General features: G+C 40.5%; 3 protein-coding genes and 1 long non-coding RNA gene across 27 annotated transcripts; 1 reads left to right on the forward strand and 3 right to left on the reverse strand.

Annotated features, from left to right (window-relative positions):
- Positions 1–64,129: 64,129 nt before the first annotated feature.
- Positions 64,130–82,146, forward strand: LOC18438916 (ubiquitin-ribosomal protein eL40 fusion protein). 2 transcript variants are annotated; one of them, XR_016040411.1, is made up of 5 exons: positions 64,130–64,250; positions 64,448–64,534; positions 64,656–64,758; positions 81,475–81,541; positions 81,645–82,146. XR_016040411.1 is itself a non-coding variant. In XM_088846285.1 (5 exons), exons 1-5 carry the CDS (start codon positions 64,203–64,205, stop codon positions 81,669–81,671), a joined length of 387 nt encoding a protein of 128 aa, XP_088702411.1. In that variant the 5' UTR covers positions 64,130–64,202; the 3' UTR covers positions 81,672–82,146. The 2 variants fall into 2 exon arrangements, 1 of the variants encoding a protein (XP_088702411.1); XM_088846285.1 differs by having other exon boundaries at positions 64,130–64,304; positions 64,447–64,534.
- LOC148780523 (uncharacterized) lies at positions 69,447–98,294 on the reverse strand. The gene is made up of 2 exons (XR_016040412.1): positions 98,021–98,294; positions 69,447–75,480 (listed from the first exon to the last, which is right to left on the reverse strand). It is a non-coding gene; the product is annotated as an uncharacterized LOC148780523 (long non-coding RNA).
- A 2,497-nt stretch (positions 98,295–100,791) lies between these two features.
- On the reverse strand, positions 100,792–101,485 carry LOC18438918 (uncharacterized). The gene has a single exon (XM_006849094.4). The coding sequence runs from the start codon at positions 101,317–101,319 to the stop codon at positions 100,942–100,944; it is 378 nt and encodes a 125-aa protein (XP_006849157.3). The 5' UTR covers positions 101,320–101,485; the 3' UTR covers positions 100,792–100,941.
- Positions 101,486–104,859: 3,374 nt separating this feature from the next.
- On the reverse strand, positions 104,860–114,749 carry PLR1 (NAD(P)-linked oxidoreductase superfamily protein). Of its 23 annotated transcripts, XR_016040415.1 has the most exons (10): positions 114,519–114,749; positions 114,076–114,304; positions 109,550–109,643; positions 109,176–109,299; positions 107,124–107,240; positions 106,975–106,996; positions 106,823–106,871; positions 106,593–106,686; positions 106,104–106,185; positions 104,860–105,235 (listed from the first exon to the last, which is right to left on the reverse strand). XR_016040415.1 is itself a non-coding variant. In XM_088846286.1 (9 exons), the coding sequence occupies exons 1-9, from the start codon at positions 114,633–114,635 to the stop codon at positions 105,050–105,052; spliced, it is 1,029 nt and encodes a 342-aa protein (XP_088702412.1). In that variant the 5' UTR covers positions 114,636–114,749; the 3' UTR covers positions 104,860–105,049. The 23 variants fall into 23 exon arrangements, 7 of the variants coding, with proteins under 7 accessions (XP_088702412.1, XP_088702413.1, XP_020525857.1 ...); XR_016040425.1 differs by lacking the exon at positions 106,975–106,996 and having other exon boundaries at positions 106,823–106,974; positions 107,124–107,225; positions 109,186–109,299; XR_016040426.1 differs by lacking the exon at positions 106,104–106,185 and having other exon boundaries at positions 107,124–107,225; positions 109,186–109,299.
- Between the last annotated feature and the right edge of the window lie 7,929 nt (positions 114,750–122,678).

The following is a 122,678-nucleotide window of genomic DNA, read 5'->3' on the forward strand; positions in this document are numbered from 1 at the left end:
GACCTCCGTGTGGGACTCAGAAGAAGAAGAGAGAAGAGAGGGAATAAGGGAGGGAGAAGAAGAAAAGAAAAAAAAGAGAAAGAAGATTTACCTCAACCCTAAGGGTACAATTCAAAAGTTCCTCTCACCTCACCCTCTCTCTCAAGCATAACATCACAAAGAAAAAGAAACTTGTAATAAGTGAATACTCTCTCTTGTATATGCATGTATCTGCCTTTTCTCCCTTTTTTGTATGTACAATGATGGTACGTATATATAGAAGTGTGCCCCAAATGTAGGTGGATGATCAAAAGTAACCCTAATTGCTAAAAATTAGGATTAAATTGAATTAAAATTAATAAGAAAATAGGGTACAAAATGACAGATTTGCACCTTCTTAACATGTTGTGAAATTTCAAAAACAGTCCCTATGTTGCCCTAGGACTTGTGTGTTCTTGCATGGCTGATCCGCGGTCGTTTTGATGCCCGGTTGATCGTTAGATGATTGTTTTCTTATAGAGCTCAGCATGACGATCGAATTGATACCAACTTCGAGTTATGGATCGAGTTTTTGGTGCACGATTATGTGACTTGAATTTTGAGTAGATCTTGAAACTTCGAATCAATAGTGTGCTCGTTCCTTGATGTTTTTCTGTGTTTTCTTCGCTGAATCACACTGATCTTGCCACTACGATCACGGGGCACCAAACGCAACTCGATTCCGTGGTTGAATGAAGATTTTATGAGTTTGGAATTTTGGCCAGAATTAAGGACTCCGACGATAGAATTTGCAGTATGTTCGTCAGCTTCGTCTGTAGAATCTGATTGTTAATCATGTACGGGGTTCGGATCAGAGATGGCCCAAGACCTTATGCCCGAATGGAATTGGTCACTTGAGCGATTTGACCACTCGAGCGAGGTACGATGCAGCTGAATTTTCTGCAATTTTCTTCATGGACTAGCAAATTCTCTCTAGCTTTTCTTCGCACTCGGGTATCATCATGGGGAGTGCTACATATCGAATTGCTCGTCTTGACTAGACAAACATGCTCACCAAATTTGAGCATGATCCGACTTAGGACGCATGAGATATGAGCATCGAACGTTACTAGTCATAATTATTCCTTCAATGGTGTAGTGTTGCAGGGTGACCGCATGGGAATAACATGTAGCTTCTCCTGTTTTACTCTTTTACCTATAACTTCTTCCTAGAGTGTCTATTTGGGCTGAAACTTCACCCCTGGGGGTTTTCAACGGTTTCGAATCCAATGGTGGTGGTTGCACAATAGTTTGGGACACTGAAAATGTAGCTCTAGTTATAGGGGTCCGTTTCAGGGTGCTAGAGGCCGATTCCGCCAGAATTGTTTCTCAGTCTGCACTGCCTTAGACATGTCAAAATGAGACGAAAATTGTCAAGAGACTTTTGACAGACCTCATGAAGATCTTGGCCAATTCTGGGGCTATTCTGAGGCTATCAGAATTTCCACTACTTGCTAAGCCTTTATTGAGCAGGGGCCTCATGTTGATGAAAAATACCTTCCAACAGCATGTCCCGCCAAATGTTGTGCTTTGAGAGACTCAAGAAGTGCAATAATTTGGTAATTTTGAGGGATCTTATCGAAGTCCTCTCCCTCAAGGAACTATTTATCATTCTGGAGCATGAGGCCTTTTTCAAGACCTCCTCATACAAAACCAGGCCTTTTTTATGGCCAAATTCTACGAACCTCTGGTCAGCACTATCTGCTAGTGCACCAGGTTTGCTTTGATGCTTAGGGTATCCTTGTAGGTCCCGTCTAGCAGAGTCCAGTCAGGGGCTTCTGGCCCGTCCCAAAAGTCTGGTCCCCTGCTGGCTAGAGGGCTTTGGCGAGACGACCCTAAATCCTGTGGAAAGCTTGGCCTTATGAGTTTCTTACCTTTGTAATGCTCCTTAGAATTTCTAGAGGAAAATTTTTGTCATCGTCCTCACCCTCAAGAACTCTTGTTGTTGTTGAACTTGAGAGATCTTATGAGGCTCTCACTCCCTGACGAGTGGTGGAAACTGAAGAGATCTTATGAGGCTCTCACTTCCTGACGAGCCGTGGAAACTGGGGAGATTTTATGAGGATCTCACTAGCTAACGAGCCGTAGAAACTGGGGAGATCTTATAAGGCTCTCACTCCCTGACGAGCTGTGGAAACTAGGGAGATCTAATGAGGCTCTCGCTCCCTAACTAGTCGTGAAAACTAAGGAGATCTTATGAGGCTCTTACTCCCTGACGAGCCATGATTGCTAGGGAGATCTTATGGGGCTCTCACTCCCTAACGAGCCATGATTGTTGGGGAGATCTTATGAGGCTCTCACTCGCTGACGAGTCATGATTTGCTGGGGAGATCTTATAAGGCTCTCACTCTCTAACGAGCCATGATTGATGGGGAAATCTTATGAGGCTCTCACTCCCTGATGAGCAGTGGAAACTGGGGAGATCTTGTGAGGCTCTCACTCCCTGATGATCCATGAAAACTGGGCTGTCGGTTGAGACTGTGGAACTGTGTCAACCTACTTTGTCGGTCCAAGCACCCTTTCACAGATTTTCACTTGAACAGGGGAAGTGGCACCATGAAGATGGCTTTCACCAACTTCCGTTATTTTCGGGCTCTTTTACCTTTGACTTTGTGGGCATGTCCACCCTTTTCATCCATTTTTGCTCACGGTGCCCTTTTGGGGTTTTCACCGTGCTTGGGTTTATTTTTCCACAGAACTCTCTTACTCATGGTTTCGTGACCATGACCGTCCGTCATTTTTACTCATGGTGTTCCCTTGTCCAGGTGTACATCATGACCGTTTTTTGATAGGTGTGTTTTAGGGTCTTTCCTTGGAGACCTATGCGAAGCCTTTTAACGTCATGCGGTCAGGACGTGCACTATAGTTTTAGGGTCATACAGTTGGACCATAGTGGTAAGGAATGAAAGTCTGTAGAGGCCATAGAGTGAGTCTGGGGTGACTTTGATTCACTTGGGAAGGTGGCATGAAGTTTCCTATAGAGAGTTTATTGGATAGTAGGTGAAAAGTGGTGACCCACTAACTGGAGGCGAGATGTCTTGCCGTTTGATGAGCATGGGTAAGACTTACTGGGTAATGAGATGAAAGATGGTGAAGGTGGCCCGCACACGAATGGGCCAGCTAGGGAAGACGTGTATGGCGATGCACATAAAGGGTGTGTGCGCATACATAGACTCACTGAGGAGGCAATAGAAGTGGTGTAGGTGGCCCATGCACATGAATGGGTCAGCTGGGGAAGACGTGTATGGTGATGCACATACGCGCACACCAATGGGCCAGTTAGGGAAGATGTGCGTGAAGATGCACACAAAAAGGGAGGTGTGCACGCACATGGAACATCTTTAAGGTCGTGCATTCTGGGCCTGGGCGAAGTAGTTTAACGTCATGCGGTCAGGACGTGCCCTATGGTCTAAGGTCATATAGCTTGGACCGTGGTTACGCAATTTAAAGTCATGCAACTGGGATCGTGTAGTTTAAGGTCATGCAACTAGACCTCTACTACTGTTTATGGTCATATAGTTTGGACCGTGGCTATGCAGTTTAAGGTCATACAGCATGGACTGTGTACGAGTCACCATGTCAGTAGGGTTTCATAGGGGGTAGGTATGTGGATATCAATCTGACCCCCTGGGGATAAAGATAGTTAAGGCTTTCCACATGTGAAGAGATGTAGATGAAGGTAGAGACCCTATGAGGGGTAGTTAACGAGAAAGGCTTCACTAGGGATTAAGAGGGCGTGTGTGACTCCACGGGAATAATGAATATTGTTGTGCATGGAACTCCTAGAGGCCAGGGCATGAATGAACCCACCATGGGTTGAAGGAAGGATGTCTCTAACTCTCTAGAGATGAGGGGATGAGTACGACCCTTACATGCATCTAACTCTGTTGGGGGTGCAGTTGGAGTTATACATATGGACCATTCGACAAGCTGCACGTTTACAGTTTTTGGGTCTTGTAGCTCAGATCATGGCTATGCAGTTTAAAATCATACAGCTAGGACCATGTAGTTTGTGGTCGTGCAACTAAACCTCCGCTACAGTTTAGGGTCATATAGTTTGAACCGTGGTGCTTAGCCTTTTAACGTCATGCGGCCAGGACGTGCACTATGGTTTAAGGTCACACAGGTGGATCATGGTCGTAAGTTTAAAGTCATGTGACAAGGACGGGGCAGTTTGAGGTCATGCAACTAGACCTTCGCTATTGTTTAAGGTTATACAGTTTAGACTGTGGTCATATAGGTTTTAGTCGTGAGACAAGGACTGTGGCTATGCAGTTTAGGGTCATGCAGTGCGGACCGTGGCGGTGCAGTTTAAGGTCATGCAGTGCGGACTATGGCAGTGCAGTTTAAGGTCATGCAGCGTGGACCATGGCGATGCAGTTTAACGTCATGCAATGTGGACCATGGTGGTGTAGTTTAAGGTCAAGCAGTGCGGACCATGGTGGTGCAGTTTAAGGTCATGTAGCGTGGACCATGCGAGAAGCGACTCCATGGGGAATAGAGTCATTACCAGAAATTGGTCTCGCTGAGGGGCGAGATTGTGGTGTAGGGAATGAACTTCCTAAGGGTATGGCTCGATGGTCAGAAGTGGAGTGCCAAGGCCTGCGTATGATGCTAAGTGCAACATTAGACTCAAATGATGGCGTCAAGTCCCTTGGTTGCGCGGTAGTAGCCCTTGGCCAGACGCAAGGCGATAACTCCTTGACGGGGTGTGAGGCAATAGCCTCCTGATGAAGCGCTTGGTGGTTGTCCCTGGATGAGATGCGCGATCACAACCTTCTGAAAGAAGCTCGCGGCCCTAGTCCCCTAGACAAAGTCTTGATGAGGCGCGTGGCGATGCTGCTTCGAGTCTCGATCTTGGCTGCCCCGACCTGGCCTTTTCGCCATCAAGAGCTGGGGATTGGAGTGTCATTTTGAGAATGTCGGGGGCAGTCTTTGTATTGTGGGGTATAAAAGGGGGAGAAACCCCACATTACTGTTTTACAGAGCAGTAAAACAGTAGAAGGGCTTTTTATAGAGAGAGAGTCAAAGCTCTTGGTGAGGGTTTTCTGACGAGCACTTCCCAACCATAACTTGCAGAGAAAGGTCCTTAGTGATTTTTCTGGTGACCTTCAAGAGGTGTGAAGCTTCGCAAAGAGCTTGCAAACAGCTTTCGGCAAGCATCGACGCTTTCTGTAAGGAAGAGCATCTCTCGAGGCCTTGGCAAAATTTGTAGAGGTGCCCTGCCAGAGTACGAGTGCTTCTCCAGTCATTCTACTATTGAAGGGGAGGTCGCAGAAAGCTCAGAGGGCTTTGTCAACTCTCTGGTTGTCGAAGGAGAAGGAGAAGGAGAAGGGGCTGCATTGAGCTCACCAAAATTTTAGTGGAATTTCTGTGACCTTTGGTGGACTGCTGAATTGGGAAAAAATCGAGGCGGAGGGCAATCTGCCGGGTCTCAGGGAATTCTTCTGGGTTCTTCCGATGGTCTTTGTTAACTCTTATAACAAGCAAGAGGCGGGAAGGAGTTTTCTCGATGGACGGGAGTGGATTCTCGACGAGCAGAAGAAAGCGTCGGTGGGAAACCAAAGGGTTGGGAGACCATAACGGTCGAGGAGGAGAGGAGTCGTGGGATGACAATAGGTCACCCTTCGCATGCGCTGTGACGGCCATGCCGCAAGTGTCAGGTGGTGTGTTTGGATTTCAAGGGACGCACATGCGGCGGGTGTTGACGGTTGGAGCGAGGCATTAATACGCCTTGGTTTGCGGGATGTTGATGGTCCTTGACTGATCACGAGACGGTGATTCCCTCCTGGTGGCAGATGGTAATAGTCTTGCCTTTGACTCCGGGACAGCAATATTTGGTGCCCCCTCGACACATGTCTTCTCGATGATCAGTCGAGGCTTTTAAAGCTTTCGGGAGATATGCTTCTTCAAGCGAGGACCTCATAGTTATTGAGGATGAAGAGCCTCTTATTACTAAGAATGAATCGCATCCCTTTCCTCAACCTCTTGTCTCCGGAGGTTAGAGCGAGTATGATCTGATAATTATGGGAAACTGGGTTATTCCCCTTGCAACCTTGAGAGAGGGACTCATGTTACCTATTCGAAGGGAACCCATCATAGGCACGGCTCTTGTAGTCACCTCCTTTTCAGGACAAGTTATTCATCCTCTTATTTGGTGCATTCGGAGAGGCTTTGTTGTTTCACAGGTCGTCATGCCTTTCCCTGCACAAATCATTAGGCTCAACCGTCGTAATATCACTACAGACAATAGACGCGATCTTCTTAGAGTCGCTTATCAACTCTTCAGCCGGGCTTCTTTCTTTGAGATAATCATGTTCCCCTCTTTGGCAAAGAAGCTGATAGACAACCTCTTAGACTTCGATGTTCCTTACACGGACTTGTTCAAAATGAAAGTGGTTGAGATGGCTCGACAAGGTAGGGAAGTCCTGTGTTTAGAAGAGTCAGCTTCTATTAAGGAATATCCCTCCATCAGACCACTACTTAGGTTATTTCCCGGGCCTTTTAATGTTATAGATTCTGCAGTAGTACACTTGGAAAACCTTAGAACTAGCTTGCTCATGCATCAATTCGTTCACTCTAATTTTGAGATTTTGCCCTCAAAAGTTCCTTCGATATTTAAAGAGGTCGCATGTTTTGAAAATGAGGAGGACATGGCAATTCTTGAACGTAGTATTGGTGATTTGCAAAGCTTGATTATCGTGGCCCTGGAGGTGGAAAAGGACCCATGTTCACCTCAGTTGGAGCGTGGGGAATATCCTTCTTTGGTTGGAAAGTTTGCACTCCTCCAGGTGGCAGCTTTGAAAGACGGGATCAAATGGGCGTAGCAAGACCATTATAGGCTTAGCTTTGAGATCTAAGCAGATATTTCTATTTGTAATTCTTCATACCAAAATTTCTGGCAATAGTGACAAAATTCCCTCTGTTTGCCATTTCGCTAATATTTGTAACAATCTTTGATTGATGAATGAAGTGACTCTTTTCTCTTCCAAGTGAATGGCATGTCTTTTGTTCTTCCCTTTCTTTCGTTTCACTACTTTTGCCCTGTCATGGTTTGAGATGAAGCAGAATAGCCCACTCCTTGCTTCATCCTGTGGCAGCCTATTGTGGCTTCAATGACCTCGAACGGGGGAGCAGTTGCTTCCTCACCCATGAGTTTTTGACTGGAGAGGGGCTCATAATTCATGGTTCTCATGATTTGATGAGCTTGCTCACTGTAAATGCTCCAGTCTAGGGGAGATTTGGCTTTGATTTGAGGTACATTGCTTTTGAGCTCATCGTAAGTATTGGTCTCGGGGATAAACTCCATTAAGTGCTTTGAAGTGACGCGCATAACCTTCAATTGATTCTGGAAGCTACACACATCACTTCTCAACACTTCCATAGGGTCTTGTTCCTGAGAGCCAAAGGGCTGACTCATGTCCTGTACTTCTTCGACAACCCCGAAGAAATGTAAGACCTTCTTTTAGCTGCTGATTATCCCGTTGTTCAAGGAGGACGGAACTTGCAGAACCTTTTATGGCGGTTGGTGCACCAGTTCTGTCTCTAGAAGGGCGATGGGGACATGTAGAACCTTTTGTTGGTTTAATGTGTAGGTGACCCTAGGTGCTGGTAGGTCCACCTTTGGGGCTTCCTCAGGCTCAGGGGCTACTTTTGACTCATCATTTTGTTATGGCGAATTACAAGTAGAGGGAGAAGCTTCGGCTTCGAGAGAGAATACCATGACCTCGGAGTAGTGGCAAGGTATACTTGGGTGGATAGGGGTCAAAGGGAGGATCTTGCCTTGTCTTTCCTCTTCTTTGAACATGTCTGTAATCATTCGCCCCAAATCCTCAACGTCATCATGAGACGAAGGTCCCGTCTCTCTCACATACTTTCGATCATCACCTTTTGACTTTTCTAGTGTGGGAAGGTTTGTGAAATAGTGCTTGGTGTCGGCGTAGTGATTCTCAACTACGGGGAACGGCCTTTTGTCAGCATAGACTGTGTGTTGTCTTCCATATCAGCTGTACTTGCAACATTGGTGGAGTGTGGAAGGATCCACCCCCTAATTGTGAAGCCAAGGACGACCAACCAAGATGTTATAAGAGGTATCGGTGTCGATTACGTGAAAGTGAGCGTAATCATTGAGGTCACCGATCTTGAGGTACAAGCGCACTGTGTCGACTAGCTTTTCTCCTGACTGGTTGAACCCTTTCAAAATGATGTGGGTAGGAGTAGGTCATTGGACCCTAATCCCAATCGAGTGAGAATCCTTCTTGGGATCAGGTTAACTGTTGACCCTCCGTTTAGCATGATCCGATTGAGAGGGTAAGCATGAAGTTCACCATTCACAAAGAGGGGGTGATTGTGGAATTTGCCTCCCAACTGAAGCTTGTCCTCAGAAAAGGAGATCGCTAGGCACCCGCTTAGAATGGCTGGGTCAACCTCAATGGGTTCTACCTCAGTCTCATATACCTCTGGGTTAGAGAGTGCTTGGACCAAAGCCATGCGGTAGTCTCTTAACAACAAGGGGGCATCATAGATACTCAAAAGGGCTGGAAGCTTTCTCAAATGCCCAATTAAATCGTATTTTACTATATCGTCATTTTTCTTCTGTGTTCTTAATCCAGTCATTGGTATAGGTGGTAGGGTAGGTTTAGGAATAGATTTTGGGTTGATCTTGATTTGTGACACTGACAGACTTTGCTGTTCAGCCGTTGAGGTCTGGGTTACTGGGGTAGAAATAGGAATTTGTACTAGAGTGTAGAGGTTTTAGGTTTAGGCATAGGGAAAAGTGATGGATCAGAAAATTTGAGGAGCATGAATTTTAGAGGTGTGGGCTGTAGCTTCTTTCTTGATCTTAGGCCCATTTGCCCCATGCTGGCTGGTACTTCCAAGATTTACACCATGTTGGAGGCTTCATGAGAGCAGGAGCTAAGAGACGGCTCAGTTTTGGCTTGGGTTTCCAAGGCGTCAGCGGCTGTTGAGAATCCTGCCACTTAGGCCAGCATTTCTCTGAGGCGTTCTTACTGTGGCATGGTGAGGCTGGTGTCTCCGAACTCCTTATTTTGAGAGTCGAAGTCTAGGCAACTCCGAGCAGTATCTGTAGAAGGAATAGAGGGGAGGGAAGGAGTCAAAGGGTTAGAACGTTTTGGGCATCTTTTTACGTCGTTGCCGAAGTTGGATGTTTGCAGGGGGTATTTGAGGTCTTGCCTCGGCTTTGACTGTTGTGGGGTGCTTTTAACATCGTCACCCGTTTAGGTCAGCTCCTGAGACATTGATGACTCAGGGCCGCCTACCTGATTGAACGATAAGATGAGGCGAGCTGTGCCTGGGATGAAGTCTCGCAAGGTCGAGAGTGGAGGAAGGGTCTGCAGAATTCTTCCTCGACTGGTGGCTGAGGAAGATGATTGCTTCGGCGGGCCGACCTAAGTGTTCGTCGTCTCCTTTGGGATCCCAGAGGGGGTGTTTGGATCGCCCTATAAGGCTGGTGAGAGGAGACTGCCTCGAGTCTTAAGGACTTGAGCCTGCTTCACCCATGGTAGACTTCCCAGGGCTGAGAGGACAAAGGCCCTAAGGAGTCCAGTGCATACTTATGAGGGCCTGCAGCGTGGCTTCTCCTTGAACGGGAGCAAGGACTTGGACGTGTTCTGGAAGAATCGCACAGTCGATGCGACCTTGGTGGACATTCTCCGCGACTATGGCCTCAAACCCAATGCAGTCATTGAGTTCGTGGCACGACACTTGAAGATAGGATCACCAGAGTTTTTTGTGCCTCAGGCAAGGCATCTCGGCTGCCTGGTGAGTTTGGGAGTGACGACACCTCGTTGGAGCATTGCCTCGGAGAGAGCTTGCAGAGGGTCTGGCTCGGCGTTTCCTTGGTCTTGGGTCGCGAGGTCTTCTTGTGCAGGTGGGAGAGAGACTCGAGGGTGTCTTGTTAGGTCGCCTTGAACTTCGTGGCACTACTACATCCTTTCGACCAAGGGCTTCTGGAAGCCAGTGCACTCGCTGACGTCATGGCCACATATCGGGTGATATGCGCACTAGAGGATCTCTGTCCTGAAGGCTGGAACTCAGACTGCCTTGTCGGCTTTCGGATGGTGATTCCTTTTTCGAGCATTATGAAGAAGAATGCACGAAGGATAGCAGGTACCCCGTCATCTTCATGGATTGTGATTATGTGAGAAGCCTCAGCTGCCCTGAATGCCTTTTCAATTCTAAGAGCTTTATTTGACCCTTGTTGATAAGGGCTTCGATAGTGTCGTTGACCTTATAACAGTCGTGAGTGGGGTGGCAGACCGTTTTGTGATAGGCGCAGTACTTTTGGTTTTCCTCCTGCCCAGCCAACTCCGCAGTATTGGAGTTTGGAAACTGTATCATGTTCTGTTCTAGCAGCAGTCAAAGTAATGCAGGTGTCCACTCCATGTTGAAGGGGTAAACCTTATTTTGGTGCTGGGCCAAGTAGTTCCTTCGCTTAGAGTTTTTAGGAGGCATGACGCTGTTGTAAAACTGTTGCTTGCCCCTGACCGGAGATGTCTGTGCTTTGGAGAGGTCCATGGTCTGAGATACTAAGCCTTTATTGTCAGCCACGGTGATGGTCGTGCTGATTACTGCCTTTTGATTGCCTCGACTGCTGGGGCATGAGTTTGAGCTGATAGGTTGATGACGAGTGTTGTCGTGCTTGAACAATCCCTCAATACGGGCTGCCTTAGAGATTAGGTCTACCATGGAGGGTGGATTGGATGCTTCAACATGTAGGGCGATCTTAGGAAGCATGTTCCGTATGCAGGTCTGGACTGCTTCCTTCTAAGTCATGGGAGTGGTGTGAAAGATCGCCAGCTCTCTCCATTGGGTGATGAATTTATCCACCGACTCACCAGGATCTTGCATCACGGTAAGGAGCTTGATGGTTTCCATGTTCATTTTGACTTTGTAGAAACATTGGTAGAACAACTGCTCCATTTCTTGCCAAGTGTTCACTGAGTTTGGCGGCAACCAAGCATACCACTGAAAGGCTGGTCATTCGAGAGTTTCAACGAACTGGCAAAGGAGAAGACATCCGTCAGTTGCCATCTCCCGACAGGCTGCTAGGAAGTCAGTCGTATGCATGGCATCCGCGGGGTGGTTGATGATGGCTCCTATGGGGTGTTGATGGTGGCACTCGCGAGGTCTTGGGGATGGTGGAAACATGCCCCGAGGGGGCGATGTGAAGGTATGCCCCAAGGGGCGAAAATGATGATATGCCCCGAGGGAGTGGGGTTGTAGAGGCGACGCTCGTCTGACATGGAGATTGCATGCTGAGCGAGGTCAGGTGGAGGTTGCCACATGGTGGCAATGCCCTGACCTAAGATCCGCTTGAGTGATGTGTTGTGGAGGTGCAGTGTGGCGGCGTGAGATTTGACCGTAACGCTTCAACGTCTGGTAGGTGGGGCGTGAGAAGGTTTAAGTGTCGCAGTCAAAAAGGAACCATTGTAGCGACACGTGGCTGAGCAGCTAGGCTGCAGGGTGGTCGGGAAGCAGCAAGGTTTGATGAGCTTAGGCCTTTAAAAGGGGCTAGGTAGGAAGCATGATTGCAGCTTTCTCCTTTTTGTGACGAAGTTCCTTTTTGGATGCTCCTTTGTGGGGAGGCAGCGTGGAGACTTCGTTTTCTTTGGAGAACCTGGTCGGTGAGCGATGCCCGCCACGGGGGCTGACTGCTTGATACCAACCTTTGGGGTGTGCGTGGGGGTTGGGCGTCCTTGTGAAGACGTTTGAGAAGACACTTCCCCCGCGGCCTCAACACCACACCCCCCGCGGGTATCAACACCACATCCCCCACAGGCCCCAACACTCTACTTTACACGGGCACATCCCACCTCGAGCCACCCCTGCGGGCACCAACACTCTACCTTGCACGGGCACATCCCGACTGGATATCGAGTCCCCCCCGCAGGCATCAACACCATTCCCCCCGCAGGCACCAACACTCTACCACGCATGTACACATCCTGCCAGGGTCACAAAATCTCACCATTTAGGGAAACGCCCACACCTTTCCTCAGTCACATCAATCGGCAGCCCAGCTGCACCTCCACAACACATCCACAAGGTTCACTGTTCAAGTGAGCCCCTCAAAAAAAGCCGGGCGCGGTGACAACCACCGTGAGTAAAAGGAAAAGAGCTTTAGGCGATGATAGCCACTAAGGCTGTGGGTAAAATCGCCTAGAAATAAAAAAAATAAGCACGGCAAAAACCCGTAACGGCGCCGTGAGTAAAAATGACAGGCGGGCATGGCCATGAAGCCGGGAGTAAAAGAGTCCTAAAATAAAGAAAACTGGGCGGCATGGAAAAATCCCGCAAGGGCACCATGAGCAAAAATCAAAATCAAAAGGGCGGACGTGACCTCGATGTCACGAGTAAAAACCCCTCAACAAAAGGACTTGGTGAAAACCACTTGCATGGCACCACTCTCACCTGATTCGGTGAAAACCGTAAAGGGCGCTTGAACCAACCATAAAAAAAATTCCGTCCCCGATGCCAACATAAAATTTTGGCACCTGTGCCGTCAAAAATTTTGGTCCTTGTGCCAACAAAAATTTCGTGCCCTATGCCATCAAAAATTCTGGCCCTTGTGCCATAAAAAATTCTAGCCTATGTGCCATCAAAAATTGCAACCCTTGTGCCATCCAAAAAAATCCAGCCCTTGTACCATAAAAACTTCCAGCCCCTGTGCCATCAAAAAATTTCCAGTTCCAGTGCCCTCCTCCAACATCAATCATCAACATGCAAGGTGAAGTCTCCTAAACAAAGAGACCACCTCGGGAACCGTCCCTATCAAGTCTAGACTCTTCGGTGCAGGCCACACAAAAATCCCCCGGCTTGACACATATAGGATGGGAAAAAAAACAGTACCCTGCTTGTCAAAACAAACCCATCACCAAGGGTTTCTATTTCCAGCCCCTGTACAAAAAACAATTTTGATGCCTGTGCCACCTCAAAAAAAAATTTCATCCAGCCCCTGTGCCATCAAAAAATTTCCGACCCCGGTGCCCTCCTCCAACATGCAGGGTGAAGTCTCATCAACAAGGAGACTACCTCAGAAACCCTCCCTATCAAGTCTAGACTCTTCGGAGCAGGCCATAGGAAAAGCCCTCGAGTAGACCCATATAGTATGGGAACCAAAAAGGTACTCTGCTTATCAAAACAATCCCACCACCATGGGTTTCCAGTTCCGACCCCTATGCAAAAAAAAATTCCGGCACCTGTGCCACCTCAAAAAAAAATTTCCTCTAGCCCCTGTGCCATCAAAAAATTTTCGGTGTCAGTTTCCTCCAACATCAATCATCGACATGCAGGGTGAAGTCTCCTCAACAAAGAGATCGTGGCAGGAACCCTCCCTATCAAGACCAGACTCATCGGTGCAGGCCACACAAAAAGCCCCCGATTGGACCCATATAGGATGGGAACAAAAGAGGTACCGTACTTGTCAAAACAAACTAGCCACCAGGAGCTTTCGTTGGTTAGGGATAAAGCCCACAAAAAAAGCCACCCTCCAACTGAAGCACCAAATCTCTTTAGCCAGGTCGGGATTACGCCCCTCAAAAGGCACCCGTCAGCTCCCCTTTTGACCATCTAAGCTGGGATAAAGCCCACAAAAAAGGCACTCACCAGTTAGACCATCAGGAGTTCTCGTTGATACAAAGTCGTAAGCCCACATAAGGCAGTCCATCAACGTGTTCTCCCAAAATACAGATTCTAGCAGAACCCGAAGAAAGCCCCTCAACATGGCACTGGTCCACTAAAAGCAACTTTTGTCACCCCGTGATCAAAGGAAAAGCTTAGCAAGGTCTACCCCTCAAGGACTATGCTGATACCAATAGTCAAGAAAAAAATTATTTGTTGATAGGAAATAAATGCATCTTAGTGAGGATTCACCAAATGAACTTCGACGATAAAGATTTCACTATGAATGTTGCACTTCTCACTTCTCTCAAAGCGCAACATCTGTCGGGACAAGTTGTTTTATGTCAATTTTGACGTACTTACCTATCCCAAGCGAACAAGGAGAGAGCAGGCAATAGCCTGGACCTACGGGTACACAAGACACCTGCAGGCCAAAGTTGTGCCTAAAATAAAGCCTCGAACCTTATGACCTAAGAACAGTGATATCGCACCAATGAAGGACATTACAACTGTAGCCAAATGGTAGCAGCTTCAAAACTATGCCAAACCACCGCCATCGCATTCTATATGTCGAAAAACCCCAGGGTACCAAATTTGGCCTCAATCGAACCACCCGAAAGGAGTCTGCGCCCATGCGGCCTCACAGCAAGCGGGTTTCACACTAGCACGGTGCGGCTTCACCAAACCAGTCCTCAAACATGGAGACTACGACATCGTGTTTCGGAAGCAGCTTCAAGAACCCATGGCACCTTCCATTGAAACTAGGAAGGACCACATTCAGTCTCGTCCTTTTGACCTAAGGCACCCACTGTGGTGCAACTTAGAGTCAAACTTCTTCTCAAAAGAAGATGCTCGCAAAACCAGAAAAACCAAGATTTAAGAAGATGAAGAAGCCTCGAATCCAGTGAAGCACAACTCAAGATCCAAGCATTGGATCACCGCGAGGACGAGTTCAATGCAACCACCTCGTAAAGAGCAGCAAACTGGTATAACTCTTGCATTTAATCCAAGGTTCGATGTATACAAGTGCCTAGGTCACAGAAGAAGCAAATTTGCCTGGTTGTCAGAATCCCTCTTTCTGGTGACCTCCCAAATTAGGCAAACATGGAAACCATAACCAAATCAACCAAAACTTGGTGCAAAATGAATGTGACTATCTCCTCTCTCGTTTGCAAGCAGAGCCATGCTCCAGGACATCACAGGTCGAAGTGCATTGGCGAACAAAGTTCACAAATCTAGCCAGATTTCCACCGCGTGGGAAAAGGCCGCCACAGCATGACTAAGGGGCATCAACATGCTCAAGGTCGTAAGGACATTGAAGATATGTTGACGAATCATCTGAACCATCACCACAAGTTACATAAAAAGCTTCAAAGATCTGACGATGGTGGGACAGCCTGCTTGCAGAGACGACTTCATCATTAGCAGAAAATATCTCAAGGACATTTTGGTCATTGCGCCTAATTTTAAGATTTATTCCCAATTTCTTAAAAAGTAATTAATTTTTGTTTTTGAACATTCACCCCTATTTGGTGAATCCTCTATATAAATAGGCTTAAGTCACTTGTAAACGAGGCTGGAAAAAAAAATCCTTTAGGAAGGGTATTTACACATTATAAAATAGAGACATTACGTTTAGTGTTTGCTTTTCAATCCTCAGCTCTGTCTAATGGAGAGAGATAAAAATGCCCCTGCGCATGCAGGTTCCTCCTTTCTCTCTCCTAACAAGGGTCATGCCCTAATCTTTCTTTCTTTCTCTCCCCCTTTACAAACACATTATCTGCCCTGCACAGCTACTCATGTCACTGACAGACACGCGGACGCAAGTGAACCCCCGGGCACCAACCCTCGGGTTCTATCATGCCCCTCCATCTGCCAGCCAGCCCCCTCCAGGCCATAATCACAAGGAGGGACAGCCGGATCCCATATCATTCCCAAGCAACAGAGAGAGAGAGAGAGAGAGAGAGAGAGAGAGAGAGAGAGAGAGAGAGAGTGGGGAGGTTGCAAGCCTGAAGAGAGTTTTTGTCTAAAATCGCACTGGCGCATAGCCGAAGAGCTTTGTAACTATTGTAAGAGGGCTGACCACCCGACATGTCCCCTAAACCCCAAGCTGCGAGGTTAGCGCCCCAAAGCACTCCCGCAATCGAAAATATCTCCCATTGTTAGTGTCTATCTGCCCACAGGAGCCTCTCGCAACCGCTCGTGCAAGCAACCCTGCAGTTGTCCAAGAGAGGGTTCTTGTCCCGACCTACCAAGAACCAGGGCCGACCACTCGTTCCTAAAGAGATCACTCCCAATGAGTCTTAAGAAGAAGCAGAAGTTGCCCAGTCTTCTCAAGAACTTGAGAGTTCAGGAATTAAAGGAACCAAAGAAGAATCGTTAGCCACGGAGAAAGCAATCAAGGTTCTTGAAATACATGAAGGGACTTCTCACTTTATACCTATTTATGAGGAAGAAGTAGAAGAAGCACCAGAGGTCCTAAAGGATGGTGGGCAAGCCACCGCTGATGACTTAGGAGAGCTGAACTTGGTGATGAAGCATACCTAAGACCCACTTTTATCTTGTCCATTATCCCCCCGAAGAGGAGTATACCGAATTCTTGAGAGCCAATCGATATGTCTTCGCCTAGCCTTATCCATAATGCCTGGTCTTGGCCCTCAGATCGTAGTTCACAAGTTGGGGATTGACCCATCCTTTAAGCCTGTTAAGTAGAAATCGAGGAGATTCTGGGCTTACTTGGAAATCCAGATAGAAGTAAACGTGAACACGCTTCAAACAATAAATTTTATAAGAGAAGTCAAATACCCGAAGTGGCTGGCTAATGTTGTACCAGTCAAACAAAAAATGAATAGACCAGGGTCTTTATTGACTTCCCGGGCTTGAACACGGCTTGTCCTAAGGATGACTTCCCTCTTCCCTTTACAGAACTGGTAATTGACTTGACAACCAATTACCAGGCCTTCTCCTTTATGGATGGTTATTTGGGGTATAGCTAGATAAGGATGGCACCAGAAGATGAAGTGTCTACTACTTTCTTGATTCCTAAAGGGGTCTTCTGTTATACAATGATGCCTTTCGGCCTTAAAAATGCGGAAGCAACCTACCAAAGGACTATGACCACTGTTTTCGAAGACATTTTACATGAAGAAGTGGAATGCTATGTAGATAATCTCGTAGTAAAGTCCAATGAAAGGAGTAGTCATATAAAAAATCTTGAGAAATTCTTTGAAAGACTTCATCTTCATCAAATCAAGATGAATCCCTTGAAGTGCACCTTTGGTGTGCGATTGGAAAAATTCTTGGGATTTGTTGTCAAGTATCGATGATTGGAAATCGAACCAAAATCAAAGCTATTCAAGAGATGCGCACTCCGAGGAATCTGCGAGAGCTCAGATCTCTTCAAGGAAAACTTGCCTAAATCCAGAGATTCATCTCTAACCTTTCAGGATGGTGTAAACCCTTTTCCCGTCTATTAAAAAACGACGTGCCTTTTGAATGAGATGAAACATGTCAAATAGCTTTTTGAAGACATCAAGGCCTATCTTCTGAAACCCCCTGTTCTCTCTGCACCAATTGTAGGGAAACCCCTCACCTTATATGTGGCTGCATTAGATGATCCCATAGAGAAGATGTGTTTGGCTCTGATATTCGAAGTACAAAAGCTTAGACACTACTTGCTCGCACATCCGGTTCAGTTCATCTCTCGAGTAGACCCCATTAAATTTCTCTTGTTGTGCCCATGTCTAACAGGTCGATTTGTGAAGTGGTCATTATTCCTTGCAGATTTCTTTGCCACACACCCTCTCCTAGCTTACTCTCCCTTATCTGTTGATTTACCAGACGAAGAAGCATTTCACGCTGAAATTTCATATGATTGGAAGATGCATTTTGACGGGAAATTTTAATCTGAAAAAGTAGATGCCAGAGTGGTGTTCTCCACCCATCGTGATGGCCTTGCCCCATTATCATTTTCTCTCATAGAGATAGGGTCACATAACGAGGCATAATATCAAGTGCTCATTATAGGCTTGGATATTGCTTCCCACATGAACTAGAAATGCTTGACTATTTATGGAGATTCAGAGCTAGTCATAAGGCAAATCAAAGGGGTGTACGATGTAAGAAAAGATAATCTCAAACTTTACTATAACACCATTAAATCGTTGATGACAGAATTTGAAGAAGTTGATCTTCAGCACGTACCGCGAAGGCTTATGCACAAGCCGATGCACTCGCTAAGTTAGGGGCAACAATTCAAATTCCACTGAAGGAGCCTACTCCAGTATGGGTAGCTGAGTGGAGATGTGTTCAATTTATTGAAAAAGTTATCAATGAAGATAAGGCGCAGTCATTCAAATAATGCTCTCCTCACCCATTCGAGGCAGTAATTGCAGCAAGGAAGGCCATGTCAGCCTCGAGCAGTTCTCAAAACCTCCCACGAATGTGGAGGAAGAAAATGAAGATGAGGACGAGTCAGAATCTCAAGACCCTGTGCGTGCAGAAGTGGAGCCAGTATCAGATTATCATACCCCTATAACGGAGTATCTGCAACACAACTGGCTTCCTGAAAGCCCTAAAGATCGCAACAAGATTCGAAGGTCAACCACACGATATGTGTGACATGACGGTGTCTTGTTTTGAATATCTTATAATGATATGCTGCTTAGGTGCATTGATCAAGAAAATGCAAATCATATGCTCAAAGAAGTTTATGCTGGAATCCATGGAATGCACCAATCTAACCCTAGGCTATATGACAAAATTACCAGGATAGGCTATTATTAGCCTACCATGAATGTCAGTTATGTTTGTAAAGAACTACCCGGTGTGTCGGATTCATTCGAGCTTCATTTATCAAGCTCTTGAAGCTCCCCACTCAACAATGGCTTCTTAGCCTTTTTCTCAGTGGGGTATGGTCATTATAGGCCCTATTGATCCATCATCTTCTTCGGGGCATGTCTTCATACTTGCAGCACAGACTACTCCAAGTTAATGGAAGTCATTCCTCTCAAATAGTGGCGCAACAATTACACATAGATTTGTTGTGCCTAACCGAATCACTTCAGTTAGTGGCCCACAATTTCGAAGTCATTATATTGACCGCCTGGTCAACCAATTCAAGTTTTAATGGAAATACTCGACCATGTACCATCCAAAAGCTAATGGTCTGGCCGAAGCTTTTAAAAAAACCCTTTGTGATGCTCTAAGAAGGTTTGTTATTGACATAAAGAGAGATTGGCATGAGAGGATTTCTGAAGTTTTATGGGCCTATCATACTACGAATCGAGGGCCAACTCAGTCGACACCTTACTCTCTGGTATATGGGGGTGAGGCCATGTTGCCTTTAGATGTTCAGTTACATTCTCTCAAGATAGCCCTTTACTATGGGATGACAAATGAATAACGAGTTGCTCTTCGCTGTCAGGAACTTGATGCGCTCGATGAAAAGAGACTACAAGTACAATAAAACCTTAAGATTCATAGAAACCGCATGTAGTGGGCCTTTGATAAATCAATCTAGATACGGTAATTTGTGAAAGGAGAATTGGTCCTGACAGTAAGAACGCCCAATCATTACTCATGGTCGAACCAAGGGGAGGATCGAACAAAAATGGGAAAACCAATTCATGGTGAAAAAGGGCTTTCCCAATGGAGCCTATTTGTTGGTCAATGCTGAAGGCAAAGAAGCTGTGCCCCCAATCAATGTGAGATACTTGAAAAAGTATTACTCATAGACATGCTTCAAGCCACACAACCTTAAACTGCATGACAATGGTGCAAGTTATACGACCTTAAACTATAGCAAACGTACTGACCGCATGACGTTAAACTGCTTCGCATAATGGTCCAAGTTATATGACTTTAAACTATAGCACACGTCATGACCACATGACGTTAAACTGCTTCGCACAATGATCCAAGCCGCACGACCTTAAACTGCATGGCAATGATCCAAGTTATATGACTTTAAACTATAGCACACCTCCTGGCCTCATGACGTTAAACTGCTTCGTACAATGGTCCAAGTTATACAACCATAAACTATAGTACACATCCTAGCAGCATGACGTTAAACTGCTTCGCACAATGGTCCAAGTTATAAAACCTTAAACTATAACACACGTCTTGGCCTCATGACGTTAAACTGCTTCACACATCGGTCCAAGCTATACGACCCTAAACTGTAAGCACACATCCTAGTGATATGATGTTAAACTGCATGACGTACGGTCTCGAAGGTATGACCCTAAAACAACCTTCACCCGGTCTTGGTGGATGACCTTAAAACACACAAACTCTATGGTCTCGAAGGAATGACCCTAAACTTTCCTTCAGTTGGTCTTCGTGGATGACCTTAAAATACACCAACTGTACTGTCTCGAAGGCATGACCCTAAAACTTACTTCACTTGGTCTTGGTGGATGATCTTAAAACACACCAACTCTATGGTCACTATGGCATGACCTTAAACTGCTTCCTCTAAAAAGACAAACATGACCATAGAAGCGAGGATCCTGGCCTAAACCTCGCCAAAGCGGTACAGATATCTTTCTTACGTGCAAGAACAGCTGACCCCGCGAAACGTTTGTATGTCCTAAGACATTACATGACGTAGCATTATTATGGGCTTTTGGTTGTCGACCCTAGTTGGGGGAAGTCACGATTACCCTCATCGATCTACTGCTTGAGACCAAGTCCACTGGAGGCCGGGATTTCCACGACGTCTTAGCCTTTGAAGTTTGTGGCTTGGACTCTTGTCCGGCAATCACTGTCTTCACAACACACGGCCTAGCTGTCACTTTAGTGAAGGCAGATTGGCCCCTTATTGGGGAGAAGTACAGCGGGACCTCCATGGTCCCTACCTAGAAAGATGTCACCACTACAGCCATTGTTACCTCTGATGACCTGTGATTAACATAGGGGTTCACTCGTCAAGGTGAATAAAGAAGACACTAGAGTAATGCGGAAAAGATCGTGAGTCAAGACATATCTTAGACAGTGATTCGACTTCGTAGATTCAACCAGAGATGAAAGGTGAATTGTACCCCAGTGGAGTCACCAGAGATGAAAGGTGAATTGTACCCCAGTGGAGTCACCAGAGATGAAAGGTGAATTCTACCCCAGTGGAGTCACCAGAGATGAAAGGTGAATTGTACACCAGTGGAGTCACCAGAGATTTGGACGCTCCAAAATGTGGATGCTTAAATGGGATTGTTTAAATAAACATTAGACTCCAAATTGAAAACCAGAGGACATCACATTCAAAGCCAAATTTACTTGTGCATTCAATGTTAAAAACATAGGGATGAGACTGCCAATTGATAAGGTGATGGGTTAAGCCATCCCCAGACAGCTCGAGACTGCCGATTAATGTGGTGATGGGTTAAGCCATCCTTGGGCAGCTTGAGATTGTTGATTGATGTGGGATGTGGTGATGGGTTAAGGCATCCTGGGGAACCTTGAGACTACCTAATGATGGGGTGATGAGTTAAGCCATCCCCGGGCAACATGAGACTACCAATCGATGTGGTGGTGGGTTAAGCCATCCCGGGGCAGCTTGAGATTGCCAAATGATGTGGTGATGGGTTAAGTCATCCCCGAGGAGCTTGAGACTACCGATCGATGTGGTGATAGGTTAAGCCATATCGGGACTGCTTGAGACTATCGATTGATGTGGTGATGGATTAAGTAATCCCAATGCAGCTTGAGACTGTCAATCAATGTGGTGATGGGTTAATCCATCCTTGTGCAGCTTGAGACTATTAGTTGATGTGAGACTTCAAGGGGGAGGGTTATAATGCGTTAAACACAAATCTTTGAGAGTCTCTGCCGGATCTCAGAATACAAAGCTATGTGGTGGCAATTCAGGGCTTATTTTAACTAACAGTGGATACAAACATGGGTTAAACCAATGTTCAAATATCATCAAGGGTATGTTTGAGTGGTGGCATTAAGAACCATTCTTATTCTAATCATCTGTTGAGGATAGTCATCCAACGTGCGTATACCGATTCCGCTATATGTCTTCAATCAAGCATTCATTTAAAATACGATTAGTCATGTATGGGGACTAAACAATATACTTTTAATACAAAGTATATTAATAATTTATCTAGTGGTCATTCGTACCCCAATCTTTATCAGGGGTTCATTGGAATGTATCTAATCTTGTATAAGACTAAAAGTACGCCCAATACCAAGCGTTCCTCAAATGGTTGTCTTCCCATGCTTCGTGCCTCCTTTTAGACTTAACTTTTCCCTTACAAGCCAGTGACTTCCCATATCACTTTTCAAAAAGCATAGGATATGAGCAACCTTGGTCAAGCCCATGCTAAAGGTGAATCAGTGTGGATAATAAGCTTCCAACTTCTTATCATGGCCCTAGCAAATAGGTAGTAGGCACCCTCGAATGTTCAAAAGGTACATCAGCTCATGGGTATTAGTGGGAGCTCCATCGACCATATGGCCAACGTTGTCAACAAATATGTGATCGATTGGCCCACCAATGGGAAAAGGCCTCTCCTGCAAGAAGGAGTCTCCTAAAAATGTCTTCTTTGTAGATCTTGGACCACGAAAGCGCACTTTCATCCCACTTATACGCATAAGATGAAGGCACATGAAGCTTTCTAGCTTAACATGATTCCATATGTTCCGAGAAAGTAGGTTGATAGCCACCTGAATACATAATGCCTGGGAATGCAGTTTTACAATGCTCAGGGTTGGCCACTTCCCTTGTTGCTCTCTCCCCACTGTAATAGATGCAACATAAAACAAGTTGCACTAGCGCCTTTGTGCCATCTTGCAAGCGATGTAAAAGCAGTCAAAACTGATGTTGTCCCCTTGATAACCACGGAGGCAAACTTACAAAAGAACATGCGATATCAGCTACCAAGTATACTTGGTCTTTCTCAAGCTTGTGTAGGAGAGTTACTAATTCAATCGCTTGCTTGTCCTTCCTATCGGCGATTGTACCTGAGGTGGCTTTACCACCCATGATGCTTAGTCCGGATCAGCATCATCCTTCTAGTCTCCATGAGAGAAAGCCAACCACTCCATCCCCTCGGAACTTAATAGTTGGTAAATCTCAAACAAGTCCCAAAGCCCTGAAGGAGGTTCTTCTCGATTCATGAGATCACCATCAAAGATAATTCCATTACTAGGGACAAACTTGTCATACATCTCCCCTAGTAGCGACAAGCCATCAATGAAATGCATGCCAAGAAGGGAGATCCTTGCTTCCCCATGATCGAGGAGCCATGAGTTGCTTACATTATTCCAAGTCTCCAAAAGGGCCTTCATACTATTGGAGCATCGAACTTAATAGCTAAAAGAACACTGGCAGGCAGGTAGCAACAAGACCAAGCGAAGTCGGTTCTCAAAATGGTGCAGCACATCAAAGGTCCAAGAGCTGTACCCTAGAAAATAATGGTGCTCACCCTGAAAGCGGCATCTCTGATTAGACCTGGTTGCTACAACATCCTCTTCCCGAGGGTTGGGAGGTCCAGACTCAAGCCATAATCTTAATGGAGATAGTGAAACATAGGTGCCCTAACATCCTCCACAAGTGATTCTCCATCATCGGTCTTGAGAAGATGGAGACGGGTGACATCGTTCACAAAGCTCACACTCAAGGGCCATTGCAGCTCAAGGTCGAGCGTGAAAATTCAAAGAGGTGGATGCCCAAAGAGGCTAAATCCAGTGCAAGTACTGCATCCTTGGGAAGACATTTGCTATTTGACGTCTTGCCTACATACGATATAAGGAAAACATGAGGGTGAGTTCATTCCATGCTATGGAGTTCCTGAAAAATACTGTCCCAACAGGGGGCCATAAAAAACTCAACAGCATCTCCCCTATAAAATAGAGATATGATGACAGAAAAGGTGCTCAGATAGCCAAAGGCACCCTGGAGGATTCGAGTTCGCGAGACTGATGGGTTGAAACCGCCAAGACTATCCTTTAAAGAGGCCCCTCCTAACAAAGAAAAGCTTGGAAATATAAGAAAATGTTGAATGAAAGGAAGGAAAAAGAAAGGGGCTAGGCTTACCATTACCATGGGCTCGAGATGGGCTGCCCATGAGTCCGGATAGAAAAAATCACCTACTAATCCCAAGCTATGTCCTTTCTCTCTGTAAAGAAGCTCTATCACCTTTATCTCTCTCAAAAAAGTGAAAAATGAGGAAGAGATGGTAAAAATGAGGGCCCCCTACTTTTATACATTGGTAAAAGGTGAAAACGGAGTATTTCTTCCATAACGTTTTACAAAACTCATATTCCCACTAGGACCTTTTTGAAGGGTGGGGCATTTTGAAGAAGAAGAAGAGCCTCAAGGTGAAAAGAAGCCAACAAAGGACCACTCTTGCCCATAGACAAAGCTTCTAAGGCCCTTGAACACCCAAATGGTGTCCAAATGACGTGAAACTAGGCCCATTTCAGAGCTAAGGCCTGACCAAATCAGAAACAGGTGCCCCGAGCCTGAAAATGACCCTCGAGGAAGGGGTACCATGCCTACAAAGAGGGGCCATACCCATTTATCTCTCTCTCCCTCTCTCTCTCTCTTCTCTCTCCTCCTCACCAGTGACCTAGCTACCGATTTCTCTCTATCTATCACACACACACATACACCGGCGGCTAAGCCATCAGTCTCTATCTTTCTCTTCTCTCCCTCTTTTCTGCCTCGTCTCCCATCTCTTCTCTCTCCCCCTCTCCTCTCTTATCACTCTCTCTCCACCCCTCACAACAGTGGCTAGGCCATCAGTCTCCTATCCCCCCCCTCTCATTTCTCAGTTGTCTCTTCTCCCAACTCTGATCCCTCCTCTTCCATCTCTCCATCACACCAGCAGCCAAGGTGTCGATGCCTCACCCTCTCATTCTCTCTTATACCTCATGCCGGCAACCTAAGAGTCGGTGAATCCACCACATGCCTCATCCATCTCATACACCTCCAAGCTCCATGAGCACTCACTCTACATCAACCTCCTCATCTCTTACGGCTTTATCAAGTCTCTACTTCCTCAAATTACACCTCTCATGAGTCTCTCGTGTCTTTACCTCTTAAACAAAGAAAATTATTCACCATCTCAACTCTAGTCTTCCATCCCTCTCACCAATAAGGGAAGCTCTCAATTACTAAATCACCCATTTCTTCACGCATTATCAAAAAACTAAAAAAAAAAAATGACGGACGTGGCCATGAAGCCACGAGTAAAAGTGCTTAAATGAAACCGGGAGTGATGACAAATTCGATAAGGGACATCACAAGTAAAAGCGGTTAACGGCTAACATGACCATGAAATCATGGGTAAAAGAGCCAAACAAAAAAAGAGTTACTGAAAACTGCTCTATGGCACCACTTCCACCAAGTTCGGGTGAAAACCCGAAATGTCACCTAAACCAATAAATAGGTTTTTGCAGCGTTCGTCATGATAGACGGCTTCAACCATCTCAAGATGCAAAAGCTCAATAGCACAGAAAATGATGCCCCTCAAAAGGCGCTGGACTGTTAAACCAAAAATAGCTCAAGAAAAGCTCCAATAGTTTGGGTCAGCCCCCAAAGGGCTATTGAACATAAAAAAAATCAGCAAGATGGCATAACTGATCGACAACCTTGTGGAAGGATTCACCCCAAAACTTCAATCGAGCAAACCACTTTGGTAGAGCGGGTCACATGCCCCTAAAAAGGCTACCGACAGTCCAACCAGTTCAATATCCCAACAGAATGGGAAATACGCCTTAATAAGGCCCCCATTGTTGTACAGGCCCCAACCACAGGAAACACACCTCAAATGAGGCCCCGATTGTCAACATGGGCTCCGGAAGATTGGATCACATGCCCCAAGGAGGCCCCCAACTGTTCATTCGATTTGAATTCTAGCAAAGCTGCTCATATGCCCAATAAGGGCCCCCGACTGCCAAACCAAATCATTTGCCACTAGATTGAGTCACTTGCCTCAAAGGACTCCCCCGACCAGCGACCAAATTGAAGTTTGATGGATTGGATTACAAGCCCCTAAGATGTTGCCCAACTTAATCAACTGTGACGTATTGGGTTACAAGCCCCTAAGATGGTCCCCAAGCGCTAGGAATATCTGGATTCTGACGAGATGGGAAACACATCCCTTAAAAGGGCCCCCACCTGTTGGAACAAAAAATACCCACCTGTTGGAACAACTCGAGCTTTTTGTTCCGTATGTTTCACTTCTCGCTCCTCTCTAAGATCAACATTCGATGGGGCAAACTGTTTGTTGTGTATTTTTTATGCACTTCTATGCCTAGGGACTATGGAAGCCTGTGCAAAATAAGCCTAATTTTGAAGATCCATCGTAATAATATTATCTTGGCCCCTAAAGGTGCATTTGAGCGGCTTTTGACATCTCAAAGTCCTTCCCTAAGTTTCATCCCAACCAGTTAAAGGCACAAAGGGATAAGAAAAAGATCTGGTTTGGAGTAATACACTCAATGTGTGTACAAGCTACACCATAGTCAAAACTCCCTGAAAGAGATCTCAGATTCGTTTCAGACTCCCACAAATGGCTTCAAAAGGCCAAAAAACCCTTAATTTCCAAGTTTCAGGCCAAACATACATTTGTAGGGCCTACTTTCCTAAAATGGGTAGGCCATTTAGTATTATGGTGCCGACAAGCAAAATCAGTTACCAGAAATAATAAAAAAATTGTTGCATTTTCCAAAAAATCGGACAGTCTTGCAACACTCATATCTCATTGACCACAAGGCAGGTTGAGCCCAAATTTTGATATGTTTTTCTCCTCAGCAAGAGCGAACTTTTGACATTTGCCATGCATGAAGCCAATAATCTAGCTGAGAGAAATCTTAGAGAGGTCGCAAAAAAAGGATTTATGAAGAAAATCTATGTGCATGACGTTCGCTCACTCTGATGATCATAACTTGAAGCCTCGAGGTTGGATAGACCAAAAAAGAAAGGCATTTTGATTGTGACTCAAATGGCTTTGATTTGAGGTAAAATACACCATGAAGGAGGTTTGAGAAGGCACCCAACCAATGCTAGTAAGAAAGCATAATTATGGACTCACTGGAAAAGTAGTCTTTCGGCGACTTCTAAAAACACCATAAAATGGTCAATCTGAGGCCAAATCGCATGATTCTTAATGCAAAATGATCATGACAACTTTTCCTTCGATTTACTACAAAACGAATTCCGTAAGAGTCACATTTGGAGCAATATCGAGCAACCAAGAAAACTTAAGTTTGGATATGGGCTAAAAAAGTGAAAGTTTCCAAGAAGATGATCAAAACTCCACAACATCATGCATTATATCAAAACGATCCTCTCTGCACGATCTACATTTTCATGACAATAAATCATTTGAAACATCGATGAAAATCACGAAAAGAAGGCCCCAAGCCCTACGGATGGGAAGATGCCCCTTCTTTTAGACTTAGATGTTATATTAATGTATCACTACATTTTCACCCTCTTGTTTATTCTCAGTAATATTGATGTATCTCTATAGTAATTTCGTGACATGGCCATTCCCATATTATTTTTTGAATTTTAATTAATGAGATTTAAACACATTATGTTTGTGTGGAAATTGTCAACATTGTAACAATTACTCCATTGCAGCCTTCTAATTTAGTAGGACATAATATCTTATAAGTCTTAATTTAAGGCTTGGTAACAATTACCTCTTATAATTTACTATTATAATTTATAGCGTCAATTGTTATCACGATAAAAAGCTTTCCCCCTCATAACTTTAAGGAAAAATGAGCTATATATCCATTATAGTTTTCGTTATTACCAAAATACCAAATAGTTTGAGTTATTACTGAAATGTCCGTTTTTTTTACTTCATAACGAAATATTTTAAAAAAGCCGTTTTCACTTTTTTTTTATTTTTGAACAACCGAAATGGCTAGAATTTCAGTTGTTCAAAAACCAAAAATTTTAAATTTTCGGCTTTTCAAAAACCAAAAAATAAAACATTTCAATTTTTTAATAACCGATAATTTTCCCTCGAAGAAACAAAACATACGAGCATAAAAGAGCCTTTTTTTGATATTTTAAGGTTACAAAAAATTTGTGTCCCCATTACAGTATCCTACGAACTTTTCTATCCCCCAATACAGTATTCCACAAAGTTAAAGAGATTGACTCTCTGTCTGGTCGTGATTGGTACCTTTCTTACTCTTGCCTTATACTGTTGATTAATTTTATTACAATTAATACAATATTATATTTTTGTATTACTATTTGTTGTGTATTGTTGATTGGCAAATATTTTTCGATAAATATTGTTGAATTTGTTTATTTGTATAATTATTTGTTGTTCATATTAATATTTGTTGTTTTGGGTAGTTCAATGAACTGTGAAATTCGTCACATAAACCCTAAATCAACCTCTTTTACTCAAATGTGAAATCCTAAATCATAATCCAATACAATGTAAACTTCTAAAATCGAACAACAAATCATTATATACATACCTTCACTACAGATTTGTAATCCGTCAAATGCAGTTATAATCCATCAAAAATCTTGTAACCAAATCTAAAGAATAGGTTTTCTTGTGAGAGAGGTAAGAGAGAGAGAAAAAAAAATCAAAGAGAAGAGAAGGTGGAGCACCAAAGTGTCGAACTAGAAATTTAAACAAGCTCCGCTATTTTTGGTTGTTCAATAACCGAAATTAGCTTATTTTCGGTTTTTGAACAACCGAAATTCCAGCTATTTCGGTTGTTCAAAAACTGAAAAAAGATAAAAAGGTTTTTTTTAAAAAAAAACTTTCATTATGAAGTGAAATAACAAATATTCCAATAATGATATAAACTATTTGGTATTTTGGTAATAATGGAAACTATAATAGATATATACGTAATTTTCCCTAACTTTAATATATTATGGAAGCAATAATAGCAATTTGAATTTGAAAAGAGATATTTCATTTACCAAAATATAGCTCCAAGGAGCAGTTTGCAAGTTATAGATCATTAAGATCGTTAAGTTGAATAATGAGTTACGATATCTTAATTCTTATTTACATTATTATTTTCAACTTTGTAACAAACTTTTCAATGTACTTATATTTTTTTTTATACAATTTGATTCAAATTCACCCCTCATATGTTTATTATGAATAATCGATATATGAGATTGTATACAATGAAACTATTTATCGCTTATACAAGGTAGTCATAATTATGTACAACCATCCAATGAGAAATCTGAAAGCTTGGATGTGTCATAAAGTTTGAAAAAATTTCCTTTGAAGTTTGAGCTTGGTCAACGAAATAAATGTAGCCTGACTAATTTTACATCCAATGATCAAGATTAATTGTGACCAGCTTGTACCAAAGATCAATGGTCTCATTATATACTTTTCTACAATATATAATTATTTAATTTATTACAGTCCCTATAATATTACGATAATGATAATTGTCACAAAAGTTTTAGTAACGTAGTTAGTTTGACTTTTCTAAAACGTCAGGTAATAAATTAATATTGGAACCTTCTTGTGTCCCACTTCCTCACTTGAACATAAATGGTATACCCACACATTACATGCATTGGAATACCCCTCATTGGCACAAAGATTACATAATTAATCACGTGCAAATTGAAAGATAATAATTTACACATTTCTTTTTGTATATGCATGCACAACATGCGCTGAGGGTCTGTTTGAATGACTTTTAACTTTATCAAAGATACAGCCTTATCTAAAATTAATATTATCTACATGATATTATTTTGTGAACAATTTAGAACATACCTTGCCATGATCATCATTATTATCATCATCAGAGTTTTTTTCCAAACTATTTTGAACATACCTTGTATTAGATATTATAATTCAATCATTTAACATTTTCGGTAATTTTAACTATTTTTTTGATATCTTTTTGTTAAAGATATGTGATTTGTGGCAAATTACTTTTACTAAAGTACAAAGAGCTTTCCAAAAAGAGAGACTTATTTATAAAACTACCTATAATTCGTCTGAAATAAATTTACGATAGACATTGCCAAACAACAAGTAGAATAATAAATTTTATTGAAACAATTAATTGCCAATGATAACAAATACATTCAAAGAAACCCTGATTCTATGTTATCACATACATCAACTTTTATTGACACCAAAAGTTCAATTATTTCGAGAACTAAGGGCACAACATAGAAGCCAAACCCTACCAGAGGATCCTTGTGCAATACAAATTTTATTGTCAGACATACAGTAAATATTCCTAAGTTATTTGAAAGGTTTGAAGGCTTGGCTCCAATTGAGGATTCAGCTTTTGCCCGAGGAGAGTAATTTAAGCAAGTTAGAATGGACGCCCAAGTTTTGCCTGAGCCCAATAAAAAGCCAAAAAAGAAAAGAACACAAAAGATCGGGGAAAAAAAAAATTCATAAAAATGTAAAAAAATAATGAAATAAAAACAACCATCAAGTTAATGGCTTATAATATAATACAAAATATGCAAAAAATGAATTGGAGGAAAAAAGAGGAGAAATAAAAATCTGAAAATAAGATCTATAGATTATTCTTTATAAAAAACATTTGACCTATGGATGGATAAGGAACACAAGACGATCTTGGGCTTGAATTTTCATCAGAGATCGGCGACTAGAGGAAATCAAAGCTTTGCAAAAATTGGGCAAAGAATCCCCAATGTTTTTTATCTTCAAAACGCGAGACATATAATGATTTTCTCCCCCTATATGTATAAAGATTTTGTACAAATAGGGGGCAAGCTTCTGTCCCCTTGTTGTCTACAATGGTAGTGTGCAGTACTTGGTCGTGTGCAGCACAGACTCACCCTAGTACTATAGAACCGAATTCTACAGTATTAGAGCCAGACTGTACAGTATTGAATATCATATGCTCTGCCACGTAACCAAGTCAATGGGACCTCGCCTTGGCCACCAGTCCTAGTCCCAAGTTTATCAAATATCAGTTATTTGTAATAAATAACAAGGCCATAATGTATATTGTAGCAAGTGACTTGTTTAAATGAAAAGTCCATACAAGGTGTGGCCTATATATACGTATGTACCTACGTGTCAAGGATTCACTAGTTGTTGCGGTGCATTTGGCACGTGACATTGAGACGGCAGGAAAGGAACCTGTTGTGGCCTGGAAGAGGATCGTGCCGGAATCTTAGCACCTCGGAAAAGGACATTCTACCTGCTCTCATCCAAAACTAGGGCAAAAACAAACCATCATATAACCTAGGACATGCCAGGATTTCATTTATATTCATGTTTAGAATCCAGGATGTTAGGGCAGCCCTACATTACCAAAAGCCACATAACCGCCTTTCTCATTAGGCTAAGGTACAAATTACAAGAGAAAGATGTTGTTTCCACTCATTTTCTATTCCCTTTCTTTAGAGTGATCTCTATGAGAAGTTCACTCTTTTTCATTTTATATTAATGGGTCTTGGCTTTAGCAAAAAATCTCGTTCTTCATCCAATCCATTCATAAAGAGACCAGGACTTACTTACTCGTTGACGCCACTCACAACTTTCTATTATTGAGCGGAAGGAGACACGAAATTAGCTTTTCTAGGTCTAAAAGTACCACTTGGATAGTGAGATCTTTAATATTGGTCAAAAAAGGGTCACACTTCATAAAAAAAACTTAGAAAGTAAAAAAAAAAAAATTGGGATGTCACAACAAAAACCAAAGGTATTGGATTTAGTTTCTCTTCTAAAAGTTGTCATCTTTCACCAAGTTATATGTCATGGGTCTTCGGTTGGTCCCTAGTATGTGACTTGTTTGGAGACTAGAGAAGATAAGAATTGCCAACATGAATTTTCCTATGTTCTTGTAATTTAATAATTCGATATTTTCTCTTATGTATTTGGCAGAGCATGCCTTCCTTTGGAGGATATGGGTAGCGGAGGAATTGATGGGTGGCGAACCAAGTTCACGAGAACAAGACTTGCATCTGAAGTTTCATTTATTTATAATAACTTTGATTTTAAAACCATACAAAAATGTATACGAACTTGAAAAAACAATACGTTAGGTTTACCTTCTATATCGACGAATATGAGCCAAATTAGTGGTTTTTAGCCGCTGATTTGCGATTACGGCTGGTGTTCAATGTCTGGTTTTGGAATTTGGCTGTAACAATGAAATATGATTTGGATGTAATGGCTGGACTTTGTGAAACCTCATCAAATCATTCAAAATAAGGTGAAACTTTGTTTATATTCATAATAGCGCCTTTAATCCAATAATCATACACCTTAGACATAATTGGGTACATCTCCTAGATCCACTGGTTGCCAGGATATGCCAAGACTGTCTATCCCTTCATGATGTTTAGGGATTTAACATGAAACCTATCGAAAAGTAATATTTGAGATATAATAATCCTCTTCCCAAATTTTGTCTCCTTTAGAGATTATTCGACCCTCATTTATAAACATCAGTAGTTAAGGCTCATACTGTCATCTGCCAGGCACAAACTCAGCGGCCTTGATGACCTGTGGTCAGTAAAATCAAGATATCTCCTAATTTATAAAGAGCTTTTTTATGAGATCTAGACTATTGGATTAATGACTCAATTGACCATCAAATAAGAGGGTGCAATTCTAAAAATCTCCATGTAAAGTTGTTGAAGCTGAAATAATAGCCATAAAACTGTACATAAAATCTTCACATCTCTCAAAATATGAAGAATTTTTTGCACCAAATTCTGGGGATGTGCATCAAGAGCCCCATTACAAGATTCTTATATTCTTAGGATCTATAATTCCATGAGATGAAAGCTGTTAAGCCTTTAATGGTCAGATCTGTTGTCAAAATCTGCGATAAAAAGGGTTTTAACTTGTAGACACCCGCATCGCAATTCTTGCTAAGGGAGTTCATAAAACCTTGGTTTTGAGTCCAAAAGACCACACAAACCTTAGTAGACCATAGGTGACCTAAACACAGTAGAATTATCCCAAAGTTATTCAAAACCTATTCCAATACCCTCACAGTCACATTAGACACACATGAGCCTTATGAAACTAGAAAACTAACCCGAACACTGATCGGCCATCCAGAAACCTAAAACCTGAGACCCTAAAATTCTATTAAGCTTGACCAAATTTAATTTTAAATTATAGACGAAGTTGCAAGCTTTCTAACGGTCCAAGAATTGCCTAAATGTGAGTTGCAGTTAGAAAGTTATGACCTAGGTGAATTTTTTCGAAAAATTAATAGTTTAGTCCCTAACGGGGCTGTACAGTTAGAAAGTTATGGTCTGTGGAATTTTTTTATGACATATGACAGTCTAGTCCCTAACAGGTTTGGACACATGTCAGCATATGGCGCGCCGAATGGCATGATGCGCTAACCCGCATTTTAAATGCATTTTGACTTATTTTGGGTCCGTTTTGACTAAAAACCCGAAAAAAGAAAGAAAGTCCCTAAACCTAATCCTATTTGAACTAGGAGATTAGAACTATTAAATTAACCCTAGTTTAAGCCTATGATACCCCCTCTAAAATCCTAGATATACATATGAAAATAACAAAAAAAAACCCTAAGGGCCTATTTGGATAGGAGGAAATTATGAATTTTAGATATTTGAAATCTATGGATTTTCAATATTAAGGATTTTTGTCATGGATTCCTCAAATCTCTTGTTTGGATAAACTATATAAAATTCATGGATTCCTTGCAATCACTTCTATGTCCATTGTTTGGTAACAAAACTTGATACAATTTCTCTTTCTAAAATTTTTATATATTTTTTCCCTCTAAGACTCAAAATTTGGGATAGTGTATCTATAAACATTTTGAGATAGTTTCTCTCTCTAAAATTTGATATGGTTTGTCTCTCTAAAATTTAATATACTTTCTATCCAAAATTTTAAAATTGAAATTGTCTATCTAAAAATTTTCAGATAACTTGTCTCTCTAAAATTTTTAGGTCTTTATTCTCTCTAAAATTTAATATAGTTTATCTTTCTAAAATTTTAAGATACTATCTCTCTAAAACTTAAAACTTGAGATATTTCTCTCTTCAATAATTTTGAGATAGTTTCTCTCTCTAAACATTTTTAAGTAGTTTCTCCCTCTAAAATATGATATAGTTTCTCTCTCAATTTTTAAGATACTTTCTCTTTCTAAAAGCTAAAATTTTAAATAATTTCTCTCTAAAATTTTGGCAATAGTTTAATTTTGTAAAAATTTTCATGTACTTTCTCTTTCTAAAATTGATATAGTTACTCACTTAAGTTTTAAGATACTTTCTCTCTCTAAAACTTCAAGTTTGAGATAATTTTCTCTCTAAAATTGTGAAATAGTTTCTCCCTTTAAAATTTGATATAGTGTATCTCTAAACTTTGATATACTCTCTCTCTAAACTTTCAAATTTGATAAACTTTCTCTCTGAAACTTAAATTTTGAGATAGTTTCTCTCACTAATTTTTTTTGAGATAGTTTCTCTCTCTAAAATTTTCATGTACTTTCTCTATTTAAAATTTGATATAGTTTATCTCTCGAAAATTTTAATACACATTTTCTCTCTAACACATAAATTTTACAATAGTTTCTCTCTCCGAAATTTTTGAAATAGTTTCTCTCTCAAAAAATTTTAGGTAGTTTCTCTCTCTAAAATTTACGGTACTTTCTGTCTCTAAATATGAGGTAGTTTCTCACTCTGACAATTTTCGGTAGTTTGTCTCTCTAAAATTTGCAGTAGTTTCTCTCTCTCTAAAATTTGCAATAGTTTCTCCCTCTAAAATTTACAGTAGTTTCTCTCTCTAAAAATTTTAAGTAGTTTCTCTCTCTAAAATTTTAGGTAGTTTCTCTCTCTAAATTTTTTATATATTTTTTCTTTTTAAAATTCAAAATTCAAGATAGTTTCTTTCTCTAAAAACAAGATATTTCTCTCTCTATATATTTTTTGGCCGTTTCTCTTTCCAAAATTTATAATAGTTTCTCTCTAAAAGTTTTAGAATACTTTCTCTCTCTACAATTTTAAGAATAATTTCTCTCTCTAAAACTTAATATTTGATATAGTTTCTCTCTCTTAAAATTTTTGAGATAGTTTCTATTTCCAAAACATTTTAGGTACTCTGTAAAATTTCATACAGTTTCTCTCTTTAAAAATTAAAATGTGAGATTGTTTCTTTCTCTAAAATTTTGAGATAGTTTCCTTCTCTAAAAAATTGAGATAGTTTCTCTCTCTAAAAATCTGCATGTACTTCTAAAATATAATAGTTTCTCTTTAAAACTTAAAATTTGAGATAGTTTCTCTCTCTAAAATTTTAACATAGTTTATCTCTCTAAATTTGTTTTGTACTTTCTCTCTCTAAAATTTTAACACACTGTCTCTATTTAAAATTTTAACATGCTTTCTTTCTCTAAAAGTTAAAATTTGAGATAGTTTCTCTCTCTAAAATTTTGAGATAGTAATCTCTCTAAAACAATTTGGTATTTTCTCTTTCTAAAATTTTAACATACTATCTCTCTCTAAAGTTAAAATTTCAAATAGTTGTTCTCTCTAAAAATTTTGAGAGAGTTTCTCGCTTTAAAAAATTTAGGTACTTTTTCTCTCTCAAATTTTCATACCTATCAAAAGCTCGCTATGCCTCTGGTCAAGGGAGCCAATGAGTGAAATCCATGGGCCTTGGAAATATAAAAAACAGGTTTCGGTGTAGAAATGAAATCATGGAAAAGTAAGTCTTATTTCCATGATTTTGATTTTCTTAGCTTTAAGTATCCTAGTCATTAAACAAATAAAATGGTAGATTTTGACAATATCCAAGATATTAGGAATCCATGCCTTAAAATCTATCTACCCAAACAGGGCCTAAGAAAATTCCTGAAAATTCTATATAAATGGGAAATTCATCTAGAAAAATTAAAAAAAAAAACCTATAAAATTAGGTTAAATCCTAAATATTCTAGAAAAGTGGGAAATCCTCTCCAAAACTCCTTAGAAAATAGATTAAAGTCTTATGAAATCCCAAAACTAGAAAGATACCCAAAAATAAGAAAAAAGCTTTAACAAATTCCTAGAAAACAAAGAACAATCCTGAAAAACCCCCCAAAATCACCAAGAATTTAAAAATTCGGATTTTACCTTCGGAGATCCTAAAAACTAAGAAAACTAAGAAAACGTCCTCCAAACTCAAGAAAACCCTAAGTAGACCCTATATAAAATTCTCGAGATTTTTCCCAGCTTTAGGTACCCTAGATCTAGGTAATGAACTTTAGATCTACCAATTCTAACAAGAAAAGACATCGAATAAGGAGTTGGTGGCGTAAATCAAAAGAGCGGCTTGATATAAGCATCTAACTCTGGGTTATAGGTCCTTAGAAGGAATATATTTATTTTTCTACGTAATTTAGTTATTTAACTTAGTTCGTTTTTCAATATTTTTTGTTATTCATTAATTAATAGAATTTACAAGTGTTTTTTATGTTATATGGATAGATCTAGAAGCTGAGTTGCTAGTGTATATAAAAGAATCAGATCTAGACAGATCTGTGCCATTCTTGAGTCCATAATTTGAGAGACCCCACTTTCTCTATTATTTCATAAAATAATTCAATTTGGCAACTATTTAAGTTCACCAAGAGATCCGTACAAATCAGAGTGTAAACAGTTTGGTGCCCACTATGGGGTCCTTGAGCTTTAGATCATCTTTATTATATTTTAGATTGTCTTTATTATATTTCGATCATCTTTATCATATTTAGGTCATCTTTAGATCATCTTTATGTTATTTAATCATCTTTATCATTTTAAAATCATTTTTATCTTCTTTAGGTGCACCTTTATCTTCTTCTTGAAGCCTCTTTATCTTCTTTTCTGAAATAGATAAAAGCAAAAAATAAATAAAACGAAAAGGATATAATACAAAATGATTCTCTTGTCTTATCTTGTTACATTAGAGCTTAACTCATTTGCTTGAAGCTTGCTTTTGACTTTATCTTCTAGTTTAGACAAATATTTTCACCATATCTTGTTAAACTCGATCTTCGTTTGCCTATCTTGCATTTGTGATTAATTTGTTTTTTCGCATGTGTTTTTTTACCACTTATTGCAGACAAATCGTTGAGTGTTATTTTCCACACCTCCGTGTTGTACGTCATTTTTGACCTACTTATGTCCCTTATAAGAATAAGGAGAGAGTCAGTGACAACTCGGTCCTACTAGTACTCGAAACACTGACAGACCAAATTGTAATGTGAAATAAGCCTCAACCTAAACAACTTGAGAAGAGTACTATCGTACCAAGGAAAGACCTTACAACTATAGCCTTGTGTTAGCTGCTTCAAACTAGTATCAGACCATCGCCGTTGCATTCAGAACGTCAAAAAACCCTCGAGGATCAATTTTGGGCTCAATCGGACCATTTAAAAGGGGTCTACACCACTATGTATACATACATTCATGTCATCACTAACAGTCTAACCATCACTATGACGAGATGGGGCAGGCAATAGCCCACCCCAATCTCTTTAACCACTTCAAGTTTCATCAGGCCCGAATGCAACCCAGGTGGTTCTAATGCCGCCAATACCATGTATGCTAATCCTGCAACTCGATTACAAATGAGCACGCGACTTTCGATAATCAAAAGTCTCACAAACAAAGGCACATGCATGAGGCTCTATGGCCTCTCCAACTAAACAGGTGAGTACTCCAAATGCTCAACCTCTCACCTCACAAGGGGTAGGACCTAGAGCCACCACAAACACTACTATGGATCGTGCACACACATGCAGGTCTAGGGACACTGCCGACAAAAAAGGGGAAAAGGTGTCTGTCGCACCCCCAACTGTCTCAAAGTCAATCGCTACATGGTACTCGAAGAAGTTCCCCTCGAGAACCATCCTCTCCACTCCTCCTTCCCTACATGCACGAGTTAACCCGAGCAGCAGAACTCGAGATGGGAGGACGCCCTTGGCGGCGACTAGTCAACACCCCATCAAGGTAAGATCCTACCCCCCTCTTCCTACCCTCCTTATCTTCGTCTAGAGGCAAATCCTCTTTGTTGAGGGAGGACAATGCGTCACGGCAAAGACTACCTGGGGCATACCTCATACGGGTGAGAAACCCTAAAACCATGTTGTGTCAAAAGGTCTGAAAAGTAAGACTATAAATGGGCCTCCCCATGGTCACGATGGTATGACCTACTGTTGAAGACATTTTTCAGCACCTTAGTCCCCGGTTAATAAAGCCTAACAAACATAATAAATTACTACAGTCTCAGAATAGCCCCAGAACTGGTCAACATCTTCATGAGGACTCCTAAGCGTCTTCTGCCAAGTTTCATCGCATTCCGACATGTCCAAGGCTATGCAGACTGAGAAATAGTTTCGGTAGAATCAATCTCTAGCATCCTGAAACGGACTCCTATAACTAGAACTAAATTTTCGATACGTCAAATTGCTATGGGGACCACCGCCATTGGATTTGACACGGTTGAAAACTCCCAGGGGTCAAATTTCAGCTTAAACGGACATTCCAAGAAGACGTTATAGGCAAACGAGCGAAATAGGAGGCGCCGCACGCTATTCCCTTGCTGCCACCCTTCAAATCAACTCCATTAAAAGGGCAGTCATGAACAGTGACTTTTGACGCTCATATATCACCTGTCTCGAGTCGGATCACTGTCAAATTTTGTGAGCATGTTCGTCTAGTGAAGATGAGCATTTCGATAGGTGACACGCCCTGCGATGACGCCCGAGCGCAAAGACAAGCTAGAGAGAAGTTGCTGATCTGTGAAGAAAGTGTAGGAAAACAGCAGCGTCAGACCTCATTTGAGCAATCAAATCACACCGTTCGCGATCGATCGACTTAAAACCAATTCCATTGTGTGCGTAAGATCTACGGTTATCTCTAGTCCAAACCCCGTACATGATGACTGGTCGGATTCCGCACTTGAAGCTGATGAAGTGACTGCAAATTCTTGCACCGAAATTTCAGATTCTAGTCAAAACTCTAAAGTTGCAAAATCTTCGTCCGGACACGGAATCGAGCTGCGTTTGTTGCCACGCGACCGTGACGACATGCTCAGTGTGATCCAATAAAGAATTACAAAAACATCAAGGAACGAGCACACTATTGATCCAAAGTTTCAAGATTCATCCAAATTTCAAGACACATGATTGTGCCCTAAAAATACTATCCATGGCTCAAAGTTAGTATCAAATCGATCACCATGCAGAGTTCTACAAGAAAACAATCATCTTTCGATCAAACGGGTATCAGAACAACCCCAGATCATCCATGAAAGATCACACAAGTTCTAGGGCAGCACAAAAACTATTTTGAAATTCCACAAATTGTTTGGAAGGGGCAAATATGTCATTTTGCACCCTATTTTTCTACTTCTTTTAATTAAATTAAATCTTAATTTCAGCAATTAGGTTTAATTTTGATCAATCCACCCATGTTTGGGAACAATTCTAAATATACCACGTACTACCATTATACGCAGACCCCTCATTCATTCACCAAGGAGAACTTTGATTAATAAAATTTCTTTTTCTTCTCATTGTTAGGTCACGTTTGGAGAGAGAGAGAGAGAGAAAGGAGAGAGAAACTTTTGGATCGATACCCTTAAGCTCAAGGTAAATTTTTTCTCCCTTCTTTTCTTTCTTCTTCTTCTTCTTCTTCGTCTGAACTCCTCCGAGAGGCCATGCACGGCAGTGGCAATGCCGTGCATGCCTCTTTCTTCTCTTTTCTCCCTACTGTGGATTCACAGATCGTGCATGGTGTTGGCAGCACCATGTGCGAACTGCTTGCCCTTTCTGTTTGCCCATCATTATCTCTCAGCAAGGCTCATAGACGGCACTGCACACCGCCTTGACGTCTCAGTGAAGAGCACAGACGGCAAAACTTATTGCCGCCCGCAGGGGTCTCCCCCTGTTGCGTGCCTATCATAGACAGCGATGCCAATCGCCACCCACAAGGGGTCGCGTCAACACCTATCGCCGTCCTCGAGCTTCCTTCGCACGCCCGGTGCCTATCGCCATCCACTAGCTTCCTTTGTTTGCTCGGTGCCTTTCGCCGTCCGTGAGCTTTCTTCGTGCGCTCGATGCCTATCGCCATGCACAGGCTCGTCTTTGCGTCTCGCGCTTATCTCCACGTTCTTCAGGAAGAACTATCGTCGCATGCTTCACAAACGGTTATCACCGCGCGCTTCATAAGAGGCTATCACCGCCCGCGCAGGGGTGTGTTGCCAAACGGTGATGCCTAGTGTCGCCTGTAGTTCACTGCTCACCCTCCAGCTGTGAGAGGTAGTGTTTAAAGGGCCATGACACTGCTACTTCATGGTTGAGGGTGACTATGCCTAGCACCGTTGGGATTCTATTTCTTCACCGTCTCATGCCTTCTCTTCATTCTCTTCCCTTCTTACTACTGAGGGTAGACTCAGTCTAGTACTGCTATAGCGGCCTGACTGTCGAGCAGTATTGTCGTCATGCTGATTCTGAGTGCCATGCTCATCTTGCTGCCACCATCTTCATCCAAATCTCTCTGCTTGGTTATAGCCTTAACTATCTTTATCCCTAGGGAGTTAGATTGCTAGCCACAGACCGATCCCCCATGCAGCTTCACCTACATGCCAACTCACACAATGGTCTGTGCTGCATGACCTTAAACTGCACAGCCATGGTCTAAATGCACGACTCTAAAACTGCATAGCCATGGTCCAAACTCTATAACCATAAACTATAGCAGAGGTCTAGTTGCACCACCTTAAACTGCATGTCCTAGCCACATGACTTTAAACTGCATAGCCATGGTCCAAACTATATGACCTTAAACTGTAGCGGAGGTCTAGTTACACAACCTTAAACTGCACGGTCATAGTTGCATGACTTTAAACTACATAACCACAGTCCAAGCTATATGACCTTAAACCATAGTACACATCCTGGGCGTATGACGTTAAACTGTTTTTCTCAGGTCCTAGAGGCACGACCTTAAACTTGCCCCCACATACACACACACCCCATTTACGTGCACTTTCATGCACACTTTCCCTAACCGGCCCATTCGTGTGCAAGCACAACCTTCATTGCTTCCCCAGTGAACCCATTCACTTCACTACTATTATTCATCATTTCCCAATGAGTCTCACCCATGTTCACAAACTGGCAAGCCATCTCACCACCCATACTCGCCGTCAACTAGTGGGTCACCATTTTTCACCCACCATTCATACATCATCAATCTTTTATAGGTAGTCTCATGCCATCTCCCCAAAGTGATCCAAAACCACCATCATACTCACTCCATGGCCTCTAAAGACTGCTATTCATCACCACTACGGTCCAGTTGTATGACCCTAAACTATAGTACACGTCCTAACTGCATGATGTTAAAAAGCTTCGCACAGGTCTCGAAGGCATGACCCTAAACACGCCTTCACAAAAAATCGAGCATGGTGTACACCTGAACAAGGGAACGCCATGAGTAAAAATGGTGGACAGGCATGGTCATGAAACCATGAGTAATAAAGTTCCGTGAAAAGAAAAACGGTGAAAACTCCAAAAGGGCACTGTGAGAAAAAATGGATGAAAATGATGTACATGGCCACAAGATCATAGGTAAAAGTGCCCAAAAATAAAGGAAGTTGGTGAAAACCATCTTTACGGTGCCACTTCTTCTGTTCAAGTGAAAACCCGCAAAGGGTGCTTGGACCAACAAAAGAAGGTTGGCATAGCACCACAGTGTCAGTCAGCACCCAATTGCCTAAACAAGCATAATTCTAGCTAAAGAGGTCTATGCAAAATCCTCAACTGCCAGCATCCAATCACAACGTAAAATGACTCACCTGGGAGTGAGAGCCTCATACGATCTCCCACACGTCACCTCCAAAAACAACAAGAGTCCTTGAGGGTGAGGAAGACGACCAAAAGATCCCTCCAAAATGCTAAAGATCCCCATTAAGGCAAGAAACTGATGCATTCAGGGCCCAACCTGCCAGAGACTTCAGGGTTATTCCTCGCCATGAGATCACCTAGCCAAAAACATTCCTTAGTTGACAGGCCCAGATCTTCGAGACAGGTCAGAAGCCCCTGATTGGACCTGACAGGATGGGGCCTACGAGGCCACCTCGCCAAAATTCCCCCTAGCCAATAGGCCCAGGTCTTCAAGACAGGTCAGAAGCCCTCGAATGGACCCCACTCGATGAGACCTACAAAGATACCCAGATCATCAAAAGAAACCTGGTGTAGCAGCAAATAATGCAGACCAAAGGTTCATAGCCCTTAGTTGCCACATAGGCCCGATTCTAACCAATGAGATCCCTACAAAATCCTCAAGCTGTAAGAATCACAAATAGTCCCTCGAGGGTCTATAGATCCCTCAAAAAGTCTCTTCTCCCCCTAAAGTCTCTACGGATGGAGTTGTACATTGCATACAAACATCTGAGCATCCTTTCTGAATGTTGTCCCTCTAGTTTCTCTCGAAGAACAACATTCAGTGGGGCAAGCTATTTGATGACATTTTTTAGCACCTTGGTCCCCGGTCAGTAAAGCCTAACAAACATCAAAAATTATGATAGTCTCAAAATAGCCTCAGAACTGATCAAGAACTTCATGAGGATTCTTAAGAGTCTCCTATCAAGTTTTGTTGCATTCCAACATGTCTAAGACAGTGCTGATTGAGAAACAATTTCGGTAAAATCAGCCTCTAGCACCCTGAAATGGACCCTTATAGCTAAAACTACATTGTCGGTGCATCAAATTGCTATGAGACCACTGACAATGGATCCGACACAATAGCAAACCCCTGGGGGTCAAATTTCAGCTTAAACAGACATTTCAAAAAGAAGTTATAGGCAAACGAGCGAAACAGGAGGAGCCGCACGGGATTCCTGTGTGGCCACCCTGCAACTCAACTCCATTAAAAGGGTAGTCACAAGCAGTGAATTTCGACGTTCATATCTCACCCGTCTCGAGTCGAATCGCTCTCAAATTTCGTGAACATGTTTTTCTCATCAAGACGAGCGTTTTGATATGTGGTACGCCTCGTGACGATGCCCGAGCGTGAAGAAAAGCTAGAGCGAAGTTGCTGATCAGTGAAGAAAGTGCAGGAAAATCAGTAGCATCGCACCTGGCTTGAGCTGCCAAATCACATTGTTCGGGAGATCGATCGATGTGAAAACAATTCCATCGCGTGCGTATGGTCCAGAGTTATCTCTAGTGCGAACCCCATACATGATGAACGATCGGATTCTGCACATGAAGCCGATGAAGTGATTGCAAATTTCGGCGCTAGAATTCTTGATTCCAGCCAAAACTCCAAAGTCGCAAAATCTTCATTCGGACATGCAATCGACCTGCGTTTGTTGTCACGCGATGGTGACGGCATGCTCAGTCTGATCCAGTAAAAAAATGATAGAAAAACATCAAGGAACGAGCACACCATCAATCCAAAGTTTCAAGATTCATTCAAATTTCAAGTTCCATGATCGTGCCCTAAAAACACGATCCATGGCTTGAAGTTGGTATCAAATCGATCGCCATGCCGAGTCCTATAAGAAAACAATCATCTTTCGATCAAACGGGCATTAGAAAGGATCATCCATGAAAGATCATACAAGTTTTAGGGCAGCACAGGGACTGTTTTGAAATTCCTCATATTGTTAGGAAGGTGCATATCTATCATTTTGCACCCTATTTTCCTATTTCTTTAATTCAATTAAATATTAATTTTCAGCAATTGGATTTAATTTTGTTCAATCCACCTATGTTTGGGCACAATTCTATATATACGACATACTACCATTATACACAGAACCCTCATTCATTCACGAAGGAGAACTTTCCTTAATAAAATTTCTCTTTCAGCTCATTGTTGGGTCACGTTTGGAGAGAGAGAGAAAGAAAGGAGAGAGAAAATTTTGAATCGGTACCCTTTGGCTCAAGGTAAATTTACTCTCTCTTCTTTTCTTTCTTCTCCTTCTTCTTCATCTGAACTCCTCCCAGAAGACATGCACAACAGTGGCAGTGTTGTGCACGCCTCTTTCTTCTCTTTTCTCCCTTTTGTGGTTTCACAAATCACGCATGGTGATGGCAGCGCCATGTATGAACTGCTTGCCCTTTTTGTTTGCTCGTCGTTATCTCTCAGCGATGCTCGCAGACGGCGCTGCTAACCGTATTGCACAGAGGTGTTTTCGACGTCTCAGTGAAGGGCACAGAAAGCGAAACTTATTGCCGCCCGCAAGGGTCTCCCCCTGTTGCACGCCTATCACAGACGGCAATGCCATTCGCGGCCCGTGAGGGGTCATGGTAACACCTATCGTTGTCGAAAAGCTTCCTTCGCACGCCCAGTGTCTATCATCGTCCGCGAGCTTCCATCGTGCGCTAGGTGCCTATCGCCGTCTTTGAGCTTTCTTCGTGCGCTTGATGCCTATCGCCGTGCGCAAGCTCCCCTATGTGTTTCATGCCTTTCGTTGCGTGCCTCTGGAAGAACTATCGCCATGCGCAGCCTCCCCTTTTTGTCCCATACCTTTCGCCGTGTTCCTTCAAAAGAACTATCGTCGCGTGCTTCACAAACGACTATCACCGCGTGCTTCATAAGAGGCTATCGTCGCCCATGCAAGGGTGTGCTGCCTTCATGTGTTGCCAAACGATGGTGCTTAGCACCCCCTGTAGTTCACTGTTCACTCTCCAGCCGTGAGCAGTAGTGTCTAGCGCTGTCCAAGGGCCATGACACTATTACTTCACGGATGAGGGTGGCGATGCCTAACATCGTCGGGATTCTATTTCTTCGTCATCTCGTGGCTTCTCTTCATTCTCTTCCATTCTTACTCGACTGAGGGTAGACTCAGTCTAGCACTGCTATAGTGGTCTGGTTGTCGAGCATTATTGTTGTCACTGGTTCTGAGTGTCATGCTCATCTTGCTGCCACACCAGATTAAGACAGTCATATCGACCTTGGTTTCGAGTGAAATTTCGTTGCACTAGTCTGAGTTACCATACCCGTCTTGCTACCACTCCGAGTTGATCAATGCACTGGTCCAACTATCATGCTAGTCTCATCCCCTTGTCGAGTCCCCTCTTCTTTTCTCCTCTCATTCAAACCTCCTTCTTTTCATCACCTTAACTTCTCACCTTCTCAGTCATATGAAGGTACATTGCCCTAAGACAAGGGTGGGTCATTCGGCCCATTTGTCTTGCAAATTAACCATTGTAGTGTTGTGTAGAAAACCAGGAGATTGTAGGTCAAGGGAGGTGATTCCAAACCAGTTGAAGTAGTTGGGGGGCTTTCCGTCGTGATCTAAGAGGATGCCCACGCAAGTCAACCTGAGTAAGTCATGGGCCCAGGTGAGGTTAGTCCCCATCTCACATCCAAAATTTATCTCTCACTAGTTGGACACCTGCCCTCGTTCTGTGAACGAGGTTCCCGAGAAAGCGATCTCAGGTCTCGGGTCTTTGAACCCGAGACACATATCACCCGATCACCTAAATATGGGGAGGCGATATCGATGCACCTAAATCACCTACCTCCCAAAAAAAAAAATTGCAAAGGCCTTGATCGAAAACCCCAATGGGCGTTTAAGGCAACAATGAATGAATTCAAATGCCTTCCCACTAGGCCTTTGAGGTCATCCTCTCATTTCCCTTATTAAAAAAGGGAAGAGACAAGGTTTGAGGAAGGAACGCGAGAAGTAAACCACCAACGGACTAAGCATGAGGGCAAGAATAGAGAAAGAGAACCATCTTATTCTTGCGTCAAAGGGGATACAAAAATTTTGACGAGTCTCGGAGTCCGCAAGTAAAAGAATAGGTAAAAAATGGGGAGCCCTCAAATCCTCAAAAAACCATTGAGTGCATCTTTGATCTTCACTCTTAATTATTTCGCAAGCCGCATCGCAGCCTGCTTCTACTCTTTCAGCCGAGAAATGTCTTTGGCAACTGCATCTGCCAAATCGTTGACTCCCGCTGTCCCAAAGCCAGCCGCTCTAACTCCCGAGACTGCCGGTGCACCATCTCCTACTGTAAACTTCATTGAGATTTCAATGTAGCCTCGCGGACCTGCAATGCCCCCCTATCTCATCCTCCACGGCCTAGATCTCACTAGAGAAACCCGCAATTTCTCCCGTGAGGCGACCTTGAAGAGAAACGAGTTGAGCCCTCGACTGTTCATGCTTCTGCATAACAGCTCGTTTACTAGCCAAACTCTTCTCCAAAACAAACAAGTGTTCCTCATGTGATGCCCACACTTCAGTTTAGCATAAAAGGGCTTGGGCTCCCCAATCTGTGAGATCCTGCAGCAGTCTTTCAAGATGGCCGAAGGTTTCCTTATCAGGGTACATAGTCTGTAGACCGACTGCGCAAGCCCCAAAATCCTACACCCTTCCCCTAAAATATGAAAGAGGACACCCCTTTATCCTCTGAAGGATGGAGCATAACATCCATCTCACCATGAGCACCTTAGCATCCGGGGGTCATGAGAGAGGAGCTAAAGAGTCGACTACATTGAGAGGAGGAACTTCAAGGACAGGGTCCCCAACAACGATAGCCAAAGACTCTCCCAAGGAAGCAACAGGCTCAGACGAAGGGTCTTCCACATTCACCTCTGGGACTAACGATTCTAGAGCCAGTGCGGCCGCCATCCTAGAAGGAGAAACTCCCGATGAGGGTGTATCTTTTTGCCGCACCTCCGAGACAGTCAAAGTAGGCACCGCAAGGCGGGCAGAGGACACAACACTGTTGCTGATGAGAGGTGTTGCTTCGTACTCATCCTTAGAGGGAGGACCCTCTGATTCACACCCCGAACTGGATGAGGAAAAAATTGACCCTCTAGATCGAGCCGCAATCGTTCCTAGCTCTGCTACCAAAGCCGAAATGGGCATTACGGCAGGTGGAGTAGAGGCTATATGAACTCCCACCCGTGCACGTTTCACAGGGGAGATGTTGGAGATGCATCCGCGGTGAGCAAACCTTTTTTGCTCACACGAGTCCTTCCTGCCAATCCCAAGGAAGCAAACTTTGATTTCTTCGTCCCTTTCCTATTTCTCCACCCTTTCTATCTTCCCTCTCCTTAAGGGGAGCACTCGTCGGCTCTACAGCCGCAAGAACCCTCCGGCCATGCTTTGGTTTATCAATTGGGTCAGAACGCAGCCCACTTCCTCCTGGAGCAATCAAACGTTGGGCGGGTCTTTCTTCACTACTCGAGATCGCACCTTCCCTTGTCCCCCAAAAAATGAGGTTGAGGTCATCAAAAAGAGACTTTGTCTCACCCCGCATTGACAAATATGTCATACCAGCCTCGTCGTTGTCTCAAGAGCAAGGTTTAGCAAGCTTTCTCGAATCAGCAGGGTAATAGTCTAAATCAAAAACCTGGGAGAAAGACGGAGTAAACTCCTTCCCAGTCCTACCTTCTTGTTTAAAGCTATTGATATCCTGCCGTGGGTGATCTAGGTGCCAATACGCACAGTTCGTAGAATGCCGGTAGTCCTCAGTCACACGACCCATTCGACCATAATGAGGGACCACAAACTTGCTTAGCCTCAGGAGGTCGAGAAAAGTCTCCCATGCCATCCTCATGTCAAGGTTGGTCCAGGCCTCACAACACTTCCCCAAGGGACTCAGAGTCATGCAGCCTGCCCGCCACTTTTCCCATACTTCTTCTCGAAGAATATGGGAGAGCAACATCCTTGGTCCAGGCTGTGCTGACGCACAAAGTGGTGAGGGAAATAACCCTTTATCGTTTTGTCCCCTACACCTCTGTACGGAAGAATGCAACATTATACACTCACAAGGTACATGGCCTCGTATTTGTGGTTGCCCCATTGAGCACCCTGTCAAAAGCGTCAATAAAGACGTTATCAGAAGGGCCACTTACTGGAAAAGGACTTCAGTTGGTGAAGAAGGAAGTATTAGTCAGGAGCTCGTGGACTCTCTCCAGCTCCCTAGGCACATCCTTCATCTCGAAATTCTTTAACATATGAGGATAGATAGCCTCTATTAGGTTACCATTAATCTCATATATCACCGGGAAATATGCAGAGAGCCACTCAAAAATGTAATGAACCGGGAAGCTTGTAGTAAAACGCCCAAGAAAGCCTTCATCCACACGACCTCACTCCCACTGTCCTTTGAAGGAGCTTTACCACAAGCAATAGCCCCCAACCCATGGAAGATGCTGCACAAAATAGGCTAAGCTAGTGCGAAGCCTGTCCCTTGGGCCATCATGCTAGCCATGTAAAAGCAGCCTGTCCGACAAGGAGAACTTGCATTGAAAAAAGACCATGAAAGTAGCCAAGTATACGCGGTCACGCCCCTCTCGCCTAAGTGGGGTAACTGTTCTATTGGAAGCCTTAATGGCCTCCGCCGTTAGCGTGTTGTCACTCCACGAGATGCTTGAACTAGCGTCCTCACCGTCTTGGTGGATACCATGGAAATAATCCCTCCACGCTTCAAAATGCACCCCGCCGAACTTGAGCTTGGTGTCCGAGAGCAAGAGCTGATAAATCTCAAACAACACGCTGAGACCAAAAGGAGCCGACCTACCCTTGATGACTCGGTCACCAAAAATAGCCGGGTTGCTAGGTATGAACTCCTCATACTCTTTCCCCAATAGGGGTAGGTCACCCACGAAGTAAGAATCTAGAAGGGTGATTCCTACTTCACCGACATCCAAGTGTCAAATGTTAGTCTTGTGGGACCATGCCTCCAACAAAGCTTTGATGGTATTGGAGCAGTAGTCAAAATAGCCAACCTAGCAGTGACACGTCACGGCAAGCCCACATTCTTTCACGATGCCAACAAAAGAATCAAGGATGTCAAACGTCGAAGTGTTGTACCTAACCACAAATTGATGCTCTCCCTCAAAGCGAAGAGCATCGGCTGCCCATTGAAGGCCCGGTTTGGCCAACATCCTCTTCTTCAGCGTATGCATAACCTCTCTAGAAGCAAAGTCCTTGTATAGGGCATGATACAGGGGTACGCCATCCCTTTGAATGAAAGACTCCCCGTCAGCATTCCCATACATCCGGAGTTCGGTGCTTTCTCCTGCATATGTGATGCTTGAAGGCCATTTAACATCCTCGATGGGTGCAAGGTCCCCGAGTGAGATGCCCCTAACCAGAGAGGCACCTGTATAATAATCGGTCCCCAGCTCTTCCTCATGAGGTAACTGATTCACTTGGAGGATCCTCACCACAAAGAAACAAAAGAAAAGGAGTGAGAAACCTAGATCATAGGGCTCAATGAGAACCAAGGAAAAGGAACAAAAGGTATTAAGACATCCAACTGCCCAAGGAAAAAATCAAAGAAGAAGAGCCTTAATGGAAGGAGGGCCAGAAGTCATATTAGCCATTACCAACAATAAGCGCTCGACGGTAGGGGACTCTGCTAGGAGAGAGACGATGAAAGGCAGTGCAGTTAGAAGATAGAAAGGAAATTAGGTTTTTTACTTCAGATGAAAAGCCCTCAAAAAAATGAGAACTGCCCCTGCGCGTCCCTTTTATAAAGCCAAAAGAAGAGATGTCGTATTACGTAAAACCGGCGGGGTGACACATGGCCCAATCATGATGGAGCATGAACGCCACGCGAAGCGATACGTCTCACAAAAATGGGGGCACGGGAGTGCAACCGGCATGCAAACTAAAGCACCGCACAAGTGAAACGTCGCAAGAATCAGAGCTACAAAAGTACGAATGGCATGTTGTTTTACATCATTTTTGACATGCTTATGTTCCTCACAAATATGGAGAGAGTCAGTGAAAACTCGGTACTGTTAGTACTCAAAACATTGACAGACCAAAGTTGTACTATGGAATAAGCCTCAATCTAGACAACCTGAGAAGAGTACTATCGTATCAAAGAAATACATTATAATGGGAGCCCTATGTTGGTGGCTTTAGAACGGTACCAGACCATCGTTTCCATATTCAGAACGTCAAAAAACCCTCGGAGACCAATTTTGGGCTTAATTGGACCATCCTAATGGGGTCTACGCCCAAACTACCTCAAAACGGGGAGGTTTTACACTATCGCGGTGCGGCTGCACTGAACCAGTCCCCAAACATGAAGACTGCGACATCACATCTCGAGAGGGACTTCAAGGACACACAAAACCTTCGTCTGGAATCAAAAAATTATCTAACTTGGATATGTCCTAGATCATGGCTACCCCGTCATTTTGACCTAGGGCATGCACCGTAGCACGACCCAGAGTCAAACTTCTTCTTGAAAAAAGGTGAGCACAAAACCATAAAAATCAGGGTTTTAAGAAAAAGACTCCTCGAATGTCGTGAAACACTGCTCCAGATTCGTGCATTGGATCATCGCGAAATCAAGTTCAATGCAACCACCTTGCGAAGAACTGCAAACTGGTGTAAGTGTTGTACTTAATTTAAGGTTGGATAAGAAAAGACCCCAGGTCACAGATAAAGCAGGTCCGCTCGGTCGACGAAATCCAGTTTTGTACGTCATTTTTTATGTACCTCCATGAGCTCATGCAAATAAGGAGAGGGCCGATGACAGTCTGGTCTCGTGGGTTCACGAAATACCTGCAAGCCAGGATTGTGTCGAAAAATAAAGCCTCCAGCCTATTGACCTTGGTGTCGTGCCCCAGCACTAAAGAAGGACCCTCCATTGTATCCATATGATAGAGGCTGCAACAGGGCACCAGACCATCGGCATTGTGCTCAAAACATCAAAAAACCCCTGAGGACAAAATTTGGGCTCAATCGGACCCCTCTAGAAGGGTTTATGCTCATGCGGCCTCGCAACTCATGGGCTTTACCATAGTGCGATGCTGCTTCACCAAACCAGTCCCGAAAATGGGGTTGTTACAATGTTTTTCGATAGAAACTTCTCCAACCTACGGTGCCTTTCTTTGAAATCATACCGAACTCAAATGTTGACATGTTCTAGATCACGCTAGCCCCATCATTTTGACCTAAGGCACTCACTGTGGCGTGACTGGGAACCCCTATTACTCTAAAGAGGAAAGCAGCAGGAGAAACTAGGACAAAAAAAAAAGGGGGTTCAACAGGCTCGATTCAGTGAAGCATAGCTCAAAATCCAGGCCATGGATTGATGCGAGGAAGAGTTCAAAAGAACCACCTCACATAGAGCTACATTCTGGTATGACTCTTGCATTCAATCCCTTATTCAATGAATGAAAGCCCTCAAGTCACCAAAAAAGCCAATCCAGTCGGTTGCCGGAATCCCTTTCTCAGGTAACCTTCCAAAATAGCTAAAGATGCAAATCTACACCAAATAGGCCCCAACTTGTTGCAAAACGACTGCAATGACCTACACTTTGACTTGCAAGAAGAGTTAGGAGCTAAAACGATGCAGCTCAAAGATGCATCAGCAAACAACGTTCACAAAACTGGTCAGACTTTCACCCTGGAGAAGAAGGCCACCACTGCTCAATTGAAGGGCATCAAAACGCTCGCAATTGAATGAAGAGTGAAGATATGTTGCTGAAAAGGCCAAACAGTTGCCCCAAGTTGCAGGACCAGCTTCCAAGGTCTTCCCATGGTGGAGCAGCCTGCATGCAGGGAAAATCTCGTCATTCCGGCAAAAGATCACGGGGATATTTTGGTCATTTGAGTCTAATTTTGGATTATTTTCAATTTCTTTAATTGTAATTAAACTTGGATTTTGAGCATTCACCCCTGTTTGGTGAATCCTCTATATAAGCAAGCTAAGCTCATTTGTAAAAGGGTCCAGAAAATCGCTCCAAAAGGTCGCCTTTTTGGAAGCTCCAATATCCTAAAGGCTGGGAAGAACTTAGGCTAGTTCATTCTTGTTTTGTATTATTTTGTGAGCCCTGAGCCCATTCAAGAGAGAAGAGAGGAAGAGAGAGAAAACTTTGAGAAGGAGGGTACGCCTGAGTGCGCGGTCCTGTAGACACCGCAGTTGCGCAGGTCATCCCATTTCTCCTGAGCCAAGTCATTCCTTCTCTCTCTCACACTTTCTCACTCACTCTCTCTCTCTCTCTCTCTTCCCCTCACTTCCGTGCGTGACCCTGTCCGTGCGGAAGGCCCCACCCATCCACGAGCCCACGTACTTGTGCTAACCTGTGAGCCTCTGCCCTCGACTTCTACCCATGCCCCCTTTAGTGGCCAGCAAACCCTTCTGAAAGGGCATTCAGGGAGGGACATCACTTCTTATCTATAAGTAAGAGGGCTCGCGTGTCCACCGCACGCCAGACCTTCGCAGTTGTTTGAGAGAGGGTTTCCTCACCCCCGCGCGGAGGGAAACCAGGACCCCACCGACATCAATTGGTCACTCCACTGGAGATGCGTCACCTTATCGTTGGCTCGAGCCATCTCCATGTACCAGTCTCTCTTTCTCCTCTTTCTGCTTCTGCTATGGGATTTTCTTATCCCTCTTTCCTCTCGGTTGGGGAATTCTACATCCTCATACCTGTGGCTACTCATGGAGAGGCTTAACTGCTTGGTCGTCCCACCCATGTGTGCCTCTATGCGGCCATGCTAGCTCAGCCATCTCGGCCTCCGCCAAGGAAGCATGGGGCACAGGCCCTCAGGCCTCCCATCCTCCTCTTTCGGCTCTATGCCCACTCCACGGTTGGTCCCTCACTTTGTGCTTCATGACCTTAAACTACACAGCTAAAGTCTAGTTGCACGACCTTAAACTACATGGTCCTAGCTGAATGACCTTAAAATGCATAGTCATGGTCCAAACTATACGACCCTAAATTGTAGCGGAGGTCAAGTTGCACGATCTTAAACTGCATGGTTCTAGCTGCATGACTCTAAACTGCATAGCCATGGTCCTAGCTATATGACCCTAAACTATAGTGCACATCTTAGCCGCATGAAGTTAAAAGGCTTAGCTTCATGGTCCAAACTATACGACCTTAAATTGTAGCTGAGGTCTAGTTGCACGACCTTAAACTGCATGACTCTAAACTGCACAGCCATGGTCCGAGCTATATGACCTTAAACTATAGTGCACGTCTTGGACACATTACGATAAACTGCTTTGCATAGGTCCAGGAGGCATGACCTTAAACACGTTGCACACACGCGCATGGGCCCTTTACGTGCATCTTCCACGCATGTCTTCCTTAACTGACCCGTCTGTGTGCGCACACCACCTTCACAACTCCCAAGTAAATCCACCTTCCTTCATTACCATCATCTATCACTTCCCAGTGAGTCTTACTCGTGCTATCAAAACAGCGAGCCATCCCACCATCCATACTCGCTGTCAGCTAGTGGGTCACCACTTTCCACCTTCCATCCATACATCATCCATCTTTGCAGGCAGCCTCGTGCCATTTCCCCCAAAGTGAGTCAAACCACCACCATACTCACTCTGTGGCCTCCACAGACTGCCATCCATCTCCACCGCAGTTCAGCTGCAGGACCTTCAACTATAGTACACATCCAGACCACATGGCGTTAAAAGGCTTTGCACAGGTCTCGGAGGCATGACCCTAAACATGCCTTCACAAAAAAAAAAAAAAAAAATGAAAAAATGAAAAAAGAAAAAAGAAGAACGGGTATGGTGTAGACCTGGACAAGGGAACGCCATGAGTAAAAATGACCGATGGGCATGATCACAAAACCATGAGTAAGAGAGTTCCGTGCAAATGAAGAAAATCGAGCACGGTGAAAGCTCGAAAGGGCACTGTGTAAAAGTGGAAGAAAAAGGGTGGACATGGCCGAAATGTCATGGGTAAAAGAGCTCCAAATAAAATGAAATTGGTGAAAACCGTTTTTGCGACACCACTTCCCCAAGTCCAAGTGAAAACCTACAAAGGGCACTTGGATCAATAAGCAGGTTGATGCAGCACGCCCGTCATGAGTGGCTTCAGCCAGCATTCAAAAGAAAAATCCCTGGTATCAGTATGCCTTGATATTCGGACAAAAAAATATGAGCTTCAAGAAGAATCTGACAGTCTAAGTCCATTCACGAAAGGACCCAGAAGTCAGCAGAATTGCCAAGATGGCAGGTCAGGGTCTCATGCTAAAGTACGGCATTCTCAAGAAGCCAACAAAAACAAAAACAATCACAATGGCAAACCAAAGACACCCCCAAGGCTAACTGTTAAGCTAGGAAAAGACTTCAGGGTGATGCCTTGCCATGAGGCAGCCTCGCCAACCCCCTACTAGCCGACAGGCTTAGACCTTCAGGACAGGCCAACAAAAAGCCCCCGATTGGACCCAACAGGATAAGGACCATAGAGGTACCTTGCTTGTCAAAGCAAACTTGAGTGTAGCAGCACATACGCCCACCAAGGGTTCTTTGACTATCTATCTAAAACAAAAGCCTCGAAACAGGGACCACAACCAGAGGACACAAAAACCTTAACTGATTGGGAAGAAAGCCCTTAATCAAGGCACCTAACTACTAGAAAATCCTGGATTCTGACCAATTGGGTCTATAAGCTTTTAAAAGTCCCCAGTTGTTGCAACCCAAAAAAGCTCCTGACGTGGATGATGGGCATTCCATGAGATGTCCCCCACTAGTAGCTCAAAAGTCTCTTCTCCCCAAAGTCTCCACGGATGGACCTACACATTGCATCCAAACGTTTAAGTATCCTAGTTACAACATTGTGTGGATATCTCCTCGGCATTCATGTGATCCTATGGCTAGGAAGAAAAAAGCAATAAAGCTGAGGAAATTTTTCGAATGTTGTCCTTCTTGCTTCCCTCAAAGCACAACAATCAGTGGCGTAAGCTATTTGAACACATTTTTCAGCACCTTGAGTCTCCGATGCGGAATAAAGAGGAAGCCGGTCAATCAAGCCTTGATCTACATTGGATTTTTCGACTGTCTCATAATTTCCCCAAAACAGGTGGAAATATTCTTAAGCACTTCAAAAGGCCACTTGCCAAGTTTCGTCATAATCCGACAAGTCTAAAGTAGTGCAGAAAAAGAAACAATTTCAAAAAAATCAGCCAATACACCTTGAAATGGGCCCTATAACTAGACCACTGTGATTGGATCCAGCATGGTCGAAAACCTTAAGAGGTCAAGTTTCGGCTTAAACAAGCGCTCCAGGACAAAGTTATGAGTAAAATACTGAAAAGGGGTAGGTCGCACACTATTCCCGTGTGCCCTCCCAGCACCAAATCACCATTAATGGTGACTATTTTTGGGCAGTAAATTTCGGGAGCCATATCTCCCTTGTTTCAAGTCAGATCATGCTCAAATTTTGTGAGCATCTTCGTCTCGCCAAGACGAGCGTTTCGATATGTGGCACATCCCGTAATGACACCCGAGCAGGGAAAACTACCAAAGAGAAGTTGGTGATTTATGGCAAAAGTTACAGAAAATTCAGCAGTGACACATCCCACTCGAGTGACCAAATCACAACGCTCGCATAACAGATTGTCACGAGACCAGTTCGATCACGTGTGTAACCAGGGCTATGTCTAGTTCGAACGCCATGGTGATGAACGGTTGGTTTTCACATGCGAAGGTAATAAAGTTGTGGTAAATTCCGGCGGTCAGAATTTAGATTCCGATCAAAACCCAAAGATTGCAAAACTGTCATTTTATACTTTATTTTGAGATTTTTGTTTAATTCAAATAAATTGTAATTATCATCAATTAGGCTAGATTTTGGGTATCCACCCCTAGTTTGGCCCAATTTTATAAATACATGCTAAATCTAATTATAAAGGGTTCCACGCTGATGAAGAAAATTTGAGAGTTTTACATTGAGATTATGGGCACATCCAAGAGAGAGAGAGTGGAGAGAGAAGAAAACTTTTGGTACCTCTTAGTGAAGGTAACTTTCTCTCTCGTCTCCTTCTCTTTCTCTATCCTCCTCTTTCTCTCTCCTCATCTATCTCTCTCTCCTCTCAACTCTCTCTCCTTATCTCCTCTCATCTCTATCTTTCTCTCTCCTATTTCTCTCTTCTCCTCTTTCTCTCTCCTCATATGTCCCTCTCTCCTCTCATGTCTATCTCATCTCTCTCCATCTCTCCTCTCATCTCTATCTCGTCTCTCTCTTTCTCTCTCCTCCTCTACCTCTCTCCCTCTTCTCTCTTCTTTTCCTTTCTTGCTCTTCCTTTACTTTCTCTCTCCTCTCTCAAAATGCACGATAGTGGGCCTTCATCATGCGTGTCTTTCATCTTCTTTTTCTTTCCATACTCACCCTTCATTCTTTCCTAATCTGTCCTCTCTCTTTCCTGATCTTCTTCATTTTCTTTCCTAATTTCTCTCTTCTTTCTTTCTCTTTGTTCTTTCTATTCTCTCTCTTCACCATTCATGCACAGCAGATCCTATCGCTGGGCATAATGTCCTCCTCTGGAACACACACAGTGAGCCAGGCCCTAACCCTAGTGGCAGGCCAGGTCTCTGTCTGAGTTTCTTCCTTTTTCATGGACGGTGAAAGCCCATTACCGTCCATGTTTTGTCTTTCCTCTTTCTTTTATTATGGACAGTGGAAGCCAATCTCCATCCATGTTTTCTCTCTTCCTCTCTCCTCTATCATGATTGGCGAAAGCTCGTCACCGTCCATGTTTCTTTCTCTTCTCTCTCCTACCATGGATGGCGAAAGCCCATCGCCATCCATGTTTCTTTCTCTTCTCCTCTTCTGTCATGGACGACAGAAGCCCATCACCGTCTATATTTCTTTCTCTTCTTTCTCTCCTGTCATGGACGGTAAAAGCCCATCACCATCCATGATTCTTTCTCTTCTCCTCTCCTGTCATGAACATGAAAGCCCATCGTCGTCCATGTTTCTTTCTCTTCTCTCTCTCTTGTCATAGACAACGGAATCCCATCGCCGTCCATGTTGCTTTCTCTTCTCCTCTCCTATCATGGAATCACCATCCATGTTTCTTTCTCTTCTTCTCTCTCTTATCATGGACAACAGAAGCCCATTGTTGTCCATGTTTCTTTCTTTCTCTCTCCCTTGGAAGCTCATCATTGTCCCAGTTTCTTTCTCTTCTCCTTTGCCGTCATGGACGGTGGAAGCCCATCACAATCTATGTTTCTTTCTCTTTCTCTCTCTCTCTCCTGTCATGAACGGTGGAAGCCCATCGTCGTGCATGTTTATTTCTTTCTCTCTCCCCTTTCATGGATGGCGGAAGCCCATCGCCGACCATATTTCTTTCTCTTCTCCTATCCTGTCAGGGATGGTGGAAGTCCATCGTCGTCCATGTTTCTTCCTCTTCTCTCTCTGCTGTCATGGGCGATGAAAGCCCATCGTCGTCCATGTTTCCCTTCCCCCTTCTCTCTCGTGTTTCTCTTTTTTCTCTCTATCTTTCTCTCTCTTCCCTCTTCCTTCTCTCTCTTCTTCTTTCTTCTTATCCCTTTCCCATCCTTATCTCTCTTCATTCTTTTTCTCTTTTTTTCCCTCTCTCTCTTCTTTCTTTTTCATCGTTTTCTTGTCTTCTTCTCCTTCTCTTTTCTTCGACCTTCTTCTTCTCTTCTTCTTCTTTTCTCTCTCTTTCTTTCTAGTCCTCTCACTCCTTACTCTTTCTTCCATTTCTTCTCCTTCTCTCTTATTCTAGTTTCCCTTTTGCCTCTCTTTCTTTTCTCTGTTCTTTCTTCTTCCTCTCTCATTTGACCAAGGGAGGTTAAGAATATCACTGTCACGGTAGTCTTGTTCTCTAGTAGTAATGTCGTCGTACTGGTCTGAGTTACCGTGCCCGTCTTACTGCCACGACAGGCTAGCTATCGTGGCAAGCTAGTCGGTGTTGGTTTTGTCATCTAGTACCAATTCTTCCATCTTGATTTGAGTTACCATGCTCGTCTTGCTACCACGCTGGGTCAATCACTTATTGGTCTAGCCACTATGTCAGTCTAGCCATTTAGTCAAATCCGTATTTCCGCTTTCTTCTATTCTATCTCTTTCTTTTCCTTTTCCTCACCCCACTTTTCCTCACCCCAATATCTATCCTCTTATTCTTCCCTTCTTCTTTTAGATGTGCACACCTGTGTACATTCGTCTAAAGATCTTCGTACTTTCTCCATCACCAAGGCTTGGAAGGCGAAGCACATATCCAGATCATGGCCACATATCTGATGGTATGGGCACCAGAGATGCTCGGTCCCTCGAGCAATGACCCTAGGCTATATCAAGGGCTGCGGTGTGATGACCCTGACTTGAATTATGATAAAGAACATTTCCTGAAGAAGGTCTAGTGGTAGTTCACCAAGATAATATTTTTGCTTGTCTTCTTCTCGAACCATCACCATGTGGGATGCCTCAACTACCCCGAATGCTTTCTTGAGACTGTCGAGCTGTATTTTCCCCTTTTGGATTAAGGCCTCAATGTGATCTTGGAGAGTGAAGTACTTATGATCAGGGTGCCCCAACATTTTGTGATAGGCATAGTAATTCTTGTGGGTGACAAGATCAGCTTCTTCTGACTTCTTCATCTTAGGCAAGGCAAGCATTTGTTGTTCTAGCAACATCCGAAGTAGGATCGAGACCCACTCCTTATCAAAGCTATAGACCTTGTTTATCTTCTCTGCCCAATAGTCCTTTCCATAAAGGTTCGGAGGCGGAGGCACCTTATTGTAGGACTGAAGTTGTTGTTGACTTGCTTGAGGTGTCCTTTGAGTATTCATGGGGTTCACCCCTTCGGAGAAATCTAGGGTTTGGGGAGCGGCCTTCTTGGGATTAGATATGGTGACAGTGGCACTGATCATCCCTCTCTGCTAATTGCCCCAAGAATTGGGGCGAGCATTGCCAGAGTTTCGGCTATTTCCCTCACTTGATCATCGCACTTAGGGCCCGTCATGATGCTTAAAGAGGATTTCTATACGGACTGCTTTAGAGATCATATCCGATATAGAAATAGGCTTTGAAGCCTTGACATGCAGGGAGATCTCCCGTCGCATGTTGCGTACACATGTCTAAACAGCATCAATCTCAGGCATAGGGGTCGTCTGGTGCACAACAAGATCTCTCCATCTTGCAATGAATTGATCAACTGGCTCATCCAGACCTTGGGTCATCGTGAGAAGCTCAATGGCTTGGACTTCTCTTTCGACATCATAGAAGTGCTTATAGAATAAGTGCTCCAATTTTTCCCAAGTTTGCACTAAGTTCGGGGGAAGCTGGGCATACCACTTGAACGCTGACCCGTCGAGAGTTTCAACAAACTGACGGAGGAGGTGTCTCCCATCAGTAGCTGTCTCTTGACATGCTGAAATAAAGTGAGCGATATGCTAGTGAGGGGAACTCATGCCATTAAAGATAGGGAGTCTCCGCCTCTAGTAATAGGGGGGAAACGGGATCTGATCAATGTAGGAGGAATAGAGCCTCCGGTATAGGGCTGTATCTTTCACACTCGGGATTTATCTGTTCCGTAAGCTATGGCTGACCATGGCCTCAATGTCAAGCTGTGAGACTTGATGAGGGGAAGAGTGGCCATGAGAGCTGGGGGGAGACGGCTGCCTAGGTGTTTTCCCAATTGGATGGGGGAGCTATGGAGAATTGGTCTCATAGTGAGATGCATTCTCAAGGGGCTGAGCACTTTCCATCAATTCAAGCTTATCCAGTGCTCGGGCTATCATACCCTCAAGCTGAGTCAGACGATCTTCCTGCTTGTCATTAGATTGCTGGATGTCCATCACACTGACTCTGTCCTCAGGTAGGTCAGTCTCTTGCACAGTCAGGCTCTTATGTGCCTGTCGGACTGGGTGCGGTAGGTCAGTTAGCAGGTGTTCAACATGCCTCGACAGAGCATGAGCTCTGTATGCAGACTGGGTGAGGACTGGTTTGTGACAGTCTTAAGACCGCGGAGGCTGCAGGGTTAGGTCCTCTCGTACAACACTGACAATCATGCAAGATTCTAACTTTCCCATCTCAAGCTTTGCTGCTACTTGTAGTGGGTAGAAGGCGTGTTAAGTTTTTCACTTTGGCGTGATTCGCATGCCTTTGTCATGCTTGGCCTTCAGGTTCTATTATACTTCCCTCCAAAATTGAGACCGGGACCGTGATTGTAAATAGTCAGCCTTCTTCAAGCATGTCACGGTAATCTCCATGAGGTGAGGCAAGGGATGCAGGCTAGGAACAGTAGTCAGTTCGGGCTTCTGTTTTGGCTTAGGGAGAGATGGGGGATGGAGGACCTCATCACCAAAGAGAGTCTTGCCTCGAGCTCTTTTGTGAGCTCCAAAGGCAAAATGGGTCTTAAGCGGGGACTGCAAGAGGGTACTCTTAGGGAAGACCTTCGGGTACCAGGTCTAGAGTGGTTTGACCGACGGAGAAGGGATGAACAGGGGAGGAGATGGCCATCAATGACCTTTCGGTCGTGAGCATGAGGCAGTCTGTGAGGGTGGAACATGTGCACCCCTCGATCCGGGCTCGAGTAGCAGGTCTGGCCTTAGGAGGCCAAGTATCGTGAGCATGTATGCATGAGGGAATGGCCTTATGACCACCTCTCATGGAATGCACATATGTGCACTGAGAGGGACGAAGAGGGGTTCATCTCTTGTGTGCTCGGGTAGGCGCAGCAACAGTTTGCCTCGAGCGGTGCGAAGCATATGAAAAAAGTGCACAGGGTTGGGTCTAAGAAGACCCGAACCCTGACAGTGGTTTGAGGTATCTATGAAATACAAAGAAAAGGGGAAGGAGTATATATTGAAGGGAATTATATCCAACAAATAAGAAGTTGTGGGACCCAACAAGGTGACAAAGCATATGAGAATTTAAGGTCGTGCCTATCTTCTCCAATTGTGCAACATGGACGTGGCTACAAGGTACCCAGACATTGATCCACGTTTCTAGCAACACATGGATAAGTTTGCATTTGTTTTTTAAGAACCAAAAGGACTCCCTCCAACTAGATCTCATGACCACCGAATACCCCTTGTGGATAGAGTTGCACCAATTTCAGTTTGACCTTGTAAGTACCCTTATTTTCAAAAGTCTGAAATTAAGAAACTAGTTAAAGAATTGCTTTTGAATGGTGTTATTAGGCCAAGTACCAGTCCTTTTTCCTCACCAATACTGTTAGTGAGGAAACAAGATGGGTCATGGTACATGTGTGTGGATTATTGTGCCCTTAATCATGTTACAGTTAAAGGCTGGTTTCCAATTCCAGTAATTGATCAATTATTATATGAGTTGTATGGTTCCCAATTTTTACAAAGTTGGATTTGTGTTTTGGTAACCACCAAATCCGAGTTAGAGATGAAGATGTGCACAAGACAATATTTAGGACTCATAAGGCAATTATGAGTTCCTAGTGATGCCTTTTGGGCTCACAGATGCCCCTTCCACTTTTCAAAGTTTGATGAATGAAGTGTTTAGGCCCTATTTAAGCAAATGCTTGCTGATATTTTTTTATGGCATCCTTGTGTACAACCACTCCTTTAATGATCATTTAAGCACTTAAAAGTGGTGTTAGAAGTCTTGTGTGAGAACAAGTTGTATGCTAAGGCTTCTAAATGCTCTTTTGGGTGTTTTGAAGTTAATTACTTGGGCCATGTGTTTTCTAAGGAGGGTGTGGCAATCGACTAAGACAAAGTGCGGTGTATGCTTAGCTAGCCTAGACAAAATTCCCTAAAATCCATAAGGATTCCTTGGGTTGATCAACAACTATAAGAAATTTGTACAACGATACAGCAAGATTGCAGCACCATTGACTTCCTTGCTCAAGAAGGGCTCTAGGGGGTGGAATGACATGACAGCGAAGGTTTTTGAAGAGATTAAGTTGGCAATGACACGTGCACCAGTCCTTGCATTACCCGATTTCTCTAAGCCATTTGAAATTGAGTGTGATGCAAGTGGTGCCGGCATAGGGGTTGTGTTGATGCAATCATCCAATAGCTTCTCTCAGTCATGCCTTAAGTGGAAGGAATTTGTCTCTATCTACTTATAAGAAAGAGTTGTTAGCAATTGTCATCAAAAGAGTCTAAGGTTTTGGCTCAATCAAGGTTACCACCCAATCACAACAACGTTGGTTGTCCAATCTCATGGGCTATGACTCTGATCCATTCTAAGAAGGGACAAGAAAATAGGGCTGCATATGCACTCTCACTGGTGCAAGGATGAGGAAATCTTGGTGAAGTTTTTGTAGTCTCTTCATTGGTAGCCATGTGGCTAGATAAGGTAAGGGAAGATTCCAAAAGTGATCCGTATGTGTTGCAGCTGAAAAACAAGATGGTGAAAGGACTCATGGATACGACTTAGTAAAGGAGATTGAGGGAATTTTATGGAGGAAGGGAAAAATTGTAGTGGAACCCACTTCAACACTTAAGAAGGAGATTTTTGAGGAGCTGCAATCGTTTCCAATAGCTGGAAATTCAGGTATCAAGAACTCTATTAGATGTGTGAAGCAATGTTTTTATTGGTCATGACTCTCAAAAGATATACATCAGTGGGTCCAAGAATGTGATGTATGTCAGCGTGTGAAGGTAGAAAACATGGCCGATTCCAGAGAAGGTATGGATGGATATATCTCTTGATTTTATTGATGGGTTGCCTATTTCAAGTGGGAAATATGTTGTTCTTATTGTAGTTGATAGGATGCTCAAGTATAGACACTTCCTCCCACTTTATCATCCCTATACGGTAATATCAGTTGCAAAGTTATTTTTTGAAAAAAATTTCAAGTTACCCGAGATGCCATCCAAGATTGTGTTTGACTGGGACTCAGTCTTCACTACCACTTTTATGTCAGAGTTATACAAGCTCTAAGGAATTAAACTCTAGATGTCAACCGCTTACCATCCCCAGTCAGATGGGCAGACTGAAGTTCTCAACAAATGTTTAAAAAATTATTTGAGTTGTTTTGTGGGATAAACCCAAGAGTTGGGTTTGGTGGGTTTTGTTGGCTGAATAGTGGTATAACATCACATATCATACAACCATTCAAGCTACTCCATTTGAGGCCTTATATGGTGTACCACCACCCACCTTATTATCTTACATACCACGGCAACGAAGGTTCATGCAATTGTAGATGAGCTCAAAGATAGAGATAAGCCATTGAAGTCATTGAAGGAGAATCTCAAGGTGGCCCAGGAGAGGATGAAGATCTATGTTGATGAACACAGATCTGAAAATGTCATTTGAAGTTGGTGATTGGATGTTCCTAAAATTACAGCCGTATGGACAGGCTTCTGTTTTTGCATGGAGATTGTTGAAGCTCTCGACTAGATACTTTGGATCATTCAAGATTTTGCAGAGGGTGAGTCTAGTTGCTTACAAGTTGGAATTGTCAGTTGGAAGCAAGATTCACCTAGTTTTCCACGTGTTTAAACTTAAGAAGAAAGTGGGAAAACGGGTTCAGCCGTGCTCTACTTTACATCCTTTAACTGAGAATGGTAATCTCCAACTTTATCCAGTAGCAGTGCTTGCAGGAAGAATGGTAAAGAGATGAAATGTAGAGACATCGAAGTCCTTATTCAGTGGCAAGGTGTGTCAGAGACTGATGCTACTTGGGAGAGCTGGAAAACCATAAAATGGAAGTATTTAGATGCTAATCTTGTGGATATGATTAATTCAAGGGGGGAAGAATGATATTGGTAAAAAAAATGATAATATATAATCGTGCGTTTTTGTGGAGTCTTTAATGGATGTTGTTAGCTACAAAATAGGAATGTGGGTAGGTGTTATAACCGTGAGTCTTTGTGAAGTCTTTACCAGGTGTTGTTAACTACAAAATAGGAAGGTGGGTAGGTATTGTAACCGTGAGTCTTTGTGGAGTCCTTGTAAGTATGGAAACTAAATCCATGTAAGGCATCTTGAAGTAGTTTCTCGAGTTTTCTAATGATGCAATCTCTCTTTTGAGATTATCTCTTCTTATCTTGAGTCCTATTTGAGCAGTGTTCTAACATCATAGTTCGAGGAAATAAGAGAAACAATTTTAAATTTCAATCTCCAAAATCTAGACACATCAAATAGACTCCGATTTGCAAGCAACCAGCTACCCAAAAAATCCCTCAACCTTTGCTATTCTCTGATTTCACCTTTGAAACTAGAGCACTGCTGTGGATAGGTGATAGAGAGAGAAAGGGGGGTTGGGGAGAGAGACGCAAGAATGTGAGGGAGGGTTGGCGACAAAGAGAGAAAGAGACTATGAGGTAGAGGGATTGGGGGGGGGAGATGAGATTGTCGTGGGTTTGGGGGAGAGAGGCGAGAGAGTGAGAGGGAGAGGGTTGGGGCATTGAGGCAAGAGGAGAGAAAGCGATACGGAGAAGTTCAGGGGGAAGAATGAGAGATAGTGATCGAGATAGAGAGGTTTTGGAGAAAGAGAGAGGTTCAAGAGAGAGATTTAGATAGAAGCATGAGAAGTTTAAATAGGAGGGAAATATGTGTTTATTTTGTTTGGACTAAGAATGTATGAGTAAAAAGGTTTATTTGGGTTTAGGTGGTTAAAATATACAAACGTTTGAAACATTATAAGCGTAGAAAGTTTTTGAAACCTTTGGTTGTTGAGAAATAGTTTCCTCCAATAGGGGGCAAGAAGAAATTTCCCCTTCTTTAAACTGCGTACGATATTACCGAACGAATTCCAAATGTTAGGGTGCCACAGGCATTTTTGTCAAACGAAAGGGCATTTAGTCATTTTCTCCATGGAGAAACCCTTTGTGAAGCGCGTTAGGGGTGAGAGACGAGTGCGAGAGTTCAACTTCAGCCCTTGGGAGCGGCTAAGAGAGGAGCGATGCAGATCTTCGTGAAAACCTTAACTGGGAAGACCATAATCCTAGAGGTTGAATCTAGTGATACGATAGACAATGTCAAGGCTAAAATTCAGGACAAAGAGGATCTCTGTCTCTTTTTCTCAATCCATTATTTGTGAAGCAAAAATTTCATTTCTTTCTCAGTCTATTATTTATGCAGCAAAAATTCCATTTCAAACCATTCATTTTTGTTCAAATCAGCCTGTAAATTATATTAAATTTGCAGGAATTCCTCCGGATCAGCAACGCCTGATCTTTGCTGGAAAGCAGCTTGAAGATGGTCGCACTCTCGCTGATTACAACATTCAGAAGGGTGAGAAATTCAGCTTTCTACTGCTTCTTTCCCCTATCTTTTTTGGTGATTCTTTCACATTTGTATCAATCTTTGTTTTCTTTTGTAATTGTTTGTGAAAATTTTGGCTTTTGATTTGCAGAGTCCACTCTGCACCTTGTTCTGAGGCTTCGTGGTGGAATTATTGAGCCATCTCTAATGGCATTGGCTAGGAAGTATAACCAAGACAAAATGATCTGTAGAAAGTGAGCACTCTTTGCATCGATATGTATTTTGTTATTTGTAATTTTTGAATTATCTGTTATATTTTCCTGCAAATATTATCAAATGATTCTATTTTCTCTATATGTGGACATATTATATCATATGTTCAAAACCTCCTTTCTGAGATGTATCTCTTCATTTGGAAAATTTCTTCGGATAGTGGTTTGCTGTTGAACGTTTATTCCTGTAAGGAAATGGGTACCTTTCTTTGTGTGTCCTTTCTTTATCTAGATAATTGATATTCTGACCTATATCTCCGCTTAAATATAAATAAGAATTATTCTCCAAAGCCAATAGAGGGAACTGTGAGATTGGAAAAGCCGTCATCAGTGAATCTTTTTCGGAAGTCTCGTTCTTTATCTGTGTTGTGCTCTGTTTCATGGTGTGTGTTATTGTTGTACAATGGATAATTATGTGTTGTGTGATGTTAATTTATTCAGTACAGTTATACTCATTTTTAATTGTTTAAGGCTTTGCTTGTTGATCATTGGTTGGGTTGATATCTTTATTGGTTCATGCGGCAAAAGTGACAGTTATTTGGTTAATCTGCACCTACTCATGCAATAGGCTTTGTCATTGATTAGTGTTGTGTTAGCTGGATAGCATAATGTATCTGGGCCAGTTTAGGATACTAAATGCTCAGCTGGTGAACCTTGAGACACATGCATTCTCACTGGAATTACTCCAATTTTTATGGTTGTACGATAGTACTGGTTTTTTTCTCTTATAAAAGTGTCTATCAAATATGAAACCACATAAGAACCCAATTTTTTTAAAGAATCAAAACATATGATTTGGTATTTTTTTGTGCACTAATTTGGTATTTTTTTGTGCACTTGTGAATGATTCATTTACGATATTAGTCCTTTTCATTCTTCTCTGAGCAAGTGATATCATGCTATATCCTATTTATTTTGAATCCTCTATGTATTGATATTATCATTTTGATTCTTTAGAAAGACATTTGTTGCAACCTTGTGGGTTATGAACGTTATAGATTGTTTGGTCATAAGAATGAATGTGATGCAGATAAAAATTTGCCTATCTAAAAAATTTAAATTTAAATTTTAATTTTTTTATGGGTTATAATTATTATTTTTTGGAAGTGGGAGGTGGGAATTGAAGGGGGATTTGGAATCTTCTTTTTTTTCTTGGTGTAAGTTTCTTAAGGAAGTAGGTGGTACGCTTTTGTTTTTGGTAAAGCTTATCTTAGGTTTATCCTTTAAAATCCATTTTATTAAGTTTGTGAAAGAGATAGAAGTTTATCTCTTGGATAGGATATGGACTTGAGGTAACATGAGCATAAGGAAAGAAGTCCTATTCTTATGGACTTAGGATTTAGAAAGAGATTTTGGGGGCTCATGTTGGATAAAGAGAGATTCACGCGAGGAGAGAGAAAATAGGGAGAGAAAGAAAGAGTTTGATCTTGTGGAAAGATCTTGGAGTAGACTCCTTTGTAGACCCAGAGAGGGTATAATCTCTCAAACCTTTATTTTAATTTTTATTTTTCTGGTTTATTATTTTTCCTCACATCATAATGTTTCATAATTAACTTTAAATATCTAATAACGTTAGATTGAGGTGAGGAAATTTTACAAGCTATATAGAACTAGTCATCAACATAAAATTACTATTGCTCAGTTATGCGTATGACTAAAATTTTGTTAGTCATGAATTATTTAGTGAGGTTTATTTGGAGGCCAATATTTGGGTGAATTTTTGCTTCACTTACACGAATACATGGTTTCATTATAGCTGTAGAAATCATAATCCAACATAGAATTGTTAACATTGCTTCAAACCATGGTCACCAAGCACCTAGGGGCCCACTTGGGTGCTAGGCTGACTCCAAGGACCACGTAGGTGCCGGGTGGACCCCAGGGTGCACACGCCAGGCCTATGCCTTTTTTTTAGAACAAAGTTTCCTAGATGGCACTTTGAGTCATTTTGACTCATGAATTTTTCATAAAAGGCCTTTGGGGTATTCTAATTTTATCATTAAATAGGAAAAAATATCTTAGATTTTTTCTAAGCCTCAAATTTGTGGACTTTTTTTTTGAGTTTTTTCACTAAATTTTCTATGATTTGAAGTTTATTCTCAGCGTGCGATATTTTTTTATGAAAAAGGTTACTTACAATACATATAAATGCAAAAAATTGCAAAGTTAACATAACTATATGCATATATATGCGTTTGGACAACACATATGCATATATCTGCATAATTTTCATTGCAGGGTTCAAGGCTGCCACCTAGCATTTTTTGAAACCTTGATTGTTAGAAAAGACCACGTCAGACAAAGTGAAACTATAAAATAATAATATGAGATAAACTTGTTAGAATAAGCCTCCATCTTGAATTTATAGGAGAAGTTTCAAAAAATGTATCCTTGTTCCTATGGAAGGGGTAAGCTAGATAAAGTTGTCTGTCTCAGAAACAACAATTTTAGATGAACTCGGGATTTCCTGAAGGTTGAGTTGACTCGATTTGCCATGTGTTGCCAAGAATGATTCTTGTAGTCCAAGGTGGGTTAAACTGGGGCAAATACAAAATGAGTCAGCACCAACTTTGGTCAATTATCAAGGTTGCAGAAGGGTTGTTTTGGGAAATTTGATATTTGAAATGGGGATGGGGATCCATTCTATTGTGGTAAATGTAATAAATATAGCTTCCATGTTCTTGTTTCAATTTTGCTTTGACCAGAGAGATCAAATAGTCTGACACAAAGCGCTAACAAATTTTTTTTGCTCAATTCTTTGGCCTATTTAACAAAAGGAAAGTGGGAAAGATGTATATCCCCTCTTTAAAATCATAATCCCAAAGAGCTACCCGAGTCCATGAAAAATCCATGGAACCCTCGAAGTTAAAAAAACAAGGATGTTTAACCCCCCTCTCTTTTTCATTGTCCAAGTTACAACATTTACCATTTTTCTTTTTTTCTAATTAGCCCATCATATAAATGGAATTCGATATGCCTCTTTTAACCTAATTGTGAAGTTCATGGAATGATAGAGTGCCATGAGAGAGAGAGAGAGAGAGAGAGAGAGAGAGAGAGAGAGAGGTTCATGGGTGAGGAAGAGAGAGAAAGGGGGAGCTTATCTAGAGTTTTAATGAAGGATTCATTAAAAAATAAAATTAATAAATATTGTAATTTGGACAATGAAATGGTGCAGAGGGTTTAAGCATCCTTTTCTTTTAATTTTGGAGTGGGGGGGAGGGGGAGGGGGAGGGGGAGGAGGTGGGGAGGGGGGGGGGGGGAGTGGTTCTATGGCTTTCCATGAGTTGGGGGGGTTATTTGCACTGTTTTAAAATGCGGGATGCCACCAAAAGTGGTGGGGGGCCGATGTGGTCCGAATGCAGGTGCATCGCGATGATGCGGTCAATAAATATAAAAAAATTCTAAAAAATAAAAAAAAATAGTTTAATACATAGAAAAAAATATGGAGGTGATATATATGTGATAGTAGGTATTTTAGTTTAATGATTAATTCCAAAAATATTACATCTTGGAGATTCTGTATCTATCCCCTAATAAAAACTACAAACTTGAAACTAGCTTCATCAAACATTCAACAATCAACAACCATAAGCACAAATTTGCAACCACAAACTTTAAAGTTATAAAATAATGATACTACAAACCAAAAGTCCATGTCTCCATGAAGATTAAAGAGTTTTGAAGTCAAGCTCAAGAAGAGTAAATAGTTAATACAATCATCCATTCATCATAGAAGTCATCTTGAGAGACAATTCTGAAGTCATCTTGAGAGTCGTCATGTGCATCATCAATATCACCTAAACTTCCCCAAATTTCTTGTCACAAAGTCACCTAAACTTCCCCAAATTAACAACAGAAAGGTTCAAATTAAGATCCAAGTATCAAACAATGCCGAAATTCAAGATCTCAATGAAAAACAATTTCTGCCCTTTTTTTTTTTTTTTTTGCTCAATTTGATCCCAAAAAAGCCACGAGCATAGCTGTAAATGATTGTTTAGTGGGTTTAATACCCCGAAACTATTTCCCCAATTTTTGATGGTCAAAAGGACCATTTTGCCCATCCCTTAGGGGCACAATCGAAAATAACATCACGGAACAGTATGCGGCTAGATGCGCTATTATGTGTTATGCGGCTCTGATGCGCTCTGATGCGGCGCATATGCGCCCGCATACCTCCAAACTGCATACGCGGTCTTTTCCGATGTGGTGCCCACCGCATACCACCTGATGTGGCCGCACATGCGGTGATGCGGCCGCATTTTAAAACACTGGTTATTGGAGCTTTTGATTTTAGGGAGGGAGTATACTTCTTTTTTCCAAAAGAGAATTGCTTTGTTTGAAGGACTTGTAGTGGGCTCTTGTAAGAAACAACAATTGTTTTGGTATTCATGGATGATGAGATTAGAGAATTCTTCAGAAATTGAGACTGAAGCCATGAAATCATAATATTGAGTTCTATTGCTAAAAATCATGGTTATGAAATGTGGGATAAGGTGAGGTGCTAGGGTGGTTTGATGTGCTTGCACCTCAATGTGGGCAATAAATATAAAAAAAAATTGATTATAAGAATATGGAAAATCACATGAATATATTTTTTATGTGATGCCAGGCATTTTAATTTAGATATTTATTACTTTTCCTCAATACATACGTTTTATGAGTCATTGATAGAGAGTAACAAAGACATTTTGTCTTTATTCTCCAATATAATTAACCTATACAATAAAATGATCTTCAATCGGGTCATTAAATTCAATAAAACTCAAAAGAATATTACATATATTAATAAGAGAAATTCAAATAAGCAACTATAGCCATGGTTATCAATGCAAGACCATTACGACTAATGCCAGCGATGTGACCCTCGACCACAATGCTTCAATCCACCTAGAAAGGCATACAAGATGCACCTCTGGCTGTCTCATCAACGGGTAAATTGTGGCATCGTATGTGACCACATATGCAGACCTGCTCATGAGCAAACACCTCGAGTTGATATCATGTACTTATTTGAAGGACGTCAAGCATGTATTATCAGGTCATTGATGTTTTCAACTTTAAGGGAGATTAGACTAAGAAATTGAAATAATTTTGAATTTTGAATTACGATGAAAGTTCTGGCTTGGTTTCAATCTCAAACCAAAAACTGAGAAAAGTTGATTTTGAAGTCCTTGATTTACAAAATATCCTTGATTTAATTCAGATTGGTTCGAAACGGGTCTGCCGGGGGTTGTACCTATAATCCCTCCCCCCTTCCTCCCCCTCCTAGCCCCCAACAACCATCACCATCATCATCCGAGCCTTATCCCAACTATTAGGGTCAAGTACAAAAATTTTGTTATGCATTTTGCTCTATCACAGGCCATACCCTTAGTCTGACCATAAGTCACCATATCTCTTTTTACGACTTCCATCCATGTCCTTTTGGGCCTTCTTCTTGCCGTTTTAAAGCCTCCTACTTGAATCAAATCGCCCTTCATAACTGGTGTTGTATCATGTCTACATGGCACATGGCCAGCCCACCTAAATTTGCGTTCTCTCATCTAATCGCCTATTGGGGCCTCCCTTAAGTTCCCTCAAATATATTCTTTCGAATTTTGTCCTTTCTTGTCTTGTCACTCATCCATCTAAATATCATCATCTTAGCTAGATTCATCCTATGGATTAGTTGCTTTGTGACTGCTCAACATTTCGTCCCATAAAACATGGCTGGTCTTATAGCCGTCCTATAGAACTTCTCCTTTAGTTTCATTGGTATATGGCAATCACATAATATTCTAGATGTACATCTCCACTTCGCCATCCAATTCTCTTTCTAAGTGCAACATCTTCCTCAATCCCTCTATTCTCCGGGATTATCGATCCCAAGATATCAAAAATAATCTTTTTTAGGTATTTCTTGGCTATCAGTCTTAATCAACATCCTCATTTCTACTCCTATTATTTCTGAACTTGCATTCCATATATATTTTTTTAATGTAACTTACATTCTATATATTTTGCCTTAGCTTGGCTAATTTTAAAATTTTAAGATTCTAGAGCATCTCTCAAAAGTTCTAACTTTTTGTTGAAGCCGCCTCTAGTCTCATCAATCGAAACTATGTCATCCATACATCATGGTACCTCATCCTCTAGATGTCTAGTTAGCTTGTCTATAACTAAAACAAAGAGAAATGGCTCAATGCTGACCATTGATGTAGGCCTACTATTACTAAAAACTCACTTCTCTCCACTAGTTACTCTTACACTGTTAGCGCTTCCTCGTACATATCTCTCACAACGTTAATATATCCTCTAGTGACTCCTTATTTTTGTCAACAACCACCAAATTAACTCTTTAGATACCCTATCATATACTTTTTCTAAGTCAATAAAGATCATTTGGAGGTCTTTTTCCTTTGCCTTAAACTTCTCAACCAGTTGCTTAAGTAAGAAAATAATATCAATGGTTACCTTCCTGGCGTAAAACTGTAATGATTTTCTGATACACTCGTTTCATGTCTTAGTCGTTGCTCAATTACTCTCTCCCGAATTTATTGTATAGGTCATTATATGCCTTACTTTTAGCCTTATTTACTATTTTCTTGGTGTTCTTCTTAGCATTTTTATATGGGTCTGGTTTGCATAAGGTTGCAACCTTAAACAATCAAAGTAAGGCACATCTCCAAATTGTATTATAAGATGTAATTTTAGTATAAAAAATTCTTACGATGAGTTGAGAATCCATTTCATCTCTAATTATAAAGTTTTAAACTCCAAAAATGGTTCAAATCAAGTAGATCTATACACAAATGAAAACTTGAAAATGGACGGTTCAGATAATGTGTTGCAAGATGTACTATTTTTAGGACTCAAATTTTTTTTTTTCATATTCATATATCTAAATGTCGAGATGATCAATTAGAGGGTTTTCAACAACAAAACAGCCTTTTATGATAGATTTTCGAGGTACACCTTAATTATGCATTTTAAGGTTGCAACCTTATATAAAGTTTATCTTTTTAAGATTCTTCTAAGTTTTGATAATTCCTATTATATTGCGAAGCTTTATAACATGATTAGTTTTTGCTAATAGCCTTCTGAATCTCATCACTCCACTACTATGTTTCCTTATTAGAATTTTTTTTCTCCTTAGATCCGCTTAAAGCTTCTTTTGTCACTTTCTTAATCATAGTCACCTGAAGTGATTCGAAAATCGAATCGATTTAGGAGTCAAAAGTGCGGAATTGTTGCCTGTTGGAAGGTTCTTGTTTTCGTAATCGACATTCGTACAAGTGGAATCGTGAGGGACGAGATTCCTACTTGTAGGAATTGAGATTCGAGTAAAATAGAATCGAGATCCCTACATAGATGGAATCTAAATTCCTAGCTCTTTGGAATCGAGTTTTCGACCTAGTTGGAATTGACCAATCTGGAATCGAGATTCCTTAATTTGTAGAATTGAGATTTTGACATCTTTGGAATCGAGAGGGAACTAAGAGGGAAACAATACGTCTCAATGCCATTCATTGGCTAACATGCCATACAAACACATTTACATTATTTGTATTACATTGTCTCTAACATCTTGGAGTTGCAATCTCTACATTGGATCAATGCAATGCGCACTTAAATTATTAAGTAGAGAACGTTGACCATCGCTTTGGTTTTTATTGATCATTTCATACCAAAAAATAAAAGATGACTACACATTGTAACTTGAGACTGGATGTCTGGCTCAAGTAGTTTGATGCCTTAGAAACTTCTACACATCACTTCTAAATAAAAAGTAAAAAAAAAAAAGGAAAAAAGGAAGGGAGGGGGGGAGAGTTAGAATTACAGTAAATGTAATGTGGAAACCAATTTCAACTAGTGTAGAATTGAGATTCACCATTTGCGGAATCAAGAATCAGTAAATATTGAAACGAGATTCTGTAAGTGTTGGAATCGAGATTCTTAAAATAAGGAATCTAGATTTTAGACTTCACGGAAATGAGTTTCATGAAGATTCTTAGTTGGAATCGGGGTCCGAATCAGAATTGCGGCCTTTGGTGTGAGATTCGGGTAACTATGTTCTAAACGATAGCTATTGGAAACACCTGGAAACCCAAATTGTTTTAGGAATCGAAATCGCGGAATTGTGGCCGGCTAGAAGATTCTTGTCTTAGGAATCGTTGTCCGTACTATAGGAATCGCTAGGAACGAGGTTCCTACTTTTTGAGAATTGTGTTTCGACCGGAGTAGATCCAAGTTTCATCCACATATGGAATCGAGATTCCGTCCTCCTTGGAATCAAGATTCCCATCCCCCTGGAATCGACACTCCAGAAAGCAAGATTCAGTTTTTGACATCTATGGAATCGAGTTTCTGACGTCTGTGGAACAGAGATATGTTGCTATTTCGAATCGTGATTCTAACATATTTGGAATCAAATTTCTTAAGTATATGGATTAGAGATCCATGACAGTTTGAAATCGAGATTTACAATAATATGGACTATGGAATGCATTTGACGACTCCTATTAGGAATCGAGATTTCATTTTTATGGAGAAGGAAGCCACAAGCTCATCTTGAGCCTCATCAACTTTAGAACCTATATTGGATGTCTCGTATTAGAAGGTTTCCCAAGTTTTAAAGTGATTGTGTTGACTATTGAACTTATGGTCATTATATACAAAAAACAAGTATTTCTAAATTGTTATTTTGACATTATTATTATAAAGACAAAATAGGATTATGTCTATGCCATGGTTTTACTTTTAATTGTATGTGTTGTATTTACCAGTTATATTTTGAATTTAAAGTAAAGGCCATCCAGGGTGGCACAAGTAAAACAATGAAACCCTGCAACTACTGCAAGAATTCAAACGAAGATTTCTACTCTAATTGACATGGAATCAAGATTTAATCCTCGCTGGAGTCCATATTTGATATATTTGGGAACGTCTACCCACAAATAATGGGTTCAAGTTTCTAAAGATGTGTAGGATCGAGATTCCGAAATTAAGGAATCAAGTTTCCTTGGTTTCAATAAATGGTTTCTAAAGATGTGTTGAATCGAGATTCCGAAATTAAGGAATTGAGTTTCCTTGGTTCCGAAAAATTGTTTTTAAAGATGTGTTAAATCGAGAGTTCGAAATTAAAGAATCGAGTTTCTTTGGCTCCAAAAAACGGTTTCCATGGAGATTCCTTAACGGAAATGTGGAATCGGGTTTTGGAGCTGGAAACGTGAGGTTTGTGGGGAGATTCCGGTAACTATGTTCTAAACACAATCGACCATCTCATTCCATATAACATTAACTTTGTGTAACTATGTTCTTAACGCAATTGGCCATCTCATTCCACATAACATTGACTTCGTGCTCAGAGTTCCATTTTCCTTCTTTTACCAATTTATTCCTAAATAAATCCATTTTTGCCCTTTCTAAATTCCAGTGCCTTGTGTTTGGTAACTTATTAATTTCACTCCTCTGCCATCTCGTTATGCAGACAACGTAGCCAGGATTCCATGTTACGTAGTCAAACATTCTTCTTGGATAACCTTATAGTCTTTACATGATGGTTGATCTACCTTCTTAACTAGAAAGAAGTTTTTCTCGCTTTTATATAATGCACTATTATAAGTTTTTTAATGTTCATTTCGTTTTCTAAAACAGGTGTTTGTTGTTGCTAGGTCGTGAGCCATAGAAAAATCCATAATAGCATTACCCATCTTTTTTCTTTCCCCAAAACCATATCCTCCATGTACCATTTAAGTCCCCTCGTAAATATTCTTTTTCTGTTATCTTTTCCCACATGACCATTTAAGTCCCCTCGTAAAAAAATTCTTCTCTCCATTTGGTATTCCTTGGACTAGTCCATCCATGTCCTCCCAAAATTCTCTATTAATTCTATTATGTAGTCTTACCTGTGATGGATAAGCACCAATTACATTTAATTATCTCCTCCCCTAACACAAGTCTAATTAATAGGAACCTATCACCTACTGTCTTGACATGAACTACTTTATCCTTAAAAATTTTATCTACTTTTTTTTTTTTGTTTTTTTGAGAATGTTAAATCTCCATCTACTAATATGCATACACCATTTCTATTTTTATTCTTTCTTATAAACAAAAGTTTATATCCAACAACCAAGCCCCCCCAAACCAGAAAAAAAGGGAAAAAAAATAAAAGAAGAATCAGCTTTCCCCCTATTAGGGATGACGATTTTTCTCCTGCTCCTGGGCCTTGTTTCTGCACATGAGGAGGTCTGTGTAAGCAGTTGCATGAGATGCTATGGTGCGGTCGCCTATGCAGCTAATATGCAAGGCCATCTTATATGCCCTCCTAGGTATGCTGAAGGAGCGGGCCCTTTGATGTGGCATTGTAATTTGTTATATGCGATATTTGATAACCTTGCTAAAAATCATTCAGGCAATACAAATTTGTGGATCAACATTGTAGTGGTCAAGGTCCATATGATTTCAGTTGCTGTAGAACCAACATTGCCAGGTTCCTATATGAGTGTAATCGAGTAGAGGGTGAGTTCTAAGGGCCTGGACGAAAGAGTAAAATAAAAGGTTTGGCATGGTTTTGGGATTGTTTCCTGTCAATTGTGGACCTTGATCAAATGGTCTTGGGATATGGTGGGATCAATGTTCCAAACAATGCCGGGCAGCACCAAGGTCACTAGGGGCGCTGGGTGGCCGCTCAGCAGTTGGAAGAACAGGGATGGGAGGTGCCTGAAAAAACTGTTTTAGGTCCAAATTGTGTGTAAAAAATGTATATTGAGGCGTTTTTAATACATTTTTTTATGTTCAATCAATCCAAACTCCAAAGACAAATGAAAGTATTTGAGATTTGAATAATTAGTTAATAACTCATTAAGAAAAATAAGAAAATATAATCCACATTCAAGTTCAATATTAGACTACTAGTAGAGACTATACAACTAGTACCAAGTGCTAACACAATCACAAGAAAAATATAATAATAATCATAAAAACACAAACTCACAAGTCACAATTGATAAATTATAAATTATAATCCAATTAATCAATACTCCATAATGCAATGCCCAATCCAAACACCATAGAGCATACTTATTAACTCAAAAATCTATAAAATCAAATCCAAACCCAAAGGATGATGTTTGGATCAATTTTTCAAAACTTTAAATCAACCAATCAGCATAGTCCCGAAGTGCCCGATCAGGGCTAGAAGTTGGGCGCTGGGACCCAGCACCCAGGAGGGTTGCTTGGGCCTGGGCGATGCGCCTAGGTCCGTCTAGGCGGGACGGTTTTTGGAACATTGGGCAGGATTGTAAGCAAGGGTTTTTTAGGATTAGGGAGGAGCTTGGCATAAGAGTATGTAAGCAGAGGGTGGGCTAGTCTATATCTAGGTATTATAAGGTTCAACGAGGTTCTTAGGGCAATGAAATAAGGGAATTTGAGCTGCTACGATCAAGTGGTTGAGCTACGAAAGAAGGGGACAGTTGGGAATAATAATAGGGTGAAGTTTAGGACAAGTTTTGGAGTTACAGGGTTTGGGCCATCTGCATTTCACCATTTATGCAATAGACAATGGAAGATGGGATTCAGGGTGGATATTAAGTGTTCAGGGTGGATTTTAGGACTTAATCTAAGAGTAACCTATTGGAATTGGAGCAACCCAACAAAGTCTTGATGTATTGAGAAGTTCAAAGAAGAATTTGAAGGTAAAAGATGACTTGGCTTAGGGAATTCATGAAAGAAGCTAGGGTAAATATAGGATGAAGTATTTTGAGTTAGGTTGGACAGGAATTGTGAGCTTGGGCGGTGGAGAGGATGAGGATGAAGAAGATAGTGGTGTTCGTAGTTTAGGGTTTGTAAGAAGAAAGTTTAGATCTTACCTATTTTTAGGTTTGGATAAGGTGGCCGAGGGTCAAATATAAGGAAGGTGAAGACGATGGCACCAAACTGTGCATGAAATCAACACCATGTGTGTGAGAGTTCCTTGATCTTGTTAGACATCAACAAATTAACAAAATAAAGGGGTTATGGCTTCCGCATTACTGGAAGAGAAATCAGCAGGTCGCTGGAGTCAACATTGCATTTTGAAAACCAAATATTTATTGGTAAATGAGGCAGTCGTCTCCCCTGAAACTTGTGGTCCACTTAGAACCCCTGTTCTACGTAATCCCCATGCACCCCCTCACTTTAAAAGGACTGACAACCCTTCCCACCTTTTTCAACATATTTTACTATAATACCCCATAACTATTTTCATATTACCAACACCGTCCTATTCTTTGTCTCTCACTGTCTCTCTCTCCCCTTTTCCCGAACTTATTTTTGCTCCCTACCTCTCCCTTCTTCATCCACACTCTCTCTACCCGAAACCAAACCTTGGCTCTCTCTTTTTCAAAACTTCTTCACAAAACCAAGTTAGGGCTCTGGTCTCTCATTCTTTTCCATGGTTATGATGTAAAGAGAGTACCCATTAAACAACCCTCATACCTCTTATGGCTTGGAAAATTGGGAATGTTCTGGTGCCTGTAGAAGAATTGGTGCTGGATTTGATATTGATTTTCAAACATCCTGCATTGAGTAAATTTTGCTTTTAGGTTGCCCTGAAAAGGCAATGCATTTTTGGGGTGAACGAGAAATTGGATGATATGGGATGTGTGGTGTTCTTAATATATTTTTTTTGAGAATGGATGTTCTTGATATTCATTTGATCTAAGCTCTCTTTCTGCATGGTTATTATTATTACTTTTTCTATTTGGGATGCTTTTATGACTATCAAGGGTTCTTGAGACAAGTGTAAGTCTAGTAATTGGTTGTAATGAAATAAAGCACTTCGCAATTTTTCTAGGAGATCGATCGTTTACGGGCACTACAAGGACGTGTTTTATGTAGAATTAATTCTAACTGATATCAGAAAACTGGTAGTTGAAACTACGCCTCGTCTTTTGTAAACAAATTGAATTATCAACTAGAATGCTCCACGCATTCTGGTTGATACGAAAATCCATCAAAATTGGATGTTCCCTTCTTCAATTCTTACAGTGATTCTTGATTTACGATGTTAGATATCGTAATATATTCTTTGATGCCCCTATTTCACTGTACATCTCAGCCAGTGTTTCAAAAAGCAGATTGCCCACTGCCTGTACGGCCGCCAAGGCGGTCCAAAAGGCCTGCCCCCCCAGGCCTAGGCGGCCAAACTAGGTGGATATCCCAGGGCACCCGGGAACCCGTATAGGCACCCGTCCTGGCAGCTTTCCAGGGCCTGCACCCTGCCCGTGGGCAGAAATGCCCCTCGTTGAGGGTATTTTTGGGTCTTTTTTCAATACTAAAGGTGCAAAATTGTGGGTTTTAGGTTCATTTGAAGCCTAAAACCCATTAGAGCCTATTTTAGAGAGAGAAACTCAAAAAAAAATTTTCTACTGGGCCGCCTAGGTTTTGGGCCCCCCTAGGCGCTAGGCGGCGGCTTGGAGCCCCCGATCGCCTAGGTGCTGCCTAGCGCTTTTTGAAACACTGATCTCAGCCGATATTAGGCATAATATTTCAGGTTAATAATATCTGTTTTTAAGTGTATGCGGTTGCACTTAACGTGGATTGTCTAGCCCCATTTCCTGGTTCTTATATGTCGTGCAAATTTCAAAAGCTACAACTAGCTAATCTTGAAGTACAGCATTGTGAGATAAAAATAGCATGAACGGGTAATTCGGTTTTTTGGGGGAATTTAGAGAGGGAGGGAGACATGGTTTGGTTTTAAGAGATTTTTGAGAGTGAGAAAGAGAGCTCTTGTTCAGTGTTGGGTAGAGAGAGAGAAAGGGTGGAGGAAGGGAAGCAGTAGAGAGAGAAAATAAGTATGGAGGAAAGGCGGGAGTCAAGGGAGAGAGAGAGACAGAAGTGGACAGGTCGGCATTAGTAGAAAGTGAAGGGACATTTTAGTAAAACAATAGGTCGATGAAGATAGGAGGGGGGTATCAGTCCCCCGCCTCGTTTTTTTTTTTTTTCTTTTTTTAAAGTATGATGAGGTCCAGTTTTCATAGACTTGAGAGTCCAAGTGGATCACAAGTTTCAGGGAAGGGGGACTGTGTCATTTGCCTTATTTTTTTTCATCTTCTATCTCTACATTGAATCTTGCCTTGGGCTTACCTGTCATTTATAGAGGTTTTGATTTGTCCATTCTTGGGAAAGAAGTAATCTAATTTTTTCCTAAATCTTCCTCTTTCTCAAAGTAAAGATATACTTTTCTTTATATTTTTATGGAACTAACCGTTGTTACAAGATTAGGAAGCATCCAAAAAAATAGGAAAGTAGTAAAAAGCTGGAATCATTTACTAAAAAGAAAACTGTAACTTACTAATTTCTCTTAAGCAAACCCTTTCTTAGTGATGGCCTAGGATATAATTCTAGGATTTGACTCCAGGCTTAAGCCTATTTTCATAGTCATTGGCCCCACCTGAGGGTCGCCATCCTTAGCATGCCACGTTTTGTGGGTAGCCTTAGATGGTCTGCCATCTCAAGTGGAGGTTCCCCATTAGGAATTCATGCTCTTCTATCCAGCGCTGCACTTTTGCCTTCTAAATTCAAGAAAAATTAGTTGTCTGTTAAAGTTTGATCCCCATTTCCCTCATGGATCTCTGTAGTGGGAACTTTGTCCTGTCATTCTTGACCAGAAGGCACAAGGAAGAATGCATATAAAACCTAAGGGAATAAGGTGTTTGGGAAGAAAGAATTCATGGTGCTGTGTTCACGATGATAAAAAACATTGTTTTGATGTTATGATCACATAGACTCAATGATTTGAGCAATTCAGAGTAAATCATAAAATAAAAGCTTAGGGATTAGGAGTTCAGTGAAAGGGAAAATATTGTTTAATTATGTGTTGTGAATATATATACTATATATATTATGACACGGACTGTCCATCCTCATCAAGGGATAGTGGAGATTAGTCCATGTTGTGTCAGTGGATGTACAGCATATGGTACTTCGAATGGATGACCAGTCTGTGCGTCATACACAATATGCATGTCACATATGTCTAATCTTTGTGTTCCTTATTTTTGAATCATTGTTTTCCATATACTCTGTTTTTAAGGGAACCTGGCTTGAGATTGAAGTTATTGCTTGTTACGTTTTGCGTAGCATGGAGGGACAGCCTAAAGAGTAAAGACTAACTACAAGAAATATTGAAACATATGTATTTGCATGTCTGAACTTGTGCTGACATCTGTCATGTCCACACACTTAGATTTTATGTTGTTATAGAGAGGAAGTATGTCCATTGGGGAAGTGTGGATCGTCAATCCAGTTCTTTGTCTTGCTTTTAACATGGTTTTAGATTTTATTGAATTCTAGCTGGAACTCGTTTTTCCCCAACCAACGAAATCTAGCTGAATTCTAGCTGCATTAAGGGCTGCAGTAACGAAGTTTTTGTTCTGTTGAAATACCCTCGTGTCTGTCTAGGATTGGCAATATTATCTCATACTATCCACCTTGCTGGAATCCCGAAAATTTAATTGTGATATTGTCAATATTGATTTATGGTATCATATGGATGAGATGTGCATTGTGTTTGAGCTTGCTGTTATTACGTGGCATTTTAGCATCAGTGTTACATGGGCACTGACACTCTTGTCGGGATGTTTGTACGTGTTAAGAGTATATAGTGCTTTATCTAAAAAATCTGATACGGGAAAACATGTACAAATATTATTCAATATTAGAACCTGCGTTTTTTTAATGAAATTGAGATGTTGAGGAGATTTTATTTAACAAATTTATGGTTTTTTGTTGTGGTGGAGCTCACCGCCCCTTAATGAATATAACCAGATTCGAAACCTCAAGGATTGCATTTTTTCGTTTTTCTATAGGAAGTAATGCTTTTATATATTACTGATAAAATATTTGCATACCTTGAACACTTGGACATAATGACGTGATGCTATACTTCACAATACCTCTTCAAGAGGTCGTGGGTTCCAAACTTTTGGGGCTGAATGTGACGCATTTAACAAATGCAGCCTCAATTATATATTAAAAAATTAAGCCCAACAAAAAGTATTGCTCACCACAGGATTTAAATTCATTTCCTTGTTAATTTGAAGTGCACTCTACAATGTTAGCCATTGGCTCTCAGTGCCTAATAAAATGCACACATTTTTAAGAATTGTCATTACGTACTAAGTAACAAAGATGTCTAGTGACATGTATGGTCAAAGGTTTGGAGCTCTGTCTAAATGTGTCGATACTCAACACAGTAAAAGAAGTAGAGTATTGACTATTGAGGTACACTGTTACCTAGACACTCCAATTTTCTTTGAGTGTCGGTGGTCAACTCTTTAGACCCTTGTGAGCATGCCTAGACACCGGACCAACACATGGTCCATGTGTTGGATGATGTTATTGCCTTTTCTTACATATCAATACTTCTTATAAAAGTGTTGCAAGTGGTTATCAGTAAAGTGCCATGGATTTTGTGATAGGGTGGTCACTAATATTAGTGAACACCGTAACCTGGATTGCTGATTTGAACCGGATTGGAAATCCGGATGCACTTTCTGGATTTGAAAACCTTGGTCACAACCATCGAAGCACTTTAACCATATGAATTTTGTAGTTTTAACCTAGTAAATGTGAATAGTAAGGGGGTATTGTTCCCTGAGATTTTTATCTTGTTTAGGTTTATGCAAAATGAATACTTTTAACATCTGTTTTGACTGTCGGTCGACCTTTTAGGTGTTATGCACGTCTGCATCCTCGGGCTGTGAATTGCCGGAAAAAGAAGTGTGGACACAGCAATCAGGTATGTATTATGTTGTCATCTGAATCTTTATCTTGTGAACACAAAACACCATCGTGTTAGGAATAGAAACTCCTCTCATTTCTCTTTATGTTTGTTGCTGCAGTTGAGGCCGATGAAGAAGATCAAGTAGATCCTGATGGTGATTTCTGGGGAATTAGAAGTTTTTGTGGCCTCTTTCTAGCAAATCTACATTGATTTCTGGACATTGCGTTTGATATTCGATATCTTTAAAGCTTTTTGCAGTTTGGTTTTCCCCCTCTGGTTTCTATATGTTGGGAAAGGCATGGAGAGTTTGACATTGAAACTCCCGAGTTCAAACTAGATGCATCCATGGCCACATCCCCTCTATGTAATCGGAATTGCTTATTGAAACGGGTATGGTTACTTTTACTGAGCTAGTATGCTATTTGCTCAGTGCGAAGAGGTGAGAGAAATATAATTTGTGAACCGACTGATCTTATGGAACTGGAACATTAGATCGGTTTGGTTTGAAAATTTGAGAGCATCTGATATCAAGAGGACAGTTGCATGTTGACTGAAATAATTTTAAAAACAAGTTGAACTATCGGGATAATTGTGTGAAGAAATAAGATGCACTTCAAAAATCCATTGTTCTGGTGTTGAAAAAGCTTTTAATTAGTCGTCTTGACTTCGAGATGTATGGATATGAGAAAAAAAAAAATTGTGGGTTATAAACAAAAAATATATTGTGAAGCATTATTTAGAGGAAAAAGTTTATATAAGGTTGACACTAAAATTTAGAATTAAGGTGTGCCTCTAAAACCATTCGGAAAAAAAAGTTGTTTTGATGAAAGAAAAGTATCTAATTGATTATCACGGTATCAAGATGTATAAATAGGGAGAAAACAGGAGATTTAAAGTCATAAAAATAATAAATTTTGTAACACATTATTTTGACGGTGCATTTTCAAGATTTTTATTTGTTGTTAGATTTGCTTGATGTGAACCATTTTTTGTAGTCTAAATTGTATAATCAGAGATATAAATATAAATAGGTTCTCACACTATTTGATACCAAAATTGCATCTCATGATAAAATTTGAAGCCTTATTTGATTGTTTAACTTCATGCAAACTTCACCCTTATTTAGATTCTTTATTTACAAGATTTTCAAGTGTAAGTTTATTTGACTTGCATCAATTTTTAAACTTCTAATATAATTAGGGGTAAATCTTGTGGCATGATTTGGAGGTATGCCTTTGTTTAAGTTTGCCGCCTTATACAAACCGCATGTGTAAATGCGTTTTATTAAGACATATATTTTATGAACTGACTCGTGTTTTTTGACAGTTGATTTATCTACCTCGCAATGTAGATTAGTGGATTTGATGTGATGTGAAATAACTAAAACAAGGCATCAGATAAAAATAAGTTAATAAATTGGAAATATTATACAATTAGAATGTATAGTAAATGGTGTATAAAAAAATTGTAAGTCTAAAATCCTTGCTGACTCAACCTTAAAACTTATTTAGAATAAATTATGAAAATCTTTACTGTGGCTAAGTGGGGCTATAACCAGGCAATGCCCAAAGCCGACGCAGAGCTGGACCCAACCCATTAAGTTAAACTCGGGCCTGGCTTAGCTTGATGGATTCCATCAAGGGCCCAGAACTGCTCATGTCTAAGCCGGCCCAGTCCATTTGCACCTTATGAAATCATAAGGGCCTGTTGAGTCTTAGAACTATGGTCTAGGCTTGGCTCCTTAGTAATGAGCCTTAATTCAGGCTTGGCCTAGCCTGACGGGTCCTACTATGGGGCATGGTTCTTGCCCATGTTCAGGTTGGGCCTTTGAGGCTTGCCAAGCCTGCCTGGCATATTTCACCCATTATCGTTATGTAGTACATATACATGAGCCAAACATAAGAGGCTTACTGATGACTAAGAATCCTATTATCAAAATAAATATTAAAAAAGAGTGAATGATGAATCATTTTTAGTCTTGTTAAAGCACTAATATGGGTATTCTCATTAACGACGCATGCCTTTTATTTTCAAAATAAGCCTTGGGAAGTAATTTATGGAAACACCTCCATATTATAGCTACATAAGTAGCATTTCAAATCTGTTTGGTAAAAAGAAAAATTTGTTTATTTCAAATTTGTTTGGTAAAAAAAGAATAATCTTCTCCTTTGATCATAATCCATTTCCTGTTACGGAACCAGCAAAGGAGTTGCGGATACTGTTGTACAAGCATAAGCTGTTGGATACCTCATGCGTAGACTTGTTGAAGTAGTTCAACATTGTTGTACGAAGAATTGTGGTCCTATTCGAGGTATTTCTATGAGTCCTCAAAAATGGGGTGACGGGTGCTAGTAAGAAATGTAAGAAAGTCTCAACAATAATAGTTCTTAACTCTTGAATAACTTCTTGAAGTTGTCCTCTTGAATGCACTCAAGGATTTCCGGGATAGGCAAGTTCTTAAAAGAGTTAAACTCAAGTTTTGTATGCTTGATTCCTAAGTGACATGCCCTATTGTTATGAAGGATTTCCGACCCATCGGCCTATACAATGTTTTTTACCAAATCATCTGCAAGATAATTGCAAACATGTATAGGATGGTTCTTGATGCGCTTATCCACCCCTGCTAATCGGTTTTCTTGAGAGGTAGGCTGATTACTGATAATGTACTTATAGTTAATGAGCTCATCCCCTTGTGCTACAAAGCTTCAGCCAAACCCAAAACGTACCTTCAACTGGATCATATGATAGGGTCTCTTGGAAATTCATTTTAAATAAACTCCATACCATGGGATTCCCAGATATTTTTATATTATGGATTCAACACTGCATTACTATCCCATCATTCTCTATACTGCACAATAGATCTCTTGTGGGCTATTGTAAGGGGAAAAGGGGTGAGACAAGGTGACCCTCTCTCCCCCTACCTATTCCTCCTTGTCATGGACTACCTTAGTACAATGCTTGATGTGGCTATTGCAACCAAATATACCTCCCTCCCGTCTTCCCATCAGGGTGTAACTATAGGATCAATCATTTGCTCTATATGGATGACGCACTTAATTTTGTAAGGGCTCCGCACAAGCAGCGTGGACCGTCAGACATATTGTTGACGTTTTTTGCAGGGGCATGGGTCAACAGCTTAATCAAAGTAAGAGTAAAGCTATGTTTTTTGGAGCCGGTGCAAGCTTGAGAGCTCAAGTCCTCGATACCCTCCAATTTGGGACAGGTGAACTTCCTGCAAAATATCTTGGTCTCCCTCTCCTTTATGGTCCTTTAAGGCACTCCCACTGTCACATCTTACTTGGAAAGACTATATCTCGGATCGGGTACTGGCAAGCTTTGTCTTTATCCTTTGCAGAGCGCCTACAACTCTTAAAATCGGTCCTAAATGCTTCTTCTATCTATTGGCTACTCTCATTCTATCTTTCGAACCGCACCTGCAATGCTATCGAAAGACTCCAATGCAACTTGTTTTGGGCAAGGGCACTTGAGACCATGGGACTTCATCTTGTTAAGTGGAACATTGTATGCTAGAAAAGTGAAGAAGGAGGTCTTGGGATTTGTCATATTCACGATTTCAGCATGGTGAAGTTGGCTTGGAGAGCTATCTCAAAACCTTCCTCTCTATTGTCTCTTTTTTTAAGCATAGATACTTTCACCACTCATTGGTTTGGTTAGCCCAGCCTAGATGTTGCTCACATGCATGGAGGGGGGTCACCTTGGGGTTAAACAGATTGCAAAATAATGTTATATGGATAATCGGCAATGGAAGCCTAATTGACTTTTGAATAGTTCCATGGTTTTCAGAGTACTCCTTATGGGAGAAATATGGCGGAGATGCACACAATGCCCTAGGAAATTTGGCAAACTTCAAGGTGTTAGACCATATCAAACGTTCACTGCATAGACGGGATCTTCCACCCCTTACTTCCAGCTAACTCATCCAAGCCTGGGCAGAAGTGTGGTCACATGTGCTACCTCTACACCCCTCACAGGACCAGCTGATTTGGATCGACTCTGCTAATGGTGATTTCTCAGTAGGCAGTGCTTGGGATTACATGAGACTTAATGCCTTTGTCCAGCCATCTTTTAAGCCCTTGTGAAAAACCCCATCCCACCCAAGAGGAAAATGGTTCACATGGCTCTCCCTGCATTCCCGTTTGTCCACCATGGGTTTGCTCCAATCTAGGGGCCTACCTCTAGTGTCTAGATGCCCTTTTTGCCTCTAGGAGGAGGAGACCACTAACCATATTATTCTGCAGTGCGTTTTCTTACAGGTTCTTTGGAGATCCTTATTTTGGAGATTTGGCAAACTTAGCCGCTTTAGTAATCAACTATTATGATGATGGCAAAGTGGAACAAATTTCGTTTTAAATCTAATGGCAAGAAAAATGTCTAGCTCTCCATCTTCTCCTCTACCATCTAGTGCATGTGGGCTGAGAGCAATGCACGCATCCATGAAGGGAGGAGGACTTCCCGAAAATACCTTCCACAAAGGATTACCCACCTCGATAGCAAGCTTGCAGAAGGGAAGGGTTGGGCTTTCTATCCTTCAGAGAATAACGTCTCCAAAAATCTCAAGCTAAAGTGGTGTATGGAGACCCCTCTCATCCCTACCCATGTTGCATGGTCCTTCCCCCCCACGGGCCACTACAAACTCAACATTGATGGTTCTTCCCTTCGGAATCCTGGCGCAACTAGCTGTGGGGGAATCATCAGAAACAATATAGGGGGTTTTGTGGCAAGCTTTGCAGCCTCCCTCGGTTTTACCTCCAACAATACTGTTGAGTTTTATGATCTAGACCGAGGCATCTCTCTAGCAAAGGAGCTAGACTGCAAACCCCTAATAATTGAGAGTGACTCTAAAATACTCGTTGAATCTATGACCTAGGATAGTAGACCCCTATAGAAGCTACACACTCTTTTGTCCAATTGAAGGGCCCGACTCTCCTCCTTTGCATACCATCAATGGCAGATCTCTCATGTTTTTAGGGAGGCGAACATAGTTGCTGATTGCTTGGAAAAAAGGGCAGTGTCATTGGCAAAAGCAACCGTATGGCAGGCTCGACCCCCAGACATTATGCCCCTTTATCCTGCATGATATTTCTAATGTTCCATTACAAAAGGATGTTTGATGGTTGTATTTGTAATATTTCTTTGTTTAGCAATAAAACGGGTAAAGGCTCGTCATCCCCACTGATTTACCTAAGAAAAAAAAAGAACTCTTAAATAACCTAAATTGTGCATTATCATACTTTCATTCATTTTTAACACGTAATAAAGGAAATCCAATTAGGATTTTAAAATAAATAAAATCATTACTACAAAAATAAAGGGTGTGGTTTGCACAAGATGTTAATCTTAAAGGAATGAAATAGAACATAAATGTTTTCTTGCTTTGATTCATTCTCCTTACGAGAACCTTAGAAAATATCAGCAACTAACTCTTGATAAAGAGATTAGAACATGAGCTCTAATGGACAAAGTATTTACATGTAACTTTTGCAAAGGCGACAAAGATGATACTTCCTCCACCCCTATTTTGCTTCTAGACTAAGTCAAATAAAAAAATTAGGAGAAGGGTTCTGTTAAATTATAACTTAAAAAAAATTGGCCTATAAGACCTTTTTCCTATTGGAGTATGGCCACAAAGTCCTCATTACTACTATTTACTTGTAGTCCCTCTCTTTCATGCTATTTTAAAATACATTTAATAATATTATTTGTTTTATATAATGGTCGTATTTCCTTTAAATTTTTTACTACTTGTTTTGGTAAATGTCATTTTTTTTCTTTTTTAAAAGTCACACATCAATAATACACTAATGGTCATTTTTAAATCAAAACATTTTCTTTCAAGAGAGAGAGAGAGGGGTAATGGAGAAGGAAGGCTTAGCTGTTGATATGTACAGAGAGATATCTAGACCATTGGATGCAAAGCTTGTCATATGTAGCACGGAGATAAGCTCCAATGCTTATAAAAATGGCTCACTAACCAATAATAATATACAAAAAAATCTCAGAGCCATTTGCCCATCTCTACAGTTATCCATATGCTTCACAACAACATTCATCTCTCCAAATTTATTTTTCTCTCTTCCAAATTGTAATTTTTCCTTATTTTTCTTCATTGGTATCAAAATCACGGTTGGTCTCTTTTTTTCTTTATTTTCCATGTAGGAGCATTATCTAACTGTGGTGGTGTAATCAACTTGTTTCTCTATCTTAACCGTTGATATGGGTAGAGAGAGATCTAGACCATTGGATGTAAAAATTGTCATATGCGACAATAAAATAAGCTCCAATGCTTATAAAAGGGGGCTCACTAACCCATAATAATCAATAGAAAAATCTCAAAGCCATCTGCCCGTCTCTCCAATTATCCATACGCTTCACAACAACATTCATCTCTCCAAATCTATTTTTCTCTCTTCCAAATTGTAATTTTTCCTTATTTTTCTTCATTAGTATCAGTACTCACCGTTGGTCTCTTTTTTTTTGTTTATTTTCCCTGTAGGAGCATTATCTAACTGTGGTGGTGCAATCAATTTGTTTCTCTATCTTTGTTGGGTCCACCAAGGGATCACCATTGATATTTCAACGTCTTTTTGCTTTCACAAAAGGGTTGACGCCATTGACATCAATAGCAGGTACATGCAAGGTAAATATTTTTGGGGTTTGTAGAGATTTTTTTTTCTCTCATTTATTTTAAAGTTTGTAGAGATTTATTCACTTTATAGAGATCTATTCTTTCACATCTATTTTTGGGTTTTTAAAGGCTTATTCTCTCTCTATCTTTAAAGCATGTGTCCTTTACTTCAAAACTTGTCCTTGTAGGACGTTATTTTGATACCTCGTTCTAAGTCCTATTGGATTATGTTTTGTGCATTCTCTCTCTTCTTCACAACCTTTTTTTGGGTCATGTATTGCCTCGCTCTCTTGAAATCTCTTTCGATAGGATATACCTCATTGAGATGTATTTCCAATTGGGTCACGTATTGCCTCCTCTTTCTAGATGGTGAAAGCCTTCCCTGAGATCAATTTTTTTTCCTGTTTTCCATGCATATTTTTTTTATCCCTAATAAAACAACAATCTTATTACTCCACGTGGCCAAGCACAAGCTATTGTGCTTTGATTACTTTTGTAGCAAAAAGACTTGAACTTGTTGCCATCTTCATTCGAAAAGTTAGTAAATCATTCATCGAGAAAGTGGTCAATTGATCTAAACCTTAAATTTTATTGAAATTTCTATACTTGTTTTGTAACATGGCTGTTAGATTGGTAATAAGTAAATTATCTAAAACCGAAAAACTTAATGGGACAAACTTCAATATGTAGAAAAGAAAAATGAACTATATCTTGATTAGAGATAAGATCGATTATGTTTTAATTTCTACTAAAGGTGAATTGGGTTTGAACCCCTGCGCCCAAAATAGAAGAAAACTTGCGAAATGAAAAGGGGATGACAAATTAGCAAAAACCGCAGTACTTACTTTTATGGAAGATGATTTGATAAGAGTTTGTGAAGTTTATAAAACATCTAAATTAATGATGGAAGCTTTGATGAAAAAACATGGATTTACATCTGAAACCCATATTCAACTTTTGTTATAAAAATACAATTTATGTAAGATGAGGGAAAATGAATCTGTGGTAGAGCATATTAACAAAATGATTGTTCTTGCTAAAGACCTTGCTGCAACAGGAAACCTCATTCCTAATCGTATACAAGTGTCAACTGTATTGAGCAGTCTCCCACATTCATAGGAACCTGTAATCATTACTCTTAATTATTCAACCCAAAGAATTACCATGTTGAACTTACCCCTACACCTAAGTACAAAGGAAGAAAGGAGAAATAAAAATGAAAAGGCAGAATTGCACTTTGCTCAAACTTCCTTTAAAAATAACCACCCTGGACCTTATTACAATAATTGAAATAACAATAATAAATTTAAAGAAAAGGGTAAAGTTTTCAAACCGCAAGGAGGAAGGTCTTGCAACAACCCTCCAAAATGTTTCAATTGTGGAGAGAGAGGACATATTAAACCTAAATGTCCTAATAAAAATATTTTCAATAATGACTACAACAAGAACAATGAACAAAGGAGCAACTACAAGAATAATAAGAATCTCAACCTAGTTTGTGTGGTTTCTGAATCAATGGTGGTCGATCATGATTTGAGAGGATGGTGGGTGGACTCTGCATCAACTAGGCATGTTTCAAAGAAACTAAGTATTGTTGATATGAAAGAAGTCAAAACCGATGACCAACAGATATACATGGGAATGACACCTTCTGTGATGTGCTAGGTGTTGGCACATATAAGCTGGAGTTACCTGAGAATGCAAATTTCTTTTCACTAATACTTTGTATGTGCTTGTGCAACTTTATTTTTGTACCTAGATTAGATGAAAAGGGCTATGAGGTCCGTTTCAGGCTTGGAAAGATGTCTATTGGGAAACATGGTCGAACTTATATTTGGGGGGAGAAAGTTTAAAATTTCTATCGTCTAAATGTTGTTAATGGAATGAGTGATATTACTTCTTCTTATATCGATATGGCAATGAATGTCGCTGAAAGGTGAGGCGACACTGGAAGGTTGAGGGATCATCGGGTAGTTCCCCCTCTCTTCTTTCTATTGTTGATCTCTTCTATCTCTTCCTCTCATCTATCTCTCTAACCTCTATTTTTCCCATCCAAACTTGAGCTTAGTCCTCCTAAACCTCTCAGCTGAAACCAACCAAGGGCTCTCAACCCCAGGTACACATACGAACGGCGCATGAAACCATGGCAATACATGAAGCGGCAAGGGAGAAGGGTCCAAACCGTACAAAGAGGTCGGGGGGCTTTCTATAGTGATTTAAGAGGGCTTGCAGAGCCCGGGCATGTCCATGACCCCAACCGCGCGAGGTAGGTTCCTAACTCCTCGATGGGATCCAAGGCCCACCACTAGTGTTTTAAAACCCGGCGATTTTCGATCCGAGTCGCCAATTCGAATGAGGGACTAGTCAGGATCGAACCAGTTATGAAATTATATGGATTCGGTCTGAATCCCCCATAAAGCACCTCTTTTCATTGTTGTTTCTTTGGGAAATTATAAAAAATATGCCTTAACTTTTGGCTTATAAGAAATAAACTATATACTTCCCTAAACCTCATCTATACCCTTTTTTTCCACTTTTTGTGTTATTTTGAACAAAATAGCCTTCAGGGTAGTAATATGACCGTGGAGACATCACGGTAAACTCGATGTCATGATTGTTTTAATATTTTGAGGCATCACGATACTTAAAATTCCGTGACGAGTATGAGAAGTATCATGACTCTTAAAATGCAGTGATAGCCTTCAAAGCATCTTAGAATCAAACATATCGTGATGCTTTCACGGGAATTTGTCAACCGCAATAAAACTCTTCTTCCATTCTTCCTAGTCGTTCTCTCTCTCTCTCTCTCTCTCTCTCTCTCTCTCTCTCTCTCTCAGGGGATCCCTCTACCCTAACGGTTCTTACTCTTTGGTGATCTCTTTCACTATTGCTCACATCCCTCATCTGCCTCATTGGACATTGTCATCAAATGTTTTTATTAAAGGTAAGAATTCATTGTCCAATTTTCTTTTAGCATCAGTTGAGCATGATCGTTGATATATGTCTCCAATTCTTTTTTTTTATTATTAACACCAATACCAAATCGATTATATATTGCCTGATAATTATTGGTAGGATTGTGATATGCAATGTTGGGTTACGGGTTTCATCTTATTTCAGGATTTTTTACTTAGGTCCAATAATTTAAGGCATCTTGAATGTATGCCCTATGCACTATTTTCTATTTTTTTGTATAGTTGTTGTTGAAAAAAATATCCATGAGGCATGATTTGCTAGCAGTGATATGAGAATTGTGAAACTTATTATAATCCATTGGTAATTATTTGTTATAATGTAAGTAGCTCTGTAACTTTTTTTTCTAATTATTGCCAATTTGATTTTCATTCTTTCTCGGATTGTGTAGATGAAAGTCTGAGAGAAATCTTTGTAGCATCATTTCTTTTTCTTATTGAAACATTTAATCCCAAATTATTGGGTCTACAAATTTTATTTTGAAGACTTTTTATTTGGTTCCTTCTCAGAGAATTTTCATACCCTAAATTATTATTATTGATTGGTTCCTTCTAAGATTGTTATTTGCTAATATTTGATGTGTCATTTAAGAAGTACTATTTTGAAATGGATTATGAGATTTTCTTAGTCAAAGATAAGAAGAGTTGTTTTGGTTCCTTCTCAGAGAATTTTCATACCCTAAATTATTATTATTGATTGGTTCCTTCTGAGATTGTTATTTGCTAATGTTTGATGTTTCATTTAAGAAGTACTATTTTGAATGTTGTTGTTGTTGTTGTTGTTGTTGTTGTATCATGAAAGCATGAGGTTCTCACATTTTCAGTGATTTGTTACATAGAAAATTGATGATTGCTTTTTTAGGGCATGTTTTTTTGTCATTAATTGTAATAGTGCTCAATTGCATGCTCTTTAAATGATTTTTCACAGGGACCATGGCCGAAGGCGTACGCTGGCTTGGAGGTCTTGAGATTCCTACATTGCTCATAAGACAAAATAACCATATATCACAAAAAGTCTTGGTAGGAGAGGTATGTACACATGTTCAAATGCTTAATCAATTTATTTTTTAATATTTGAAATCACAAATTCTATTTCAAGAACAGGCTAAGGCCCTCAGGTTTGATGAGAAGGTCATTGCACTAAGTTTATGGCATTTATGTAGCAATACTTAAATTGACTTGGTCACGAGATCGGGGTTGTATCCTCTAACCATGGTTGCTATGACTCACAAGGACCGTGGCACATTGGCTATTATTGTAGAGAGGTAACATGCAAAGAAGAACACCGGACACTTCAACGTAGACGTTGGAAAGATGATGCCTGCTCTTGAATATGCATCAAGAATTCTCTGGTTAGACAAGTGTACCTATAACTTTTATGAGAGTGGACAACTGGGGGGAATTTATTGTCCAGATGCTAGGAGAGCTGCCATAAGGTACTAACTATTCTACTATTTGGCTGACATGGTTGAGGATGAAGTTTAGTCAGTTTCCACACAACTGTAACCGGCACACCCTATTATGACACACTCGTGCCTACATCATGTATCTAGTCATCTACACAATCTTTGCAGATTCTACAGACAGTACGGTGTTTATATTATATTTGTAGCTTTTTGAGGATATCGACACTGTTGGTCAGTATGCATGGGAAGCAACTGCCTTAGCTTATTTGTTTTGATCCTTGTCAAAGATTGTTTGTCCTGATCACCACCACCTAAGTGGATCAACTACTCTTTTGCTAGTAATGTTATTATTTAAATGCTTTGATAGATATTTAAAGCTTTTGATAGATATTTGATTGTATTTTATATATATATATACATGCATTCCAGTGTTGGCCATACGAGCACTTCAAATTGTTGTGCCCAAATCCCAAAGTCATCCAGGCAAGGCTCCCTAGATCCCTCAGGTGGGCCCCTCCTAGAGAATGAGATAATGCTCATAACTTTCGTCTCGTGGGCTGCCAAGAAACCGATAATACACGGATAAATGATGTTAATATAGAAAAAATTTTCATTGGCCTTGTTTATTTAAATTTTAATAATTTTTTGTGCAGGTTATTTACTGTAAATTTTCTTCTTCTTTTTTTGTGATAGGCCATATGGACCCCTAATGATGATTTCCCTTATTTAGGAGTGGAATCCCAGGAGGACAGTGAGTATTGCATTCAGGTTGGGGAGACTAATTATGTCACATGTTCCTCATATGCAGACACATTTGTGAGGGGTACATGACAAATCATGTACTTTGACAGTTTGGGCACCACCAAAGGTTACTGGCAGATCCCTTGCAATGGGAGAGGAGGGAGAGGAAGGGAAGGAGGCCTTAAAACTGGGGAGAAGTGGTTTGAGCTCAAATAGAGATGTGGCAGAGCAGGCTAGGTTATATATGAGACACCGATGGGGACATGTTTAATGGGAAACAGACTCAAGAATACATCGAGTGGTACGCGCTAAGGACTAGGCCCCTAATCCATAACCTATATAGACCCTGTCCATCAAGATTCATGCCTCAAGGTTATCACGATGAGGATTGAATGGTAAGATTAATTTAGAACTCTCACTGTTTTATTCTCATATCGATCTATTCGTAAGGGTCTTTAATTTTATATGTCTAAGTAGTCTATTTTCATATGACTTGATGCAGTTGAGGGACATTAGCTATACAACACAACTTTTACGATGAAAATCTGACAGATCTTCCGACGAAGATCTCTCGGATCTTGACACCGTAAATTGATAAGAATGATGTGGTAGAGAAAGTGGGAAAAATCAAATTCAGATCTGAGGTCAGATCTGCCCGGAAACGAGCATATCCACTCTCAGATCTGTGGTAGAGCCAATATGATCCAAAACATCAAAACATGATTTTAAAGCAAACAAATCAAAATAAATCAAAATAAAATCAGAAACAGTAAAAGGAGAAGAAAGAAAGAGAAGGAAACAATACCAAATTGGATCGGATGGCCCGGGACTCCGAAGCCTTCGAGCGCTCGCCCGTATCAGAACCAGCGTCCTATTTGCCTCTATGATTTGAATGTTGACTAGCAGATCCCTGATTTCAAAGGGTTGTTGTGCCCTGAGGATGGATTTGAAATAGGGTTGTTGTGCCCTAGAGATCTAAGGTTTCAGGCTTAGGGTTAGAGATAGGTTTTTTCTCAGTTAGAAGTCTATCTAGGGTTTCAATCTTCATCTCTAAGTTTTTTCCACGAGATCATAAAAAAGAGATTTTATAAGGGCCAAGGATCTGTTGGAAAGGATATCTGCCCATAACCAACAGATCCTCCAACCAAAAATTTCATTTTGGGGGTACGGATCCTAGTGTCACCCAAATAAAAGGGTAAAAACCTTCCAAAACAGCAATAAATCGAAGCCTTATGGAAAATTTCCAATTTGGGACAAAAGGGCTTGGGCGACACTAGTGGTGTCACCCAGGTCTAGACGACACTCCTATTGTTGCAGAGTGTCGCCCAAACCAAAAGTTGTCCAAATTGAATTTTTTTTTTCACTTTATTGTGTTCTTCAGCCTCTTGTGAAGCTCTCAGAGAAAATTTGGGTCAAAAAGGATTTTTCTATTATTTTTAATGATATTTTTGGTAAAGCAGGGCGTTTGCAAGATTCTGAGTCAAAATAGGGTATTTGTAGGATTCTTGGTAGACAAACTGGTTCTGGGTCATAGGGTAGGCTGTGTGGACTATGGATTTGGTTTACTAAGATAAGTATGGTCTTAAGGGTTCAAAAAACCACAGAATTTGCCAAATTTAAAATGGGGTGTCTACAGTTGCCCCTATTTGGCACTCCCTGTCCGTCGAGTCACAAGTGAGTGGCAAAGAAGTAGACACTTTAGCGTTCCATGTCCTTTGAGGGATAGGTGAACGTCAAAGATAATGCAAACATTTTTAAACTTCTTCCTGACGTCATATGGTCGGAGAGCGCACCAACTAGTCCCTCCAAGTCATTGCGCTCACCGAGCTCACCCACCTAGGGCATTTTTCCTTCTAGGGCTTTTGGCGTGAGATGTCGGTGAGTTACACAAGCTTGAAACTCGAGTTGGATTTTCTGGTCATGCCACTTAACTTCAAGGGTTTCACAGTTTGAATTTTTACCCCTGGCATCTTCTATGATCTCCTTAGGGTTTATTAAGGTTGTCTATAGGAAAGGTTTTCTATAGAAAGAGACATCTCGAGCCGATTCTGAATAGAGAGACGAGGCAGCAACGCGACAATCACGGCAACGCGTTAATCATCATATACGGGTGTCCAAGCTCCTTTGTTTTAAAATTTGTTTTAGAATTTTTTAAATTAGGGGGAGATTTGAAATAGAACCCAGAGCAAGGACAGGCTACGATTTTAATAAGAAATTAAAGTCTTTGAAAACACAGGACATATAGTGAAATTTTTGAAAAGAGAAAGATATTTCAAAAAACAAGGTTGGTTTACAGTTTTAACTCCTCCAACCATAAAGTCCTCTAAGCAGTTTAGCGTCATGCAGCGATGGACCACACACCCGACCTTTTTATGTCATACGAGGATAGACGGAATACACCCGACCCTTTTACATCATATGAGGATAGACGGAACATACCTGACCTTTTACATCATAAGAGACTAAATGGAATACACCCAACCTTTTATGTCATATGGGGCTAGATGTTACCTGCCTCGGCTCTTTTACGTCGTACGAGTTTGACGTTGAGCTGGATACACCCGAACTTTTACGTCATACGGGGATAGACAGAATACACTTGACCTTTTACGCCATACGGGGCTAGATGGAATACACCCGACCTTTTACGTCATACCGAGCTAGATGGTACCTGCCTCCGCTCTTTTATGTCGCACGAGTTTAAAGTTGAACTGGATACACCCGACCTTTATCGTCATACGGGGTTAGACAGAATATACCCGACCTTTATCATCATACGGGGATAGACATTACCTGCCTCGGCTCTTTTACATCGCACGAGTTTGTCTTTGAACAGGATACACCCGACCTTTCACGTCATATGGGGCTAGACGATACTTGTCTCGGCTCTTTTACGTGGCACGAGTTTGACGTTTTTCCTGTCTCAACTCTTTTATGTCGCATGAGTTTGATGTTTTTTTAATTGGATTTTGGTTGGCAGTTTAAGTTCGTACTGCCGATGAGCATTTTCTTTTTTCTTTTATGTATATTTTTTATTTTTTCGGGAAAATTGGTTGGCAGTTTAAGCTCATGCCATCGAGGAGTGTTTTCTTTTTTATTTTTTGAAATTTGCTTTTGGAAATTTGGTTGGCAGTTGAGGCTTGTGCCACTAAGGCGTGTTTGAAAATTAATTAAAATGTTTGAAAAGAAAAATCGTAAAACTCATGACATAACCAAAATTGATCCCCGGATGACCTCACAAATGAGCGGGGGCTTTTTTTGACAAAAGGTTTTGGGCAACACTGGTGGTGTCGCCCATGTCTGGGCGACAAGGCTGGTGTCGCCCATGTCTGGGCGACACGGCTGGTGTCGCCCAAGAGAAAAAATATATATATTATTTTTTATTTACGTGTTTTGCTAGGAATCAAAAAAACAAGTTTTTACAAAAAAGAACTCGTGTCGCCCTCACAGGCCCATATAAAAAAAATATCTAAATTTTTTTTTTTATGGAAAATGGGATTTAAGCAGGGAAAAATAGAAAATGGCATGGAAGATTTGGGCAACACCAGTGGTGTCGCCCTCACAAGCTGGGCAACACGTCTCGTGTCACCCAAGGAAATTTTCTTTTCTTTTTTTTATTTTTTATTTTTTTTTGTGTGTTTTGGCTGAGATGAGAGGGGTTGTTTTTCAAAAAAATTATGGGCGACACTAGTGGTGCCGCCCGATCGACACTCAGCCTGGATACGAAATTGGGGGACACCATGCTTGTCGCCTAGACCACCGACCTCTAAAATTGAAGTTTATCGTTTTGGAAGGTCTTAGGGTTATCTAAATCTTCTGTTGGCTGAAGTGGAAATCTGCAGGACGAGTTTTGGGTGAGATTTTCCTTAAAGTCCACCTCCTTCCCATTCTTCTCTCATCTTTCAATCTCTTCTTTTTTCTTCCCATCTTCATCGTATTGGCGGGCATTTACCGGCGTCTTCATAACCAGGTCACGCGAGGTGACCTATTCATCGAGGGCAGTGTCCTAATTTTGCAGGTATATTATTGAACTCAATTTTGCTTTATTTTTTCCCCTGCAACTCAATTTTTCTTTTGGTTTTTGCTCTTAGATCCCATATTTTTGCAACAAATGTTCACTGAAAAAGGCCCGAACTGAACCGGGAGGATCTGAGTTGGGCGACACTGGTGGTGTCACCCACACAGGCTGGGCGGCACCACTAGTGTCGCCCTGGTCAATTTGCCCCTGAGGGCTCCGGGGTCCTGGGCTTCTGTTATGTGACCTGTTAGGGTGATTTTGGCTCCTGTTTTCTGCAGATTTGAGACTATGAACACATAGCCGGTGTCTGTCCTCCTCTATCAATGACGGTTGTATCTACTGCTCTAGGACTGGGATATGCCAATGACACTACCCGACCTCGAGACATCAATTATTATCTCTGGGTTTTAGACGAGTTGTCGTCCTTTGATTGGGTGATTGTTTATGATGCAAATATGACAGATCTTCCGGTGAAGATCTCTCGGATCTTGACACCTTAAACTGATGAAAATAAAGTGGTAGAGAAAGTGGGACAAATCGAATTCAGATCTGAGGCAAAATCTACCCGAAAACGAGTAGATCTTCTCTCAGATCTGTGGCAGAGCTAGCATGATCCAAGACATTAAAAACACGAATTCAAAGGAATGAACAGATAAAAATAAAATAAAATAGAAATAAGAAGAAGAAGGAAATGGTAATAAACAATACCAAACGGGGTCGGATGGCCCGAGACTCCCGAGCCTTCGAGGGCTCACCCATATCAGAACCAGCATCCTCTTTGCCTCTCTGATTCGAATGTTGACCGGCAGATCTCTGGTTTCAAAGGGTTGTTGTGCCCTAAGGATGATTTAGAACTAGGGTTGTTGTGCCCTAGAGATCTAAGGTTTTTAGGCTTAGGCGTAGGGTTAGGGTTTTTCTTTTTGACGAAGTCTCAAGAGGTCTCTCTAGGGTTTCAATCTTCCTCCCTAACTTTCTCCCAAAAGGTCCCTTTGAATGGCCACGAAAAAGAGATTTTATAAGGGCCAAGGATTTGTTGGGAAGGATATCTTTCCATAACCAACAGATTCTCTAGCCAAAAATTCCTATTTTGGGGGTCCGGATCTGGGCGACCGCCTAGTGTCGCCTAAATAAAAGTGGCAAAAATCTACAAAAAAGGTAAGAAATCCATTCCGAAAGGGAAATTTCAGTTTGGGCTAAAAAGGGCTAGTGTTGCCCAAGTCTAGGCGCCACTTCTAGTGTCGCCTAAACCAAATTTTTTTCAAATTGAATTTTTCATTTTATGTGTGTTCTTCATCGTCTTATGAAGCTCTCAGAGAAAATTTGGGTCAAAAAGGAGTTTTTTACTATTTTTAATAATTATTTTGGTAAAATATGGCATTTAAAGGATTCTGGGTCAAAACAGGACATCTGCAGGGTTCTAGGTAAGCAGATTGGTTCTGAGTCACAGGGTAGGCTGTGTAAACTATGGAATTGGGTTTACTAAGATAGTATGGTCTTAAAGGTTTAGGAAACCACAGAATTTGCCAAGTTTAAAATGCAGTGTCTACAAAGTTACACCTTCATAACGGTCACTCTTAATGGGGCTTTCTATCAAATTGATGTCGTCGATATGGTGTTTGATTTCTAAATCATACTCATCTTCTATGCCAATTCTAGTACCTTCACTCTAAACTACTTGCTTTAGTATAGATTCGTGGGTTTCACTGTCGAAAAAATATTAGAAGAACAAGTGAGAATTATCAATGATCCTAACCCATAAAATCCGTACTAAAAATATTGTCAAATAAAAAATTAATACATTTTATAAAAAACTTCTTACATGGCCAATCTTGATGGACCATTCTCGGCTAGTATTAGTGGTCGATATTCTGTGGAGTCCAACTAAATAGGTTTGTTTGATAAGTACCTAACAATGGGGGGAGGCCTTTTCAACATATTTGCAATGTCATCATCATCACTAATACGTAACATATTCATGTTATTTGGTAACTCTAGGTCATTATACCTAATAGCCACGATTCTTGAGGCATAATTTGTTTCTTTTGACAAGTGAGCCTTTGGTTGGTCAAATGAACCGACTCGCTTAAAAAATGTAACCTTAAAGTCCCTAACATCATAGAAAAGACTCTCATCATTAGAATTCCTCTTGAAAGAACCACCAAAGTATGAAGCGATTTTCATTTTATCATCACCCATTATTGGAGCGTGCAAGCCCAATCACTGCTGAGATCTCCAATTTTAAATGGAAACAAATATAAAATGAAAATATTTGGGATCAATAACACATTGGAAGATAGCAATGCAGGTATAAAGGTTTGAAAATATTTATACATAATGAGGAGGAAGCATTATAGAGGGACACTAGAATGCCAAACAAAAGCCACAATATAAATATAGATCTGAAACTTATTTATGCAATATTTTAAATAAAAAAATCCAATGGCCAACCCAACTGCATCAAGTACTATGGAAAAAAGTACATAATATTTTATACAAAATGTTGTCACCACACATCCAAGGGAATATAACTAAATGCTTGACGATTTTGAGGACATACCTGTAAATTGGTGTTAGAGTGTATATTTGACACTCACTGATTCAAAAATAGCTCTCAAGGACCTCGTTCAGAGATTGAGAAATAGAAGGAGAGTATAGCAAATGGATGAGAAATGAGAGAGAGAGAGAGAGAGAGAGAGAGAAAGAGAGAGGAGGCTAAGGAAGAGAGGGGTGGGATTAGAGAGTGTGATGGATGGGAAGATATCATTTGGGTTTGGGAAGGAGAAAACCATAGAAGGAGAAAACCGTGGGAAGTTGGTTAGAAACAATCGCGATTGTTTTATGACCATTATTACTATATAATACTTCAACGTCAATTAGGATCGTGATAATTTTAAATAACCATCGGGTTTTTTAATTATCGTGAATCTATATTTCGAACCATAACGGTTCTTTAAGTATCATGATACTTATCATAACGATCACGGCATTTTAAGTACCTTGATACCTCAAAATATTAAGATCATCACGGCATTGAGTCTACTAAATGCCTTCCCGGTCATATGACTACCGTGAAGGTTATTTTGGCCCAAAAAAAATACAAAATGTAAAAAAAATATATGGACGAGGTTTAAAAAAGTATGGTTTTATTTCCAATAAGACAAAAACTAAGGTATATTACTAATAACTTCTCTTCTTCTTCTTTTTTTTTAAGCTTATCTAATGTTTTCTACTGTCTTTCTGAATCCCTATCTAATAAACCTCTAGTTTAATTTTTATTTTATTTTATTTCCCTTTTTAGATCAGTGATCCAGACGATTCAAGAAGGATCAAGATCGCCGATCCAACCGATCTCAACTGATCGCCGATCCAACCGATCTCAACTGGGATTGGGGTGGATGATCCGCCCCACTTATCCATTTTATTATACATTGGCCAAAACCAAAACGACTGATCCATCCACACTCCAATGCCCGAAAATAAATCCCCAAATCCAACTAATTACATTTTTCATTCACCTTATATTTAAGACCTCATATCTCTATGCCCTCTCTCAAACACAATTTGTTAGGAACACAAAACAATGTTATCAACAAACATTATTCTCAAGATTGACAACTAAGACGCAATTATCAAAGAATCCCCATTATAACAAAGAGCCCTAAAACGATGTGCCAAACCATGTGAACCAGCAAAAGGCCCTGACCATAAAGGAGCCCGCTACCTCCGTTGCCCACCTCGCAAAACCCCGACCTCAAAACCACGGCATCAGAGCACAAAGCATCAGCGCACCCACACCAATAAGTCACGCCATTGGACCCGCACACTGGGTCCGGTCTAAAGCAGGTCACAGGGCACAATGTGGGTTCGGTTTGGGCACAGACTCGGCTGGAACCCCCGCTATCGGGGTTTGCGAGCTCGGTCGAATTGTCCACCATAAACGAAGCCTGAGAGAGAGCGAAGAGGAAGAAGCTTGGGAGGAGGAGGAATAGGGTCTGGATTCCGGCCATGGAGATGGCCGGAATTTGCAGAGGACGCCAAGAGAGATAGCTGGAGAATTAGGCGTGAAGAAAGGGAGAGGTCGGTATTTGTTCTTTTTTGGTATTGCAAGTTTGGTTGGGTGAGAAAAGCAAAGAATGTTTGGAGGCCTGATGATCCAGGTGGGATGCCTCGTGGGTTTCGGTTGTCACTTTATTCCTATTCGACTAGCACATTCCAATTATTGCTCTAACGGTGACTAGACAATTTGAAATTAATCTCTCGACATTGAGAATAGGCACCACACTTTTACTTAGGGGTGGCAATGGACCCAGCCCCGACCCATACCCGCCGGCTATATCCGGCACGGGTTTGGGTATGGGTCCAAGTTTTGAACTAACAGGTTACCTGGATGGTTTTGGGTCCGGGGACGGGTACGGGTCCTGCTATATCCGATCTGGCAGGTATCTGGACCCGAATTTTTAGTTTACCCAAAGGCCAAATCCCCAACCCTAAAATCATTTCAATATTTTTCATCTTCTCCTGGTTCTCCAAACGACCAAACCCCATCGCCATCCTCCCTCTCTCAGCTTCTTAGAGACATAGCTCTTTCTGCATCTCGAATGTCTCTCTCTCTAATCGCCCACAACTCAAAAATCAATTCTTTGTTGTTCACTATTGTAGGATACAAAACAAGAAGCTCATAGTGAGGGTAGCAATGGACCCGACCAAACCCGGGACCCGACGGGTACGGGTATAGGTCCAACTTTTGTACCCAACGGGTCGGGTCTACGTCCAAAACATGGACCCGAATACATTCGGGTATGGATTCAAGTCCAGCCGGACCTGACCCATTGCCACCCCTATTTTTACTAGAGTATAATTTTTTAAAAAAAAATTGAGTTTTTTAAAAGGTGCGGTTTGTATAGGGCCGAGGCTCTAAACAATTAAATTAGAGCCCACCTTCAAATAGTGTCAAGAAATATGGTTTCAATATTAAATTTTTTTGTAGTGGCCTTAAAATATATGTTCATTTTTTATTATAAAATTTAAAGAAAAGTTTATTTTTGAGTCCCATAAATTGTGCATCTTGCAACATATTATTTAGACCGTCCATTTTCAATATTTTCATATTTTTATATATCTACTTGATTTTGACTATTTTTTAAGTTTAAAATTTTATAAATAGATATGAAAATAAATTTTGAGATAATCCTAAGAATGTTTTACACTAAAATTACATGTTAAAATTTGGAGGTGCACCTTAATTGGATTGTTTAAGGTTGCAACCTTATAGAAACCAAGCCCAAAATTTAAAGCTTCAAAAATAGTGCAAATCAAGCAGATCTATGAAAATCTTGAATTGATGGTCAAAAAATGATACGAACTATTTCCAAAACATGAAATCCAGTTTTTCTCATATCCATATATCTTGATGTCGAGATGATCAGTTTGATGATATTTGGGTATCAAAACCATCTCTTCTAGTGAAATTTTTGACGTAGGCGCTAATTTGATTGTTTAGAGCCCGGGCTCTATATAAAATTTTTCCTTTTTGAAAAAATGATAGACCTAAATTTCTTGAAAGGAAAATTGTTTCATACGGCAGGGAACTGTATTTCTACGTTTGCGGTCCCCGAGTTATAAAGCATCCATCTTTAAAGATGGATGCAAATAGGTGGTCCACCTAAAACAATTGAAACTAACGGTCCAAATGTTTTCTTAAGGGGTATGTTTGGTTTGCGCGTAAATATTCCGCTGGAAATATTTACATATGTTAATTGTGTTTCATATTTTTGGTTCGTGCAAATTCATATGCAAATAAAATACCATAACAAAAGCTTTTACTATGAAATTGTCTAATTCATGATAAAATAAAACCACACCTATTGAGGTGGGGAAACATTCCCCATGTATTTGTTTTCACACACGAACCCACTATTCACTATTTACTATTTACAATATAACGTATTATTATAATACTTTATTTATACATAAATTAGATATTTAATATATAAATTATATTTCAATAATAATTAATATATAATATACATATATATTTATATTTGCATTGAGTTCAAAATTTTATAATTAGATTTGAAAATAGATTTTGAGATAAATCTTAAAAATATTTTACATCAATATTATATGTTATGATAAAATTTGAAAGTGCACATTAAATGGATTGTTTAAGATTGCAACCTTATAGAAACCACACCATATATATATATATATATATATATATATATATATATATATATATATATATATATATATATATATATATATATATATATATATATATATATATATATATATATATATTCAAGGCTTTGTGTAAATACTTTCACACCATCGAAACGCTACCAAACATATGAAACTATTTACATAGAGCTTTTTAAATGTGCTACCAAACATGGTAAAAAAAATGTATGTGCAAATATTTACACAAGTAAAGTATTTACCTATGTAATTATTTTCCGATAAGTATTTACACTTCAACCAAACATACCCTGAGAATCTCAAAAATTTTAGAGAGAGAAGCGATATTAAATTTCAAATTTTTAAAGAGAGAAACTATCTCAAAACTTTTAAAGAAAAGCAATATCATATTTTAACTTTTAGAGAGAAACTATTTAAACGTTCAGAGAGAAACTATATCAAAATTTCAAGTTTGATGTGTTCTCATACTCTAACTATTTCCACCAATGTTTACCAAACATAGGAAAAATCATGCTTGAGTAATTCTCTCCTATGTAAATATTTTTCTGTCGAATTTCATGTGTACCAAACGACCCCTAACAACAAACCAGGTTCTATAAAAAGATGATTCAAACATGAGATTTACATAACCTGAATACCATTCAAAGCCATCCAATCAGTCCATGTTTCAATAATCACGTTTTAACATAACCTGGCATAATAAGATTTTGATTCAAAACCCAGGTTTGTTAACTCATGGCGCCAAACGAGTCATTAATCATGCTCAAGGAATCCAAAAAACTAGAGATTCTCAAAATGATTTATACAAATCACTCAAGATCCACTCCCTTTAATCTTGTAGCCTAAATGCTATTATAAATCAAGCATCATATACGAGCTAACTAAATTAAGAAAAATTGTTTCATGCGGGTTACCGCATTTCTACATTTGCGATCTAGAAGTATAAAGCATCCATCTTAAATATGGATGCAAATATGTGGTCCATCTAAAAACAATTGAAACTAATGGTTCAAATGTTTTCTTACTAGAATTATTATTTCTAGTTTTAAAATTTATTTATTCTTTAATATTCATGATCCCCATGTTAGCTTCGCTCGCATGCTAACTGCGTCCTTAAATTAATAAGCTCAGTAACAATTTACTTTCTATTTTTTAATATTATTAATAATATCTTTTCCCATAAATCATAAAAAAAAAATTTCCCAAATAAAGGATATTTGCATTTTGCAAGGTCATCAATCATTTTCTTTGTGGAGACCCCTATAATCCCAAACTTATGCATGCACCACTATATTACATGATGCTCTAAAATGGGTATCTCAAGTGATCAAAATTAACGGCCTTTCATCTTTGCTTTGGGAAACTACGAGGATTCATTTCTGTGAGAAAAACCAAGGCTGTCTTATTTAGGGCCTATTGATACATGAAAGGATCCATAAAGACGAATACAAAATAAAAAAGTAAAGACTATAGTGAGATTTCAAGATTCACCAGCTAAAACTCTACGAAAGCATAGGACCTGAGGAAATATCAATGCATTTATCTGGTCTGAAAAATGTTCTGGATCATCTTTCGAGGTGACTCTTGAGCCGCAGATTCCAACTGAAGCATCTCATCTAAGGAGAGGCGCCAACCAAGGGCCCCTAAATTCTCCTCTGCTTGTCTCACAGATTTTACTCCAGGTATCGGGACGGTGCCCTTGCATATACACCAGTTTATGGCTACCTGAAATAATAGAAAAAAAGAAAGGGTTCAGCTATTACGATCATTGCACACACTGACACTCGTAGGTATGCATACACACAAGTGAGTGCATTTCCAATGTCTCACACTAGAAGAAATCAGTGCACATAATTATACACACAACCACAAACTAAGTGCACATCCATTCAAATGTCTCTCATACCAGAAACATGGTGCCTCTTACACTGGAAGGACATGACATATATGGTCTTCCACATGAATAATACCATCCACTTTAAACTACAAAACTAACTAGAGGCCAGGGTGGCATTTGGACCATTATGTAAACAAATCAAGCAAGGGCTATTAATGAAAGGGAAAAAGTAGCATTTGTGACAAGTTACAAGTGAGCAGGGTAGAGAACGGGGTTACTCATGAATAGCTGGAAGTACAATAAGGTTTTCCATTCATAATGAGCTAGGTCTCTTATGCTGCAGGGAAGTACAAGACTATGACGGCAACACAACCAATACTATCCCTACAAAATTCTACAGTTAGCCATATCTTTTTCATTTGAAAAATATTTTCAAATAACCCATATCCTTTCCAAATGATTTCAGAATTGTAGCAATAACTAAGGAGTTGTCACTTGTATTAACAATATATATAAGTAATAGATTAACCATGCTACTAGAGAAAAAGAGCAGTAGCAATGAGTAATTTGAAGACTCAAAATGATGCATTGACAAGGAATAGGAATGAAACCTCTCAAGAAAGAAAATAGAAGAGACAGATAATAGAAGAGATGAGCGTGTTACCCAGAATGAGAGGGCAACAAGGGTGGCTAGAACGAAACTCAGATGGCTCAACAGTGAAAAAAACAAATTTTCCAAGCACTAGGCTCCATTACCATGTGAAGGAAGCATTGGATAGAGAAACATTCTCTTTGATTTATGTTCTGCCTTTGAGGATTCTTAGCTACATCTTGAATCCTGATAGTCGAAGTACAAGCACACCTCTTAGATCTGGTGGTCCACATGACATTAGTCCTCTACATCTAGGCTACAGTGAGGTAGATTAATGATGCACTAACACACTATACAATAAGATAAAAAAGGGATGATATAAGTCCCCATACATGAGGGCTACATACACATATAGTAATAAATATAGCTGAGATTTTTGTTAGGGCAAACCAATGACAGTAACGACATGTAGTATACAACAAAAATATTCTCCTTTTATCTACGGGGTTGAATTTATTTCATGTTCTGCACAAGCTTCACCAAATTAGTAAACACATGCTTCTGTTCATTATCATGGTATCATCCACCAACAAAAACATCAAAATACTCAAGGAATGGACAATAGTAGTTATAAAAGCAGAAGAAAATCTTACTTGTGGAATAGTTTTACCCCTCTTGTCTGCAATTTCTCCTAGGGAACGCAGCAAAGGTTCTAAACCTGGAAGTATCTGACGGAATAGCAGAGCCCTGATAAAAGAAAATAAATATTCATTATCTTATTTTTGGGTTAGTGAAATAAAATTCACATTAAACAGTATAGTCCTGCACTGCCTTCTATGATTCTATAGTAAACTTCTCAGAAAACTTGGACGAAATTCATTACCTTGGTCCTCGTGGAAGTTTGAAAGCCGTATATTTTCCAGTTAGCATCCCTAAACCAAGAGGACTATAAGATATCAAGCATATGTTCAAAGAGTCACATACAGCTTTAAGCTCCATTTGATCTTTGGCCATACTCAGTAGAGAAAACTGTACCTGTGATCAATATGTCCAGAGGCTGTAACGATTGAAACCCATTTGAATATCTAAATTTAATATCAGAAACATAAAAATTCTTAAAGCACAAGAAAGAGCATGAAATCTAAACTGATCAGTGAAAAGCAGCAATGGATATCATGGGATACCTGAGCTGAGCAAAGAGGAACCCCTCGGGCTTTGAGGTAGTCACTAATCTTAAGCAGCTGCTTTGGCCCATAGTTGCTCACACCAACAGCACGAACTAAACTCTGCTTGAAGCATGGCTGCTCACTTAGATCACTCAGTGAAACAAGAAGCATGAGGAAGACATTTGCTAGAATTAGACTAGAAAAAGTCTTAAGACCTAAGAATCACAAGCATGTGATATCTCTTAATAAATGATATTTACAGTAAAAAGCTAGATGTTAATTAAACCCTCCAAGACTGCATTTACACGATTTGTTAATTAACTACACAATGTCTAAACAAAGAAACTGTCAACCACAAGGCAAAAGATGAAGATTCACCAAGTATGCCAAATGCCAGATAACTACTCCCAATTACTTCCACAACACATACATGATGGATAGAATATCCCTAGATAGTTTGAAAGCGAATGCATACTGTAATCCTTGGGACTATAGGGAAACGACCATCCTCGAGGTCATCACTGTCCATTAAAACAGGCCATTCAAATGGACAGTGATGATCCAGTTGGCTGTGGTTTCCATAGACCAACATGTAATGAATCGCTCAAGGAGGACATAGCACTCTAGCAAACCAAACATTAAATGATAAATGTCCCCTAGACTAATAAAAACATATTTTTAAACTGAATCTACAGAATTATAGATCTTGTGGTAATCTAGAAGATATGAACAAAAATATTTGAGTCTCAAATCAGTTAGTTTCCAATATGTTAGTTAGTTTCCAATAGGATGTAGTCTAGAACAGTGTTTGCAAAATCGAACCGGAACGGTTAACCGGACATGGGCCTGGAAGCGGCTTAACCGGCCTAACCAGTAAACTGGCCGACTCAACCGCTCTAACCGGGCAAGTCCCGGGAGGTCAAAAAAGTGTTGAAAAAATAAAAAAGATGCAAAAAAAAAATCTACTAAAATATGAAAAGCATATAAAGAATGAATAAAAACAAAACACTTTCAAATGAAGTCAAAAATTAATGAAAAAATGGATTTTAGTGAATCGATTGTGCCTAGAGATATTTTTAAAATTTTCTGAAAAAGATGGGAAAATATAAGAGTATTAATGACCAAATTTTTTTTTAATCTTTACCATAATGTAAATATTATTAAAAAATACATTACAAATCAAATTCCTTATTCTTGGGTATTTATATTCATTTTTTTGAATTTTTTTTTTAAATACCGGTTGATTACCAATACTGCCCAAAACCGAAATCGGCCAATGGCCGGTTCCAATCTAACCGGGCAGTTAGCGGTTAGATCACCCGGTTTTGCAAACACTGGTTCAGAATTATTACTTTGACTATTGATGATCTTGTGGCAGCGCGTCCAACATCTTAGCCTGTTAAAAATAAAGGAAACATATTTGGTGAGTGACTGAGTCATGTGCCCATCCTGGATTTCCAGGATGAGTAATGTGTTCATCCTGGTTGTCCAAGGATTTAGGACACAAAACACATCCCAATTTTTGCCTCACATCCATGAATTTATAGCTCCAAAAACAGTGCAGATCTAATGATCTTTGAAGAATTAAAATGAGCGGTCCAGAAGATATAACAAAATAGGCCATTTTTAAGCCTAGATTTTGATGCTTTCTTTTTTCAGATTCATGATCGAGGTGATCTAGATGATAGACCTGCAAAATTTTGGATCTAAACCTACATATAAATGAAACCCATGGTTGTGTACTTGTGACATAACAAAATTGCCTCATTTAACCTGCGTTTCTAAATAAAACCAATGGCTGTTCACTTGTCACACAAAAAATTGCCTTTATCATGCACCTGTTAAAGAAAATGCTACAGAATGGACTATTTGCATGGATGTGGAAGATTAATACCATCAAACCTTTGAGTTCACCCATAGGTTTTTATCAATAAAAATAACCACATATAGCATAGGTTACAAATGACAAAAAGGCGCATTTCATGAAAAATAACTTAGTTTGCATCAAAGAAAATTCTGGTGAATTCACAACATAAGCAACCGGGTTATATAGAAAATAAATTCAGTAACCTTCTCATACATGGCAACTAGACCATCCCAAAGAGCTAACTCTTGCAAAGGAGCATAATTTGCTGTTGACCAGTGCAACTGTCCCACCCCAATTCTTTCAATTTGTAGTCGTTTTAAAGATGACCTGGAAATCCATTTCAATGGGGTCATGCGTAAGAACAAACATTTGCATGACAAGTCTTGACACAAATGACATGACAAGAACAATCATTTTGAAGATGAGCTCGTATAAGTTAGAGAGAGAAAGATAACATGAAATTGCTTTGGACTTCATCTGAAAGTGTGAATTCCATGCATAGCAATTGCATAAATGTATGCGTCCCTGTGTGTGCATCCATGAGCATGTTGGTAGTTGAGAGATCAAGTAATTATACTGGCAAGCTTTCACAAACTGCCCAGCTGTCAGGCGCCATGGATATGCAGCAAACTTTGTTGCAATGATGATGTTATCACGTACACCCTTTGGTCCTGACACATAATCCAATAAGTCAAATTCAAATTCAAGCAGGTTGTGTGGACCCATGTATTCTCATTTATTACATTGAAACCTAAATATGACATTTTAACTGCTATCACTTTGCACAACTGACATTAGATAAAGATGCAGCAATCTATTATTTCACTGGCATCTGACAATGAGTCAAATGGACTATATCAGCACATCTCTTATTGGTTCACAAGATGCCTTGACTCTTTATTTTGTCCAATTGGAAAAAAAAAATGGAACAGGAATAGATGTCGGAGATTCAAGCTATTGTCATCTTTAATGCATGATAGCTCCTTTCACAACTCTCAATGCCTTCCAAACAAAAACAATGGCACTAGGGATATCCACATGCTGCTCTATGGTTGGTAAAAAGGTTCACAGTTTCATATGTTTTGTATGGTCGAGAATCCTGCCATGCATAGTAGTGTACTTTGTTGTTCCCATCAGACTAGGGGAATTAGTTCCATGGGATTAAAGGGCTTTAGTTAGATATTATCCAAACCAACCTAGGTATCCATATGTACAAAATGATACTACAGATAAAAGAAAAACTGTAGGAGTAGATACTTCTAAATGAGAGAAACAACTAGGTTTTCTTCAGTTGTTATTGATTCAAAAACCGAGAGAAAGTGCAATGCAAAAGTAATGTAGGAACAGTATTGAGGAGAATACAAAAGATGTTCCACATTCCACAGGCTCCACTCATGTACTGTCCCAAAAAGTATAATGCATAAATCAAAGCCTTCCCTTGTGCAAACTGGTGTCCATTAGGCTCAGGCAGGGTCTGGTATTTCTAATGTAAATTTGGCTGGGCGCTATGTAGCTGGCCCAATCAGGCCCAACGGGCTGAGACCCCTTGGCCCTAGCTGTATGGATTAACATCGAGCCAGGAATATTGGTCCAGGCCTAAGTATTGGGTCTGACCCCAGCCCAAAGAGGACCGGGCATGTAGGGCTGGCCCTGGCCATGCCCAACGCTGGTGTTCATGGAGTTCCTAATTTGTATTGATAGTTGCAATAAGAGTATCTTAAAAATATGCAGTTCTATGTCAACAGCTTTTTCCTACTACACTTACTTACTATCAGTGTTCAAAAAGTTGAACTCAGTAGCCAATTCTGTCACTGTCAAAACCAAGTCAATTCGTCGAGTCAAATAGTTATTTCTGTCGGAAAAGGTCAGTAAGTTTTTCAAAATTTTATATAAACAATTTATAAAAAACAAACAACAACAACATATCTGCAATGTGAAATGAACCAAACTTATTACCTAGGCCATACCACAATCTAAAACATTGGAAGAAACCATATCATTCATCATCATCATCATCATCATCTGTGCCTTGTCCCAACAATTTGGCATCAGCTACATGAATCTTGTTCCGCCATTCTGCTCTATCATGGGTCATTCCCTCAGACAAGCCACAAGTCACCATAACTCTTTTGACTACTTCCATCCGTGTCCTTTTGGGCCTTCCTTTGCCTTATTAGAGCCTTACAATTGAAGCAAATGCCCCTCCTAACTGGTGTTGTTCTAGGCCGACCCTAGACATGGCTAGACCACTTAAGTTTAATTTCCCTCATCTTATTGCCTAGTGGAGCCACCCTAAGTGCCCTCAGATGTATTCATTCCGAATTCTATACTTCCACATCTAAACATCCCTATCTCAGCTACACTCATGTTATATATAACAAAAATTCAAATCAGCATATTACTCAAAATTCAAATCAACATATAAGTTGATATAAAAGAAAAAACTCAAGACATATCGCAAGTTTTTCATTTATAAAGCTCATCCGATTGATAAGTTGAGTTGACTTGGGTATTCTTTTTTTTTTTGGGTAAGTTGGGTATTCTTTCTTACTGAAAGCAAGTTTTCATTCACTGGCTACAAGACAAAAGCTCGAGGAGAGCATTTAGAGTGGGCATAAAATGCAATTATTGGGTTCCATAATACAGAAACATGTTCTATTAAGCACCCCAATCACATTATGGAGCACTTTTCCAAAGAAAATGTTTTACTAGTATGAGGTAACTCAATCTGCCATGTTTCAAGACAGACAAGGAAATGAATTCTTACAAAAGAAGCTCTATTGAATGCAGCTTCACTTAAAATTTACTAAAGCCTCATGTCATTAAATAGAAGACTCTATAAACATAGTTATGTTTTCAAGGTCTCATGAGCACCATTCAAAGACCATAGTGGTTTAATCATAAATTTCAATTCCCTTTCTTCTCATGGATCTACAATTTCAATTTTTTATTTGTATGAGACTCTTTTGCTATCAGAATCCCAATGTGCATGAGTTTATAACATTAGAGAATAATGTATGTGTGTGTGCATGAGTGTGCGTGTGTGTATTTTAGGAGTGCTCCCAATCATTCTAGGGAAACACATAATGATTTCCAGCAAGTGCTAACAAAACGGGTATCATTTCATTATCATTTCAAATGCTAGACCACTGTTGGAAAAACCAGGCAATCCAACCACTGGTTAGCGGTTAGATCGGAACCGGACACTGGCCGATTCCAAATTTGGGCGGTTTTGGTGATGGACTGGTATTTAAAAAAAAATTAAAAAAATGTATATAAATTCCTAAAAATAAGGAATTTGGTTTCCGTTAAAATCTATTTTTTTTATTAGTTTTCAACTTCATTTGAATGTGTTTTGTTTTAATCATACTTTATATGCTTTCATATTTTAATAGATTTTTTTTGTTGGTATCTTTTTTATTTTTTCAACACTTTTTTTACCATCCGGGACTTGCCTGGTTAGAATGGTTGAATCAGCCGGTTTACCGGTTAGGCAGGTTAAACCATTTCCAAGCCCATGTCCAGTTAACCTTTCCAGTTCGATTTTATGAACACTGTGCTGAACACTAATACCACAGTTCCTTTCAGAGAATTCTTCGTAAAAATGGAATAATCACTCACAAACCTATTAAACCCCAAAATTGAAGAACTGAATTAAAATCCGGAAGCCAATCTCCCAAGGACTGCCTTGAGTCCACAAACCATCAGAACTTGACTGGGAGGTATGAACATCAGCAGAAGTGACATGTGAGTTTCCTCTGGAATGTCGTCATGAAGGAATATGTCTTCAGGATATAGCTAATTTATGGACGAATATTTTACTCAACGTTACATAACTGGATGTCAATCAAGAGAACTCTGTATCTGGCTGGAAAAATTGTAGTGTAACAAAATCAACATGCAAAAGGCATCTTCATAAAGCTCCTAACGATTCATCTATCATCCCATCCAAACAACCCGGAACCAACACCGACTGCCTCAATCAAGATCATAGAGTGCACTCAAATATGAGGGATCTAAAAAAGATAAAGGAAGCGCACTCAAATATGAAGGACACAAGAAAGTAAAGAAAGAGACACTATCCCTGTGCATCACCTCATGCATAGAAACATCCTAGTGGCAAATTGATGCTGATTATGTCATGCAATGTTCATCTTTGGACTGACTCCCAATCAGCTGTAGATATCTTAAAAGAATTTGAGACCAAATTACTCACTTTAAATTTTACATACCAGTATAGATGGCAGGGGCAGGACCTTATCAAAAGTTGGGAAGTGAAAGGGAAAACTTATAGGGAGAGAGGAGCATTTAAAAGTGAGTTTCCAAGGAGAGGAACCATGAGAATCAAGGAGAATTCTTCAGGGCATTGATAAGTGGTTAGTGGAGAGAAGCTCTTCTAAAAATAGGATAGGAGTATATTTCAAATGATTAGACTTCCACAGTTGATATGCATAGTGGGCTCTTGTAATTAGTGTTCTAGTACTTAATTACCTTTACCAAATTTAATCAAACCAATTGCTACACTGTCAATAATTCATAATCTCTAAACAGTGACCAGACCTCTCCCATTTGCCGTATCTATTTTCTGGTTTGTATTTTGGATGCATAGCACTTTTTGAGCCCCTTGTGGGTTTTTGTATAGAGCACCCAGCCGGTGGGTTGCCTAAACTCGTCTACTTCATTTATTCTTTACCTCAATACAACAGTCTCAAATAAAAAAACAAAAAATAGACAAAGAAAAAAAAAAAGTCCATAAACAGTGATCAGGAAGGTAAATGTGTGTCACTTCAAATGAATAAGGGGCCCACAAGCCAGAGTAATTGTCTCGAAGCAGTTTCAAGTACTACCGGTATTAATAAAAAAGTGAATGTATGTGGAAGGATTTCTCATTTCTGAAGAAAAAATTGTAAATACCTATATGTGCATTGTTCACAATGGACTTAACATCATAATGCATGTTGTCATTCAGATGAATTGGTAAGTAAAAGCAAGAATAATGTGAACTTTGCAGGTAATCTTTTCTACAAGTATCAATAAAGGCCCTTAAAAAAAAAATATCAAAACGCATATAGCAGCACATGACAAATCTAAAGCTTCACTTGCCTTGATAATCCCTAATAAATTTTCCAAGAAGCCTCTCACTTTGCCCATTAAGTTTGCCAGTACCATAGGAATCAGCAGTATCGAAAAGATTGATTCCATTATCGATAGCCAAATTGAATGTCTCTTGCAATTCATTGTTCATTGCCTCCTGATACCCCCAAAGAAGCTGGTTTCCCCATGCCCATGTTCCAAAACCCATAGGAGAAACAGATAATGGCCCTAGTTTTACCTGTGACACACAAAAATACATTATTTAGATTCCAAAATTTATAAACTTTGCAACCAAGTCACCTCTAGCTCTACCAAGCCAGGCCTTCAATCTCTTGCCCCACCCCACTAAATAAAAAAAAAAATTAACATTAACAAAAGAAAGGTAAATTTAAAGCAAATAAAGAACCTAGAATTTATCAGTTCCAAAGAAGTTGAGAGTTTAAGAAGGTAACCTTCTCCCAAGGCCAAAATTGGGGGACTAAGCGTGGAAAACGAGAGGAATTTTGGGGAATTTCATTTGATGCTCCAAAGGAAAAGCGCGAGGAAGGTGACGCAATCGTCCAGGCCATTCCCCTTCCTTTAAAAGAGAGAACAAGCTGCCAACACTCGTCTAGAGAGAGGGGGTTTACAGCTCCATTTTTAAGAGAGAGAGAGGGGGCTTACAGCTCGAGTGAAAACAATGGACTTTATCAACTAGAAATGGAGAGAAGCGAAGAGAGAGAGAGTGAAAGCAATGGACTTTATCAACTAGAAATGAAGAGAAGCGAAGAGAGAGAGAGTGAAAGCAATGGACTTTATCAACTAGAAATGGAGAGAAGCGAAGAGAGAGAGAGTGAAAGCAATGGACTTTATCAACTAGAAATTGAGGGAAACAACTTTACTTTCAGGGAAAGATAATGCAGCGAGAGAAGACGAAGGGAAAGTTTAAACGAGTTTCTGTGCTTGTGCGGTCCCATTCCAAATATTCGATATTGATTTTCGACATAAGAAACTCGACGCAGGTCACTCGACATTACGAGCTCAAAAAATAGTATAATGCTTTACAATAGGAAAAATATACAAAAAGATCATTTATTTTTAATACGATGAAGTCATGTTCACTCTTGTATGTCAGATTTCAAATTGAGTGCTTATGAGTGTGTCATTGATTAAATAAAGTAAGTGATCTCACATTAAATTCAGATTTATCTATTTTTAAAATTTAAAATGCATTTTTTTTATAGTCCAAAATCCATATTAAGATGTATTTTTGAAAGAGATTGCATCGAAAAAGGTATCCACTAGATAATGTAACAAGATAAGAAAGAGTATTTTGCATATAACAAGATAGAAAAGTTTATATTATACAATTCTATTATCATTATATATATAATGAAAGAACTACCATAAAAATAATGTGGGGCACAATTATTTTCTCAATGAGTTCCTCTCTGTCTAAAATTTCTATATGATATCAGAGCAGCAGGCAGTAATCTCCTCTTTCTCTCAATCTTTCACCCATTAATTCTGACTCACGGTATTCTTCGTTCGTCACTTTTTTCTTTTCTAAACCATCATTTTTCTATCATCACGTTTTTTTTTATTTTGTTGTTTGCCAAGTCTTTTATTCTCACTCCCCAATTCCTCCTTTGTCATAACCGTCTTTTCATCTCATCTTTTTTCATCCTCACCTCTTATCTTTTTTACTTTCTTTCTTTCTGTTTTTATTTTTATTTTATTTTTTTTTGGCTGTTTGCTAAACCATTCCTCTCCACCGAAGCCTTTCTTTCTTTCACTATTAATCATGTTTCTCTCTCTCTATGAAATCTCTAACTCCACCCTCTCACCTCCAAAACTTTCTCATCCTTTTTTTTTTTTTAATCACATCACCATTTCCACAACCCATCTAAGCCTCAAATACCTCTTCTCTTATGGCGCCACTCCATCCTCAACATCCAAGTATCCATATTCCTTTACCCTTAATATAGGTAACTTTGTGTCTATTAAGTTGACACAAAACAACTATTTATTATAGGAAATTCAAATGCTCTCTCTCATTGAGAGTCACGAATTTTTTTAAAATTTATTAATGGTAATTGCTTTACACCAAGTCAAAAGATTTCATCTCCTAATACTAAGAGTGAAATCGAAAACCCAGACTGCAAATCATGACTAAAGTCCAACTGACTTCTTAAAGTCTTGATCACAAGGACATTATCCAAAAGAGAGTCTTGGATTTGTTGGCCTCAAGAGTTCTACAGAAATTTGGAAATACCTGAAAAATGTTTATGCAAGTAATTCTCAAATTAGGGAGTTCTAAATTACCTAGCACTCCACCTCTGCAATAAAGGGAATTTAACCCTATCATAATACATATGTAAATTCAAGAGTATTAGTGATTTTAGCGGCTATTGGAAAGCATGTACCAAATGAAAATAAGGTTTTTTGGCTTATTAATAGACTTGATCCAAAATATGATAGTTTTGCTACTACTATGTTTAAACCTCTTATTCCTTCATATTATGAAATTATACTTCTTCAAAATCATGAAATTAGAAATCAGCCTCATGTCTTTGAAGAATACTCAGATCCAAATCAAAATATGTCCTTTGTTGAACAACAAAAAATTTTGGACCCAACAGAGGTAACCAGAATTATAGAGGTAGGGGGACTAACAACTTTAGTAGTAAAAAATTCTTCAACTCTCGAGGATATGGGTTTGTTCAAACTAGCCAGATCAGAATGTGGGTTGTGGGGTATCCTAGAAAAATAAAAAAAGTGGTGGTACACTTCCTATACAACACACAGATCAACCCTTCCAACATGATTCTTAGATATAACAGTCAGCTCAGACACCTCGAAAAAAATGTCAAATTTGTGGAAAACTTGGACATACTGCATTAAAATATTGTCATCGATTCATCTAGACATACCCAGCAAAAGATAGTCCTCAGGCCCTTGTTGTAATGACTATAGCTGATTCATAAGACTCAGAATGGTTCTCAGACACAGGTGCCTCCACTCATATGACAGATGATCCAGGTAAGTTACAAAATCTTCCTCCCTATAGAAGCACAGATAAAGTCATGTTTGGGAATGGTGAACAATTAAATATTTCACATGCTAGTAATGCAAGTATTGCCATTGGGTTTGGAAAATTCAAAGTTTTCAATGTTCTTTTGGGGCCAAAAATGCAAAAGAACATGTTATCTGTTAGTCAATTTACAATAGATTTCCCTTGTATTTTTTAGTTCTCATCAACCCTAGTCAGAAATAGTAATAAGGAATAATCGTATGCATTTGAAGAAGTGAAATAAATATTATTCGCTAATCGGAATAAAAAAACATCAGAAGATGTGTGGCATCAACATCTTGGATATCCTCAAAATAAAGTTGTTTGTTACTTATACTCTAAACAGTTGATTAATGTTGATGCATGAAATAAATCTTATAATATCTATGCTAGTTGTCAAATAAGAAAAAGTTGTACGCTTCCTTTTAATGGTGTTGATAAAACCTCTATTGAATCTTTCTTTAATATCCATTTAGACTTATGAGGACCTACTCCAATTTTATATAATAAGATGTATCGATTTTATGTGGTGTTTGTTGATGATTATACTCGTTTTACTTAGATTTATCACTTGAAACAAAAAACTGAATTTTTCGATGTATTTATGAATTTCATTGTATAGTTGAAAAGGACATTTGATAATAAAAAAAGCGAGTTTTTCAATATGATAGAGGTGGTGAATTTGCTAAGAGAGAATTATTAATCATCTTAATGACAATAGAATCATGCAACAATTATTATATCTGGGAACCCCTGAGTAAAATAGAATAGTGGTTAGGTGCCTCGATCTCGTCCTCCTAGTCGAGTTGACCTGGTGGCATGGTTTCGGGTTCAAGATGGACCCAGAACCTGAAATCGCTCTCTCCAGAACTGGGTAAAGAAGACATGGACAGGAGTACCAACCGGTGAGAGGAATTGGGGTCGTGAGGCAGGACTTACCTCACGTGGATCTGTGACACGCTCGGGCTAGCTCGCGTGGGCACCCTCTTAGATCACGTTGGAATGCCCCCTTGGCCTGCGGCCTGTTTGGAATCGCCTCCCTTGACTTGTTTCTCCTTTCTTGCAAACACACACATACATGTAAGACGTCTCAACAAGTGGGTCTGGGGACCCTGACTTGTCGAAGATAAAATAAAATAAAATGAAGTGAAATGAAAAGTGAACAAGGTCAAATGGAATATAACACACTAACTTGATGTGAGAAAGTGAACAAGAAATGAGATTATGAGGGGACGAAAAGGTAAAAGGGGGAGATTGGAGGAAATAAACGAAAACGCAATGAAAAGGGAGTAGAACGAAACGAAATGAAAAAGACAACAACAAAAAAAAAAAAAAAAGAGGATGAGATAGAGAAAAAATAGTGAGATGGGTTTCGCTATTAGGTTTTTTAGAGAGAGAGCGGTGAAGAGAGAGAACAGGTTGCAGGTGGTCTGATGGGAAGGTCACTGAGGTCGGGGATGACATATGGCTGAAGAAGAGGGCTCGGCCAGGAAGATGGACAGCAGAGAGGTGGCGAGCAGTGCTAATGGTGCACAACAGAGTGAAGAAAAGGCTCAGTAGGTAGTGGAGACGGCATGACAGGTGATGGAGGTAGCACGGCTGAGTGGTGGAGATGGTAGGCTGGTGGTGGTTGCGTTGGAGGACAGTGGCTATTGCTGCTAGGTGGTTGGAGAAGCTGCAATTGTTGATAGAGAGAGGTGACTGCAATAGGAAGTGGCAGAGAAAGAGAGAGAGACCTGCGAGAGTAGGTGGAGCAGCAACGTGGCAGTGATAGCAGTGAAGGATGGTGGCGAGACATGGAAGGAGTTGCAGCAGCAAGGTGGCTGCGACTGAGATGGAGCCATGAGATGGGCGCACGACAGTGGCGTGGAGAGGGAGAGCAACGATTGAACGCATAGGTAAAGAAGAGCAGAAATGACGGATGGCAGAGAGAGGGAAACGGGCGGTTGTGGCTGAGATCGTAAGTGATTGCAGGGAATGGGCCGTGGGCCGCTGTTGTTTGCAGGCTGCTAAAACGGAGAACCAGGGAACTTGGGTGAAGATGGGGGCAAAAGAGCAGGGAGGCTAGGAGGTTTGTTGGGTGAAATGGTTGGTGGTGATTGAGGAGGAAAGAAGAGGCAAGGTGATGGCTACTGGTGGGTATGTGTGTGGCCACTGAAAGAGGCAGAGACTGCTACGTAGATAGAGTAGAGGTGGCATAGCAAGGTTGGAGGGAATGGAGGTGAGAGAGAGGGGCGACTGTTATCGTGTGAGGTTAAGGGGTGCGAAAGGTAGCTCGCGTGCGGTTGGGGCAGATGGCAATGGGTAGAGGAAGGGGAGTGAGAGGCACATGGCGATGGGTTGTGTTCACAGACGACAGTGGGTGGTGGCTTGCACACACAGCATTGGGTGGTGGCTTTGCACACACGACGTTAGGTGGTGGCTTACACACGGCGATAGGGGAGGATAGGTTACACACGACGATAGGGAAGGATGGGTTGCATGAGACGGTGATAAGTAAGATGTGTACACGAGACGACGATAGGTAAGATGTTGGGCGAATGTGGTCTCGCGGCACCACAGGATGTGAAAGGGAGGAAGTCACCACGAGGGTGCACCAAAGAAATGGTGTTGTAAGGGAATTTAGAAAAAGAAGAGAAAGGGAAATGGACGTAAGGGACTATCGGAAAAAGAAGGGGCAGGTGAGCCCGGGGTGCACAGGAAAAAAATGGTCATGCAGGAGATAAAAGAAAAAGAAAAGGGGGAAATAGTGGTGATGCTGGACCACAAGGAGGGAGAGGGGAAGGTTATGGTCGTGAGGGACCACAGGGAGGATAGAAGAGAGAGAAATTCTAGTCAAGTGAGACCACAAGAGGAAAAGAGAAAAAGAGAATGAGAAAGAGTGAAACACAGACGGTGATGGGGTTCCGTTGTCTGGAGAGAGAAAGAGAGAGGAGAGAAGCAAGAGAAGAGATAAGCCCAAAGGTACTGATCCAAAAGTTTCTCTCTTCTTCCTCTCTCTCTCAATACGTGACCCCAATGAAAAAAGATGGAAATTTTATTGAGCAAAGTAGGGTCCCTTGTACAATGATAATACATGATATATATATATTTTACCCAAACATAGGTGGATTGATCAAAATTAAATCTAATTGCTGAAAATTAAGATTTAATTGAATTAAATAAAATAAGAAAATAGGGTACAAAATGATTGTTTTGCCCCTGCCTAACAATATATGAAATTCCAAAACATTCCATGGATGATCTGGGGTTGCTCTAGTGCCCGTTTGACCGAAAGATGATTATTTTCTTGTAGGGCTCAGCATGGGGATCGATTTGATATCAATTTTGAGCCACGGATCGTGTTTTTAAGCCATTATCATTTGACTTGAAATCCGTGCGAATCTTAAAAAGTTCTGATCGACAGTGCATTCATTTCTTGATATTTTTTCATGATTTCTTCAATGTATTGCACTAAACATGCCGTCACAATGGTATGGCAATAAACACAACTCAATTTCGTACCCGGACGAAGATTTTGCAACTTTGGATTTTGGTAGAAATATGGAATTTCGACGTCAGAATTTATAGTCACTTCGATACTTCTGTGTGTGAAATTCGACCGTTCATCATGTATGAAGTTCAAATCAATAAAAGCCCTGAACCTTACGCACGCGATGGAACTGGTCTTATGTCAATCCGATGCGAGAGCACCGTGATTTGGCTACTTGAACGAGGCATGTCACATATCAAAACGCTCATCTTGATGAGACGAACACACTCACAAAATTTGTGCGTGATCTGACTCAAGACGAGTGAGATATGGACCCCAAAAGTCACTGTCCAGAGCTGCAAAATAGTCACATTTAATGGTGATTTGGTGCAGTGAGGGCGCATGGGAATAATGCGCGGCCTACTCCTTTTTGGTGTTTTGCCCATAACTTTATCATGAAGTGCCAGATTAAGACGAAACTTGACCCATAGGGGTTTTCAACCGTGCAGGATCTAATGGCAATGATCCCACAGTTATTTGATGCACTAAAAATATAGTTCTAGTTATAGGGGTCCGTTTAAGGGTGCTAGAAGCTGATTGTTCCGAAATTGTTTCGTTGTCTACTCTTCTTAGACATGTTGGATTGCAACGAAACTTGGCAGGTGGCCTTTTGAAGTGCTTAAGAACATTTTGACTTGTTCTGGGACAATTCCGAGACTGTCAAGAATTCCACTATTTGTCAGGCTTTATTGACCGGCTTCTCTTTATATTCCGCATCGGGGACCCATGGTGCTGAAAAATGTCTTCAAACAAATAATTGAAAGGAAACATAGAAATATTGTAGAATTGGGCCTTAAAATGTTGTTTCATGCAGAAATTTCTTAACATTTTTTATTTGAAGCCTTTTATACTGCAATATTTGTTATCAATAGAATTTCCTATACCAATTTAAAAATGGACTCACCATATTCATTATTGTTTGGACGCTTACCAAACTACTCATCACTTCGAGCATTTGGTTGTCGGTGTTTTTAATATCTTCGATACTATGCTACAAACAAATTTAGTCCCCCCAGGACGGGTATCATCTAAGAGTGACTGGTTAGGTGCCTCAATCTCGCCCTCTGGGTCGGGTTGACTTGATGGCGTCGTTCTGAGGTTGAGATGGACCCGGGACCTGAGATTGCTCTCTCGAGAACCACATAAAGAGGACGCGAGTAGGAATACCAACCAATGAGAGAGGAATTAGGGTCGTGATGTGGGACTTACCTCACGTGGATCTATGACATGCTCGAGTTGGCTCGCATGAGTGCCCTCTTAGATCACGTGGAATACCCCCTGCCCTGTGGCCGATTCGAACTCGCTTCCCTTAACCTATTCTTCATACCTGTAACCACACAGACACATTAGAATACATACAAGTGGGTTTGAGGACCCCACCTTGTCATAGGGTGAGCACACATGTGCATGTGTACTTACAGGAAAATGGAAAATAACATGATGGAGTCTGTATCGATTCGACAGCCTTACAGTGTCTCCTTGACGAGGGACTCTTTGTACATATTTTATAGTAAAGGGGAAGGGAAAAAGGGGTTAGATGGAGAAAAAACATTAGAAAGAAGAGAAAGAACGAGAAGAAGAGAGAGAGAGAGACAAAGAGAGACAAAGGCTGGTTTAGCTTTCAACCAGCTCTTCAGAGAGAGAAAGAAAGAAGTAGAGAAAGAAAAGAGGGACGAAAGCTAGTTTGACTTTCATCTAGCTCTTCAGAGAAAGAAGAAAAAGAGAGACGAATGCTGGTCTTTTTTTCACCGAGATCATTCATAGATAAATATTTTTAAAAGGAGAAAGGAGAGATGAATGTTGGTTTGACTTTCACCCAACTCTTTAGAGAAAAGTATTTTTGGAAAGAGAGAACAAAGAAACGAAGGCTGGTTTGTTTTTCACCCAGATCCCTCAAAGAAAGAGAAAGAAGAAACGAATGCTGGTTTATTTTTCAGCTAGATCCTTCAAAGATAAAATGTATTTTTGATAAAAGAGAACAGAGGAGCGAAGGCTGGTTTGTTTTTCACCCAGATCCTTCAGAGACGA

The sequence above is a fragment of the Amborella trichopoda genome, chromosome 9, assembly GCF_054954075.1.
Source record: "Amborella trichopoda isolate Santa Cruz 75 chromosome 9, AtrichopodaSantaCruz75HAP2 v2.0, whole genome shotgun sequence".
Taxonomy (NCBI): Eukaryota; Viridiplantae; Streptophyta; class Magnoliopsida; order Amborellales; family Amborellaceae; genus Amborella; species Amborella trichopoda.

Excerpts from the sequence above, each read along its gene's own strand:
- LOC18438916 (XM_088846285.1), top strand. The coding sequence starts at position 64,203 with ATGCAGATCTTCGTGAAAACCTTAACTGGGAAGACCATAATCCTAGAG. Across the intron at positions 64,305-64,446 it reads CTAAAATTCAGGACAAAGAG|GGAATTCCTCCGGATCAGCA; the intron begins GATCTCTGTCTC and ends ATTAAATTTGCA. Across the intron at positions 64,535-64,655 it reads TGATTACAACATTCAGAAGG|AGTCCACTCTGCACCTTGTT; the intron begins GTGAGAAATTCA and ends TTTGATTTGCAG.
- PLR1 (XM_011626864.3), bottom strand. The coding sequence starts at position 114,635 with ATGGCCTGGACGATTGCGTCACCTTCCTCGCGCTTTTCCTTTGGAGCA. Across the intron at positions 109,644-114,075 it reads ATTTATTAGGGATTATCAAG|GACCAAAGGGTGTACGTGAT; the intron begins GCAAGTGAAGCT and ends ATTATGTGTCAG. Across the intron at positions 109,300-109,549 it reads CAGTTTGTGAAAGCTTGCCA|GTCATCTTTAAAACGACTAC; the intron begins GTATAATTACTT and ends ATGGATTTCCAG.
- LOC18438918 (XM_006849094.4), bottom strand. The coding sequence starts at position 101,319 with ATGGCCGGAATCCAGACCCTATTCCTCCTCCTCCCAAGCTTCTTCCTC.